Below are 144,179 nucleotides of genomic sequence, written 5' to 3' on the forward strand. Positions count from 1 at the left end.
AAAAAACCCGGAAAAAAAAATTGCGTGGGGTCCCCCCTCCAAAGCATAACCAGCCTCGGGCTCTTCGAGCCGGTCCTGGTTCTAAAAATCCGGGGGAAAAACGGACAGGGGATCCCCCGTATTTTTAAAACCAGCACCGGGCTCTGCGCCTGGTGCTGGTGCAAAAAATACGGGGGACAAAAAGAGTAGGGGACCCCCGTATTTTTTACACCAGCATCGGGCTCCACTAGCTGGACAGATAATGCCACAGCCGGGGGTCACTTTTATACAGTGCCCTGCGGCCGTGGCATTAAATATCCAACTAGTCACCCCTGGCCGGGGTACCCTGGGGGAGTGGGGACCCCTTCAATCAAGGGGTCCCCCCCCCCCAGCCACCCAAGGGCCAAGGGTGAAGCCCGAGGCTGTCCCCCCCATCCAAGGGCTGCGGATGGGAGGCTGATAGCCTTGAGAAAATTGAAAGAATATTGTTTTTTCCAGTAGTACTACAAGTCCCAGCAAGCCTCCCCCGCAAGCTGGTACTTTGAGAACCACAAGTACCAGCATGCGGGAGAAAAACGGGCCCGCTGGTACCTGTAGTTCTACTGGAAAAAAAATACCCAAATAAAAACAGGACACAGACACCGTGAAAGTATAACTTTATTTCACACCTGCCGACACACACATACTTACCTATGTTGACACGAAGCAGTCGGTCCTCTTCTCCAAGTAGAATCCACGGGTACCTGAAAATAAAAGATAATTATACTCACCTGATCCAGGTTCCAGATTAAATCCACGTACTTGGCAAAACAACAAACCGAACACCCGGACCAGACGGACTGAAAGGGGTCCCATGTTTACACATGGGACCCCTTTCCACGAATGCAGACATCCGAATCTCGTGAGAATCCGACAGCGGGATGATGACGTTCGGGCGCGCTTGGGTTAGCCGAGCAAGGCGGGAAGGTTCGAACCTGCCTCGTGTAAAAGGGGTGAAGTTCGGGGGGTCCGGATTCCGACGAACCGAACCCACTCATCACTAGTATGTGCGTGTCAGGCGCTGCGTGTGAGTGTGTTAGGCGCTGCGTGTGAGTGTGTGTGCCTGTCAGGCGCTGCCTGTGAGTGCGCGTGTGTGTCAGGCGCTGCGTGTGAGTGCGCGTGTCTGTCAGGCGCTGCGTGTGAGTGCGTGTGCGCATGTCTGTCAGGTGCGGCGTGTGAGTGCGTGTGTCGGTCAGGCGCTGCGTGTGAGTGCGCGTGTCTGTCAGGCGCTGCGTGTGTCAGGCGCTGCGTGTCTGTGTCTGTCAGGCGCTGCGCGTCTGTGTGTGTCAGGCGCTGCGCGTCTGTGTGTGTGTGTCAGGCACTGCGCGTCTGTGTGTGTGTGTCAGGCGCTGCGCGTCTGTGTGTGTGTGTCAGGCGCTGCGCGTCTGTGTGTGTGTGTGTGTCAGGTGCTGCGCGTCTGTGTGTGTGTGTCAGGTGCTGCGTGCCTGTGTGTGTCAGGCGCTGCACGTCTGTGTGTGTGTGTCAGGTGCTGCGTGTGAGTGTGTGCGTGTGTCAGGTCCGTGTGAGTGTCATGTGCTGCGTCTGTGTGTGTGTGTCAGGTGCTGCCTGTGTGTGTGTGTGTCAGGTGCTGCATGTCTGTATGTGTGTGGGTGTGTCAAGTGCTGCATATTTGTGTGTGTGTGTGTGTGTGTGTGTCAGGTGCTGCATGTCTGTGTGTGTGGGTGTGTGTGTGTCTGTCAGGTGCTGCATGTCAGGCGCTGCATGTCTGCGTGTGTGTATGTGGCAGGCGCTGCATGTCTGAATGTCAGGTGCTGTGTGTGTGTGTGTGTCAGGTGCTGCGTGTGTGTGTGTCAGGTGCTGCATGTCAAGTGCTGCGTGTCTGCGTGTGTCAGGTGCTGCGTGTCTGCGTGTGTCAGGTGCTGCGTGTGTCAGGTGCTGCATGTCTGCGTGTGTCAGGTGCTGCGTGTGTGTGTCAGGTGCTGCATGTGTGTGTGTGTGTGTGTGTGTGTGTCAGGTGCTGCGTGTGAGTATGTCAGGTGCTGCGTGTGAGTGCATGTGTCAGGTGCGTGAGTGTGTGTGTCAGGTGCTGTGTGTGTGTGTGTCAGGTGCTGCGTGTGTGTGTCAGGTGCTGCTGTGTGTGTCAGGTGCTGCTGTGTGTGTGTGTCAGGTGCTGCGTCTGTGTGTGTCAGGCGCTGCGCATCTGTGTGTGTCAGGCGCTGCGCGTCTGTATGTGTCAGGCGCTGCGCGTCTGTGTGTGTCAGGCGCTGCGCGTCTGTGTGTGTCAGGCGCTGCGCGTCTGTGTGTGTCAGGCGCTGCGCGTCTGTGTGTGTCAGGCGCTGCGCGTCTGTGTGTGTCAGGCGCTGCGCGTCTGTGTGTGTCAGGCGCTGCGCGTCTGTGTGTGTCAGGCGCTGCGCGACTGTGTGTGTCAGGCGCTGCGTGTGAATGTGTGCGTGTGTGTCAGGTCCGTGTGAGTGTCAGGTGCTGCGTCTGGGGACGGCGGGGAGGGATGGACGGACACAGCAGGGAGGGCGGGGGGGATGGACGGACACAGCAGGGAGGGCGGCGGGGGGGGGATGGACGGACACAGCAGGGAGGGCGGGGGGGATGGGAGGCCGGGGGGGGGATGGACGGACACAGCAGGGAGGGCGGGGGGGATGGACGGACACAGCAGGGAGGGCAGGGGGGGGATGGACGGACACAGCAGGGAGGGCGGGGGGGATGGACGGACACAGCAGGGAGGGCGGGGGGGGGATGGGCGGACACAGCAGGGAGGGCGGGGGGATGGACGGACACAGCAGGGAGGGCGGGGGGGATGGACGGACACATCAGGGAGGGCGGGGGGGGGATGGACGGACACAGCAGGGAGGGCGGGGGAGGATGGACGGACACAGCAGGGAGAGCGGGGGGGGGGGATGGACAGACACAGCAGGGAGGGCGGGGGGGGGATGGACGGACACAGCAGGGAGGGCGGGGGGGGGATGGACGGACACAGCAGGGAGGGCGGGGGGGGGGATGGACGGACACAGCAGGGAGCGCGGGGGGGGATGGACGGACACAGCAGGGAGGGCGGGGGGGATGGACGGACACAGCAGGGAGGGCGGGGGGGATGGACGGACACAGCAGGGAGGGCGGGGGGGGATGGACGGAAACAGCAGGGAGGGCGGGGGGGGGGGATGGACGGACACAGCAGGGAGGGCGGGGGGGATGGACGGACACAGCAGGGAGGGCGGGGGGGATGGACGGACACAGCAGGGAGGGCGGGGGGGATGGACGGACACAGCAGGGAGGGCGGGGGGGGGGTGGACGGACACAGCAGGGATATGGACGGACACAGCAGGGATATGGACGGACACAGCAGGGAGGGCGGGGGGGATGGACGGACACAGCAGGGAGGGCGGGGGGGATGGACGGACACAGCAGGGAGGGCGGGGGGGGATGGACGGACACAGCAGGGAGGGCGGGGGGGGGGGATGGACAGACACAGCAGGGATATGGACGGACACAGCAGGGAGGGCGGGGGGGATGGACGGACACAGCAGGGAGGGCGGGGGGGGGGGGTGGACGGACACAGCAGGGAGGGCGGGGGGGGATGGACGGACACAGCAGGGAGGGCGGGGGGGGGGGGATGGACGGACACAGCAGGGAGGGCGGGGGGGGGATGGACGGACACAGCAGGGAGGGCGGGGGGGGGGTGGACGTACACAGCAGGGAGGGCGGGGGGGGGATGGGCGTACACAGCAGGGAGGGCGGGGGGGATGGGCGTACACAGCAGGGAGGGCGGGGGGGATGGGCGTACACAGCAGGGAGGGCGGGGGGGGGGGGTGGGCGTACACAGCAGGGAGGGCGGGGGGGGTGGGCGTACACAGCAGGGAGGGCGGGGGGGATGGGCGGACACAGCAGGGAGGGCGGGGGGGGGATGGGCGGACACAGCAGGGAGGGCGGGGGGGGGATGGGCGGACACAGCAGGGAGGGCGGGGGGGGTGGGCGTACACAGCAGGGAGGGCGGGGGGGGTGGGCGTACACAGCAGGGAGGGCGGGGGGGGGGGGCGTACACAGCAGGGAGGGCGGGGGGGTGGGCGTACACAGCAGGGAGGGCGGGGGGGATGGGCGGACACAGCAGGGAGGGCGGGGGGGGGATGGGCGGACACAGCAGGGAGGGCGGGGGGGGGGGGATGGGCGGACACAGCAGGGAGGGCGGGGGGGGGGGATGGGCGGACACAGCAGGGAGGGCGGGGGGGATGGGCGGACACAGCAGGGAGGGCGGGGGGGGGGGGCGTACACAGCAGGGAGGGCGGGGGGGGGGGCGTACACAGCAGGGAGGGCGGGGGGATGGGCGTACACAGCAGGGAGGGCGGGGGGGATGGGCGGACACAGCAGGGAGGGCGGGGGGGTGGGCGGACACAGCAGGGAGGGCGGGGGGGTGGGCGTACACAGCAGGGAGGGCGGGGGGGATGGGCGTAGACAGCAGGGAGGGCGGGGGGGATGGGCGTAGACAGCAGGGAGGGCGGGGGGGATGGGCGTAGACAGCAGGGAGGGCGGGGGGGGATGGGCGTAGACAGCAGGGAGGGCAGGGGGGATGGGCGTAGACAGCAGGGAGGGCGGGGGGGATGGGCGTAGACAGCAGGGAGGGCGGGGGGGGATGGGCGTAGACAGCAGGGAGGGCGGGGGGGGATGGGCGTAGACAGCAGGGAGGGCGTAGACAGCAGGGAGGGCGGGGGGGGGATGGGCGTAGACAGCAGGGAGGGCGGGGGGATGGGCGTAGACAGCGGGGGGGATGGGCGTAGACAGCAGGGAGGGCGGGGGGGGATGGGCGTAGACAGCAGGGAGGGCGGGGGGGGGATGGGCGTAGACAGCAGGGAGGGCGTAGACAGCAGGGAGGGCGGGGGGGGATGGGCGTAGACAGCAGGGAGGGCGGGGGGGGGATGGGCGTAGACAGCAGGGAGGGCGGGGGGGGGGATGGGCGTAGACAGCAGGGAGGGCGGGGGGGGATGGGCGTAGACAGCAGGGAGGGCGGGGGGGGGATGGGCGTAGACAGCAGGGAGGGCGGGGGGGGGGATGGGCGTAGACAGCAGGGAGGGTGGGGGGGGGATGGGCGTAGACAGCAGGGAGGGCGGGGGGGGATGGGCGTAGACAGCAGGGAGGGCGGGGGGGGGATGGGCGTAGACAGCAGGGAGGGCGGGGGGGGATGGGCGTAGACAGCAGGGAGGGCGGGGGGGATGGGCGTAGACAGCAGGGAGGGCGGGGGGGGGATGGGCGTAGACAGCAGGGAGGGCGGGGGGGGGGGATGGGCGTAGACAGCAGGGAGGGCGGGGGGGGGGGATGGGCGTAGACAGCAGGGAGGGCGGGGGGGGGATGGGCGTAGACAGCAGGGAGGGCGGGGGGGGGGATGGGCGTAGACAGCAGGGAGGGCGGGGGGGATGGGCGTAGACAGCAGGGAGGGCGTAGACAGCAGGGAGGGCGGAGGACGGGCACGGCAGGACGGACACAGCAGGGCGGGCGGCCGGGCACAGCATCGGAGGACGGACACAGCAGGGCGGGCGGGCGGAGGACGGACACAGCAGGGCGGGCGGGCGACGGACACAGCAGGGCGGGCGGGCGACGGACACAGCAGGGCGGGCGGGCAGGCGGGGGACGGACACAGCAGGGCGGCCGGGCGGACACAGCAGGGCGGCCGGGCGGGCGGACACAGCAGGGCGGCCGGGCGGGCGGACACAGCAGGGCGGCCGGGCGGGCGGACACAACAGGGCGGGCGGGAGAAGTATAAGAAAAATAAGAAAGGATGGCATACATCCTGCCGGCTTCCTCCGAGCTGCGGCTATCTCCTCCCGCTGACACTCCTGAAGGGGACCCGGCTTCTGCTCCGTCGTTCTCCTTCCCCAGTAAGGCTCCCTCCGTCGATCACGTCCCGCGATCTCCTCCGGGTCTTGTAGACGCTCCCTCCTTCTCGTCCTCCCGCCGCCTGCAGCTGTCCTCGTCATGCACGAGACACTGCTTCCCGCGCTCTCCTCGTGCACAACTTGACAAGCTCATCTATGTTCACCCCCTGCTGGCGGCCACTGCGCAGGCGCAACAAATTGAAAAGCCCTATCTTTAAAATGGGGCATATTTTACTTAATTAAAAAAAAACTATAACTTTTTCAAAAACCACAACCCCAAAAGGCACTACACTGGGACATACTCTATCTAATAAAACAAACCCCAAGTCTTAATTTGTCCTCTATCCTGAGTTATGCCTTCCCAAAAAAATCCTCATTCACTCTATAGGAAAACCATGTCAAAAAGCCACAGAGGGAGTGGCAGAAAAAAACTGACAGTTGGAACTTTAGCTTACTCTCAATTCCTCATTTTTTATTATTTTGCCCTGAAATTTGGCATGCACCAGCGGGTGACGATTCTACACGTCCATGCCAAATTTCAGCTCGGTACGTCCAATCAGTTTTCAGGTGTAGCCCCTCAAACACCATGCCCCCATCTCAGAAGTTCCCTATGGGAGAATTCCGTTTGTTCGATTCAGCCTTAATATAAGGGCACGACCGTGCCCTTATAATATATATATATATATATATACACACACACACACACACTCAGCACCATGCTGCTCAGGACGCCCCCCTGCGCGCCCTGCACCCCAGACAACGTTCGGGAAGCGGGCGTTCCGGCGCATCGCGCACCCGCCGCTCTCATGGTGGGTCCCCGTGTGCGGCGCCCGGGAGCTCTAACTATCTATGCTGCCCCGGGCGCCACCACCTCCCGGCGCCCTGTACCCATGGCGGCCGACGGGGACCACGGCATAACGCGCCTGCGGGGGTCTGTATACGGAGCCCCCGGCAGCGCGAGTAAGAACCGTTAAAACTGAGTTGCTGCCCAGGGCACTCCCCCCCCGCGCGCCCTGCACCCGTATAAGCAGTGTCGGGGAAATAATTCAAGTATACTGGCGGGGGATGAACCACGGTGCCTCGGCACCTAAATGCTTTTTTTTTTTTTGCCAGTTGTTCACATTAAGCAGACCAGTAACATGCTGCCCAGGGCGCTCCCCCCCACCCCCCCCCCCCACCAGCGCCCTGCACCCTGTGAGTGCCTTTGGTGTGTGGGAGCATGAAGAGCAGCACTACCACTGTACTTCCATTACTGAAGTCTTCTGCCGTCACTGAAGTCTTCTTTTCTTCCAATACTCACCCGACTTCTTTCTTCTGGCTTCTGTGAGGGGAATGACGGCGTGGCTCCGGGAACAAGCAGCTAGGCGCACCAAGTGATCGAACCCTCTGGAGCTAATGGTGTCCAGTAGCCGAGAAGCAGAGCCTTGAAACTCACAGAAGTAGGTCCTGCTTCTCTCCCCTCAGTCCCACGCTGCAGGGAGCCTGTAGCCAGCAGGTCTCCCTGAAAATAAAAAACCTAACATAAAGTCTTTCAGAGAAACTCAGTAGAGCTCCCCTAGTGTGTGACCCATCACTCCTGGGCACAAAGTCTAACTGAGGTCTGGAGGAGGGGCATAGAGGGAGGAGCCAGTTCACACCCAGTTTAAGTCTTTACAGTGTGCCCAAGCTCCTGCGGATGCGTCTATACCCCATGGTCCTTTTGGAATCCCCAGCATCCTCTAGGACGTATGAGAAATAGAGGTACATTAATGTGAAGGTCTCTAGAGTGCAGGCCTCTTGGACTGTGCAAGGCAGTGAGTTCCATGGTCAAGGCTGCAAAGCTAAAGTTCAACCCATAAATGAATGACAGGAGATTCTTGGTACTGTCGGTAACAGTCCTTCATCTGTAGAAGCAAGCAAGCAGGGCAGTAAGGAGGCAGGAGCTGCTTCTAGTACCTTGGACCATGTAATGTTGGGCTGGGAAGGTCAGTTAGCCAATTATGAAATAGATTTGTCATCTTACAGGCAGCCGGTGAAGGGAGTAGAGAATGGGTGTTATGTGGCAGGAACGGGCTGGTTAGGTAACAGCTTGGCTGCTGCATTATGTACTATCTGCAAGCTCTGTAATTATTTTGCTGGGTGACCCAGGTAGATGGCATTGCAGTAGTCTATGAACTTCTGAGGGAATCAAGAGCTTGTTTCTGGCTATGGTCCACAGATGGAAGAATGAGGATTTGTATGTGGCAGATACCTGATGTCTGTGTCAGCCACAAACCAGGACAACACAAAGATTCAGCACATGTTCAGTATTTTGCAATTCTGAACACCAAAGCATAAATCCAGATGGTTGGTAAAGCTGTAGTCTTGTCTTTTGTTGGTGAGCTTCTATTATGTTTCACAAAGACTGAGTCACAGCCAACTGGCATCATCCACCCCTGGCGCTCAGCTAGACAACCATTTAGGACTGGTATTAGGTTCTCAGTACATGGAGCAAAAAGCAGGTCATCTGCATATCAGTGGTAGACCAGGCCATGACGTCTGATTATATCACCCAGTGCTAGCATGTATATTTTATAAAGCATAGGAGATAGGATTCAACCTTGAGGAACATTGGACGACAGTGATAATTATACTCCAGAAGATGTAAATGGTTCCGTACTTGGGTAATGTCTAATGTGTTCAACAAGAGCGGATTTATTTCTCTCACAGCATGAAAATGGCTTCTCACCTGTGTGACTTCTCTGATGTGTAGCAAGATGTGATTTCTGTGCAAAACATTTCCCACACTCAGAACAGGAATACGGCTTCTCACCTGTGTGACTTCTCTGATGTGTAACAAGATCTGATTTCCGTACAAAACATTTCCCACACTCAGAACAGGAATACGGCTTCTCACCTGTGTGACTCCTCTGATGTGTAACAAGATTTGATTTCTGTGCAAAACATTTCCCACACTCAGAACAGGAAAACGGCTTCTCACCTGTGTGACTTCTCTGATGTGTAACAAGATGTGATTTCCGTACAAAATATTTCCCACACTCAGAACAGAAATACGGCTTCTCATCTGAGTGACTTCTCTGATGTATAACAAGAACTGATTTAAATGCGAAACATTTCCCACACTCAGAACAGGAAAACGGCATCTCACCTGTGTGACTTCTCTGATGTGGAAAAAGATGTGATTTAAATGCGAAACATTTCCCACACTCAGAACAGGAATAAGGCTTCTCACCTGTGTGACTCCTCTGATGTGTAACAAGATTTGATTTCTGTGCAAAACATTTCCCACACTCAGAACAGGAAAACGGCTTCTCACCTGTGTGACTTCTCTGATGTGTGACAAGATCTGATTTCCGTACAAAACATTTCCCACACTCAGAACAGGAATACGGCTTCTCACCTGTGTGACTCCTCTGATGTGTAACAAGATTTGATTTCTGTGCAAAACATTTCCCACACTCAGAACAGGAATACGGCTTCTCACCTGTGTGACTTCTCTGATGTGTGACAAGATCTGATTTCCATACAAAATATTTCCCACACTCAGAACAGAAATACGGCTTCTCACCTGAGTGACTTCTCTGATGTATAACAAGAACTGATTTAAATGCGAAACATTTCCCACACTCAGAACAGGAAAACGGCATCTCACCTGTGTGACTTCTCTGATGTGGAAAAAGATGTGATTTAAATGCGAAACATTTCCCACACTCAGAACAGGAAAACGGCATCTCACCTGTGTGACTTCTCTGATGTGGAAAAAGATGTGATTTAAATGCGAAACATTTCCCACACTCAGAACAGGAATAAGGCTTCTCACCTGTGTGACTCCTCTGATGTGTAACAAGATTTGATTTCTGTGCAAAACATTTCCCACACTCAGAACAGGAAAACGGCTTCTCACCTGTGTGACTTCTCTGATGTGTGACAAGATCTGATTTCCGTACAAAACATTTCCCACACTCAGAACAGGAATACGGCTTCTCACCTGTGTGACTCCTCTGATGTGTAACAAGATTTGATTTCTGTGCAAAACATTTCCCACACTCAGAACAGGAATACGGCTTCTCACCTGTGTGACTTCTCTGATGTGTGACAAGATCTGATTTCCATACAAAATATTTCCCACACTCAGAACAGAAATACGGCTTCTCACCTGAGTGACTTCTCTGATGTATAACAAGAACTGATTTAAATGCGAAACATTTCCCACACTCAGAACAGGAAAACGGCATCTCACCTGTGTGACTTCTCTGATGTGGAAAAAGATGTGATTTAAATGCGAAACATTTCCCACACTCAGAACAGGAAAACGGCTTCTCACCTGTGTGACTTCTCTGATGCATAACAAGAACTGATTTAAATGCGAAACATTTCCCACACTCAGAACAGGAAAACGGCATCTCACCTGTATGACTTCTCTGATGTATAACAAGAACTGATTTAAATGCGAAACATTTCCCACACTCAGAACAGGAAAACGGCTTCACACCTGTGTGACTTCTCTGATGTGTAACAAGAGCTGATTTCTGTGTAAAACATTTCCCACACTCAGAACATGAAAATGGCTTCTCACCTGTGTGACTTCTCTGATGTGTAACAAGATCTGATTTCCATGAAAAACATTTCCCACACTCAGAACAGGAAAACGGCTTCTCACCTGTGTGATTTCTCTGATGTGTAGCAAGATTTGAGTTGCATGCAAAACATTTCCCACACTCAGAACAGGAAAATGGCTTCTCACCTGTGTGACTTCTCTGATGTGTAACAAGAGCTGATTTCTTTGTAAAACATTTCCCACACTCAGAACATATCAGTGGCCTCTCACCTGCCTTAGCTGGATGATGGGTAATAAGCTTTGTGTTCTGTGTAAAACATTTGGCATCTATAGAACAGGGAAACACTGTATCTACTCTCAGAGCTGTAACAGATGCACCAATATCAGAGTCATCAGGAGAACATTTCCCAGGATCAGAGGGATCAGCTGATAGAGCTGGATGTATAATTGGGGTAATGGGGTTATCTCCTGGAGAATCCTGTCTACTGTCATTATCTTTTATGTCACAATCCAGGGATAACATTAGATGTCCTTCTGAGATATTTCTGCTTGTGTGTCCACCTGCTGGAAATAAAATACATTATGGAAAATAAGATTTTACTCACCGGTAAATCTATTTCTCCTAGTCCGTAGTGGATGCTGGGAACTCCGTAAGGACCATGGGGAATAGCGGCTCCGCAGGAGACTGGGCACAACTAAAAGAAAGCTTTAGGACTAACTGGTGTGCACTGGCTCCTCCCCCTATGACCCTCCTCCAGACCTCAGTTAGGATACTGTGCCCGGAAGAGCTGACACAATAAGGAAGGATTTTTGAATCCCGGGTAAGACTCATACCAGCCACACCAATCACACCGTATAACTCGTGATTTTAAACCCAGTTAACAGTATGATAACAATGTAGCCTCTGAACAGATGGCTCTCAACAATAACCCGTTTTAGTTAACAGTAACTATGTACAAGTAATGCAGACAATCCGCACTTGGGATGGGCGCCCAGCATCCACTACGGACTACGAGAAATAGATTTACCGGTGAGTAAAATCTTATTTTCTCTAACGTCCTAGTGGATGCCGGGAACTCCATAAGGACCATGGGGATTATACCAAAGCTCCCAAACGGGGGGGAGAGTGCGGGTGACTCTGCAGCACCGAATGAGCGAACTCCAGGTCCTCGTCAGCCAGGGTGTCAAACTTGTAAAACTTTGCAAAAGTATTTGACCCTGACCAAGTCGCGGCTCGGCAAAGTTGTAAAGCCGAGACCCCTCGGGCGGCCGCCCAAGATGAGCCCACCTTCCTCGTGGAATGGGCTTTCACTGATTTAGGATGCGGCAGTCCTGCCGCAGAATGCGCAAGCTGAATTGTGCTACAAATCCAGCGAGCAATGGTCTGCTTTGAAGCAGGAGCACCCAGCTTGTTGGGTGCATACAGGATAAACAGCGAGTCAGTTTTCCTGACTCCAGCCGTCCTGGAAACATAAATTCTCAGGGCCCTGACCACGTCCAGTAACTTGGCATCCTCCAAGTCCCTAGTAGCCACAGGCACCATAATAGGTTGGTTCAAGTGAAAAGCTGATACCACCTTCAGGAGAAAATGAGGACGAGTCCTCAACTCTGCCCTATACGTATGGAAAATCAGATAAGGGCTTTTACAAGATAAAGCCGCCAATTCTGACACACGCCTGGCCGAAGCCAGGGCCAACAGCATGACCACTTTCCACATGAGATATTTCAAATCCACGGTTTTAAGTGGCTCGAACCAATGTGATTTCAAGAACCCCAAAACCACATTGAGATCCCAAGGTGCCACTGGAGGCACAAAAGGGGGCTGAATATGCAGCACGCACTTCACAAATGTCTGAACTTCAGGCAGTGAAGCCAATTCTTTTTGGAAGAAAATTGACAGAGACGAAATCTGTACCTTAATGGATCCTAATTTTAGGCCCATATTCACTCCTGCTTGCAGGAAATGCAGAAAACGACCCAGTTGAAACTCCTCCGTTGGGGCCTTTTTGGCCTCACACCAAGCAACATATTTTCGCCAAATGCGGTGATAATGTTTTGCCGTGACATCCTTCCTGGCTTTGATCAGGGTAGGGATGACTTCCTCCGGAATACCCTTTTCCTTCAGGATCCGGTGTTCAACCGCCATGCCGTCAAACGCAGCCGCGGTAAGTCTTGGAATAGACAGGGCCCCTGCTGGAGCAGGTCCCATCTTAGCGGTAGAGGCCATGGGTCCTCTGTGAGCATCTCTTGAAGTTCCGGGTACCAAGCTCTTCTTGGCCAATCTGGAACCACGAGCATCTTTCTTACTCCGCTCCTTCGCACAATTCTCAGTACCTTTGGAATGAGAGGCAGAGGAGGGAACACATAAACCGACTGGTACACCCACGGTGTCACTAGAGCGTCCACAGCTATCGCCTGAGGGTCCCTTGACCTGGCGCAATACCTTTCTAGTTTTTTGTTGAGGCGGGACGCCATCATGTCCACCTTTGGTCGTTCCCAACGGTTTACAATCATTTGGAAAACTTCCGGATGAAGTCCCCATTCTCCCGGGTGGAGGTCGTGTCTGCTGAGGAAGTCTGCTTCCCAGTTGTCTACTCCCGGGATGAACACTGCTGTCAGTGCTGACACGTGATTTTCCGCCCATCGGAGAATCTTTGTGGCTTCTGCCATCGCGCTCCTGCTTCTTGTGCCACCCTGTCTGTTTACATGGGCGACCGCCGTGATGTTGTCTGATTGTATCAGTACCGGCTGGTTTTGAAGCAGAAGTCTTGCCTGGCTTAGGGCGTTGTAGATGGCCCTTAGTTCCAGGATATTTATGTGAAGTGAAATCTCCTGATTTGACCACAGTCCCTGGAAATTTCGTCCCTGTGTGACTGCCCCCCAGCCTCGAAGGCTGGCATCCGTAGTTACCAGGACCCAGTCCTGTATCCCGAATCTGTGGCCCTCTACAAGATGAGCACTCTGCAGCCACCACAGTAGCGACACCCCGGTCCTTGGCGACAGGGTTATCCGCCGATGCATCTGAAGATGCGATCCGGACCACTTGTCCAACAGGTCCCACTGGAAGGTTCTTGCGTGGAATCTGCTGAATGGAATTGCTTCGTACGAAGCTACCATCTTTCCCAGGACTTTCGTGCATTGATGCACTGACACCTGTCCTGGCTTTAGAAGGTTTCTTACTAGAGATGACAACCCCCCTTTTTTTTTCCCTCTGGAAGAAACACTTTTTTCTGGTCTGTATCCAGAATCATCCCCAGGAACAGAAGACGTGTCGTGGGGACCAGCTGTGACTTTGGGATGTTGAGAATCCAACCATGCTGTTGTAGCACTTCCTGAGAAAGTGCTACCCCCACCAGCAACTGCTCCCTGGACCTCGCCTTTATCAGGAGATCGTCCAAGTACGGGATAATTGAAACCCCTTTCTTTCGAAGGAGAATCATCATTTCGGCCATTACCTTGGTAAAGACCCTCGGTGCCGGGATAACCCAAACGGCAGCGTCTGGAACTGGTAGTGACAGTCCTGTACCACAAACCTGAGGTACTCCTGGTGAGGAGGGTAAATGGGGACATGCAGGTAAGCATCCTTGCTGTCCAGAGATACCATGTAATCCCCCTCCTCCAGGCTGGAGATAACCGCTTTGAGCGATTCCATCTTGAACTTGAACTTTTTGATATACTTTTTCAAGGATTTTAAATGGGTCTCACAGAACCGTCCGGTTTCGGTACCACAAACATTGTGGAATAATAACCCTTTCCTTGTTGAAGGAGAGGTACCCTGTTTATCACTTGCTGGGAATACAGCTTGTGAATTGCCTGTAACACCGCCTCTCTGTCAGAGAGTGTTGTTGGTAAGGCAGATTTTAGGAAACGGCGTGGGGGAGGCGTCTCGAATTCCAGCATGTACCCCTGAGATACTACCTGAAGGATCCAGGGATCCACCTGTGAGCGAGACCACTGTGTGCTGAAATTCCTGAGACGTGCCCCCACCGTACCTAGATCCGCCTGTGAAGCCCCATCGTCATGCTGTGGACTTGGCGGAAGCGGGGGAGGACTCCTGGTCCTGGGAACTGGCTATATGCTGCAGCTTTTTTCCCTTACCTCTGCCTTTTGGCAAAAAAGAGGCGCCTCTTGCTCGCTTGCCCTTATGGGGCCGAAAGGACTGTGCTTGATAATACGGTGCTTTCTTTTGCTGCGAGGTAACCTGGGGCAGAAAAGTTGATTTTCCAGCTGTTGCCGTGGAAACGAGGTCTGACAGACCTTTCCCAAACAATTCCACCCCTTTATAAGGCAAAATCTTCATGTGCCTTTTTGAATCGGCATCCCCTGACCACTGCCGAGTCCATAATCCAGTCTAGCGGAAATGGACATTGCACTTACTTTTGATGCCAGTCGGCAAATATCCCTCTGTGCATCACGCATGTATAAGAGAGCATCTTTTATATGCTCTAAAGTCAGTAAAATATTGTCCCTATCCAGGGTCTCAATATTCTCTGTCAGGGAATCCGACCACGCAACGGCAGCACTACACATCCATGCTGAGGCTATAGCTGGTCGTAGAATAACACCAGTGTGTGTGTATATAGACTTTAGGATAGTCTCCTGCTTTCTGTCAGCAGGCTCTTTAAGGGCGGCCGTATCCGGAGACGGTAGTGCCACCTTCTTTGACAAACGTGTGAGCGCTTTATCAATCCTAGGGGGTGTTTCCCAACGTGACCTATCCTCTGGCGGGAAAGGGTACGCTGCCAATAGCCGTTTAGAAATTACTAATTTCTTATCGGGGGAAGTCCATGCTTCTTCACAAACTTCATTTAATTCCTCAGATGCAGGAAAAACTACTGGTAGTTTTTTCTCACCAAACATAATACCCTTTTTTGTGGTACCTGGGGTAATATCAGTAATGTGTAATACATTTTTCATTGCCTCAATCATGTAACGTGTGGCCCTATTGGAAGTTACAGTCGTCTCCTCATCGTCGACACTGCAGTCGGTATCCGTGTCGACGTCTGTGTCTGCCATCTGAGGTAACGGGCGTTTTACAGCCCCTGATGGCCTTTGAGACGCCTGGACAGGCACAAGCTGAGTTGCCGGCTGTCCCATGTCGTCAAGCCTTTTATGTAAGGAGTTAACACTTTCCCGTAATTCCTTCCATAAGTCCATCCACACAGGTGTCGACCCCGCAGGGGGTGACATCACATTTACCGGCATTTGCTCCGCCTCCACATAATTTTCCTCCTCATACATGTCGACACAGCCGTACCGACACACAGCACACACACAGGGAATGCTCTAAAAGAGGATAGGACCCCACAAAGCCCTTTGGAGAGACAGAGGGAGAGTATGCCAGCACACACCAGAGCACTGGGGTGACACCTATACAGACACCTATACACTGGGGTGACACCTATACAGAGTGTTTTCCCCTATAGCTGCATAGAATAACTATAATGCGCCTAAAATATGTGCCCCCCTCTCTTTTTTACCCTTTTCTGTAGTGCAGGACTGCAGGGGAGAGTCAGGGAGACGTTCTTCCAGCGGAGCTGTGAGGGAAAATGGTGCCGGTATGCTGAGGGAGATAGCCCCGCCCCTTTTTCGGCGGACTTTAGGAAATCTGGCAGGGGTTAATTTACACCTATATATAGCCCCTGGGGCTATATATGGTGTATATTTGCCAGCCAAGGTGTTATTTATTGCTGCTCAGGGTGCCCTCCCCCAGCGCCCTGCACCCATCAGTGACCGGAGTGTGAGGTGTGCATGAGGAGCAATGGCGCACAGCTGCAGTGCTGTGCGCTACCTTGGAGAAGACAGAAGTCTTCAGCCGCCAATTTTCCGGACCTTCTTGCTTCTGGCTCTGTAAGGGGGACGGCGGCGCGGCTCCGGGAACGGACATCGAGGTCGGGTCCTGCGTTCAATCCCTCTGGAGCTAATGGTGTCCAGTAGCCTAAAAAGCCCAAGCTGGCTGCAAGCAGGCAGGTTCGCTTCTTCTCCCCTTAGACCCTCGTAGCAGTGAGTCTGTTGCCAGCAGATCTCACTGAAAATAAAAAACCTAAACTATACTTTCTTTTCTAGGAGCTCAGGAGAGCCCCTAGTGTGCATCCTGCTCGGCCGGGCACAGAAATCTAACTGAGGTCTGGAGGAGGGTCATAGGGGGAGGAGCCAGTGCACACCAGTTAGTCCTAAAGCTTTCTTTTAGTTGTGCCCAGTCTCCTGCGGAGCCCGCTATTCCCCATGGTCCTTATGGAGTTCCCAGCATCCACTAGGACGTCAGAGAAATATAAAATGAGCAGACAAGACCCAGGGTGTTACAGGATACAATATATAACTCTATAATTGACATGTTTTACCTGTAATCATTGCTTTTATGTGTATTAAAAAAAAAAAGATAGGATGCTTAGACTGGAGCTTGATCAACACTGAACGCTAGTGTGATTACTAGAGGCGACACTGAGTGTGATTACTAGAGGCGACATGGACGCTCGTGTGGGATTACTAGAGGTGACATGGACGCTCATGTGGGATTACTAGAGGTGACATGGACGCTCGTGTGGGATTACTAGAGGTGACAAGGATGCTCATGTGGGATTACTAGAGGCGACATGGACGCTCGTGTGGGATTACTGGAGGAGGCATGGCCGCTCATGTGGGATTAGTAGAGGTGAGACAGATGCTCATGTGGGATTACTGGAGGAGACATGGAAGCTCATGTGGGATTACTGGAGGTGACATGGACGCTCGTGTGGGATCACTGGAGGAGACATGGACGCTCGTGTGGGATTACTAGAGGTGACATGGACGCTCGTGTGGGATTACTGGAGGAGACATGGACGCTCGTGTGGGATTACTGGAGGTGACATGGACGCTCATGTGGGATTACTAGAGGTGACACTGATGCTCGTGTGGGATTACTGGAGGAGACATGGACGCTCGTGTGGGATTACTGGAGGTGACATGGACACTCATGTGGGATTACTAGAGGTGACATGGACGCTCGTGTGGGATTACTGGAGGAGACATGGACGCTCATGTGGGATTACTAGACATGGTTGTAATAATAAAACACCAAAGAAGAGAAAATGCTGTCCTGCTTGCGCACTAATAAATAATAGGATTTTAATACCTGCCGGTAAATCCTTTTCTCTGAGTCCGTAGAGGATGCTGGGGTCATCAATAGAACCATGGGGTATAGACAGGATCCGCAGGAGAAATGGGCACTTTAAGACTTTAATAAGGGCGTGAACTGGCTCCTCCCTCTATGCCCCTCCTCCAGACCTCAGTTATAGGAACTGTGCCGAGGGAGACGGACATTAGGTTGGTTTATATGAAAAGAAGAACCCACCTTCGGCAGAAACTGTTGACGAGTTCTCAACTCTGCTCTATCTTCATGGAAGATCAAATAAGGGCTCTTGTGAGACTAGGCCGCCAATTCGGACACCCGCCGTGCAGATGCCAAGGCCAATAAAATGACCACTTTCCAAGTGAGGAATTTCAAATCCACCTTTTGAAAAAGGTTCAAACAGTGAGATTGAAGGAACTGTAACATCACGTTAAAGTCCCAAGGTGCCACAGGAGGCACAAAAGGAGGTTGGATGTGTAACACCCCCTTTACAAACGTTTGCACCTCAGGAAGTGGGGCCAATTGTTTCTGAAAGAAAACTGACAATGCAGAAATTTGTACTTTAATGGATCCTAATTTAAGGCCCGCATCCACTCCAGCTTGTAAAAAGTGGAGAATACGTCCAAGTTAAAAAATTTCCGCAGGAGCCTTCTTGGACTCGCACCAGGAAATATATTTCCTCCAAATGTGGTGATCGTGTTTTGCCGTAACATCCTTTCTAGCCTGAATAAGAGTGGGAATGACTTCACTGGGAATACCCTTCTGGGCTAGAATCTGGCGTTCAACCGCCATGCCGTCAAACGTAGCCGCGATAAATCTTGATACTGACACGGCCCCTGCTGTAACAGGTCCTCTCGTAGAGGAAGCAGCCAGGGATTTCCTATGCGTAAATCCTGAAGATCGGGATACCAAGCCCTCCTTGGCCAATCTGGAACAATGAGGATCGTTGGAACCTTTCTTCTTATAATTTTTAACACTCTCGGAATGAGAGGAAGTGGAGGGAACACATACCGACTGAAACACCCACGGTGTCACCAGAGCGCCCACCGCTATGGCTTGAGGGTACCTTGACCTGGCGCAATCATTTTGGAGTTTCTTGTTGAGACGAGACGCCATCATGTCTACTTGGGGAGTACCCCAGCGACTTGTCACTTCTGTGAAGACTCCTGGATGGAGATCGTGTCTGCTGAGGAAGTCTGCTTCCCAGTTGTCCACTCCTGGAATGAAGATAGCTGACAGAGCGCTTAGATGTTTCTCCGCCCAGCGGAGAATCCTTGTGGCTTCTGTCATTGCTGCTCTGCTTTTTGTTCCGCCCTGGCTGTTGATGTAAGCTACTGCTGTTATATTCTCCGACTGGATGAGGAAGGGTCGACTTTGAAAAAGGCGTTCAGTTTGTAGAAGGCCGTTGTAAATGGCCCTTAATTCCAGAACGTTTATGTGGAGACAAGTCTCCTGACTTGACCATCTTCCTTGCACCCCAACCCCGGGGACTTGCATCCGTGGTCACTAGAATCCAATCCTGAATACCGAACCTGCGTCCCTCGAGGAGGTGAGAACTGTGCAGCCACCACAGCAGTGATATTCTTGTCTTTGAGGACAGGACTATCGTCCGTTGCATGTGTAGGTGGGAACCGGACCACTTGTCCAACAGGTCCCACTGGAATACTCTGGCATGGAATCTGCCAAACTGAATGGCCTCGTAGGCCGGCACCATCTATCCAGCAAGCGAGTGCATTGATGGATCGACACTCTGGTTGGTTTTAAGATTTGTTCCAGAGCTTTTTCTTCCGGAAGAAAAACTCTCTGTAGTTCTGTGTCCAGATTCATCCCCAGAAACGACAGGTGGGTCGTAGGGATCAACTGAGATTTCAGCAGGTTGAGGAGCCAGCCATGTTGTTGCAACACCTTCAGGGACAGTGCAATGTTCTGTAACAACTTGTCCCTGCATCTGGCTTTCATCAGGAGATCGTCCAAGTATGGGATAATCATGACACCTTGCATGCGAAGAAGAATCATCATCTCCGCCATCACTTGGGTAAAAATCCTCGGAGCCGTGGACAGCCCAAATGGCAACGTCTGAAATTGGTAATGACAATCCTGAACCACAAAGCGCAGGAAGGCCTGATGAGGAGGATAAATGGGAACATGTAGGTAGGCATCCTTTATGTCTAAGGAGACCATAAAGTCCCCTTCCTCCAGACTGGAGATCACTGCTCTGAGAGACTCCATCTTGAATTTCTGCAGAAAGTAATTTAGGTTAAGGTTGAGGATCGGTCTGACCGAGCCGTCCGGCTTCGGAACCACGAATAAACTGGAATAAAAGCCTTGTCCCTGTTGCGCAGGGGGAACCGTGATAATGACCTGGTTCTGACACAATTTTTGTATTGCGTCGCACACTACCTCTCTGCCAGTCAGAGAAGCTGAAAAGGCTGATTTTAATAATCGGCGAGGGGGAATGTCTTAAAATTTTAGTTTGTACCCTTGTGACACAATTTTTAAAATCCAAGGTTCCAGGCCCGAGCAAACCCAGACCTGGCTAAAGAGCTTGAGACGTGCCCCAACCGGCGAGGACTCCCGCAGGGAAACCCCAGCGTCATGCGGTGGACTTGGCAGAAGCCGGGGAGGACTTCTGTTCTTGGGAGGCAGAGAAGCCTGGGTTTCTTTTACCTCTTTCCCTGCCTCTAGCAGCAAGGAAGGCAGAGTCTCTTCCTCTTTGGTATCTATTGGGCCGAAAGGACTGCATTTGATGATGCGTTTTCTTATGTTTTGGGGGAACATAAGGTAAAAATTACGATTTTCCAGCAGTAGCTGTAGAGACTAGGTCTGTAACCGGTAGGTATTAAAATCCTATTTTTTCATACGTCCTAAAGGATGCTTCAAAACCATGGGGTTTATACCAATGCTCTAGAACGGGCGGGAGAGTGCAGATGACTCTGCAGCACCGACTGATCAAACATGAGGTCCTCCTCAGCCAGGGTATCAAACTTGTAAAACTTCACAAAGGTGTTTGAACCCGACCAAGTAGCAGCTCGCCAAAGTTGTAATGCCGAAACCCCTCGGGCAGCCGCCCAGAATGAGTCCACCTTTCTGGTAGAATGAGCTTTCACCGATTTCGGTAACGGTAACCCTGCCGTAGAATGAGCCTGCTGAATCGTATTACAGATCCAGCGCGCAATAGTCTGCTTGGAAGCAGGAGTCCCAATCTTGTTGTGAGCACACAGGACAAACAGAGCCTCTGTTTTCCTAATCTGCACCGTTCTGGCGACATAGATTTTCAAAGCTCTGACCACATTGAGACTTCGATTCCGCCAAGGCATCAGTAGCCACTGGCACCACAATAGGCTGGTTTACGTGAAATGAGGAAACCACTTTTGGTAGAAATTGCTGATGAGTTCTCAACTCCGCTCTATCAGCATGGAAAATCAAATAGGGGCTTTTGTGAGACAAAGCCGCCAATTCAGAAACTCACCTTTATGACGCCAAGGCCAACAACATGACTACTTTCCAAGTAAGGAATTTTAACTCAACCTTACGTAAAGGTTCAAACCAAGGAGATTGCAGGAACTGCAACACCACATTAAGATCCCATGGTTCCACTGGGGGCCCAAATGGAGGTTGGATGTGCAGCACACCCGACGAAGGTCTGAACTTCCGGAAGGTAGGGCAATTCTTTCTGAAAGAAAATTGATAAGGCTGAAATTTGTTCCGCCCTGGCGGTTTACGTACGCCACTGCTGTTATGTTGTCTGATTGAATCAAGATGGGCAGACCGCAAAGATATTCCGCTTGCAGAATGCCGTTGTAAATGGCCCTTAATTCCAGAATGTTTATGTGCAGACAAGCTTCCTGGCTTGACCATTTTCCCTGAAAGTTTCACCCCTGTGTGACTGCTCCCCAGCCTCGGAGACTTGCATCTGTGGTTACCAGGATCCAATCCTGAATCCCGAACCTGCGTCCCTCCAGAAGGTGAGAACTGTGCAGCCACCACAGAAAGAAGATCCTGGTCCTGGAAGATAGGAGTATTTTCTGGTGCATGTCCAGGTGAGACCCGGACCACTTGTCCAACAGGTCCCACTGAAGCACCCCTGGCATGGAACCTGCCATACAGAATGGCTTCGTAGGCCACCACCATCTTGCCCAGCAATCGAGTGCATGGAAGAACTGACACTTTTGCCGGTTTCAGAATCTGTTTTACCATGTTCTGTATTTCCAGAGCCTTTTCCACTGGAAGAAAAACTCTCCGTAATTCTGTATTCAGAATCATACCCAGGAACGACAGGCGTGTCGTCGGATCCAACTGCCGTCTTCTGCCATCACTAAAGTCTTCTGATCTTCCTTTACTCATCCGGCTTCTGTCTTCTGGCTCTGTGGGGGGGGGGTGACGGCGCGGCTCCGGGAACAAGCAGCTAGGCGCACCAAGTGATCTGAACCTCTGGAGCTAATGGTGTCCAGTAGCCTAAGAAGCAGAGCCCTTAAACGCACAGAAGTAGGTCCTGCTTCTCCCCCCTCACTCCCACGATGCAGAGAGCCTGTAGCCAGCAGGTCTCCCTGAAAATTATAAACCTAAATAAAGTCTTTTTTCTGAGAAACTGTGGAGAGCTCCTAAGTGTATCCAGTCTCGCTGGGCACAGAATCTAACTGGAGTCTGGAGGAGGGGCATAGAGGGAGGAGCTAGTTCACACCCCTTTTAAAGTCTTAAAGTGCCCATGTCTCCTGCGGATCCCGTCTTTACCCCATGGTTCTCAAAGCGTCCCCAGCATCCTCTAGGACGTATGAGAAAACTCTCTACATGTGATATTTGTCATGGATAGCCTTGTGTTAGAAACACCCAACTGAGAACAAGGCTGATGGCGGAGGAGGGTGTAGGATAAGAGATTGCTGTAGTGACTGAGCAATGAGAATATATGACTTCTGTATTAAGTGTTTATTACTCACCTGTGCTGATATCTGTAGGGATCTCCTCCTCCTTACACTGCTGATCACCCCTCACATACGTCTCTTCTTCTCCTTCTATATCTTCTGCCTTTATATCAGTCACATACATCTCTTCTTCTTCCTCTATATCTTCTACCTTTATATCAGTCACATACGTCTCTTCTTCTTCCTCTATATCTTCTGCCTTTATATCAGTCACATACATCTCTTCTTCTTCCTCTATATCTTCTGCCTTTATATCAGTCACATATATCTCTTCTTCTCCCTCTGTATCTTCTGCCTTTATATCAGTCACATACGTCTCTTCTTCTCCCGCTATATCTTCTGCCTTTATATCAGTCACATACGTCTCTTCTTCTCCCTCTATATCTTCTGCCTTTATATCAGTCACATACGTCTCTTCTTCTCCCTCTGTATCTTCTGCCTTTATATCAGTCACATACGTCTCTTCTTCTTCCTCTATATCTTCTGCCTTTATATCAGTCACATACGTCTCTTCTTCTCCCTCTGTATCTTCTGCCTTTATATCAGTCACATACGTCTCTTCTTCTCCCTCTGTATCTTCTGCCTTTATATCAGTCACATACGTCTCTTCTCCCTCTATATCTTCTGCATTTATATCAGTCACATACGTCTCTTCTTCTCCCTCTGTATCTTCTGCCTTTATATCAGTCACATACGTCTCTTCTTCTCCCTCTATATCTTCTGCCTTTATATCAGTCACATACGTCTCTTCTTCTCCCTCTATATATTCTGCCTTTATATCACTCACATACGTCTCTTCTTCTCCCTCTATATCTTCTGCATTTATATCAGTCACATACGTCTCTTCTTCTCCCTCTGTATCTTCTGCCTTTATATCAGTCACATACGTCTCTTCTTCTCCCTCTGTATCTTCTGCCTTTATATCAGTCACATACGTCTCTTCTTCTCCCTCTATATCTTCTGCCTTCATATCAGTCACATACGTCTCTTCTTCTACCTCTGTACCTTCTATTTTAATATCAGACAGACGTTGTGCCTAAAAAACAAACAAACAAACAAACACTCTAATGACATTTGCATACAGTCAGATTAAACTGAGGTGAAACAGTATAATATCAGTGTGTAAGACACACAGCTCCTCTACAGATCATATAGTGACAGTCACTTTGGTATATGGGTGAGACCCTAAATCCCACCTACCTGATCCTCCTGTGGGATCCTGTGATTCTCCTCTGTACAATCCTGGGAATACAGAGGACGGGGACATCTCTCTGGGGTATCTCTGTTACTGGGTCCATCTGTAGGAGACACACAGTGACTGAGTACAGTGTATAGTGTATATAGGGGGCCCCCATACCTGCTCTCCCCTGTACAATACATGACAGTCTCCTCTTACCCAGTGATGTGAGGGGCCGGTGATTCTCCATCATCACGTCCTCATACAGACCCCTGTGTTCCTCTATATACTCCTCCTCCTGCATGGAGACATAGACAGTGACATCTTGACACCTTATAGGAACCTGACACACACAGTGATACAGTCATCACCCAGACACATCCCCCGGTGTTACTGTATAATGCCCCATTCCCAGCAGTCACCTCTCCAGTCATCACCCAGACACATCCCCCGGTGTTACTGTATAATGTCCCATTCCCAGCAGTCACCTCTCCAGTCATCACCCAGACACATCCTCTGGTGTTACTGTATAATGTTACATTCCCAGCAGTCACCTCTCCAGTCATCAGCCAGACACATCCCCTGGTGTTACTGTATAATGTTACATTTCCAGCAGTCACCTCTCCAGTCATCACCCAGACACATCCCCTGGTGTTACTGTATAATGTTACATTCCCAGCAGTCACCTCTCCAGTCATCAGCCAGACACATCCCCTGGTGTTACTGTATAATGTTACATTCCCAGCAGTCACCTCTCCAGTCATCAGCCAGACACATCCCCTGGTGTTACTGTATAATGTAACATTCCCAGCAGTCACCTCTCCAGTCATCACCCAGACACAACCCCTGGTGTTACTGTATAATGTACCATTCCCAGCAGTCACCTCTCCAGTCATCACCCAGACACATCCCCTGGTGTTACTGTATAATGTCCCATTCCCAGCAGTCACCTCTCCAGTCATCACCCAGACACGTCCCCTGGTGTTACTGTATAATGTCCCATTACCAGCAGTCACCTCTCCAGTCATCACCCAGACACGTCCCCTGGTGTTACTGTATAATGTCCCATTCCCAGCAGTCACCTCTACAGTCATCACCCAGACACATCCCCTGGTGTTACTGTATAATGTCCCATTCCCAGCAGTCACCTCTCCAGTCATCACCCAGACACGTCCCCTGGTGTTACTGTATAATGTCCCATTCCCAGCAGTCACCTCTCCAGTCATCACCCAGACACGTCCCCTGGTGTTACTGTATAATGTCCCATTCCCAGCAGTCACCTCTCCAGTCATCACCCAGACACATCCCCTGGTGTTACTGTATAATGTCCCATTCCCAGCAGTCACCTCTCCAGTCATCACCCAGACACATCTACTGGTGTTACTGTATAATGTCCCATTCCAGTCAGCTCTCCGGTCATCACCCAGACACATCCCCTGGTGTTACTGTATAATGTCCCATTCCCAGTAGTCACCTCTCCAGTCATCACCCAGACAGATCCCCTGATGTTACTGTATAATGTTCCATTCCCAGCAGTCACCTCTCTAGTCATCACCCAGACACGTCCCCTGGTGTTACTGTATAATGCTCCATTACCAGCAGTCACCTCTCCAGTCATCACCCAGACACATCCCCTGGTGTTACTGTATAATGTCCCATTCCCAGCAGTCACCTCTCCAGTCATCACCCCGACACATCCCCTGGTGTTACTGTATAATGTCCCATTCCCAGCAGTCAACTCTCCAGTCATCACCCAGGCACATCCCCTGGTGATACTGTATAATGCCCCATTCCCAGCAGTCACCTCTCCAGTCATCACCCAGACACGTTCCCTGGTGTTACTGTATAATGTCCCATTCCCAGCAGTCACCTCTCCAGTCATCACCCAGATGCGTCCCCCCGTGTTACAGTACAATGCACCATTCCCAGAAGTCACCTCTCCAGTCATCACCCAGACACGTCCCCTGGTGTTAGTGTATAATGTCCCATTCCCAACGGTCACCTCTCCAGTCATCACCCAGACACATCTCCTGGTGTTACTGTATAATGTTACATTCCAGTCACGTCTCCAGTCATCACCCAGACACGTCCCCTGGTGTTACTGTATAATGCCCCATTCCCAGCAGTCAACTCTCCAGTCATCACCCAGACACGTCCCCTGGTGTTACTGTATAATGTCCCATTCCCAGCAGTCACCTCTCCAGTCATCACCCAGACACGTCCCCTGGTGGTACTGTATAATGTCCCATTCCCAGCAGTCACCTCTCCAGTCATCACCCAGACACGTCCCCTGGTGTTACTGTATAATGTCCCATTCCCAACGGTCACCTCTCTAGTCATCACCCAGACACATCCCCTGGTGTTACTGTATAATGCATCATTCCCAGCAGTCACCTCTCCAATCATCAGCCAGACACGTCCCCTGGTGTTACTGTATAATGTCCCATTCCCAGCAGTCACCTCTCCAGTCATCACCCAGACACGGCCCCTGGTATTACTGTATAATGTCCCATTCCCAGCATCACCTCTCCAGTCATCACCCAGACATGTCCCCCAGTGTTACTGTACAATGCCCCATTTCCGAGCAGTCACCTCTCGAGTCACCACCCAGACACGTCCAACTGTGTTACTGTACAATGCCCCATTCCCAGCAGTCACCTCTCCAGTCATCACCAAGACACATACCCCAGTGTCACTGTATAATGCCCCATTCCCAGCAGTCACCTCTCCAGTCATCACCCAGACACATCCCCTGGAGTAACTGTGTAATGTCCCATTTCCAGCAGTCACCTTTCCAGTCATCACCGAGACACTTCCCTGGTGTTACTGTATAATGTCACATTCCCAGCAGTCACCTCTCCAGTCATCACCCAGACACGCCCCCTGGGGTTACTGTATAATGTCCCATTCCCAGCAGTCACCTTTCCAGTCATCCCCGAGACACATCCCCTGGAGTAACTGTGTAATGTCCCATTTCCAGCAGTCACCTCTCCAGTCATCACCCAGACACGTCCCCTGGTGTTTCTGTATAATGCCCGATTCCCGGCAGTCACCTCTCCAGTCATCACCCAGACACGTCCCCCCATGTTACTGTATAATGCCCCATTCCCGGCAGTCACCTCTCCAGTCATCACCCAGGCACGTCCCTTGGTGTTTCTGTATAATAACCCATTCCCGGCAGTCACAAACCAGACACATTCCCCCGTGTTACTGTATAATGTCCCATTCCCAGCAGTCACCTCTCCAGTCATTACCCAGACACATCCCCTGGTGTTACTGTATAATGTCCCATTCCCAGCAGTCACCTCTCCAGTCATCACCCAGACACGTCCCCTGGTGTTACTGTACAATGCCCCATTCCCAGCAGTCCCCTCTCCAGTCACCACCCAGACCAGTCCCCCGATGTTACTGTATAATGTCCCATTCCCAGCAGTCACCTCTCCAGTCAGCAGCTGAATGATCTTGTTGGTGAGTTCCAGGATCTTCTGGTCATTGTCTCCCTCATGTATCAGTGAGGTGGAGGCACCGGGATGGGGCTCTGGGTCCTCCTATGTCCTCCTGACACGTGGGGATAGCTGGGCGTCTTCTTCACTACTGTGTATTCCTGTGAAATGCGGGAGACACCAAATATCATTGCATACACTCCTAGATCTCCTTACCTCCCCAGTCATGTCCCTGTATTATTACTATAGATATAGGTGATGTCACTGTGATATTCCCAGATCTCCTCACCTCCCCAGTCATGTCCCTGTATTATTACTATAGATATAAGTGATGTTACTGTGACGCTCCCAGATCCCCTCACCTCAAGAAGGAGGGCAGCAGGAGACAGGCTGTCGGAAGGTGAGGGGGCAGCAGGGGCAGACGGGATGGCAGGTGTAGGGTCAGTGGGAAACAGACTGGTGATAGCAGGAAAGGGTGGTTGTAGAAGACAGGTGGCAGCAGGTGAGGTGGTAGGATGGGGGGATCCGGTAGGTGAGGAGGGGTTGCAGTAGAGACGGGGTAATGACAGGCAGGGGGCTGCATGTGTGGGGGGGGGGGGGGTAGGAGACAATGGTCAGCAGGTGAGGAAAGGAGCAGGTGAGGGGGTCAACAGTAGACAGGTGGGGAGCGGCTGGAGACTGGGAAGGGACAGGTAGCGGGCAGCAGAAAGTGGTGGCAGTAGGCCACAGGTAAGGGGGGTTGCAGGGTGAAATGGGATACGGCAGCCATCACCTGGAGGATGAGAGCGGCAGGAAATGGAGGAGGGTGATGGCAGGAGAGACAGGTGGGGAAGGGAAGCGGCAGCCATTATCTAGAGGATGAGAGCGGCAGTTGAGACAGGTGGGGATGCTGTTCGCGTCTGCCAGTCTTTTAAATGTCCCTCCAAAAATGGTCGCCATCTCCTCTAGCTACCGTCAGAAGTGTCTCCTCTGAGGCGGTGGCCATTTTGGGTGGGACACTTTCAACATTATTCCATGCGGAAACCAGACATGGAATACTGTCTCAAAGTGACCGCGGCCGCATGCGCCCCGTGCCATTGCACAAATCGCTTAGCCCTAGAAATGGCTTTGGTGGTAGAAGACTGGGGTGTGGCAGGAGATAGGTGAAGGGGCAACAGGAGAATGACAGGGAGCGGCAGGTCAGAAAGGCAGCAGGGACAGATATGGGGCAGCAGGTGAGGGGACATTAGGAGAATGTCAGAGGAAGCATGGGGGGGGGTATTAGGAGAATGTCAGGGGCACCAGGTGATAGACAGGGCAAGCAGGCGAGATGGCATTAGGAGAATGTCAGGGGCAGCAGATGACAGACGGACAGCAGGTGAGGGGGCATAAGGAGAATGCCGAGGGCAGCAGGTGAGGGGGCATTAGGAGAATTCCAGGGGCACCAGGTGAGGGGGCATTAGGAGAATGCCAGGGGCACCAGGTGAGCGGGCATTAGGAGAATGCCAGGGGCACCAGGTGAGGGGACATTAGGAGAATGCCAGGGGCACCAGGTGACAGACAGGGGGTGGCAAATGAGGGAGCATCAGGAAAATGTCAGGGGCAGCAGGTGAGGGGGCATTAGGAGAATGTCAGGGGCAGCAGGAGAGGGGGCATTAGTAGAAAGTGGAGGGGCAGCAGGTGAGGGGGCATTAGGAGAATGTCAGAGGCAGCAGGTGAGGGGACGTTAGGAGAATGTCAGGGGCAGCAGGTGAGGGGGCGTTAGGAGAATGTCAGGGGCAGCAGGTGAGGTGACATTAGGAGAATTCTAAGGGGCAGCATATGAGGGGGCATCATGAGAGGATAGAAGCAGGAGAGGGGGTATTAGGAGAGTGTCAGGGGCAGGAGAGGGATATTAGGAGATGTTGGGGCAGGAGAGGTTGGGGGCAGGAGAGGAGGTATTAGGAGAATGTAGGGGCATGAGAGGGGGTATTAGGAAAGGTTGGGAGCAGAAGAGGGGGTATTAGGAGAATGTAGGGGCAGGAGATTGGGTATTAGGAGAGGTTGGGGCAGGAGATTGGGTATTAGGAGAGCTTGGGGGCAGGAGAGGGGATATTAGGAGAGGTTGGGGGCAGGAGATGGGGTATTAGGAGAAGATAGGGGCAGGAGAGGGGGTATTAGGAGAGGATAGGGGCAGGAGAGGATGGGAGCAGGAGAGGGGGTATTAGGAGAGGATAGGGGCAGGAGATGGGGTATTAGGAGAGGTTGGGTGCAGGAGATGGGGTATTAGGTGAGGTTGGGGCAGTAGAGGGGGTATTAGGTGAGGTTGGGGCAGTAGAGGGGGTATTAGGTGAAGTTGGGGCAGAAGAGGGGGTATTAGGAGAGGATGGGGCAGGAGAGGAGGTATTAGGAGAGGCTTGGGGCAGGAGAGGGGGGATTGGGAGAGATTGGGGGCAGGAGAGGTTGGGGACAGGAGAGGGGGTATTAGGAGAATGTAGGGGCAGGAGATTGGGTATTAGGAGCGGTTGGGGACTGGAGAGGGGTACTAGGAGAGGATAGGGGCAGGAGAGGGGGTATTAGGAGAGGATGGGGGCAGGAGAGGGGTATTAGGAGAATGTAGGGGCAGGAGATTGGGTATTAGGAGAGGTTAGGTCAGCAGAGGGGGTATTAGGAGAGGATGGGGCAGGAGAGGGGGTATTAGGAGAGGCTTGGGGCAGGAGAGGGGGTATTAGGAGAGGTTGGGGCCAGGAGAAGGGGTATTAGGAGAGGTTAGGTCAGCAGAGGGGGTATTAGGAGAGGATGGGGCAGGAGAGGGGGTATTAGGAGAGGCTTGGGGCAGGAGAGGGGGTATTAGGAGAGGTTGGGGCAGGAGAAGGGGTATTAGGAGAGGCTTGGGGCAGGAGAGGGGCGATTGGGAGAGATTGGAGGCAGGAGAGGGGGTATTAGGAGAGGTTGGGGGCAGGAGAGTGGGTATTAGGAGAGGTTGGGGCAGTAGAGGGGGTATTAGGAGAGGTTGGGGCAGTAGAGGGGGTATTAGGTGAAGTTGGGGCAGAAGAGGGGGTATTAGGAGAGGATGGGGCAGGAGAGGAGGTATTAGGAGAGGCTTGGGGCAGGAGAGGGGGGATTGGGAGAGATTGGGGGCAGGAGAGGTTGGGGACAGGAGAGGGGGTATTAGGAGAATGTAGGGGCAAGAGATTGGGTATTAGGAGCGGTTGGGGACTGGAGAGGGGTACTAGGAGAGGATAGGGGCAGGAGAGGGGGTATTAGGAGAGGATGGGGGCAGGAGAGGGGTATTAGGAGAATGTAGGGGCAGGAGATTGGGTATTAGGAGAGGTTGGGTGCAGGAGATTGGGTATTAGGAAAGGTTGGGTGCAGGAGAAGGGGTATTAGGAGAGGTTAGGTAAGCAGAGGGGGTATTAGGAGAGGATGGGGCAGGAGAGGGGGTATTAGGAGAGGCTTGGGGCAGGAGAGGGGATATTAGGAGAGGTTGGGGCAGGAGAAGGGGTATTAGGAGAGGCTTGGGGCAGGAGAGGGGCGATTGGGAGAGATTGGGGGCAGGAGAGGGGGTATTAGGAGAGGTTGGGGGCAGGAGAGGGGGTATTAGGAGAGGTTGGGACAGGGGACAGGTGGGATTAGTGGACATTACCTGGAGGATGAGGGGGCAGGAGGTCACACCCTGGACGGAGGAATATGTACTGGAAGTGGGCGGGGTGGTATTTCCGAGACATCGTCAGCATAGCACATGGGATTATGGGTAGTGACTACCACAGTAACTCAGCAACCAGGAGCTGCCCCGCCCACTCGCTGCCCATAGGCCGCAGCTCCAGTCACTGTTAGACCCAGCTCCGCCCTCTCTAGTGATGGGTAGTTCATGAATGATTAGTTCAAAATGAACTAATCTTCAAAGTGAACTAGTTTGTTCAGATCACAGCTTTGGCAAAGATTAGTTCATCAGGAAGGAGGAGTCAGACACAGACAGAATAGAGCCAGCAGCTGCATTAGGCTTCTCACTGTCTCATTCACTCACTGGATTTTCACTTCCTGAATCTGATGCTGTGAAATGAAAGGTAAAAGTACAACACAGCCCAGCAATACAGATCTAATAAAAAGATGGGATCCGGACTGAAAGTCGACAGTAACTAGGTCGACAATGTCTAGGTCGACCACTATTGGTCGACAGTGACTAGGTCGACAGGGTGTCTAGGTCGACAGGGTCTTTAGGTCGACATGAGGTTTTCACAAATTTTTTTTTTTTTTAACCTTTTCATACTTAACGATCTATGTGGACTACGATTGGAACGGTAATCTGTGCCGAGCGAACAAAACGACACCAAAATAACATTCAAAACTCATGTCGACCTTTTGACCTGTAGACCTAGAACATGTCGACCTAGACACCCTGTCGACCTAGACACCCTGTCGACCTAGTTACTGTCGACCAATAGTGGTCGACCTAGACACTGTCGACTTTCAATACCACACCCTAAACAAATAGCATCTGCATTGCCTAGCCAAAGTCTATGTGTGTCTGTGAGTGAGCATGTGTGGTCATGCTGCTCACCTTTCTGTGATATAATCACTGTCCTATTAGTCCAGATGTCCAAACAGTTGCTGCTACTTCTGGTACTACTGGCTTCTGTGCATACTGCTGTGCTAAACCTTCTGCTGGGTGTTGTGTAGGTGCAGCTGCAGCAGCACTGTTGTTATTCAGCTCTCACTCAGCAATACTCATGAGTCAGTACATCTCTGCTGCCACAGGGGTCACTGCTGTGCTCAGACATGGAGTGGACTCACTCTGTGGAGCCGATTGAGTTACATTGTCCTGACGACTCGAGTCATTCTCCTTGCAAGTAGTTCAGTAGTTCATTACAGTTCACTGATCAGATCTCTGACTCATACAGCCATACGAGTCAGTGCAGTACCTCTAAGCTACCATGTGTGGCACTGCTGTGCACAGGTATATGCATTGTATGGAGCTGATGCTGAGCTGCAATGTCCTGACAACTCATGAGTCACTCTCCTTGCAAGTAGTTCAGTGATTCATTACAGATCACTGATCAGCTCACTGACTCAATGACTCATACCATACAGCCATACGAGTCAGTGCAGTACCTCTAAGCTACCATGTGTGGCACTGCTGTGCTCAGGCATATGCATTGTATGGAGCTGATACTGAGCTGCATTGTCCTGACAACTCATGAGTCACTCTCCTTGCAAGTAGTTTAGCAGTTAAGTGATTCATTACAGATCACTGATCAGCTCACTGACTCAATGACTCATACAGCCATACGAGTCAGTGCAGTACCTCTAAGCTACCATGTGTGGCACTGCTGTGCTCAGGCATATGCATTGTATGGAGCTGATACTGAGCTGCATTGTCCTGACAACTCATGAGTCACTCCTTGCAAGTAGTTCAGCAGTTCAGTGATTCACTACAGATCACTGATCAGCTCACTGACTCAATGACTCATACAGCCATACGAGTCAGTGCAGTACTTCTAAACTACCATGTGTGGCACTGCTGTGCTCAGGCATATGCATTGTATGGAGCTGATACTGAGCTGCATTGTCCTGACAACTCATGAGTCACTCTCCTTGCAAGTAGTTCAGCAGTTCAGTGATTCATTACAGATCACTGATCAGCTCACTGACTCAATGACTCATACAGCCATACAAGTCAGTGCAGTACCTCTAAGCTACCATGTGTGGCACTGCTGTGCACAGGCATATGCATTGTATGGAGCTGATGCTGAGCTGCATATAGCCATGATTCATTCCCCCAGTATATTAGGTGACAGGCTACACTCCCAATCAGCTAAAGACACAGCGCTGAGTCCCTGTAGGGTCAGATGACTCCACACAAGACACAGGGGGATATGTACTATGCCCCTTCAAGTAACATAAAGTGGAGCAGTTGCCCCTAGCAACCAACCAGCTTCTGTCACTTTATATACTGTTGAAGATAAATGACAGAAGCTGATTGGTTACTTTACAACATCTCCACTTTCTCTCTCTCTAAGGTCTGTTACATTGGGGCAAAGGGACTTTTTTTTCTTTTAATTATTGTATTTTAAAAGCAGAAAAAACTAAAAGTGACTTATGAGGTTACTCTGAATTTGGGTCACTTGCATATTATGAAGTAAAAAGGAGTACCACCAATGGGAGTAATATGGCAGAGATACGTATGTCACTATAAGGTTGCTATATAACTTATTGCTTTTCTTACATATAAAACAATCTGACATATTACACACATCTGATCATTTACTCCTACAATGAGCTAGTATTAGAAATCCCTGCTCTATGTGTAATAGTCTAGACTAGTTCTACATCCAATCACTCCTCTCAGTCTCAGAGTCAGTGAGTGACAGGATGAACTACAGGAACTAATCTTCTGAGTGAACTAGATCATAATGAACTAATCACCAAAGTGAACTAGATTTCCCATCACTACCCTCACCCTCCCATACGCCGCAGCCCCGCCCCCTCTTCCTCCCATATGTCATAGCCCCGCCCCCTCTTACTCCCATACACTGTAGCACTGTCCCCGCCCCCTATCCCTCCTATTGGCAGCAGCACAGTCCCCGCCCACAGCTGCCTCCTACACAGCGCATAGGATCAGCCACCAGCCCGGCCCACTCTCTCATAGGCTGCAGCATCCCGTCACTCAGCCAGCCCCGCCCCTGACTCTAGCTATTGGTCGCAGAGTCCAGTCACTTTTCTCCTGCTCACTGTTCGCAGTCCAGCCCCCTCTTGTTCTCAAAACGTCACGATAAGTGATGGGACGCTCCGACCAATGGCGGGTAGATAGGGCGGGGCTGGATGATGAGTGATGGGTATCTGCGGCCTGTGTCGGGAGACTGGGCGGGGCTGCTCCTGGTTGCTTAGTGACTGCGGCTGTCCCTACCCATAATCCCATACGCTATGCAGATAGTGACCCGGAAACAGTGCCCCGCCCCTTCCTATACACAGAGCTCCTCCCCCAGTCTCCTCTGCTGCCGCCTCCTCCTCCAGGTAATGGCCGCCGCCCCCTCTCCTGCCGGGCAGGGTGTATGTGCTGCAGTGTGTGGTGCATGGAGTGTATATTACCAGTGTCATACACACACATCACTGCACACATTGATGTCACTGCTGATACAAGGTTGTTACACATAGGGGGCGCTATACACACATAGGGGGGAGTTATACACACATAGGGGGCGGTATATACACATGGGGTATAAACACATTGGGGCAGTATACATACATACATAGGGGGCGGTATACACATAGGGGGCAGTATACACACAGAGGACGGTATACACACATAGAGGACGGTATACGCACATAGGGGGTGGTATACGCACATAGGGGGTGGTACACACACATAGGGGGTGGTATACACACATAGGGGGGCGGTATATACACATAGGGGGCCAGAATATACACATATGGGGGCGGTATATACACATAGGGGGGCGGTATATACACACAGGGGGCACTATACACACATAGGGGGTGGTAAACACATATAGGGCAGTGTACACACAGAGGGCGGTATGCACACAGAGGGGGCGGTATACACACATGGAGGGCACTATACACATATAATGAGAATTTCGGCTCATTCAGTGAGCTACAAGGTGAATTTTGGCTCATTCAGTGTGCTATAATGAGAATTTCGTCTCATTCAGTGTGCTATAATGTGAATTTCGGCTCATTCAGTGTGCTATAATGAGAATTTCGTCTCATTCAGTGTGCTATAATGTGAATTTCGGCTCATTCAGTGTGCTACAAGGTGAATTTTGGCTCATTCAGTGTGCTACAATGTGAATGTCGGCTCATTCAGTGTGCTATAATGTGAATTTCGGCTCATTCAGTGTGCTACAAGGTGAATTTCGGCTCATTCAGTGTGCTATAATGTGAATTTCGGCTCATTCAGTGTGCTATAATGAGAATTTCGTCTCATTCAGTGTGCTATAATGAGAATTTCGGCTCATTCGGTGTGCTATAATGTGAATTTCGGCTCATTCAGTGTGCTATAATGTGAATTTCGGCTCATTCAGTGTGCTATAATGAGAATTTCGGCTCATTCAGTGTGCTACAATGTGAATTTTGGCTCATTCAGTGTGCTACAATGTGAATTTCGGCTCATTCAGTGTGCTATAATGTGAATTTCGGCTCATTCAGTGTGCTACAATGTGAATTTCGGCTCATTCAGTGTGCTACAATGTGAATTTAGGCTCATTCAGTGTGCTACAATGTGAATTTCGGCTCATTCAGTGTGCTACAATGTGAATTTCGTCTCATTCAGTGTGCTACAATGTGAGTTTCGGCTCATTCAGTGTGCTACAATGTGAATTTCGTCTCATTCAGTGTGCTACAAGGTGAATTTCGTCTCATTCAGTGTGCTACAATGTGAATTTCGGCTCATTCAGTGTGCTACAATGTGAATTTCGGCTCATTCAGTGTGCTACAATGTGAATTTCGGCTCATTCAGTGTGCTACAATGTGAATTTCGGCTCATTCAGTGTGCTACAATGTGAATTTCGGCTCATTCAGTGTGCTACAATGTGAATTTCGGCTCATTCAGTGTGCTACAATGTGAGTTTCGGCTCATTCAGTGTGCTACAATGTGAATTTCGTCTCATTCAGTGTGCTACAATGTGAATTTCGGATCGTACTGTGTGCTATAATGTGAAAGGGGCACCAGTACTAGATAGTATAAGGGGTTCTACTACATGAGACACACCCCCTTTTCTGGAGCGCACGCGCATGATTGAGTCCTTGACTTTTGCTTACCCCCACTTTAAAATTTCCACTTCGACCACTGATGCTACCCCTGTATATTATGACAACACAGGCCGCTCCTCCTGTATACTATGACAGCGCAGGATGCTACCCCTGTATATTATGCCAACACAGGCCGCTCCTCCTGTATACTATAACAGCACAGGATGCTACCCTTGTATTTTATGACAACACAGGGCGCTCCTCCTGTATATTATGACAACACAGGCTGCTCCCCCTGTATACTATGACAACACAGGTCACTCCCCCTGTATACTATGACAACACAGGCCACTCCCCCTGTATACTATGACAACACAGGCCACTCCCCCTGTATATTATGACAAAACGGGATGCTACCCCCTGTATTTTATGACAACACAGGCTGCTCCCCCGGTATAGTATGACAACACAGGCAGCTCCCCCTGTATACTATGACAACATAGGATGCTACCCCTTTATATTATGACAACACAGGCCGCTCCTCCCGTATACTTTGACAGCACAGGATGCTACCGCTGTATTTTATGACAACACAGGCTGCTCCCCCTGTATACTATGACAACACAGGCTGCTCCCCCTGTATACTATGACAACACAGGCTGCTCCCCCTGTATACTATGACAACACAGGCCGCTCCCCCTGTATACTATGACAACACAGGCCGCTCCTCCCGTATACTATGACAGCACAGGATGCTACCGCTGTATTTTATGACAACACAGGCTGCTCCCCCTGTATACTATGACAACACAGGCTGCTCCCCCTGTATACTATGACAACACAGGCTGCTCCCCCTGTATACTATGACAACACAGGATGCTCCTCCAGTATACTATGACAACACAGGATGCTACCCCTGTATATTATGACAACATGGGCCGCTCCTGTCGGGTTCACTACGATCTGCCGGTGACCAGCATACGGGTGCCGGGAGGCCGGCCGCCGGCTTGCCAACAGTGTGGCGAGCGCAAATGAGCCCCTTGCGGGCTCGCTGCGCTCGCCACGCTACGGGCACGGTGGCACGCTACGCGCGCCACACTATTTTATTCTCCCTCCAGGGGGGTCGTGGACCCCCACGAGGGAGAATAAGTGTCGGTATGCCGGCTGTTGGGCTCCCGGCGCTGGTATGCTGGTCGCCGGGAGCCCGACCGCCGGCATACTGAAGACCACCCCTCCTGTCTATCATAACAACACAGGCCACTTCCCCTGTATACTTTGACAGCACAGGATGCTACCACTGTATATTATGAAAACACAGGCCACTCCCTTTGTATACTATGACAGCACAGGATGCTACCCCTGTATATTATGACAACACAGGCCGCTCTACCTGTATATTATGACAACACAGGCTGCTCCTCCTGTATACTATGACAGCACAGGTGGTTACCACTGTATATTATGACAACACAGGCCACTCCCCCTGTATACTATGACAGCACAGGATGCTACCCCTGTATATTATGACAACACATGCCACTCCTTCTGTATAGGAAGACAATACATGCCGCTTACCCTATATAATAATAGTAACACGACACCACAGGCACCTCCCCCTGTATAAAAGGGAAACACAGGTTGCTCCCCCTGTAGAGTAGGACAACACATAGTGCTCCCCTGTATAGTACAATGCCATTATATGTACAGAATAGCGGTAACGGCGGGGTCTGCGCCACCTGTATTACGGTAACGGCGGGGTCTGCGCCACCTGTATTACGGTAACGGCGGGGTCTGCGCCACCTGTATTACGGTAACGGCAGGGTCTGCGCCACCTGTATTTAGATAACGACAGGGTCTGCTTCACCTGTATTACGGTAACGGCGGGGTCTGCGCCACCTGTATTACGGTAACGGCGGGGTCTGAGCCACCTGTATTACGGTAACGGCGGGGTCTGCGCCACCTGTATTACGGTAACGTCGGGGTCTGCGCCTCCTGTATTACGGTAACGGCAGGGTCTGCACCACCTGTATTACAGTAATAGGACACTGGAGTGTCAGCCACCTGTACAGGGATAATGCAGCACCAGAGGCTGCTCCAGCTGCACTATAACAAGGCACCAGAGGCTGCTCCCCCTGTAGTACAGAACCTGACACCAGAGCTGCTCAGCCTATAGAATAATAATAATAATAATATCATTACCTGCTGCCAGACACAGCAATGGCTGCTCTCTGCTCCTGCTGCCTTGTGGGAATGATAGAAGGAAGGCGGAGCTCAGACCAGGGGAAAATGGCCGCCGCTCCTGACGTCACTACACGGCCAGGGAACCTATTGCTGCTGCCGGACTGGTCTACAAGAAAATGGCCGCCGGCCTCCTGCACTGAGGACATATATGGCAATAGTATTTACAGAGGGCGGGGCTGTTGGCAAGGTGAAGGAGGGGAGGGGCCAGTAACCAGTAAGCAGCCTTTGCCAATCATGCCCTACTTCCTGTCTGTGCGTTCCACCTTATTTCCGGACTGTGCGTTCCACATACAGGAAGTGAGTTTTCATCGACTGCTGCAGCCTCCCAGTGTCCGTGGAGATCAGGTAATGGCGTCTTACTATACAGGGGGAGCAGCCTGTGGTGTCCTGTTATTATTATTATACAGGGGGAGCAGCCTGTGGTGTCGTTATTATTATTATACAGGGGGAGCAGCCTGTGGTGTCTCATTTTTAAAACTATACAGGGGGAGCAGCCTGTGGTGTCCTGTTATTAATACTATACTGGGGGAGCAGCCTATGTTGTCTTGTTGTTACATACAGGGGGAGCAGCCTCTGGTGTCCTGTTGTTATTAATATTATAAATGGGTAGTAGCCTGTGGTGTCCTGTTATTATTATTATACAGGGTGAGCAGCCTTTGGTGTACTGTTATTATTACTATACAGGGGGAGCAGCCTGTGGTGTCCTGTTATTATTATTATACAGGGGGAGCAGCCTGTGGTGTCGTTATTATACAGGGGGAGCAGCCTGTGGTGTCTCATTTTTAAAACTATACAGGGGGAGCAGCCTGTGGTGTCCTGTTATTAATACTATACAAGGGGAGCAGCCTATGTTGTCTTGTTGTTACATACAGGGGGAGCAGCCTATGGTGTCCAGTTATTATTATACAGGGGGAGCGGCCTGTGGTGTCCAGTTATTATTATTGTTATTATACAGGGGGAGCGGTCTGTGGTGTCCTGTTATTGTTATTATTATTATTATTACTATTATTATTATTACAATACAGGGGGAGCAGCCTGTGGTGTCCTGTTATTATTATTATTATACAGGGGGAGCAGCCTGTGGTGTCCTGTTATTATTATTATTATTATTATACAGGGGGAGCAGCCTGTGGTGTCTCATTTTTAAAACTATACAGGGGGAGCAGCCTGTGGTGTCCTGTTATTAATACTATACTGGGGGAGCAGCCTGTGTTGTCCTGTTTATACAGGGGGAGCAGCCTATGGTGTCCAGTTATTATTATACAGAGGGAGCGGCCTGTGGTGTCCTGTTGTTATTATTATTATACAGGGGAAGCGGCCTGTGGTGTCCAGTAATTATTATTATTATTATTATAATACAGGTTGAGCGGTCTGTGGTGTCCTGTAATTATTATTATTGTTTTTATTATTATTATTATACAGGTGGAGCAGCTTGTGGTGTCCTGGTATTATTATTATTATACATTGGGAGTGGTGGTGATGTCCTACAATACTGGAGGAATGGTCTGAGGTGTCCTGCTTTTAAAGACATCTGTTATTATTTTTATACTGGGGTGCAGCCTTTTGTGTCTTTATTATTATTATTTTTATTATTATTGTTATTATTATAAATTTTATTATATGTAATTGTTGGGATTGAATATATTGCTCAGTATGAAGCAAATGTATATCACACACCTGGGAGTGTCACTGTGACATCACTTATATCTATAGTAATAAAACAGGGACATGACTGGGGAGGTGAGGGGATCTGAGAGCGTCACAGTGGCATCACTTATATCTCTAGTAATAATTCAGGGACATGACTGGTGAGGTGAGGGGAACTGGGAGTGTCACAGTGAGATCACTTATATATATATAGTAATAATACAGGGACATGACTGGAGAGGTGATGGGATCTGGGAATGTCACAGTGACATCACATATCTATAGTAATAATACAGGGACATGACTGGGGAGGTGAGGGGAGCTGGGAGTGTCACAGTGACATGACATATCTATAGTAATAATTCAGGGACATGACTGGGGAGGTGAGGGGATCTGGGAGTGTCACAGTGACATCACATATCTATAGTAATGTAACCCCTCTTTTTCCTGGGGGTACAGTGTATATGTGCAATGTGCCTCCACCCAAGCTATTTAGAGCCCAATACTCTAATCGCTTAAGAAATACCCTACCCCTGTAGTGGTCGGTATGTGATGTAACCAGATAGGACTATGCACATTTACCTATCGTACCTTTCCTTTGTGATTTCAGGCTCTTCCACAGATACGGAGACAGTTCCACCGGTAAATATACTAGTTTTAATATGCAAGAAGTTATAGGCCACCTTATACAGTTATATCATATAATACTCAAACCATGAACCGTTCTACTAATACCCCACCTATACATAATAATCTACCCCACCTATACATAATAATATACCCCACCTATACATAATAATATACCCCACCTATACATAATAATATACCCCACCTATACATAATAATATACCCCACCTATACATAATAATAATATACCTCACCTATACATAATAATATACCCCACCTATACATAATAATATACCCCACCTATACATAATAATATACCCACCTATACATAAGGTAATGCATACAATACATAAAATATGATTCCACAAGAAAGTTGTGGGGCTGCGTTTGATAAACCACCTGGGTTCTCTTACTATAATCATGCACGGTTGAGGCCCTTTCGTGTTTGTGTATAAGAAGTACTCTGGGTTGTATGGGTATCCACTTGGAGCAATTGTCCTCATGATTGTTGAGCAATCCCTACTTCACGGCAATGAATAGCATGGTTTCCATGGAAGATCTAATTGTAGCGCTCCTAGACAACCTGAAACAGGAAGGTAGTACGTGGAGCTCTCCACCCTGGAATCACTGACACCCGTGGTCTACTCGTTACAATAGTGGGGTGATGATCTGTGTTACCTGTCCCAGTATAAGCAGTGCCCCACTGTAGATCCGTGGTGGTGTCTCCAGAACATACAGAAGTCCCGGTTATTGGCACCTGTCTCTGATAGGTGAGGGGTGCTTAGTCTCCCTAGTGTATCATTTCCAAGTTTAGGCGACCCTGCGCCCTCCGCACTCTTTATGACTGCTACCCGGCTGGTCATTATCTAATGGATATAGAGTCTCTAGAGGTGCTATTTGTACTCCTCAGATCCACCGATGCTGCTGGTCCCTGTGTTACTGTGCTGGGGGCTGGTACTTTAATAGTTAAAGGCTGATAGGGGAATATGCAGATTAGCAGGATTTATATGGGGGCATCCTGCACTTACAATGATAGTGTGCCCGGTCTGGACCTCCCCCCGACTCCGCCTCCTCCAACAACCGGGCTCTCCCTGCGGGTTGGATGGGATGAGGGACACAGCTTTGCCTTGGGGGGGAAACTGTCTGCTACTGCTGGACTCCTGGTAGCTGCTGTACGCACTGCGATCTCCTTCCATGTACTAGCCTGCCCCGCCAGCGCTCCGCCTCCCAGCACTCTCCGTGACAACCAGGCACCGGCACGTCCCTGCTCGGCGTCCACCAGGGGAAATTAACACAGCGCTTCTCACCCGCAGCGGGAGACATCCAATTCCTTTCCCCCACAGGGGCTCTCTCACTCGCAGGGAACCGCCTTCCTGTAAGCTCCCTCGTCTCAGCCGCCAGCCTTTTTCTCTCCCCTTAGTCACCCCACCAACAAAACCGCCGCTACACGCGCCCAGCCACCTCTCTCAGCACACGGGACCTCTGGAAGCTTCTCCATGATCTCCCCCCGCGCACTACACGCTTACCAGAGTCCCCTCACCTTCAGCAGGCACAGAATAATAACATGCATAAACACTATACATTATTGGATCACTAGAAAGATCCAAGTTATTATCACATATATGGTATACATCAGTTGGCAGCATCTCTATTACCTTATAGAGCTACACATTCATTAATTGATTTGCCCCCTCATAGTGTCCCAAGGCCTTCAGATCACTAGAGTACTACAGTAATAATACAGGGACATGACTGGGGAGGTGAGGGGATCTGAGAGCGTCACAATAATCTTAATTTTATCTATAGTAATAATACAGGGACATGACTGGGGTCTGAGGAGACTTGGGAGTACAGTAGCACCGGGGATGTGTCTGGGTGATGACTGGAGAGGTGACTGCTGGGAATGGGGCATTATACAGTAACTCCAGGGGACGTGTCTGGGTGATGACTGGAGAGGTGACTGCTGGGAATGGGACATTATACTGTAACACCAGGGGATGTGTCTGGGTGATGACTGGAGAGGTGACTGCTGGGAATGGTACATTATACAGTAACACCAGGGGATGTGTCTGGGTGATGACTGGAGAGGTGACTGCTGGGAATGGGACATTATACTGTAACACCAGGGGATGTGTCTGGGTGATGACTGGAGAGGTGACTGCTGGGAATGGGACATTATACAGTAACACCAGGGGATGTGTCTGGGTGATGACTGGAGAGCTGACTGCTAGGAATGGGACATTATACAGTAACACCAGGGGATGTGTCTGGGTGATGACTGGAGAGGTGACTGCTGGGAATGGGACATTATACTGTAACACCAGGGGATGTGTCTGGGTGATGACTGGAGAGGTGACTGCTGGGAATGGGACATTATACAGTAACACCAGGGGATGTGTCTGGGTGATGACTGGAGAGGTGACTGCTGGGAATGGGACATTATACTGTAACACCAGGGGATGTGTCTGGGTGATGACTGGAGAGGTGACTGCTGGGAATGGGACATTATACAGTAACACCAGGGGATGTGTCTGGGTGATGACTGGAGAGGTGACTGCTGGGAATGGGACATTATACAGTAACACCAGGGGATGTGTCTGGGTGATGACTGGAGAGGTGACTGCTGGGAATGGGGCATCATACAGTAACACCAGGGGATGTGTCTGGGTGATGACTGGAGAGGTGACTGCTGGGAATGGGACATTATACAGTAACACCAGGGAACGTGTCTGGGTGATGACTGGTGAGGTGACTGCTGGGAATGGGGCATTATACAGTAACACCAGGGGATGTGTCTGGGTGATGACTGGAGAGGTGACTGCTGGGAATGGGACATTATACAGTAACACCAGGGGATGTGTCTGGGTGATGACTGGAGAGGTGACTGCTGGAAATGGGACATTATACAGTAACACCAGGGGACGTGTCTGGGTGATGACAGGAGAGGTGACTGCTGGAAATGGGACATTATACAGTAACACCAGGGGACGTGTCTGGGTGATGACTGGAGAGGTGACTGCTGGGAATGGGACATTATACAGTAACACCAGGGGATGTGTCTGGGTGATGACTGGAGAGGTGACTGCTGGGAATGGGACATTATACAGTAACACCAGGGGGGGTGTCTGGGTGATGACTGGAGAGGTGACTGCTTGGAATGGGACATTATACAGTAACACCAGGGTGTGTGTCTGGGTGATGGCTGGAGAGGTGACTGCTGGGAATGGGACATTATACAGTAACACCAGGGGGTGTGTCTGGGTGATGGCTGGAGAGGTGACTGCTGGGAATGGGGCATTATACAGTAACACCAGGGGACGTGTCTGGGTGATGACAGGAGAGGTGACTGCTGGAAATGGGACATTATACAGTAACACCAGGGTGTGTGTCTGGGTGATGGCTGGAGAGGTGACTGCTGGGAATGGGGCATTATACAGTAACACCAGGGGACGTGTCTGGGTGATGACAGGAGAGGTGACTGCTGGAAATGGGACATTATACAGTAACACCAGGGTGTGTGTCTGGGTGATGGCTGGAGAGGTGACTGCTGGGAATGGGACATTATACAGTAACACCAGGGGGGGTGTCTGGGTGATGGCTGGATAGGTGACTGCTGGGAATGGGGCATTATACAGTAACACCAGGGGACGTGTCTGGGTGATGACAGGAGAGGTGACTGCTGGAAATGGGACATTATACAGTAACACCAGGGGGTGTGTCTGGGTGATGACTGGAGAGGTGACTGCTGGGATTGGGACATTATACAGTAACACCAGGGGATGTGTCTGGGTGATGACTGGAGAGGTGACTGCTGGGAATGGGACATTATACAGTAACACCAGGGGACGTGTCTGGGGGATGACAGGAGAGGTGACTGCTGGAAATGGGACATTATACAGTAACACCAGGGGACGTGTCTGGGTGATGACTGGAGAGGTGACTGCTGGGAATGGGACATTATACAGTAACACCAGGGGATGTGTCTGGGTGATGACTGGAGAGGTGACTGCTGGGAATGGGACATTATACAGTAACACCAGGGGGGGTGTCTGGGTGATGGCTGGAGAGGTGACTGCTGGGAATGGGACATTATACAGTAACACCAGGGGATGTGTCTGGGTGATGACTGGAGAGGTGACTGCTGGGAATGGGGCATTATACAGTAACACCAGGGGATGTGTCTGGGTGATGACTGGAGAGGTGACTGCTGGGAATGGGACATTATACAGTCACTGGGGGATGTGTCTGGGTGATGACTGCTGGGAATGGGGCATTATACAGTAACACCGGGGGACGTGTCTGGGTGATCACTGGAGAGATGACAGCTGAGAATGGGGCATTATACAGTAACACCGGGGGATGTGTCTGGGTGGTGACTGGAGAGGTGACTGCTGGGAATGGGACATTATACAGTAACACCAGGGGAAGTGTCTGCGTGATGACTGGAGAGGTGACTGCTGGGAATGGGACATTATACAGTAACACCGGGGGATGTGTATGGGTGATGACTGGAGAGGTGACTGCTGGGAATGGGGCATTATACAGTAACACCAGGGGATGTGTCTGGTTGATGACTGGAGAGGTGACTGCTGGGAATGGGGCATTGTACAGTAACACTAGGGGACGTGTCTGGGTGATGACAGGAGAGATGACTGCTGGGAATGGGACATTATACAGTAACACCGGGGGACGTGTCTGGGTGATGACTGGAGAGGTGACTGCCGGGAATGGGACATTATACAGTAACACCAGGGGATGTGTCTGGGTGATGACTGGAGAGGTGACTGCTGGGAATGGGACATTATACAGTAACACCAGGGGGGGTGTCTGGGTGATGACTGGAGAGGTGACTGCTGGGAATGGGACATTATACAGTAACACCAGGGTGTGTGTCTGGGTGATGGCTGGAGAGGTGACTGCTGGGAATGGGACATTATACAGTAACACCAGGGGGTGTGTCTGGGTGATGGCTGGAGAGGTGACTGCTGGGAATGGGGCATTATACAGTAACACCAGGGGACGTGTCTGGGTGATGACAGGAGAGGTGACTGCTGGAAATGGGACATTATACAGTAACACCAGGGGACGTGTCTGGGTGATGACTGGAGAGGTGACTGCTGGGATTGGGACATTATACAGTAACACCAGGGGATGTGTCTGGGTGATGACTGGAGAGGTGACTGCTGGGAATGGGACATTATACAGTAACACCAGGGGATGTGTTTGGGTGATGACTGGAGAGGGGACTGCTGGGAATGGGACATTATACAGTAACACCAGGGGATGTGTCTGGGTGATGGCTGGAGAGGTGACTGTTGGGAATGGGGCATTATACAGTAACACCAGGGGACGTGTCTGGGTGATGACAGGAGAGGTGACTGCTGGAAATGGGACATTATACAGTAACACCAGGGGACGTGTCTGGGTGATGACTGGAGAGGTGACTGCTGGGAATGGGACATTATACAGTAACACCAGGGGATGTGTCTGGGTGATGACTGGAGAGGTGACTGCTGGGAATGGGACATTATACAGTAACACCAGGGGGGGTGTCTGGGTGATGGCTGGAGAGGTGACTGCTGGGAATGGGACATTATACAGTAACACCAGGGGATGTGTCTGGGTGATGGCTGGAGAGGTGACTGCTGGGAATGGGACATTATACAGTAACACCAGGGGATGTGTCTGGGTGATGACTGGAGAGGTGACTGCTGGGAATGGGGCATTATACAGTAACACCAGGGGATGTGTCTGGGTGATGACTGGAGAGGTGACTGCTGGGAATGGGACATTATACAGTCACTGGGGGATGTGTCTGGGTGATGACTGCTGGGAATGGGGCATTATACAGTAACACCGGGGGACGTGTCTGGGTGATCACTGGAGAGATGACAGCTGAGAATGGGGCATTATACAGTAACACCGGGGGATGTGTCTGGGTGGTGACTGGAGAGGTGACTGCTGGGAATGGGACATTATACAGTAACACCAGGGGAAGTGTCTGCGTGATGACTGGAGAGGTGACTGCTGGGAATGGGACATTATACAGTAACACCGGGGGATGTGTATGGGTGATGACTGGAGAGGTGACTGCTGGGAATGGGGCATTATACAGTAACACCAGGGGATGTGTCTGGTTGATGACTGGAGAGGTGACTGCTGGGAATGGGGCATTGTACAGTAACACTAGGGGACGTGTCTGGGTGATGACAGGAGAGATGACTGCTGGGAATGGGACATTATACAGTAACACCGGGGGACGTGTCTGGGTGATGACTGGAGAGGTGACTGCCGGGAATGGGACATTATACAGTAACACCAGGGGATGTGTCTGGGTGATGACTGGAGAGGTGACTGCTGGGAATGGGACATTATACAGTAACACCAGGGGATGTGTCTGGGTGATGACTGGAGAGGTGACTGCTGGGAATGGGACATTATACAGTAACACCAGGGGACGTGTCTGGGTGATGACTGGAGAGGTGATTGTTGGGACTGGGACATTATACAGTAACACCAGGGGATGTGTCTGGGTGATGACTGGAGAGGTGACTGCTGGGAATGGGGCATTATACAGTAACACCAGGGGATGTGTCTGGGTGATGACTGGAGAGGTGACTGCTGGGAATGGGACATTATACAGTAACACCAGGGGAAGTGTCTGGGTGATGACTGGAGAGGTGACTGCTGGGAATGGGGCATTATACAGTAACACCAGGGGACGTGTCCGGGTGATGACTGGAGAGGTGACTGCTGGGAATGGGACATTATACAGTAACACCAGGGGATGTGTCCGGGTGATGACTGGAGAGGTGACTGCTGGGAATAGGACATTATACAGTAACAGCAGGGGACGTGTCCGGGTGATGACTGGAGAGGTGACTGCTGGGAATGGGGCATTATACAGTAACACCGGGGGATGTGTCTGGGTGATGACTGGAGAGGTGACTGCTGGGAATGGGACATTATACAGTAACACCAGGGGATGTGTCTGGGTGATGACTGTATCATTGTGTGTGTCAGGTTCCTATAAGGTGTCAGGATGTCACTGTCTATGTCTCCATGCAGGAGGGGGAGTATATAGAGGAACACAGGGGTATGTACAAGGACGTGATGATGGAGAATCACCGGCCCCTCACATCATTGGGTAAGTGGAGACTGTCATGTATTGTACAGGGGAGAGCAGGTATGGGGGCCCCTATATACACACATCATCTGATAATCACATATATATATATATATATATATATACTGTACTCAGTCACTGTGTGTCTCCTACAGATGGACCCAGTAACAGAGATACCCCAGAGAGATGTCCCCGTCCTCTGTATTCCCAGGATTGTACACAGGAGAATCACAGGACTCCACAGGAGGATCAGGTAGGTGGGATTTAGGGTCTCCCCAATATACCAAAGTGACTGTCACTATATGATCTGTAGAGAAGCTGTGTGTATTATACACTGATATTATACTGTTTCACCTCAGTTTAATTAGATTGTATGCAAATGTCATCATAGTGATGTGGGTTTTTTTCTGCTGCGGGGTACACTGGGTTCCACAGGGAATAACATCGAGGTGTAGAGTAGGATCTTGATCCGAGGCACCAACAGGCTAAAAGCTGTGGCTGTTCCCAGAATGCATAGCGCCGCCTCCTCTATAACCCCGCCTCTGTGCACAGGAGCTCAGTTTTGTAGTTGGTGCCATGCAGTGCAGGCATACAACAGGGGGGCTGCTCAAGTGAAAAATGAAGACTTCAACGGCTGCAGCAGGAACACTGAGTGTTAGATGTCAGTTAGACATCTGCTGCTGCCGCTCCATCACCTCCCCCAGCGGCGCTGTACACTCCCGCGCCCTGGTTGCCGGGTACCTGCAGCGGAGACTCCGGTTTCCTTCAGTCAGTCACACACCCCGCTGCAGCTCTCCAGGTTTGTATGGCCGCACTCAGGGAGGAGGTTACAGGACACATAAGTATTCTACATGTCTGCTATGTGTCAGAATCGGAAGAAAAGTTAGTGCAGATCGCAAGGTGACGATCCCGATTTGATGCCGATGTGCGGTCGGCATCGAAAGAAAAGATAGACTGTGCAGGCAAGTATAGAAGAGATAGTCAAAATTGACACTTAGCCAAAATCGCACATAGTCAGTATTGCAGGCACACTCATTATGTGCGATACTGACTATGTGCCGACCCGGCCCCTGACGCTTAGTGAGAATCGGGCATAGCCCGAATCTCACCATGTGTACACACCCTTAGTTAAGAAAGAGTGCATTTAGTCTGGGTTATATAGTACAAGAACCCTGTGATATACATCCAGTCTTTACTGTGCATTGTTATATCTATTGAGTGTATAGCTATACTTAGTGTTGCTTTGTATTGCTAGTCCAGTGCAGTTTTATTGCATGTTATAATTTCTGCATTGTACAATGTGACTCTGTGTGTGCATGTAGCTGCTGTGTGATCTCTACTCTGTGTATCTCACTCCTACTGCTATCCATATATTCTGTACCCTGAGGGGGCTAAGTGCGTCAGGGTTATTGTTTAATATATGCAGTTCACAGGATATGCTTATTGTGTATTTTTCTGTGTGATTTTTATTCACCATATATATCTTGAATCCCATGGTTGTGCTGATAAACTGCACAGGGGGTTCTTGTCAGGTATTGTGCTGCTGATATTGTACTGTGTTGCCTTGCATTGAGCTTTCAGATATGTCAGCTACAGAGGGCAATGGTGCTGGGGCTGATCCCACAGTGCGTGGTGGTGACGCTGCAGACACGTTAGAGGAAAACATAGCAGCAGAGGGTTCAGATTCTGGGGGTTCCCCACCACCCAGTGGGACCGTAGCAACGGGGTTTCAAAATTACCCACCTTGGGCTACTTTTTCCATGTTATTAAGTACGGTGGTAACTAGACTTGCGCCCCCTATGGGACCTCCTGTGCCGGTACAACCGCTTATGGTCCCTGCGCTTAATCCGCCATGGGCAGATCACCTGTCCACTCAGTTATAGTTATGACTAAACAGAAATGTAATCCTCGCCCGCCTAAGACCAAGGGGTCATCTAAGCGGGCCATTACTTCCTCACAATCCACCCACGTCCCAGACACCTCGTCTGATGAGGATGGCGGGTATACCGCACAGACGCTGATCCAGATAATTCTGATGGGGAATCTGTCTCACAGGTGGATGTTCCTGACTTATTGGAGGCTATCAGGCTAATTCTTCAAATTACTGATGATCCAGAGCCTGACGCGGCCCCTAAGAAACCGGACAGATTTAAACGTCAGAAAGTCGTTAAACAAGTTTTACCTCATTCTGACCACTTAGTTGACATACGTCAGGAATCCTGGGAAAATCCAGGAAAGAAATTCACGTCTCTGGCTCGCTATCTCCTCCCTGCGGAGCTAAGTAAGAATTGGGAAACACCCCCGCTGGTGGATTCGCAGGTGGTGCTGCTGGTGGTATCCTCAGCTCTGCCTGTAACTACCGAAACGTCTCTGAAAGAACCGACGGATAAGCGTGTGGAGATTTGTTTAAAGGCGATTTACACCCTAGCAGGAGCTGTGTATCGGCCCACTCTTGCAGCGACATGGGCTGGAGAGGCTATTGAAGCGTGGGCTCAGGAGGTGGAAGCGGAGCTGCCTTCCAACTTTTCTGATATTGCATTACATTAAGTGGGCGGCTTCTGATGCCGTTATTCTGGCGGCCAAGGCTTCTACTATGTCCATTTTGGCTCGCCGAATTCTTTGAATATGATCCTGGTCTGTGGATCTGGATTGTAAGAAAGCCCTGGATGTGCTCACTTTTAAGGTAGACATTCTTTTTGGAGAAGACCTCAACAAGATAGTGGCTGACTTAGCGTCTGCTAAAACAGCGTGTCTACCTAGTACTGCTCCTTTGGTACCGAAGGCTAAGAGTACTTCCTTTCGTCCTTCAGGGATAGCAAAAGGTCAGGCATACCCGAAACAGGCTCGTACTTCCAAACCCACTAAGCCCAAACCTTAATGGTTACGCCGTATCCTTCAAAAGTCGTCCCCCTCATCTATTTTGCCTGACAGACGTCCCTCGGATCAAGTGAAGGCAAAAACTCTTCTTTCTGTGGTACAGTCCCTCCTGGACAGGTACCTCTGGTTCAGAGAGGCAAGGGGTACTATTCACTGCTGTTCCTAGTCCCAAAACCGAATGGGTCCTCTTGGCCCATTCTCAACATCAAGTCCTTGAACAAATATTTGAGATTCTCCAAATTTCGTATGGAAACTCTCCGCTCTATTGTTCTGGCCTTGGAGCTCGGGGATTATATGGTCTCCCTGGACATACAGGATGTTTACCTGCATATTCGTATAGCAATGTCGCATCAGTAGTACCTGAGGTTTGCTGTTGGCAACCTCCATTACCAATTTTGGGCGTTACCTTTTGGTCTGACCACGGCCCTGCGAGTCTTCACCAAGGTCATGGCGGTAATGACGGCTGTACTCCGCCGTCAAGGGGTCAGGATCCTACCGTAGCTGGACAAGTTGTTGATCCTGGCGAATTCCCCAGAAAGTCTCCTATGCCACATAGATATGATGCTCCAGTTTCTGCAAGTCCATGGGTGCCTCATCAACTGGAAGAAATCTTCCCTGGTCCCTTCTCAGAGCATGGTGCACCTGGGGGCGTTGATGGACACTCAAAACCAGTGGTTGTTCTTGTCTCAGGAGAATGTCCTGAAGCCTCAGGACAGGATTTAATGCTTTCTATCTCATCCACAAGTGTCGATACATTCGGCGATGCAAGTGCTAGGTCTCATGGTGTCTACATTCGACATGGTGGAGTATGCTCAATTCCATTTCCGCCCTCTGCAGAAATTGGTACTTGCCATGTGGGATGGCCTCCCTCACCGGATCAGGTCTCATATGATCTTGTCTCCAGAGGTCTGTCTGTCACTAAGCTGTTGGCTGCAGGACCAACGATTGAGCAGGGGTCGTCCCTTCTGGATCTCCAACTGACTGGGTCCTTCCGACGATGGATGCCAGTCTGAGAGGTTGGGGCGTGGTTTTGGAGCATCAGTTCCTTCAGGGTCGGTGAACCAAGGAGGAGTCTCATCTCCCGATAAACATTCTGGAACTGCAGGCGGTGTTCAATGCACTGAACTTGGCCCAGCAGCTGATACAGAACAGACCTGTTCAAGTACAGTCGGACAACGCCACCATGGTGGCGTACATAAATCGTCAAGGTGGCACTCGAAGCCGCATGGCAATGAGGGAAGTATCAATGATTCTTCAGTGGGCGGAACGCCATCTGCCAGTTATATTGGCAGTGTTCATTCAGGGGGTCCTAAACTGGGAAGCAGACTTCCTCAGTCGTCAAGACGTACACGCCGGAGAGTGGAGCCTCCATCCAGAAGTATTTCAACTCCTTGTGGACAAATAGGGCCTCCCAGATGTGGACCTGATGGCGTCTTGACACAATCACAATTTTCCGGTGTGGCCGGAGAGACTAGCCAGCCACACGTGTAATGGCGTCTGCGGCACTGAAGGGGTTAACCCTCGTGCCCGGCGCCATGTTGCGGACAATAGGCGCTTGGTGTCACTGTTAAATGTACTTACGGCGCTGGGCACGGACTGTTTCAAAGTTTGTTTAATGATGTGTTTTAACATGTCATATGTAGTGCTCTGTGCACCATTGCAGGAATGCATGTTTAAATGTATTTATTTTATATTCAAGACAGGCTCAGTGTATATTTAAAGGGAAACACGTGTTTAAATGAAAAGTATTTAAAGAGGAAAATGCACTTACTCTTATAGATGTCTGAATAATCATCTCTTATCCTCTGGAAATAGGAAGTGGCATGCTAATGGCCCTGTCCTAGCAGAGAGGTGTGAAGGACAATACCTTTTGATGTGTAAGTTCCTTAGAGAGAGATGTAATAACTGGGTCTATGGGCTTGGAACTTGTTTCATGTACCTGATTTAATTGATATACAATCCCTGAATGGCAGATGCAGGAAGGAAGACTGTTTGTTTGTATTGTAGCCTTTCCTGTTGTAATCTCAAACACTGGGATTGCCTGGAGATGTAAATGAGACAGAAACATTTGTATTTTGAAGCTATGTGATAAATTTATCAATAGTGAATGTTAATCTGATACCAAACGTTGTCTGGATGACAGGAAGGAGGATATTGTTTTATTGCACTTATCTCCTTTTGAAATGTAATTCATTTATTGGTATTTTGTAAAATAACCTGATTGGTTGGAGAAGACAGGCAGGGCTTACCCCCCTGTGGTACTGTGTGGAAATTTGACATAAAAAGGAGGCCTGCGTGCCTCCAGATTTGTAGTTGTACCATCTTATTCTGCTGGAACATCTTGCTGTATGCTGTTGCCACTAGCAATAGGGAAGAGTTCTCTTTAGAGCTATTGAGCAAATAAATATAATTTGCCTCACGAACACCGCGTCATCTTGTGACCTACAGGGTTATGCCAAACCTAGCCCCGTCCTCCGGCTGGCCAGGGAAGCACCTAACGTCTCCAAGTTCCACCTTCCGCCAGCTACCGGTAGAGGCCTAGCAAGTGGCTAGTGGGGATTCGTCAACACCACACAGGTGTGATAAGGCAGTGCGTCAGCACATACAGAGCAGAACCGTGGTTCCAAACGCTGTGTCTTGTAGGTCCCCATATCTGATTTTTCACCGTTAACGGGTGGTTCATAGAACACGTCCCGGGTACCTACCTAAGGTGGTTTCTTCTTTACACCTTAATCAGGAGATTGTGGTTCCTGCCTTTGCCTCTCCTGAATTGTCTTCCAAAGAGCGGTCTTTGGATGTGGTACGTATCTATGTGAAGAGAACTGCCTCCATTCGGAAGTCTGATTCTCTCTTTGTACTGTTTGGTTTTCACAAATGTGGCTGTCCTGCTCACAAGCAAACCTTGGCCAGATGGATTAGAATGGTGATTGCACGTGCTTATGTACAGGCTGGTCGTCCAACTCCTGCGACTATCAAGGCCCATTCTACTCGGTCTGTTGGACCTTCTTGGGCGGCCCGCTGTGGTGCGACCCTTGAACAATTGTGCAAGGTGGGTACTTGGTCCTCAGTGAACACGTTCATAAGGTTCTATGCCTTCGATACTTCCGCCTCCCAGGATGCTTACTTTGGACGTCGGGTTCTTGTGCCCGCTACAGTGCATCCCCCCCCCATGAGGAACTGCTTTAGGACATCCCCAATGTTGTTCCCTGTGGAACCCAGTGTACCCCGCAGCAGAAAACAAGATTTATGCTAAGAACTTACAGTTGTTAAATCTTTCTGTGAGGTACACTGAGTTCCACAGGGCGCCCGCCCTGACGCCCTTAGCTTCTTTTGGTTGGTATGGCATTAGCTGCTGACACCCTCTCCTGTGGTGAGTATGTGGTGTATGTGGCTACTAATGATTGTCATCTCTTTTACCTGCTACTGCATTGGACTGGTTAACAAAAACTGAACTCCTGTGCACGGAGGCGGGGTTATAGAGGAGGCGGCACTATGCATTCTGGGAACGGTCAAAGATTTTAGCCTGTTGGTGGCTCGTATCAAGATCCTACTCTACGCCCCGATGTTATTCCCTGTGGAACCCAGTGTACCTCGCAGAAAGATTTAACAACAGTAAAATCTTGTTTTTTTGCTTTTTTTTAGGTAGAACGTCTGTCTGATATTAAAACAGAAGATATAAAGGGAGAAGAAGAGACGTATCTAACTGTTATAAAGGTAGAAGATACAGAGGAAGAAGAAGAGACGTATGTGAGAGGTGATCAGCAGTGTAAGGAGGAGGAGATCCCTACAGATATCAGCACAGGTGAGTAATAAACACTTATTACAGAAGTCACATATTCTCCTTCCTCAGTCACTACAGCAATCTCTTATCCTACACCCTCCTCTGTCAGTACAAACTAATGAGGAATATGTATGTTCTCCGGGGGGAGTCAGGAGCCATCACCTCTATTATACTCCTGCTCTCCCCCTCACATCATGTCACTGTGTGTTACCAGCCCAGAGATCTGACCAGTCTCCTCCCCACACTCTCTGGTGTATCTCATACATCAGGAGCCATCAGCCCCTATTATACTCCTGCTCGCCCCCTCACATCATGTCACTGTGTGTTACCAGCCCAGAGATCTGACCAGTCCCCTCCCCACACTCTCTGGTGTATCTCATACATCAGGAGACATCAGCCCCTATTATACTCATGTTCTCCCCCTCACATCATGTCACTGTGTGGTACCAGACCAGAGATCTGACCAGTCTCCTCCCCACACTCTCTGGTGTATCTCATACATCAGGAGCCATCAGCCCCTATTTATACTCCTGCTTTCCCCCTCACATCATGTCACTGTGTGTTACCAGCCCAGAGATCTGACCAGTCTCCTCCCCACACTCTCTGGTGTATCTCATACATCAGGCGCCATCAGCCCCTATTATACTCCTGCTCTAACCTCACATCATGTCACTGTGTGTTACCAGCCCAGAGATCTGACCAGTCTCCTCCCCACTCTCTCTGGTGTGTCTCATACATCAGGAGACATCAGCTCCTATTATACTCCTGCTCTCCCCCTCACATCATGTCACTGTGTGTTACCAGCCCAGATATCTGACCAGTCTCCTCCCCCCACTCTCTGGTGTATCTCATACATCAGGAGCCATCAGCCCCTATTATACTCCTGCTCTCCCCCTCACATCATGTCACTGTGTGTTACCAGCCCAGAGATCTGACCAGTCTCCTCCCCACACTCTCTGGTGTATCTCATACATCAGGAGACATCAGCCCCTATTATACTCCTGCTCTCCACTCACATCATGTCACTGTGTGTTACCAGCCCAGAGATCTAACCAGTCTCCTCCCCCCACTCTCTGGTGTATCTCATACATCAGGAGCCATCAGCCCCTATTATACTCCTGCTCTCCTCTCACATCATGTCACTGTGTGTTACCAGCCCAGAGATCTGACCAGTCTCCTTCCCACACTCTCTGGTGTATCTCATACATCAGGAGCCATCAGCCCCTATTATACTCCTGCTCCCCCTCACATCATTTCACTGTGTTTTACCAGCCCAGAGATCTGACCAGTCTCCTCCCCCCACTCTCTCTGGTGTATCTCATACATCAGGAGCCATCAGCCCCTATTATACTCCTGCTCTCCCCCTCACATCATGTCACTGTGTGTTACCAGCCCAGAGATCTGGCCAGTCTCCTCCCCACACTCTCTGGTGTATCTCATACATCAGGAGCCATCAGCCCCTATTATACTCCTGCTCCTCCCTCATATCATGTCACTGTGTGTTACCAGCCCAGAGATCTGACCAGTCTCCTCCCCACACTCTCTGGTGTATCTCATACATCATGAGACATCAGCCCCTATTATAATCCTGCTCGCCCCCTCACATCATGTCACTGTGTGTTACCAGCCCAGAGATCTGACCAGTCTCCTCCCCACTCTCTCTGGTGTATCTCATACATCAGGAGCCATCAGCCCCTATTATACTCCTGCTCTCCCCCTTACATCATGTCACTGTGTGTCGCCAGCAGCCATACTGTGTGCTAGCAGTACCTCTGCCTATGGTATTACATGCCAGGTATTCAATGAGAGTGTCTCTATTAGCATACGCCGGTCCTATATATAAACCACTCCTTTTTCTCTAATATCCATAAGGTATACTGGTGACTTAGTACAATGGGGTATAGATGGGGTCCAAAGGAGCCGGTGCACTGTACATTTCTTCCACTGGGTGTGCTGGCTCCTCCCCACTATGCCCCTCCTACATCCAGTTTAGAAAAATGTGCCCTCTGGAGAGGATGCCACTCTGCAGCTCCAGAGGATTTTCTCTGACGTCCTAGTGGATGCTGGGACTCCGTAAGGACCATGGGGAATAGCGGCTCCGCAGGAGACAGGGCACATCTAAAGAAAGCTTTAGGATCACCTGGTGTGCACTGGCTCCTCCCCCTATGACCCTCCTCCAAGCCTCAGTTAGATCTCTGTGCCCGAACGAGAAGGGTGCACACTAGGGGCTCTCCTGAGCTCTTTGTGGAAGTTTTAGTTTAGGTTTATTTTTTTCAGTGAGACCTGCTGGCAACAGGCTCACTGCATCGAGGGACTAAGGGGAGAAGAAGCGAACTCACCTGCGTGCAGAGTGGATTGGGCTTCTTGGCTACTGGACATTAGCTCCAGAGGGACGATCACAGGTTCAGCCTGGATGGGTACCGGAGCCGCGCCGCCGGCCCGCTTACAGAGCCAGAAGAGCGAAGAGGTCCGGAAAATCGGCGGCAGAAGACGATCCTGTCTTCAGATAAGGTAGCGCACAGCACCGCAGCTGTGCGCCATTGCTCTCAGCACACTTCACACTCCGGTCACTGAGGGTGCAGGGCGCTGGGGGGGGCAGCGCCCTGAGACGCAATAAATCGATAAAAACCTTATATGGCTAAAATAAATGCATCACATATAACTCCTGGGCTATATGGATGCATTTAACCCCTGCCAAAACATACAGAAAAACGGATGATAAGGACGCCGAGAAAGGGGCGGAGCCTATCTCCTCAGCACACTGGCGCCATTTTCCCTCACAGCTCAGTTGGAGGGAAGCTCCCTGGCTCTCCCCTGCAGTCACTACACTACAGAAAGGGGTTAAAAAAGAGAGGGGGGCACAAATTAGGCGCAGTATAAACAATACAGCAGCTATAAGGGGAAAAACACTTATATAAGGTTATCCCTGTATATTTATATAGCGCTCTGGTGTGTGCTGGCAAACTCTCCCTCTGTCTCCCCAAAGGGCTAGTGGGGTCCTGTCCTCTATCAGAGCATTCCCTGTGTGTGTGCTGTGTGTCGGTACGTTTGTGTCGACATGTATGAGGAGAAAAATGATAAGGAGACAGAGTAGAGTGTCTGTAATAGTGTTGTCACCCCCTAGGGGGTCGACACCTGAGTGGATGTACTGTTGAAATTGCGTGACAGTGTCAGCTTTGTATAAAAGACAGTGGTTGACATGAGACAGCCGCTACTCAGCTTGTGCATGTCCAGACGTCTCATACAGGGGCTCTAAAGCGCCCGTTACCTCAGATACAGACGCCGACACGGATACTGACTCCTGTGTCGACGGTGAAGAGACAACCGTGATTTCCAATAGTACCACACGTTACATGATTGAGGCAATGGAAAAAGTTTACACTTTTCTGATAATATGAATACCACCAAAGAAGGGGTATTATGTTTGGTGAGGAAAAACTTCCTGTAGTTTTCCTGAATCTGAGAAATAAAATGAAGTGTGTGATGATGCGTGGGTTTCCCCCCGATAACAATTGATAAATTCTAAAAAAGTTATTGGCAGTATACCTTTTCCCGCCAGAGGTTAGGGTGCATTGGGAAACACCCCCTAGGGGGGATAAGGCGCTCACACGCTTGTAAGAACAAGGGCTCTACCCTCTCTTGAGATGGCCGCCCTTAAGGATCCTGCTGATAGAAAGCAGGAGGGTATCCTAAAATGTATTTACACACATACTGGTGTTATACTGCGACCAGCAATCGCCTCAGCCTGGATGTGCAGTGCTGGGTTGGCGTGGTCGGATTCCCTGACTGGAAATATGATATCCTAGATAAGGACAGTATATTATTGCCTATAGAGCAATTAAAAGATGCATTTTCTATATATGCGTGATGCACAGCGGAATATTTGCCGACTGGCATCAAGTATAAGTGCGTTGTCCAATTATACCAGTAAAGTGGTCAGGTGATGCGGATTCCAAACGGCATTTGGAAGTATTGCCTTAAAAAAAAGGGGATGTACCTCAGGTCGCCTCTCAAAATAAGACGCCGTATTATCAGGCGCAGTCCTGGTTGGCAAGCGGACAAAAGGGTTCCTCTTTTCTGCTCGTGACAGAGGGAGAGGAAAATGGCTGCAGAGATCAGCCAGTTCCCAGGAACAGAAACCCTTTTCCGCCTCTGCCAAGCCCTCAGTATGACGCTAGGGCTTTACAAGTTCAGGCACGGTGGGGGCCCGTTCTCAATGAATTTCAGTGCGCAGTGGGCTCACTCGCAATAGACCCCTGGATCCTTCAGGTAATATCTCAGGGGTACATATTGGAATTCGAAACGTCTCCCCGTCGCCGTTTCCAAAAGTCTGCTTTACCGACGTCTCCCTCTGACAGGGAGGCAGTTTGGGAAGCCATTCACAAGCTGTATTCCCAGCAGGTGATAATCAAGGTACCCCTTCTGCAACAGGGAACGGGGTATTATTCCACACTATTGTGGTACCGAAGCCAGACGGCTCGGTGAGACCGATTCTAAAATCTAAAATCTGTGAACACTTACATACAGAGGTTCAAATTCAAGATTGAGTCACTCAGAGCAGTGATTGTGAACCTGGAAGAAGGGGACTACATGATGTCTCGGGACATCAAGGATGCTTACTTTCATGTCAAAATTTACCCTTCTCACCAAGGGTACCTCAGGTTATGGTACAGAACTGTCACTATCAGTTCAGACGCTGCCGTAGGGATGGTCCACGGCACCCCGGGTCTTTACCAAGGTAATGGCCGAAATGATGTCCCTTCGAAGGAAGGGAATTTTAGTTATCCCTTACTTGGACGATTCCCTGATAAGGGTAAGATCCAGGGAACAGTTGGAGGTCGGTGTAGCACTATCTCAGGTAGTGTTGCGGCAGCACGATTGGATTCTCAATATTCCAAAATCGCAGCTGGTTCCGACGATTTGTTTTCTGTTTCCTAGGGATGATCCTGGACACAGTCCAGAAAAAAGGTGTTTCTCCCGGAAAGCCAGGGAGTTATCCGAGCTAGTCAGGAACCTCCTAAAACCGAGCCAAGTTTCAGTGCATCAATGCACAAGGGTTCTGGGTAAAAATGGTGGCTTCCTACGAAGCAATCCCATTCGGTAGATTCCACGCAAGAACTTTCCAGTGGAACCTACTGGACAAATGGTCCGGGTCGCATTTTCAGATGCATCAGCGGATAACCCTGTCACCAAGGACAAGGGTATCCATCCTGTGGTGGTTGCAGAGTGCTCATCTTTTAGAGGGCCGCAGATTCGGCATTCAGGACTGGGTCCTGGTGACCACGGATGCCAGCCTGTGAGGCTGGGGAGTAGTCACACAGGGAAGGAATATCCAGGGCAAGCCTGGAGACATCACTTCACATAAATATCCTGAAGCTAAGGGCCATTTACAATGCTCTAAGCTTAGCAAGACCTCTGCTTCAAGGTCAGCCGGTGTTGATCCAGTCGGACAACATCATGGCAGTCACCCACGTAAACAGACAGGGTGGCACAAGAAGCAGGAGGGCAATGGCAGAAGCTGCAAGGATTCTTCGCTGGGCGGAAAATCATGTGATAGTACTGTCAACAGTATTTATTCCGGGAGTGGACAACTGGGAAGCAGACTTCCTCAGCACGACCTCCACCCGGGAGAGTGGGGACTTCACCCAGAAGTCGTCCACATGATTAAAAAACTCGACAGGTATTGCGCCAGGTCATGAGACCCTCAGGCAATAGTTGTAGATGCTCTGGTAACACCGTGGGTGTACCAGTCAGTGTATGTGTTCCCTCCTCTGCCTCTCATACCCAAGGTACTGAGATTGATAAGATGGAGAGGAGAAAGCACTATATTCGTGGCTCCGGATTGGCCAAGAAGGACTTGGTAACCGGAACTTCAAGAGATGCTCACGGAGGATCCGTGGCCTCTACCTCTAAGAAGGGACCTGCTCCAGCAAGGACCCTGTCTGTTCCAAGACTTACCGCGGCTGCGTTTGACGGCATGGCGGTTGAACACCGGATCCTGAAAAGGCATTCCGGATGAAGTCATCCCTATCCTGATCAAAGGCCAGGAAGGATGTAACCGCAAAAACATTATCACCGCAATTGGCGAAAATATGTTGCGTAGTGCGAGGCCAGTAAGGCCCGACGGAGGAAATTCAACTGGGTCGATTCCTACATTTCCTGCAAACAGGAGTGTCTATGGGCCTGAAATTGGGGTCCATTAAGGTTCAGATTTCGGCCCTGTCAATTTTCTTCCAAAAAGAACTTGCTTCAGTCCCTGAAGTTCAGACGTTTGTAAAAGGGGTACTGCATGTACAGCCTCCTTTTGTGCCTCCAGTGGCACTTTGGGATCTCAATGTAGTTTGGGTTCCAGAAGTCACATTGGTTTGAACCACTTAAATCTGTGGAGTTAAAATATCTCACATGGAAAGTGGTCATGCTGTTGGCCCTGGCCTGGGCCAGGCGCGTGTCAGAATTGGCGGCTTTATCCTGTAAAAGCCCTTATCTGATTTTCCATTCGGACAGGGCAGAATTGAGGACTCGTCCTCAATTTCTCCCTGAGGTGGTTTCAGCTTTTCACTTAAACCAGCCTATTGTGGTGCCTGCGGCTACTAGGGACTTGGAGGATTCCAAGTTGCTGGACGTAGTCAGGGCCCTGAAAATATATGTTTCCAGGACGACTGGAGTCAGAAAATCTGACTCGCTATTTATCCTGTATGCACCCAACAAGCTGGGTGCTCCTGCTTCTAAGCAGACTATTGCTCGTTGGATTTGTGGTACAATTCAGCTTGCACATTCTGTGGCAGGCCTGCCACAGCCAAAATCTGTAAAAGGTCATTCCACACGGAAAGTGGGCTCTTGCGCGGCTGCCCGAGGGGTCTCGGCTTTACAACTTTGCCGAGCAGCTACTTGGTCAGGGGCAAACACGTTTGCTAAATTCTACAAATTTGATACCCTGGCTGAGGAGGACCTGGAGTTCTCTCATTCGGTGCTGCAGAGTCATCCGCACTCTCCCGCCCGTTTGGGAGCTTTGGTATAATCCCCATGGTCCTTTCGGAGTCCCCAGCATCCACTAGGACGTTAGAGAAAATAAGAATTTACTTACCGATAATTCTATTTCTCATAGTCCGTAGTGGATGCTGGGCGCCCATCCCAAGTGCGGATTGTCTGCATTACTTGTACATAGTTATTGTTACAAAAATCGGGTTATTGTTGTTGTGAGCCATCTTTTCAGAGGCTCCTTTCTGTTATCATGCTGTTAACTGGGTTCAGATCACAAGTTGTACGGTGTGATTGGTGTGGCTGGTATGAGTCTTACCCGGGATTCAAAATCCTTCCTTATTGTGTACGCTCGTCCGGGCACAGTATCCTAACTGAGGCTTGGAGGAGGGTCATAGGGGGAGGAGCCAGTGCACACCAGCTAGTCTAAAGCTTTTACTTTTTGTGCCCAGTCTCCTGCGGAGCCGCTATTCCCCATGGTCCTTTCGGAGTCCCCAGCATCCACTACGGACTATGAGAAATAGAATTATCGGTAAGTAAATTCTTATTTATACTCCTGCTGTCCCCCTCACATCATGTCACTGTGTGTTACCAGCCCAGAGATCTGACCAGTCTCCTCCCCACACTCTGGTGTATCTCATACATCAGGAGCCATCAGCCCCTATTATTCTCCTGCTCTCCCATCACATCATGTCACTGTGTTACCAACCCAGCGATCTGACCAGTCTCCTTCCCACACTCTCTGGTGTATCTCATACATCAGGAGACATCAGCCCCTGTTATACTCCTGCTCTCCCCCTCACATCATGTCACTGTGTGTTACCAGCCCAGAGATCTGACCAGTCTCACCCCAACACTCTCTGGTGTATCTCATACATCAGGAGCCATCAGCCCCTATTATACTCCTGCTCTCCCCTCACATCATGTCACTGTGTGTTACCAGCCCAGAGATCTGACCAGTCTCCTCACCACACTCTCTGGTGTCTCATACAGCAGGAGTTGTCAGCCCCTATTGTACTTTTGCTCTCCCCCTCACATCATGTCACTGTGTGTTACCAGCCCAGAGATCTGACCAGTCTCCTCCCCACACTCTCTGGTGTATCTCATACATCAGGAGCCTTCAACCCCTATTATACTCCTGCTCTCCCCCTCACATCATGTCATTTTGTGTTACCACCCTAGAGCTCTGACCAGTCTCCTCACCACACTCTCTGGTGTCTCATACAGCAGGAGTTGTCAGCCCCTATTATACTCCTGCTCTCCCCCTCACATCATGTCACTGTGTGTTACCAGCCCAGAGATCTGACCAGTCTCCTCCCCACACTCTCTGGTGTATCTCATACATCAGGAGCCATCAGCCTCTATTATACTCCTGCTCTCCCCCTCACATCATGTCACGTGTTACCAGCCCAGAGATCTGGCCAGTCTCCCCCCCACACTCTCTGGTGTATCTCATACATCAGGAGCCATCAGCCCCTATTATACTCCTGCTCTCCCCTCACATCATGTCACTGTGTGTTACCAGCCCAGAGATCTGACCAGTCTCCTCCCCACACTCTCTGGTGTATCTCATACATCAGGAGCCATCAGCCCCTATTATACTTCTGCTCTCCTCCTCACATCATGTCACTGTGTGTTACCAGCCCAGAGATCTGACCAGTCTCCTCCCCACACTCTCTGGTATATCTCATACATCAGGAGACATTAGCCCCTATTACACTCCTGCTCTCACGCTCGCATCATGTCACTGTGTGTTACCAGCCCAGAGATCTGATCAGTCTCCTCCCCGCATTCTCTGGTGTATGTCGTACATCAGGAGCCATCAGCCCCTATTATACTCCTGCTCTCCCCCTCACATCATGTCACTGTGTGTTACCAGCCCAGAGATCTGACCAGTCTCCTTCTCACACTCTCTGGTGTATCTCATACATCAGGAGACATCAGCCTCTATTATACTCCTGCTCTCCCCTCACATTATGTTACTGTGTGTTACCAGCCCAGAGATCTGAGCAGTCTCCTCCCCACACTCTCTGGTGTATCTCATACATCAGGAGCCATCAGCCGCTATTATACTCCTGCTCTCCCCCACACATCATGTCACTGTGTGTTACCAGCCCAGAGATCTGACCAGTCTCCTCCCCACACTCTCTGGTGTATCTCATACATCAGGAGACATCAGCCCCTATTATACTCCTGCTCTCCTCCTCACATCATGTCACTGTGTGTTAGCAGCCCAGAGATCTGACCAGTCTCCTCCCCACACTCTCTGGGGTATCTCGTACATCAGGAGCCATCAGCCCCTATTATACTCCTGTTCTCCTCCTCACATCATGTCACTGTGTGTTAGCAGCCCAGATATCTGACCAGTGTCCTCCTCACACTCTCTGGTGTATCTCATACATCAGGAGCCATCAGCCCCTATTATACTCCTGCTCTCCCCCTCACATCATGTCACTGTGCGTTACCAGCCCAGAAATCTGACCAGTCTCCTCCCCACACTCTCTGGTGTATCTCATACATCAGGAGCCATCAGCCCCTATTATACTCCTGCTCTCCCCTCACATCATGTCACTGTGTGTTACCAGCCCAGAGATCTGACCAGTCTCCTCCCCACACTCTCTGGTGTATCTCATACATCAGGAGCTATCAGCCCCTATTATACTCCTGCTCTCCCCTCACATCATGTCACTGTGTGTTACCAGCCCAGAGATCTGACCAGTCTCCTCCCCACACTCTCTGGTGTATCTCATACATCAGGAGCCATCAGCCCCTATTATACTCCTGCTCTCCCCCTCACATCATGTCACTGTGTGTTACCAGCCCAGAAATCTGACCAGTCTCCTCCCCACACTCTCTGGTGTATCTCATACATCAGGACACATCAGCCCCTATTATACTCCTGCTCTCCCCCTCACATCATGTCACTGTGTGTTACCATCCCAGAGATCTGACCAGTCTCCTCCCCACACTCTCTGGTGTATCTCATACATCAGGAGACATCAGCCCCTATTATACTCCTGTTCTCCCCCTCACATCATGTCACTGTGTTACCAGCCCAGAGATCTGACCAGTCTCCTCTCCACACTCTCTGGTGTATCTCATACATCAGGAGCCATCAGCCCCTATTACGCTCCTGCTCTCCCCCCTCACATCATGTCACTGTGTCACCAGCCCAGAGATCTAACCAGTCTCCTCCCCACACTCTCTGGTGTATCTCATACATCAGGAGCCATCAGCCTCTATTATACTCCTGCTCTCCCCCTCACATCATGTCACTGTGTGTTACCAGCCCAGAGATCTAACCAGTCTCCTCCCCACACTCTCTGGTGTATCTCATACATCGGGAGACATCAGCCCCTATTATATTCCTGCTCTCCCCCTCACATCATGTCACTGTGTTACCAGCCCAGAGATCTGACCAGTCTCCTCCCCACACTCTCTGGTGTATCTCATACATCAGGAGCCATCAGCCCCTATTATACTCCTGCTCTCCCCTCACATCATGTCACTGTGTGTTACCAGCCCAGAGATCTGACCAGTCTCCTCCCCACACTCTCTGGTGTATCTCATACATCAGGAGCCATCAGCCCCTATTACGCTCCTGCTCTCCCCCCTCACATCATGTCACTGTGTTACCAGCCCAGAGATCTGACCAGTCTCCTCCCCACACTCTCTGGTGTATCTCATACATCAGGAGCCATCAGTCCCTATTATACTCCTGCTCTCCCCCTCACATCATGTCACTGTGTGTTACCAGCCCAGAGATCTGACCAGTCTCCTCCTCACACTCTCTGGTGTATCTCATACATCAAGAGCCATCAGCCCCTATTATACTCCTGCTCTCCCCCTCACATCATGTCACTGTGCGTTACCAGCCCAGAAATCTGACCAGTCTCCTCCCCACACTCTCTGGTGTATCTCATACATCAGGAGACATCAGCCCCTATTATACTCCTGCTCTCCCCTCACATCATGTCACTGTGTGTTACCAGCCCAGAAATCTGACCAGTCTCCTCCCCACACTCTCTGGTGTATCTCATACATCAGGAGCCATCAGCCCCTATTTCTCTGGGTATAGACTGGGTCCAAAGGAGCCAGTGCACTTTAAATTTCTTCAACTGGGTGTGCTGGCTCTGCTAGGGCGGTCCCCCGGTTCATGGTGCGGCTGTCACATGGGTGAGGCATACGGGTCCCTCCTGGGGGGACAAGCTATAGCCCCTGTGTAAAACTGGCTAGCGATGGGCTGAACTAAGCATTCATATAAGGTTACAGCATATTTTGGAGACGTGGCCAGTATAAATATATTCAGTAGCTCCGGCGCCATTACGTTCAATTAGACCGAAAGTAACCTCACCGCTGACCGAAAGTAACCTCACCGCTGACCGCAAAGTTCCCACCATTGGCTACAATGGAGCGCATAGGCGCTACATTGTATCTCTGCCATTTGCAGCCTGACAGAACTACAGGAGCACACAGCCAATCAGGAGAGTGTCACGACGTGGCGCTCCCTGATTGGCTGAAGGGACCCCCTTTGACAGGAGTCAGGGGGGGTGCTGGCAGTCGGGGAAAGGGGGACCCCTTTTAGTGCGTGGTCGGGTTTCCGTTTGATTATTTGCCAAGTACGTGGATTATACAAAGGTCTGATTCTACACTGGATTATGTGAGTATAATTTTTTTCACAGGTACCCCAAGGATTCTACATGGAGAAGAGGACCGAGCCTTGTGGGAACATAGGTAAGTATGTATGTATGGAGGTGTGCATGTATGTAATAAACTTATACTTTCACGGTGTGTGTGTCCTGTTTTTTGGGGGGGTATTTTTTTAGTAGTAGTACTACAGGTACCAGCGGGCCCGGTTTTCCACCGCATGCTGGTACTTGTGGTTCTCCAATTACCATCTTGCGGGGGAGGCTTGCTGGGACTTGTAGTACTGCTACTAAAAACAATATTCACATTTTTTCAAAATGCTATCAGCCCCCCATCCGCCGCCCTTGGATGGGGGGGGACAGCCTCGGGCTGCACCCCTGGCCCTTGGGTGGCTGGAGGGGGAAACCCCTTGATTTAAGGGGTTCCCACTCCTCCAGGGTACCGGGGCCATTGGTGATTAGTTGGGTATGTAATGCCAGGGCCGCAGGGACCAGTATAAAAGTGTCCCCCGGCTGTGGCATTATGTACCTGGCTAGTGGAGCCCGATGCTGGTTTCAAAAATACGGGGGACCCCTACGCTTTTTTCCCCCCCATATTTTTTCAACCAGGACCGGCTCAAAGAGCCCGAGGCTGGTTATGCTTAGGAGGGGGGACCCCACGCAATTTATTTTTTTCAGTTTTTACACTAAACAGACCCTTTCCCATAGATAACCATGCACAGATCTCACTGATCCGTGCATGGTTATCCAAACTCGACTGGAAAAAGCAGGTCTATTTTTTTTGCTGCTTATTTTAACGAATCGAAAAAAAAATAGACCCGCACTTGAGCACTCGGAAACTAACACCCAAATACGAATGAATAGTGAATGCCCGTATTGTATGAAATATCAGCCGTGTTTGACCGATGGTCTATTCATTCGTATTTCGGAACTTTGCAAATCAAACCATTACGAATAGTCCAAACACTGCCGAGATTGGTGCTTAGTGAATTCCCGGAGCGGGACTTAGGAAAAAAAAAAAAAATCGGACAAACTCGAATTCTTAGTAAATATTGGCCCATGTCTTCCTGAAGGGTGTCATGTGCTGAAATCAGATCTTTGTGAGACGCAACAATCTCTTTCACCTTACTCTGTACGAGTGCCAATCTCACTGATATCAGACCTCATAGCTTGAATATTGGAGTTAAGTTCTGAGGTTATTTCAGTCCTTAAATGTAGATAACATAGACTGTATAGAGCGAAGAGTAAGAGGACCATCTAGAGTAGGGGTGGGCAACATGCGGCCCATGGACCGATCCTGCCTGGCCCGCTGTGCCCCATCAGAGTGCAATGACAAGCGGCCCGACAGGCTGAGCCGCTTGTCATTGCACTACACTGCTCCCAGACGCGGCGCCGCTGAGGAAATTAAGGTCACGTCACAGGGTCAGCTGACCGGGTTTTCCTCTGTTATGCGCTGGGTGGCATGGGGGGCGGGCAGTGAACAGGAGCGGTGGCCAGTGATTAGGAGCGGCAGCCAGCGAGCAGGAGCGGGCAGAGGCCACAGCAGCAGTGACTCCGGCCAGCAGCAGCAGCGCGGATCATCGGACAGCAGGGATCGTCTGCCAGTGTGAAAAACAGGTAAACCCCCTGTCCAGCCAGCCACTGAAACGGATCAGTGCTTAAGCTGACATATAGGTTCAGGGGAGGGGAGTTAAAAACTGCAATATAGGTTTAGGGGAGGGGGGCAGGGACTGCTATATAGGTTTTGGGGAGGGGGGAAAAGGGGGGGAGGGACTGTTACGGGGCGGAACTACCGCCAGTGCCTTACACTGGGGCCCGTCACTGTCCAGGGGCCCTAAGCATGTAATGAGTCAAATCGCCCGCCGAAGAGAGGAGAGGAGTGCAGCGGAATGGGGGAGAAAGAGGAGGGAGGTGGTGGAGGGAGCCGCAGCAGTGCTGTGTAATTGGTAGAGGCGCTGCTGCTGCTGTCCCTCTGCTTCACTATAGGCTGCCCTCTGCCGCTGTGAATGCTGGGAAGCGCATCCCAGCATTCACAGCGGCGGAGAACAGCCTATGGTGAAGCAGAGGGACAGCAGCAGCAGCGCCTCCACCAATTACACAGCGCTGCTGCGGCTCCCTCCTCCACCTCCCTCCTCCTTGTTCTCCCCTGCCCGGGATCTCTGCAGAAGCTGCACTGAAGAGCCTGAGCCAGCGGAGACAGTAAATATAATTCTCTTTATTTCTCTTCTGTCTGCCGTAATGTGTAAAAAGGGCACACTGTCTGCCGTGGGTGTGGTATTGAAAGTCGACAGTGTCTAGGTCGACCACTATTGGTCGACAGTAACTAGGTTGACAGGGTCAAAAGGTTGACGGTCAAAAGGTCAACATGTTCTAGGTCGACAGGTCAAAAGGTCGACATGAGTTTTTAATGTTATTTTGATGTCGTTTTCTTCGTAGAGTGACTGGGAACACCAATTAGGGCACCGCGTCGCTTCGCTCGCCATGCTTCGGGCATGGTGCCTTCGCTCCGCTACCGCTTCGCTCGGCACAGATTACCGTTCCAATCGTAGTCCACGTGGATCGTTAAGTATGAAAAGGTTCCAAAAAAGAAAAAATTGTGAAAAACTCATGTCGACCTTTTGAGCTGTCGACATAGAACATGTCGACCTTTTGACCCTGTCGACCTTTTGACCCTGTCGACCTAGTTACTGTCGACCAATAGTGGTCGACCTAGACATTTTCGACCTAGTTACTGTCGACTTTCAATCCGGATCCCATCTGCCGTAATGTGTAAAAAGGCTGTCTGCTGTAATGTGTAAAAAAAAAAGGGGACTCTTTTTGTGTATTTTGTGTGTGGCCCTCGAATATTCGCTGGAAGTGTTAAGCGGCCCCCCAGCTGAAATAATTGCCCATCTCTGATCTAGAGTGTCTTAAAACATCTTCAACCATTACAGCTGGGTTGTGCAAGAAGAAGCAGATGATGATGTAGTGGCCTCAGAAGGACCACCTGAATTCGAGGTACCAAGGAGATAGGCAGGCGGGGCCAAATTGGTACCTTTTAACCTTTTTTGGAGGCATGGTAAGCCGGCTACAAAGAGACTGACCTCTCAGAGATAGGAAAATGCAAATTATCTATAAATATAAGGAGCAGTAGTATGCTGTCAGGAGGTTACATCAAGATGAGTCAGTTCAAAATGACATTCTTAGTCGGGGTGACGGGGGTATCCGAGCCAAAGTTTCACATAAACATGATGTAATACAACTCAAATAACACATTAATGAGTGAGAAATTCCACTAGAGGTCAGCGTGATCACAGACGTGAAGTACTCAGCACAGAGAGACACAAATGGCAAAATATATTCAGTGAATAAATCCACAAAATAATATACTGTGAGGTTGTAATCAGAGTGTAATGAGCTGTACTCAGACGATACTTGATACTGGGCTCTGCATGTAGACTGAGAGGAAGTAGATGATAGTGGTACCATATAAATAGAAGGTAGTTTCACCTCCAGGCAAATGCCTCAATTTAGTGTAGTGACCCCGGTCCAGCCATCAGGTAGCAGCTTATATCAATTTTAAACCTTATTGAAGGCAAGGCATGCGATGGCCGGGCACCAGGATCCAAAATGGCATCCATGTCACTTCCTAATATCACCGCTAGGCTCCGGTGACTGTGGGCAGCCCGTTCTGTCCCCAGCAGTTGCGAGAGAGCATTTGCTCCCTCCTGAGGCAAAAGCGCCTCCAAGTCAGGTGTCCGGAGTGTGCAGGAAAGACTGGACACACTTAGCCCCAGAATTTGAACAGTGTCCAAAGTGAGCAGAGCACGTGGCTTTAGGGCAGTAGGTGCGGGGGACTTAATAGATTGGGTCTTGTTCCCAGCAGCGGCTGAGAGTTATCATGTAGGGTAGATAAAAAGCCACTTAGTGAGTAGAGCTCCAGAAAGTACGTCTGGATGGACCTCGCCCCTCTTATGTATTATTTTATATACTAACAGGGGTGACAGATGTGGTACATCCCTGCAAAGGCAGATCCAATCTCTTTCTCATCAGACTCTGCTGTGTTCCCTGCACTCTCACTCAGATGTTCACTGCTGCCAGTAGCACACGTATGAGAAGCAGAAGTATGGCGGCAGCTGTATAGATCCTGATATGTAATTCTCTGTATCATACTTACCGTACAGACATCATCCTTATTACTATTGAGAGTATAGAGGTAAGACACTGATGATGGGGGTGTAACAGTGGATTATAATCTAGCAGATGATGATGATGATTGCAGTGTATTATATGGTGTATTGCATGTAAAATACAGGCTTACCAGCGTATAAGCGCACACATAAAGGAATGCTACCTTACCAATGCTTCCAGGAGTAACGTTAGGAGACATTTCTCTGATCCATCAGCTCATATGACTGATGTTATTGTTCATCTAGAATCTCCAATTCATACGATATGTTCCACATCCATTGTTTTACATTGGTGCTGACATAGGACTTGGCGAGTGACTACATCTCCATTTATACTTCATGGTTAGTTACCAGTACAAGAGAGAGATATATCTAAGTCTTATTATAATATTACATTTGTTATTGTGAGTGTTCTCAGGAGGGTGGACACAATGATAGTCTGAGACACAATATTATAAAGCCTTCATTAAAAGTTATGTTTTATTATACACACACATTTAGAATTAAGTGTCCCAGAGAGTCGTCTTCTCCTATTGTTTACAAGATTAATATTGTCACAGAAAATGTCACATTTCCATAATGTATTTTATTTCCAGCAGGTGGACACACAAGCAGGAATATCTCAGAAGGGCATCTAATGTTATCCCCGGATTGTGAAATAAAAGATAATGACAGTATACAGGATTCTCCAGGAGATAACCCCATTACCCCAATTATACATCCAGCTCTATCAGCTGATCCCTCTGATCCTGGGGAATGTTCTCCTGATCACTCTGATATTGGTGCATCTGTTACAGCTCTAACAGTAGATACAGTGTTTCTCTGTTTTATAGATGCCAAATGTTTTACACAGAACACAAAGCTTATTACCCATCAGACAGGTAGGACAGGGGAGAGGTCATTTCCATGTTCTGAGTGTGGAAAATGTTTTACCTGGAAATCACAACTTGATATACATCAGAGAAGTCACACAGGTGAGAAGCCATTTCCATGTTCTGAGTGTGAGAAATGTTTTGCACGCAAATCAGATCTTGTTATGCATCACAGAAGTCACACAGGTGAGAAGCCATTTTCTTGCTCTGAGTGCGGGAAATGTTTTATCCGGAAATCACAACTTGTTATACATCAGAGAAGTCACACAGGTGAGAGGCCATTTCCATGTTCTGAGTGTGGGAAATATTTTGCACACAAATCAGATCTTGTTATACATAAGAGAAGTCACACAGGTGAGAAGCCATTTTCTTGCTCTGAATGCGGGAAATGTTTTGCACAGAAATCACAACTTGCTAGACATCACAGAAGTCACACAGGTGAGAGGCCATTTTCTTGCTCTGAGTGCGGGAAAACCTTTGCCCACAAATCACATCTTGTTACACATCAGCGAAGTCACACAAGTGAGAAGCCACTTCCATGGTCTGAGAAATAAATCCGCTCTTGTTGCACGCAATGGACATCACTCAGGTGAGGAACCATTTTAGTCTTCTGGATTATACTAATTGCCATGCGTTGTTCTTTAAGGTTCTTATCCTATCTCCTATGATTTTTGCAATATACATGCTACCACTGGGTATAATAATCAGACGTCATGTCCTCATCTACCACTGCTATACAGATGACCTGTCTCTTGCTCCGGGTACTGAGAACCCAGTACCAATCCTAAATGGTTGTCTAGCTGAGCTCCAGGTGTGGGTGATGCCAGTTGGCTGTGACTCAGTCCTTGTGAAACAGGTCCATATAGTAGAAGCTCACCAACAAAGGGCAGGGCTACAGCTCAGCTTTGTTACCAACCAGACTTACACTTGTGGGTTCCGAGTTACAAAATGCTGATCCTGTGCAGAATCTTGGTGTCCTGGATGGTGGAGTGACACTTAGACATCAGGTATCAGCCACAATCAGAGCCTCATCTGAGGAACATAGCCAGACTCCAGCACTTAATTCCCTTAGAAGATCTACCTACAGTCATACATGTACTTGTAGCATCACGCATAGACTACTGCAATGGCCTCTACCTGGGTCTCCCAGCAAAAGAATTGTACTGCTTGTAGCTTGTACAGAATGCAGCAGCCAGGCTGTTACCTAACCAGCCCGTTCCTGCCACATAACACCCATTCTTTGCTCCCTTCACTGGCTGCCTGTAAGATGGTGACTCTGGGCCTTACTCAGGTTGGATTGCAGTGTGTGATCCAAAAGGAATTATTGAGAAAAAGTTGCGGACGCATGCGCAGCACCCATCTTGCGCATGCGCCTGCATTCTCTACGTGGGGGCTGCAGACAATGCGATTACTTGTTCATCAGGCAGAGGCGGTCACGGGGTGTGGGCAATGCACCATTTCCAGAGAAGATAGAGCATTGCAAGTGTGGTGCGGCGAGAAAGGGAAGCGGACAAGCAGACGTGATCACGGTGGCATCACACGCAGCCATCGCAATCGAGAAGAATGCGGTAGGTATCCTGCAGGTACAGCTAAGCTGGCAGGATGCTTCACTAATTTCTAAGATGAAGCAGAAATTGTGAAGCGATCGCAATTTCTGCTTCAAGGGTGGAGGCGTCAGTCAGCATGTTAGGCGGCCTCGCCCTGTGATGGGCGGCTCCCTGCACGATAGAAGAAAGGATTGCTAATTAGCAGCATCTGCTATCCTTTCTGACTTACTGTAGGCCCCCATACAGAATCTTACTGACTCTCCCAGCCCTACATGACCAAGGTCCATGTACCAGAATTAGCTTCTGCCTCCTTACTAACTTACTGTAGGCCCCTATTACAGAATCTTACTGACACTCCTAGCCCTACATGACCAGGGTCCATGTACCAGAAGCAGCTTCTTCCTCCTTACTGACTTACTGTAGGCCCCTATTACACAATCTTACTGACTCTCACAGCCCTACATGACCAGGGTCCATGTACCAGAAGCAGCTTCTGCCTCCTTACTGACTTACTGTAGGCCCCTATAACAGAATCTTACTGACTCTCCCAGCTGTACATGACCAGGGTCCATGTACCAGAAGCAGCTTCTGCCTCCTTACTGACTTACTGTAGGCCCCTATTACATAATCTTACTGACTCTCCTAGCCCTACATAACCAGGGTCCATGTACCAGAAGCAGCTTCTGCCTCCTTACTGACTTACTGTAGGCCCCTATTACATAATCTTACTGACTCTCCCAGCCCTACATGACCAGGGTCCATGTACCAGAAGCAGCTTCTGCCTCCTTACTGACTTACTGCAGGCCCCTATTACACAATCTTACTGACTCTCCCAGCCCTACATGACCAGGGTCCATGTACCAGAAGCAGCTTCTGCCTCCATACTGACTTACTGTAGGCCCCTATTACATAATCTTACTGACTCTCCCAGCCCTACATGACCAGGGTCCATGTACCAGAAGCAGCTTCTGCCTCCTTACTGACTTACTGTAGGCCCCTATTACATAATCTTACTGACTCTCCCAGCCCTACATGACCTGGGTCCATGTACCAGAAGCAGCTTCTGCCTTCTTACTGACTTACTGTAGGCCCCTATTACAGAATCTTACTGACTCTCCCAGCCCTACATGACCAGGGTCCATGTACCAGAAGCAGCTTCTGCCTCCTTACTGACTTACTGTAGGCCCCTATTACATAATGTTACTGACTCTCCCAGCCCTACATGACCAGGGTCCATGTACCAGAAGCAGCTTCTGCCTCCTTACTGACTTACTGTAGTCCCCATTACATAATATTACTGACTCTCCCAGCCCTACATGACCAGGGTCCATGTACCAGAAGCAGCTTCTGCCTCCTTACTGACTTACTGTAGGCCCCTATTACACAATCTTACTGACACTCCCAGCCCTACATGACCAGGGTCCATGTACCAGAAGCAGCTTCTGCCTCCTTACTGACTTACTGTAGGCCCCTATTACACACTCTTACTGACTCTCCCAGCCCTACATGACCAGGGTCCATGTACCAGAAGCAGCTTCTGCCTCCTTACTGACTTACTGTAGGCCCCTATTACATAATCTTACTGACTCTCCCAGCCCTACATGACCAGGGTCCATGTACCAGAAGCAGCTTCTGCCTCCTTACTGACTTATTGTAGGCCCCTATTACATAATCTTACTGACTCTCCCAGCCCTACATGACCAGGGTCCATGTACCAGAAGCAGCTTCTGCCTACTTACTGTAGGCCCCTATTACATAATCTTACTGACTCTCCCAGCCCTACATGACCAGGGTCCATGTACCAGAAGCAGCTTCTGTCTCCTTACTGACTTACTGTAGGCCCCTATTACACAATCTTACTGACTCTCCCAGCCCTTCATGACCAGGGTCCATGTACCAGAAGCAGCTTCTGCCTCCTTACTGACTTACTGTAGGCCCCTATTACACAATCTTACTGACTCTCCCAGCCCTACATGACCAGGGTCCATGTACCAGAAGCAGCTTCTGCCTCCTTACTGACTTACTGTAGGCCCCTATTACAGAATCTTACTGACTCTCCCAGCCCTACATGACCAGGGTCCATGTACCAGAAGCAGCTTCTGCCTCCTTACTGACTTACTGTAGGCCCCTATTACATAATCTTACTGACTCTCCCAGCCCTACATGACCAGGGTCCATGTACCAGAAGCAGCTTCTGCCTCCTTACTGACTTACTGTAGGCCCCTATTACATAATCTTACTGACTCTCCCAGCCCTACATGACCAGGGTCCATGTACCAGAAGCAGCTTCTGCCTCCTTACTGACTTACTGTAGGCCCCTATTACATAATCTTACTGACTCTCCCAGCCCTACATGATCAGGGTCCATGTACCAGAAGCAGCTTCTGCCTCCTTACTGACTTACTGTAGGCCCCTATTACATAATCTTACTGACTCTCCCAGCCCTACATGACCAGGGTCCATGTACCAGAAGCAGCTTCTGCCTCCTTACTGACTTACTGTAGGCCCCTGTTACACAATCTTACTGACTCTCCCAGCCCTACATGACCAGGGTCCATGTACCAGAAGCAGCTTCTGCCTCCTTACTGACTTACTGTAGGCCCCTGTTACACAATCTTACTGACTCTCCCAGCCCTACATGACCAGGGTCCATGTACCAGAAGCAGCTTCTGCCTCCTTACTGACTTACTGTAGGCACCCTATTACATAATCTTACTGACTCTCCCAGCCCTACATGACCAGGGTCCATGTACCAGAAGCAGCTTCTGCCTCCTTACTGACTTACTGTAGGCCCCTATTACACAATCTTACTGACTCTCCCAGCCCTACATGACCAGGGTCCATGTACCAGAAGCAGCTTCTGCCTCCTTACTGACTTACTGTAGGCCCCTATTACATAATATTACTGACTCTCCCAGCCCTACATGACCAGGGTCCATGTACCAGAAGCAGCTTCTGCCTCCTTACTGACTTACTGTAGGCCCCTATTACACAATCTTACTGACTCTCCCAGCCCTACATGACCAGGGTCCATGTACCAGAAGCAGCTTCTGCCTCCTTACTGACTTACTGTAGGCCCCTATTACATAATCTTACTGACTCTCCCAGCCCTACATGACCTGGGTCCATGTACCAGAAGCAGATTCTGCCTCCTTACTGACTTACTGTAGTCACCTATTACAGAATCTTACTGACTCTCCCAGTCCTACATGACCAGGGTCCATGTACCAGAAGCAGCTTCTGCCTCCTTACTGACTTACTGTAGGCCCCTATTACACAATCTTACTGACTCTCCCAGCCCTACATGACCAGGGTCCATGTACCAGAAGCAGCTTTTGCCTCCTTACTGACTTACTGTAGGCCCCTATTACATAATATTACTGACTCTCCCAGCCCTACATGACCAGGGTCCATGTACCAGAAGCAGCTTCTGCCTCCTTACTGACTTACTGTAGGCACCCTATTACATAATCTTACTGACTCTCCCAGCCCTACATGACCAGGGTCCATGTACCAGAAGCAGCTTCTGCCTCCTTACTGACTTACTGTAGGCCCCTATTACACAATCTTACTGACTCTCCCAGCCCTACATGACCAGGGTCCATGTACCAGAAGCAGCTTCTGCCTCCTTACTGACTTACTGTAGGCCCCTATTACATAATATTACTGACTCTCCCAGCCCTACATGACCAGGGTCCATGTACCAGAAGCAGCTTCTGCCTCCTTACTGACTTACTGTAGGCCCCTATTACACAATCTTACTGACTCTCCCAGCCCTACATGACCAGGGTCCATGTACCAGAAGCAGCTTCTGCCTCCTTACTGACTTACTGTAGGCCCCTATTACATAATCTTACTGACTCTCCCAGCCCTACATGACCTGGGTCCATGTACCAGAAGCAGATTCTGCCTCCTTACTGACTTACTGTAGTCACCTATTACAGAATCTTACTGACTCTCCCAGTCCTACATGACCAGGGTCCATGTACCAGAAGCAGCTTCTGCCTCCTTACTGACTTACTGTAGGCCCCTATTACAGAATCTTACTGACTCTCCCAGCCCTACATGACCAGGGTCCATGTACCAGAAGCAGCTTCTGCCTCCTTACTGACTTACTGTAGGCCCCTATTACATAATCTTACTGACTCTCCCAGCCCTACATGACCAGGGTCCATGTACCAGAAGCAGCTTCTGCCTCCTTACTGACTTACTGTAGGCCCCTATTACATAATCTTACTGACTCTCCCAGCCCTACATGACCAGGGTCCATGTACCAGAAGCAGCTTCTGCCTCCTTACTGACTTACTGTAGGCCCCTATTACATAATCTTACTGACTCTCCCAGCCCTACATGATCAGGGTCCATGTACCAGAAGCAGCTTCTGCCTCCTTACTGACTTACTGTAGGCCCCTATTACATAATCTTACTGACTCTCCCAGCCCTACATGACCAGGGTCCATGTACCAGAAGCAGCTTCTGCCTCCTTACTGACTTACTGTAGGCCCCTGTTACACAATCTTACTGACTCTCCCAGCCCTACATGACCAGGGTCCATGTACCAGAAGCAGCTTCTGCCTCCTTACTGACTTACTGTAGGCCCCTATTACACAATCTTACTGACTCTCCCAGCCCTACATGACCAGGGTCCATGTACCAGAAGCAGCTTCTGCCTCCTTACTGACTTACTGTAGGCACCCTATTACATAATCTTACTGACTCTCCCAGCCCTACATGACCAGGGTCCATGTACCAGAAGCAGCTTCTGCCTCCTTACTGACTTACTGTAGGCCCCTATTACACAATCTTACTGACTCTCCCAGCCCTACATGACCAGGGTCCATGTACCAGAAGCAGCTTCTGCCTCCTTACTGACTTACTGTAGGCCCCTATTACATAATATTACTGACTCTCCCAGCCCTACATGACCAGGGTCCATGTACCAGAAGCAGCTTCTGCCTCCTTACTGACTTACTGTAGGCCCCTATTACACAATCTTACTGACTCTCCCAGCCCTACATGACCAGGGTCCATGTACCAGAAGCAGCTTCTGCCTCCTTACTGACTTACTGTAGGCCCCTATTACATAATCTTACTGACTCTCCCAGCCCTACATGACCTGGGTCCATGTACCAGAAGCAGATTCTGCCTCCTTACTGACTTACTGTAGTCACCTATTACAGAATCTTACTGACTCTCCCAGTCCTACATGACCAGGGTCCATGTACCAGAAGCAGCTTCTGCCTCCTTACTGACTTACTGTAGGCCCCTATTACACAATCTTACTGACACTCCCAGCCCTACATGACCAGGGTCCATGTACCAGAAGCAGCTTCTGCCTCCTTACTGACTTACTGTAGGCCCCTATTACAGAATCTTACTGACTCTCCCAGCCCTACATGACCAGGGTCCATGTACCAGAAGCAGCTTCTGCCTCCTTACTGACTTACTGTAGGCCCCTATTACACAATCTTACTGACTCTCCCAGCCCTACATGACCAGGGTCCATGTACCAGAAGCAGCTTCTGCCTCCTTACTGACTTACTGTAGGCCCCTATTACAGAATCTTACTGACTGCCCAGTCCTACATGACCAGGGTCCATGTACCAGAAGCAGCTTCTGCCTCCTTACTGACTTACTGCAGGCCCCTATTACACAATCTTACTGACTCTCCCAGCCCTACATGACCAGGGTCCATGTACCAGAAGCAGCTTCTGCCTCCTTACTGACTTACTGTAGGCCCCTATTACACAATCTTACTGACTCTCCCAGCCCTACATGACCAGGGTCCATGTACCAGAAGCAGCTTTTGCCTCCTTACTGACTACTGTAGGCCCCTATTACAGAATCTTACCAACTCTCCCAGCCCTACATGACCAGGGTCCATGTACCAGAAGTAGCTTCTGCCTCCTTACTGCTCTGGTTACTTCCATCTGCAGATGAAGGACTGTTCATAGTACCATAAATCCCCAACTAGTGCTTGGATGTCGGGAGACAGGTGGGTGGCAGTGGGGAGAGTCAGGGCGGTGGCAGTAGTGCGGGGAGACAGGGTGGGTGGCAGTAGTGGAAGGAGGCAGTGGGGGGAGACGGTGGTGGCAGTAGTGGAAGGAGACAGGGCGGTGGAAGTAGTGGGGGAAAGAGGTTGGGGGGACAGGGTGGGTGGCAGTAGTGGGGGAAGACAGGGCAGATGGCAGTAGTGCAGTACCAGGGGCTGCTGGAGACAGTAAAAAATTGTATGGGTCCCGCACAGAACCAGTTGCTAATTAGACTTAATGATGATTCTGCTTCCTTATTTCTAATTAATCCCTTGTATGTGTTACTGATATTTGCTGTGTCAGCCTTTATGTGTGTTCTGTGTAATAATCCTGAAAGTAGTGCTGCTACCGATCTCATCATTTGTAGTAACTTGGAAAAGATGAGATATGAAGCTTATAGGGGGTTAATCAGAAAAAGGCAGATGTTACATCACACAGCCCCTGGAAAATGGTCCCGGCCCGCCCGCGTTCTCCCTCAGGGATGCCGCCGAAATGTGTGTCCACGCTGCCGCTGCGCATGTGCATTTTGTCACCACCAGCAAACTGCTGCGGGCCGCTATTGCGGCTGGGTCTGAATGAACCCCATAGGCTGTTGTGCAGAGTAGAGTATTTTTTAAGTTTAAAATATAGATAAAATACGTGTATTAAAGATATGAAATAAAGCAGTTTAAAAGCAAAAGATTTCTGGTGTGATTTTGGCTATGTCTGATTTTGACAGCGCATTTGAATGGTGGTATGATATTACTGGGGCAGGGTCTCTTTCTGTGTTATTATTTGTTGGTTTTAAATAAATGATGTCTGTTCAAATGTTGTTTTCACTTGTAGGTGAATTAGGGTTGTTGTATTTGAAAAAAATAAATAAACTTGCCTGACCTTTGCCTGGAAACGTCCATGTATGAAGGTATGGGAGATACCTGCTGCAGTCCCTTCTACTTACATTTGGGAGGTCCGGTTGTTTTGGGGGAATTAGCAGCAAATAGTAAATGATACATTGGCTCCATAGCATCTCGCTGACCCTCTGATTTTTACAAACATGTTACACAAAATGACTTTTGCATTAACAACCATTAATTAAACAAGAATTTTTTTTATTTTTTTTACAAAAAACATATATAAAAAAAATAGAAGAAAATCACCAATTCAGGTCTGGACTCATTGACTCTATCACGAGAACAAGAGCCTTTTTAGCAGATAAAGTGCAGATTTTAGAAGGAACATAAGTGCATAGATCACAATGATCAGAAGTCTGGGACAATGAGGTCAAGAAACCAACGCTGTGGTACTAATGACATATTTACATATTCATCACAGTTAACAAAATACATACTAACACGTTCAACAAACCAGTGGACGTCCGTAGCTTCATACTAACCTCCAGCTGCCACCACCCAAACTGGTTCCACAGTATCCCAGTAGGACAATTCAAAAGACTCAGAAGGAACTGCTCCCGAGTCAGCGATTATGAGACACAAGGACAAGAACTAAGTTTAAAATTTAGAGAGAAACAGTACGATACAGAAAAGGTACAGACCGCATATACCATGGGTAAGGGAAATGATAGACCTCCCCCCTACAATACAAGAGACCAGAACAGAAAACAGACAAAGAAGAGATCCCTTTCATAACACAATACACAAAACAAGCAAATCAGATTAAAAAGATAAACACTTGCCGATACTTCAAGATGACACACTAGCAGATATCATACCTCCAAAACCAAAAGTAGTGTTCCTGAAAGCACCAGACATTAAGAAGAAGCTGGTATTTTTTTTTTATAGCTGCATGAGTATTATTAATGACTGTCTAGCGTCCTCTGCAGCCTGCTGTCTTCTTCCTGGTGTCACTTGTAAGTGCTTAATAAAAGTTTACTTTATTTTAATTATAGTACATATATATCCATGTGCATACATATATACACATACATACATACATACATACATACATATAAACACACATGATATACATATATACATATATATACATGTGTATATATGTGTACTGTATGTGTGTATATATATATATATATATATATATGTATGCATGTTTAATATGCTATGTATATGTGTATATGGGTTCACTACGATCTCCCGGCGACCAGCATACCTGCGCCGGGAGGCCGGCCGCCGGCTTACCGACAGTGTGGCGAGCGCAAATGAGCCCCTTGCGGGCTCGCTGCGCTCGCCACGCTACAGGCACGGTGGCGCGCTACGCGCTACACTATTCTATTCTCCCTCCAAGGGGGTCGTGGACCCCCACGAGGGAGAATAAGTGTTGGTATGCCGGCGGTCGGGCTCCCGGCGCCGGTATGCTGGTCGCCGGGAGCCCGACCACCGGCATACTGAAGACCACCCATGTATATGTATGTGTGTGTGTATGTATATATATATATATATATATATATGTGTAGATATATGTATGTATATATATATATATATATATATACACACACACACACACACACACAGACACACTAGTTTTACGGACCCAGCATATACTGGGTCACCTCAGTCCCCAACCCCGTGAGTGGCTCCGCCCAGTTCTGGTAACCCCCCCTTGCAAATCCTGCGTTTGCCTCTGGAGAGGGTGACTACATATACACCATCAACAGGGAGGAACTGCTTATGATAATCCACATGGTGACCCGAACACCCAAAGGCCTCAACCAAGACAATGAAGTACGATCCATAATTTGTATATGAAGATAATGGCCCTCATTCCGAGTTGATCGGTCGCAAGGCGAATTTAGCAGAGTTACACACGCTAAGCCTACGCCTACTGGGAGTGTATCTTAGCTTCTTAAAATTGCGACCGATGTATTTGCAATATTGCGATTACAAACTACTTTGCAGTTTCTGAGTAACTTCAACCTTACTCTGCCTGTGCGATCAGTTCAGTGCCTGTCGTTCCTGGTTTGACGTCACAAACACACCCAGCGTTCGCCCAACCACTCCCCCGTTTCTCCGGCCACTCCTGCGTTTTTTCCGGAAACGGTAGCGTTTTCAGCCACACGCCCCTAAAACGCCGTGTTTCCGCCCAGTAACACCCATTTCCTGTCAATCACACTACGATCGCCGGAGCGAAGAAAAAGCCGTGAGTAAAAATACTTTCTTCATAGCAAAGATACTTGGCGCAGTCGCAGTGCGAAAATTGCGCATGCGCACTAAGCAGAATTTCACTGCGATGCGATGAAAAATACCGAGCGAACAACTCGGAATGAGGGCCAATATATTTACATCCTGGGATCAAACACTCTCTCTAAGCCCACTAGTATGCAAGTAAATATATTTATAACAACTAGGTAACACCTTTCTGATAGGAATAATACATTTATACAGAATACAGGCACAAGATGAGACTATTTTATTCAATTCACATTTATTGGAGGAACATAATATAGTCTTCTGTTACATAGTCACATGCAATGTTCAACCCAGACTGCAAGAACACCAGGGATTTATGTTTAACATGTGACATCTAGTAGCAAACAGTTTGAACCATTGATTGACACTTAGAAAAACCAATCACAATCTAAGTATGAACTACCAACAGTAAATTCTCCCACCCACAAGATGGCTACTTAACCCCACTTATGCCAGAGATCAGTGACTCACACAGACCCCCAGAGGAAGGCCAGCAAGCTGAAACACGTTGGGGATACAGACACAAAGTCACCCAGAAGAACAGATATTAAGGACACTGATACGCCCAAGAAGCCCTGGTGCCAGGTGCATAAAAATGGAACCAGGACAGCAAGGAACATCGCAAGCGGAAAGGACAGATGGGTGGCATCCAAAGGAGAACAAAAGGTGAGTCTCTGCAAGTGAGGGGGGGGGAGTGTCCGGCAAAAGGTTCTGCAGAGCCTGAGCCAGGACATTCCCTCCCCAGGCAATGACGAGCCAGGTGTAGGACACAAGCTCCCAGGGAAGTCTGGAACAAGACCAACCAAGGACGCAGGCACGGCAGCCAGAGCGGAGTCAGCCCGGAGCCCCTGTGTTCATCCTGAACAATGCCCGAGTCTCACCGTCTGAGATGAATGGCCGCAACGGTAGCGCTCAAAACTACAAAGACTTGTAGCCACTGTAGAGATACGGGACGCCAGTCTCTATCACCGATAGTGATCATTGGATATCTCATTCATCTCCGCATTAGATGTTGAGTGCACAGAACTTTCACAAGAACTGAATGATTTTTGCACCACGGTACTTTATGGGGTATATGCAATTGCGGTTGAATTCCCGAAATTGTCGAATTTTGGGACTTTTTCGCCCCCCCCCAAAAAAAATCGACAATGCAATACAGTACTTTCCGTCAAAAAAACGGACATTCAAAATTCGACTTTTTGAAATTCGACTTTTGTCAAATTCGACTTTTCTGCAATAGTACAAATGCTGCAATTTGACAAAAGTATATTCAATTCAAGTTTGGAAATTCGACAACAGTGCTTTTAGACAGTAAATTCGTCATTTTCAATCCGCCACACTTTTGTGGGTGAAACTAATAAAAAAAAATTAAAACATGTTTTTTTTGGTGTTTTTTTTTTTTTGGTAATAGCATATCTATTTATATTAGAAGGGATTAGGTACTTGGTTTGTCTGTTTTGGAGGCACAAGTATTATTTATATATTTTTTAAAATAATATTTATTTATATATTTTTAGATGGAATGGTAAAATGAAAAAAAATATGGCGTGGGGTCCCCCCTCCAAAGCATAACCAGCCCCGGGCTCTTCGAGCTGGTCCTGGTTCTAAAAATCCAGGGAAAAATTGGACAGGGGATCCCCCGTATTTTTAAAACCTGCACCGGGCTCTGCGCCTGGTGCTAGTGCACAAAATACGGGGACAAAAAGAGTAGGGATCCCCCGTATTTTTTACACCAGCATCGGGCTCCACTAGCTGGGCAGATAATGCCACAGCCGGGGGTCACTTTTATACAGTGCCCTGCGGCCGTGGCATTAAATATCCAACTAGTCACCCCTGGCCGGGGTACCCTGGGGGAGTGGGGACCCCTTCAATCAAGGGTCCCCCGCCACAACCACCCAAGGGCCAGGGGTGAAGCCCGAGGCTGCCCCCCCCCATCCAAGGGCTGCAGATGGGAGGCTGATAGCCTTGAGAAATGTGAAAGAATATTGTTTTTTCCAGTAGTACTACAAGTCCCAGCAAGCATCCCCCGCAAGCTGGTACTTGGAGAACCACAAGTACCAGCATGTGGGAGAAAAACGGGCCCGCTGGTACCTGTAGTTCTACTGGAAAAAAAATACCCAAATAAAAACAGGAGACACACACCTTGATAGTAAAACTTTATTACACAACTGCCAACACACACATACTTACCTATGTTGACCCGCCGACTGCCACAGTCTCCGTCGATCCAGGGTACCTGTGAAAAAAATTACACTCACCTGATCCAGTGTCCAAAGATAAATCCACGTACTTGGCAAAAAAATAACACGACAAACCCGGACCAGCAGACTTAAAGGGGACCCATGTTTACACATGGGACCCCTTTCCCCGAATGCAGAGAGACCCCTTCGTGACTGCTGTCACTGAAAGGTCTCTTAAGCCAATCAGCGAGCACAATGTCCTGCTGATTTGCTGCGCTTCTGAGCTGTCAGACAGCGCATCACAAAGCCTCTCCATTATATTCAATGGTGGGAACTTTGCGGTTAGCGGTGAGGTCACCCGGCGAAGGTTTGCGGCATGGTAAATGCATGTTGTATTTTACACAACATATGTATCGCAAACCATTTGCCGGTGACTCTTTGTTGCAGTGCTTTCCGATGCGGGAACTGTTCTTCTGCTCTACCAGTGGGTATGGACGAAGGAGATGATTCCCGGCGGACAGTGATCCAAAACTTTTTTTCTGTTGCCTGTGAGTATACTTATAACATTTGTATTATCGTGTAAACAGACATTGTAATATTCAAAAAAAAAAATCTTTTTCATGTATTTCACAGTTTTACGTCCTGTTGATGTACCTTCCCAGGCCTGTTTTTAAAGTTTAGTCCAGTTGACGACTCGTTACCCCGTTTTCTCCTGTTGGGTTTCCGCAAATATTGGACCCTTTTATCCAACTCTACCATGGGCAACCTACTTGTGATGTGGACCTGACCCTCCGCCATGTAGCAGACAACCCCCCTCAGGTGAGATGTATTGCCCAAAACTCCCTTTTGTCCAAGTCACCCCGGCATGCCCAAAGTGCAGCCCTCCGGCATTTGCAAAACTGCACATCCAATCATTCCCTGATACACCAATGCTTGTCAGGGAATGTTTGGATGTGTAGTTACGCAAGTGCCGGAGGGTTGCATTTGGGCCCACTGTACCCTGCTTGTGTCGTGTTGATTGTACCTCTTCTTTTCAGTACCAGGGTGACACTTTACCAATAGCTGGAACCTCATACTGTTCTCTTCCACGAGTCTTGCGGTGTATCCTTCCCAAGTGGCGTGGATGTGAAGAGACACGCCATTTCTCCTGATGTTCCATGGGCGACCTACTTGTGTACAATTCAACTGCATATCAAATAATTTTAATAAAAACCACAGAAAACTTCTATTTTTAAAAATTTATTGAAGAAAAATTGTATTTTATTTTTGAAATAAAAATTGAAAGTTAATAAAACAAAAAAGTAGTTTGTTCTTCTTTACATTCTTTTCTTGTGTAGATAGATATCTGTGGGGAAAAGAAAACTATATTAAGTAAAGACACTAAAGTCATGTTAATTTCTTTCCCAAGAACATTTGTGGAACCACACAGCCCAGCATGACCCATTGCTGGACTGTGCGGTTCCACAAAGGCTGGCGGTCCAAAGTGGAATAGTGGTGTCAGTGGTCAGCACTTTGACACGCTAACATTTGTGGAACCACACAGCCCAGCATGATCCATTGCTGGACTGTGTGGTTCCACAAAGGCTGGCGGTCCAAAGTGGAATAGTGGTGTCAGTGGTCAGCACTTTGACACGCTAACATTTGTGGAACCACACAGCCCAGCATGATCCATTGCTGGGCTGTGTGGTTCCACAAAGGCTGGCAGTCCAAAGTGCAATAGTGGTGTCAGTGGTCAGCACTTTGACACGCTAACATTTGTGGAACCACACAGCCCAGCATGACCCATTGCTGGGCTGTGTGGTTCCACAAAGGCTGGCGGTCCAAAGTTTCTTGAATATATACTTTGAAACATGGCTCTACTCACCTTGGTACGCACAACACGAACTTATGCCGTCCACTTCAATTTTCCACCCAATCCTATGAATAAGCCAAAAACACACACTAGTGAATAGTAAATTCACACAATGAAAGCCTACTGTACACCATTACAAAAAGGATTTTTTGGGTAAAAAAGTGGTATCAGAATAGCTCTTTGGCCCATCATACATGTAGCCACAAGGAGCTTTCATCCGTTACCACACGCGCCCGCATACATGCCCGCGCAATTATGCCTACACAAAGCTTCTTGGTAGTACCCGGTCACGGGTGGGGAAGCCCAACACAGATAAAACAATAGTAAGAAAAAAAAAACTAATGGGAGAGGAAGAAAGGGATACATGAAAAACATATATAGTAAATAAAACAATACGACCTGGCTTATGGTGGAAGTCTGTCCGGATCCTCTGCTTCCTCCTGATGGGACGTCGATGTCCTGGGAGGCTGGGTAGTGTGTTGACTGGGCCTCTGTGCCCGTGCGGCTGTAGATGTTGCGGCCAGTGGTGGAGGCATCTGGTGGGCTGGTGGGTGGGGTACATCCCTGTATATCCCTGGTACATCTGTGACTGTCTATACCGGGATGGTAGTGGAGGAAGGGAACGAGGCGTCCTTGTGGCTTGTGATGGCGGAAATAGTGGATCACCAGCGTGTTGATGAGCTGGTTCTGGGAGCTTATCATAGATCATCTGCAGTGTTGTTGCGATGAGCTGTTGGCTGGATGAGGATTGTCGATGGCTCTCAGACATGTTGTTATTGCTGTATGCCAGGCATGATGTGTTCTCCACGAGCCGGTTCATAGATTGGGCCAGAATGTGAAGGATGTCCATCGTCTCCCTATGATTGTCTATTCTGGCCTGTAGCATTTTGGCCGTGCTGTCGGCATGAGCCTTCTGCATTTCAAGCAGACTGTTTAACATCTTATCCATTGTCCTCTCAATGGCGTCCAGTCTACTTCCAACGACATTTGTGTAAGTATCCTGGCGGGAAGAATTCTCAGATGCCAGGGTGTGAACCCTCTGAACATTTGAGGGATTCTGCCCTTCCTGGACGTCTGCCACCACTTGCATTTGGGCAGCTGAAAAGAAAATTAGAAAATATTATACACATTCATCATACATTTGTTTGAAGGCTCACAATTCTATATTTACTCACACAGGGATGTAGCAACTGCAGGCTGCTGCACTTGCACCTCGTCATCCTCTGACGACTCCTGTAGGAGGAGATCCGGCCTGTAGTAGGAACCAATCCCCGAAGCTAGTCCGCTGCTGGTCTGTGGCACCACTGTTTGCAAAAGAAAAAAAAATGAAGTTAATAAACTATACAAAACTGCTGCACCCCCCCCCCCCCCAAAACCCCCCAAAATTAAATACAAACCTTCTCCATCCTGTGGTGCCGCTGCTCCAGGAGCTTCACTTGTCCTCATTTCTGGAGACTTCTCAAGGGTCTGGCTGGATACGTCTGCACGGCTGTCTTCAAACCCAAGAAAAGTCTTGTCCGTTAACCCTGTAGACTCAAACAGATCGGGTGATGGGTCCACAAGGGTAGTGTCTTGTGGCTCTTCAGTCACAGTCCCAGAGCTCCTGGAGAGACGACGATCTGGTGATGGCCTGCGCGCAGGAGCTGTAGTTTGGCGCCCATCTTGTGGTGTGGTCGCCGACGGTGTCTGGTGCACAGGTGAAGTTCTGTGCGCTGATGTCTAGCGCACAGGTGATAGTCTGCGCGCCGACGTCGTCTGGTGCACAGGTGACAAACTGCGCGATGATGATCTGTGGCGCACACGTGACGATCTGCGTGCTCCTGATGCTTGCTGCGCAGGTGACAGTCCGCGCGCTTCTGTCGATGCCTGCTGCACAGGTGTTGGTCCGCGCGCTGGCGATGTCCTGCGCACAGGTGATGTCCTCTGGGCAGGCCTGTCTGAAAAAAAAAATCACATTAGCAAATACAAAAATTTTTTTCCGTTAGTACAGCTCATCTGAATGTATTCTTACCATCAGGCCTCCTTTTGGACTGCTTGTCTCCCGCCTTCTTCCGTCTTCTGGGCGGTTCTTCCTCCTCGGGAAAGCCATCGGATGGCTGGAGTCCACACCTCCGCGAACTCCTTCGACCATGGCAGGGTTCATGCACCTTCTAATAACGTTCTCCCAGGGTAGACACTTCAGATTGAGAGCCGGGCCACCTCCCGTAGCTGTCTCATGTCGGCGCTGAATCCCCATCTTCTTTTTGGTCTGTCTGCGGCAATCACTGTACCACTTCATGTAGTTTCTGGTGCTCCGGCGGTTTCCAGATACTGCAGTGACTTGGCTCGCGATGGCATCCCAGATGCTTCGCTTTGTTTTAGCTGCTGTGGTCTGTGCCCTTGGTCCATACAGAATGTCGTAGGACCTGTCGACGCCATCCACTAGGCTAGGGTACAGTTTTCCGCTTCAGTGTATCTGGGTCCACGCAGCTTTTTCTGTCCTGCATCTTCACCAGAGGCTTCCTCCTCCGACTACTCCTCTGGCTGGCTTCTTGCCTTTAGGGATAAAAAAAAACCATGCATTTAATAAGATCGGTATGTACCTGTGAGTGTCAGTATTCCTGGCATTGCGCACATATACCTGTAGGTGTGCATGGCAGTGCGCAAACTAGGGTGTGTCAAGTTGGATTCTATTTGTGTCTGCAGGTGTTGTCAGTACCTTTCTTCTAGGCTTTTTCTTAGACTTCTCATGGGCCCTTGACGACCGCGGCTGGTCACTGCATGCCTGGTCGGTCGTATCCTCCTCCTGGGTCGACTCCCACTCCTCGTTGTTACGCAGGGATAGTTCTGAGTGGGTGGGGGAAGGGGGGGATTGGGTCCGCTTGTCCCTGGACATCTCTGTTTAAAAAGAACAAAAAAAAAATATAAATATATATTTACAAATTTAACACACATTACATAATTACATGCAATCACATGTCATGCTGCTGGGACCCCAGTTCTCAAGCAGGACCAAACACAAAACAAAAAAAAATAAATAAAAATAAATAAATAAATAAAAAAAACCCGTTCAAGCACCCCTGCACATACTGGAAATTAACCATGGCTGACACACACAAAATGGCTGACACACAAAATGGCTGACACACACAAACTGGCTCAAAATCACCCCAAACTAGCCAAAAAGTATCCCTGCACACTCTGGAGGTACACCAGTGCTAAAATAGGAGGGAAAAAACATGTTTGGCAAACAACCGACACCACATGTCAACCGCATTGATACCGACACACACTAAAATCAGCCCAAACTAGCCAAAAATCATTCCTGCACACTCTGGAGGCACACCAATGCAAAAGCATGACCCAAAAAGTAATTTTAAGAAGATACAAAAAATGTGAAAAACTACCCCAAAACACAAAACTCAGCAAAACAAGCAGGACCTATACACATACCTGCACACATACCCAAACACCCCATGTACACCTCATGGCAACCCCCACTACACAAACACATACATGCAACACCAGACCCACATGTGGTACTTACTTACAAATGTAGTAAAAGCTCCAAAAATGGCTCTGCTCCGGGGTAACAGGAATCCTCCTGACTGTCCTGGAATAAAGCCTGCTGGGGTGTCCAAACGATACCACAGCAAACAACCAATTTGCTAGCTCTGCACCTCCTCACACCTCTCTGCAGGTTCACAAAATGGCTGCAGAGCACGCAGCAAACAAGCCCTAATAAAGGGCTGCAAACGGCGGGAAGTCGAATTCGGGACGCCCACTACTCGCCGATTGGCCGTTATCCGCCAAGGGGTGCGTCGAATCCGTTTTGCATTGCATATGGTGAATTCATGTTCCCGGCGGCAGGGCTGCAGCTGTCGAGTGCAGGCGAATTTTAAAATGGACGAAAAAAAGGCGCAATTCGTCCGTGATTGCATATACCCCTATATATTTGATTCATACAATATTGATTTCTGCATTAATGCACTGTATATGTATGCCTCCTCCATTTCATATAATCATAAGTAAAGGTTCCAGAACCGGTTCAGGATATTGCATTTCATTGGCAGATGTCATTCATTACACAACAAAGGCTTTAACCAGCCAGACTACCGGCATCAGACACCGAGGGGCGATAGCGCAGGGAGGATAATAAACCAACCTTATCCCAAGTGTTATCTCACACGCCTCAACAAGAGAGTCGTCATTTGTGAATGAGGTAGTATCAAGAACCAGACGCTTGTAGATCTTCTTTTGATCCTCCTTCATCAGTCACATTTCCGCCATGATGTAATTGCCAAACAATTGCTCCAAGTCCGGGGGCCTATTAAGAACCTCCTCGGCGAGAGTAAAAAACTGTTGTGAGCTGGGCGGGGCAGAAGTGGGTTTCCGGATGACCTCTGCTGTGTCGGGGGTCGTGGCTGTGGGGTTGGGTCGTCCACTTCAGTTACCTCACTCATTGAAGGCTCCACTTCCAGCTCCGGTGTAATATCCTGCAATATAAAACAAAAATGAACTCCATGTAAAAATGTGTGTGTACAATACAATACAAATGTGTGTGTACTTACCAGATCCAGACTCCAATGCCTCCTCTTCCACAAGAGTGGGAGAATCCGGATCCAGGTTACACCGTGACCTTATCCTTGTCTCTTGCTCCAAAGTGATTTTCATGAGGTCATAATACCACAGCGTTGGCTTGTAACCCTCATCTGTCCCAGCTCCAGAATGTTGTGATTCCATGTACTTATTCTGCTCCTATAAAAACGCTGTTCACTGTTCCTGGCTCTACTGTATCTGATAATCTGTCCTTATGCCCGATTCCTCTGTGTCTTGTTGGCATAGTCCACGCTTATTACACACCACAGACACTCATTCTCGTGATACAATTCAATGAATCCAGACCAAAATTTGTGATTTTCCTCTGCTGACATATCTGTGGGAAAAATATTCAACACAATTTAACTACAAAGTACAAGTGTAATGTACACACCTGTGTCATACAACCTGTATAGTAACACACAAACAGCAACTTGAATTATGAGCTCCCAGCTGACCCATATCCAGCACCGTTACACATTATTACACACCGTTGTGCACATTACACATAATTACACACCATAATGCCCTTATACATTATTACACATCCGGAATGCCCATTACACATTATTACACACCGTAATGCCCATTACACATTATTACACACCGTAATGCCCATTACACATTATTACACATCCGTAATGCCCATTACACATTATTACACACCGTAATGCCCATTACACATTATTACACAGCGTAATGCCCATTACACATTATTACACACCGTAATGCCCATTACACATTATTACACACCATAATGCCCATTACTCATTATTACACACTGTATGCCCATTACACATTATTACACACCATAATGCCCATTTTACATTATTACACAACGTAATGCCCATTACACATTATTACACACCGTAATGCCCATTACTCATTATTACACACTGTATGCCCATTACACATTATTACACACCATAATGCCCATTTTACATTATTACACAACGTAATGCCCATTACACATTATTACACACTGTAATGCCCATTACACATTATTACACACCGTAATGCCCATTACACATTATTACACACCGTAATACCCATTACACATTATTATACACTCTAATGCCCATTACACATTATTACACATCGTATGCCCATTACACATTATTACACACCGTAATGCCCATTACACATTATTACACATCCGTAATACCCGTTACACATTATTACACACAGTAATGTTCATTACACATTATTACACACCGTATGCCCATTACACATTATTACACAGTGTAATGCCCATTACACATTATTACACAGCGTAATGCCCATTACACATTATTACACACTGTAATGCCCATTACACATTATTACACACTGTAATGCCCATTACACATTATTACACACCATAATGCCCATTACACATTATTACACACTATAATGCCCATTACACATTATTACACACCGTTATGCCCATTACACATTATTACACACTGTAATGCACATTACACATTATTACACAGTGTAATGCCCATTACACATTATTACACACTGTAATGCACATTACACATTATTATACACTGTAATGCACATTACACATTATTACACACCATAATGCCCATTTTACATTATTACACAACGTAATGCCCATTACACATTATTACACACTGTATGCCCATTACACATTATTACACACCATAATGCCCATTATACATTATTACACACTGTAATTCCCATTAAACTTTATTACATCACCATAATGCCCATTCCACATTATTACACACCGGAATGCCCATTACACATTATTACGCACTGTATGCCCATTACACATTATTACACACCATAATGCCCATTCCACATTATTACACACCGGAATGCCCATTACACATTATTACACACTGTATGCCCATTACACATTATTACACACCATAATGCCCATTATACATTATTACACACTGTAATTCCCATTACACATTATTACACACCAAAATGCCCATTACACATTATTACACACCGTTATGCCCATTACACATTATTACACACCGTAGTGCCCATTACACATTATTACACACCGTAGTGCCAATTATACATTATTACACACTATAATTCCCATTACACATTATTACACACCATAATGCCCATTACACATTATCATACAGTCTAATGCCCATTCCACATTATTACACATCCGTAATGCCCATTACACATTATTGCACACCGTTATGCCCATTACACATTATTACACACTGTATGCCCATTACACATTATTACACACCATAATGCCCATTATACATTAATACACACTGTAATTCCCATTACACATTATTACACACCATAATGCCCATTCCACATTATTACACACCGGAATGCCCATTACACATTATTACACACTGTATGCCCATTACACATTATTACACACCATAATGCCCATTCCACATTATTACACACCGGAATGCCCATTACACATTATTACACACTGTATGCCCAATGCACATTATTACACACCATTATGCACATTACACATAATTACACACCATAATGCCCGTTACACATTATTACACATCCGTAATGCCCATTACACATTATTACACACCGTTATGCCCATTACACATTATTACACACCGTAATGCCCATTACACATTATTACACACCATAATGCCCATTACACATTATTGCACACCATAATGCCCATTATACATTATTACACACCGTAATACCCATTACACATTATTATACACTCTAATGCCCATTACACATTATTACCATCGTATGCCCATTACACATTATTACACACCGTAATGCCCATTACACATTGTTACACATCCGTAATACCCGTTACACGTTATTACACACAGTAATGATCATTACACATTATTACACACCGTATGCCCATTACACATTATTACACAGTGTTATACCCATTACACATTATTACACACCGTAATGCCCATTACACATTATTACACAGCGTAATGCCCATTACACATTATTACACACTGTAATGCCTATTACACATTATTACACACTGTAATGCCCATTACACATTATTACACACTATAATGCCCATTACACAATATTACACACCGTAATGCCCATTACACATTATTACACACCGTATGCCCATTACACATTATTACACACCATAATGCCCATTATACATTATTACACATCGTATGCCCATTACGCATTATTACACACCGTAAGGCCCATTACACATTATTACACATCCGTAATACCCGTTACACATTATTACACACAGTAATGCTCATTACACATTATTACACAGTGTTATGCCCATTACACATTATTACACACCGTAATGCCCATTACACATTATTACACATCCGTAATACCCGTTACACACAGTAATGCTCATTACACATTATTACACACCGTATGCCCATTACACATTATTACACAGTGTTATACCCATTACACATTATTACACACCGTAATGCCCATTACACATTATTACACAGCGTAATGCCCATTACACATTATTACACACTGTAATGCCCATTACACATTATTACACACTGTAATGCCCATTACACATTATTACACACCATAATGCCCATTACACATTATTACACACTATAATGCCCATTACACATTATTACACACCGTTATGCCCATTACACATTATTACACACTGTAATGCACATTACACATTATTACACAGTGTAATGCCCATTACACATTATTACACACTGTAATGCACATTACACATTATTATACACTGTAATGCACATTACACATTATTACACACCATAATGCCCATTTTACATTATTACACAACGTAATGCCCATTACACATTATTACACACTGTATGCCCATTACACATTATTACACACCATAATGCCCATTATACATTATTACACACTGTAATTCCCATTAAACTTTATTACATCACCATAATGCCCATTCCACATTATTACACACCGGAATGCCCATTACACATTATTACGCACTGTATGCCCATTACACATTATTACACACCATAATGCCCATTCCACATTATTACACACCGGAATGCCCATTACACATTATTACACACTGTATGCCCATTACACATTATTACACACCATAATGCCCATTATACATTATTACACACTGTAATTCCCATTACACATTATTACACACCAAAATGCCCATTACACATTATTACACACCGTTATGCCCATTACACATTATTACACACCGTAGTGCCCATTACACATTATTACACACCGTAGTGCCAATTATACATTATTACACACTATAATTCCCATTACACATTATTATACACCATAATGCCCATTACACATTATCATACAGTCTAATGCCCATTCCACATTATTACACATCCGTAATGCCCATTACACATTATTGCACACCGTTATGCCCATTACACATTATTACACACCGTAATGCCCATTACACATTATTACACACTGTATGCCCATTACACATTATTACACACCATAATACCCATTATACATTATTACACAACGTAATGCCCATTACACATTATTACACACTGTATGCCCATTACACATTATTACACACCATAATGCCCATTATACATTAATACACACTGTAATTCCCATTACACATTATTACACACCATAATGCCCATTCCACATTATTACACACCGGAATGCCCATTACACATTATTACACACTGTATGCCCATTACACATTATTACACACCATAATGCCCATTCCACATTATTACACACCGGAATGCCCATTACACATTATTACACACTGTATGCCCAATGCACATTATTACACACCATTATGCACATTACACATAATTACACACCATAATGCCCGTTACACATTATTACACATCCGTAATGCCCATTACACATTATTACACACCGTTATGCCCATTACACATTATTACACACCGTAATGCCCATTACACATTATTACACACCATAATGCCCATTACACATTATTGCACACCATAATGCCCATTATACATTATTACACACCGTAATACCCATTACACATTATTATACACTCTAATGCCCATTACACATTATTACCATCGTATGCCCATTACACATTATTACACACCGTAATGCCCATTACACATTGTTACACATCCGTAATACCCGTTACACGTTATTACACACAGTAATGATCATTACACATTATTACACACCGTATGCCCATTACACATTATTACACAGTGTTATACCCATTACACATTATTACACAGCGTAATGCCCATTACACATTATTACACACTGTAATGCCTATTACACATTATTACACACTGTAATGCCCATTACACATTATTACACACTATAATGCCCATTACACAATATTACACACCGTAATGCCCATTACACATTATTACACACTGTATGCCCATTACACATTATTACACACCATAATGCCCATTATACAGTATTACAGAACGTAATGCCCATTACACATTATCATACACTCTAATGCCCATTACACATTATTACACACCGTATGCCCATTACACATTATTACACACCATAATGCCCATTATACATTATTACACATCGTATGCCCATTACGCATTATTACACACCGTAAGGCCCATTACACATTATTACACATCCGTAATACCCGTTACACATTATTACACACAGTAATGCTCATTACACATTATTACACAGTGTTATACCCATTACACATTATTACACAGCGTAATGCCCATTACACATTATTACACACTGTAATGCCCATTACACATTATTACACACTGTAATGCCCATTACACATTATTACACACTATAATGCCCATTACACATTATTACACACCGTAATGCCCATTACACATTATTACACACCGTAATGCACATTACACATTACACACCGTAATGCCCATTCCACATTATTACACACCGTAATGGCCAATACACATTATTACACAGCGTAATGCCCATTACACATTATTACACACTGTAATGCCCATTCCACATTATTACACACCGTAATGCCCAATACACATTATTACACAGCGTAATGCCCATTACACATTATTACACACTGTAATGCCCATTACACATTATTACACACTGTAATGCACATTACACATTATTATTAGATATGAGCGGGTTCGGTTCCCTGATAACTGAACCCCCCGAACTTCACGCTCTGAGTCCTGATCTGAGTCTGGCTCGGGACTTCCAGCCAGACTCTGAAACCAGAATGAGGCAAGACCTCATCATCCCATTGTCGGATTCTCGTGGGATTTGGATTCCATATAAACATCCACATGTCTCTGCCATTTTCCCTCCAGACTTGGAGAGTGAGGGAGACAGACCTCTGTCTCTCTCTGTGGGTGGTGGCATTGGGTGGGGTTAGTGTGTGCTCTGTAGGGGTGCTGCTGCAGTCACTGTGGTGTACCTGTGCTGTGTTAGGGGTGCTGTCCTGTCACTGGTGTTTCATGTGCTGCAGCTGTACATGGGTGTTGCTGTCCTAGCAAACTTGGCAATATGCCATTCACGACACGAAGGGGCAAGGGAAGGCTAAAGCCTTGGCCTAGGTTCATGACTGGTGGCTCAGCTTCTCAAGAGGATGGAAGCCCTCCAGCCTCTTAAATTAAATGAAGCTTGTTAAAGCACAGGAAAAAACATATGTGCCTACAGAGATATCGCAAATCCCCAAGGAGAGTCCAAGTGTGTCCGCGGTTACAATGTCTAGGCCTGACCTTCCCAAGACTGTATGGAAAGAGGAGGCTCCTACCACCATTTGCACGCCCCCTGCAAGTGCTGGGAGGAGCACCACCAGCCCAGTTGCTGATATTGAGATTGAGGATGTCACTGTAGACGTACACCAGGATGAGCAGGATATTGGTGTAGCTGGCACTGAGGAGGAAGTTTATGATGAGGATTATGATGGAGATGTGGTTGGTTTGAATAAGGCACCAGTGGAGACAGTTGTTGTCCATGGGATGAGAAAGCACATTGGCATGCCTGGGCAAAATACAAGAAAGCTGTGTGTTGCCTTTGTCAATCTGTAATAAGTGGGAATAAGGACGTTAACCACCTAGGAACATCCTCCCTTATACGTCACCTGCAGCACATTCATCAGAAGTCATTGTCAAGTTCAGAAACTTTGGGTGAGAGCGTAAGCAGTCCACTGACACCTAAATCCCTTCTTCCTGTTATACCCAAGCTCCTGCAAGCCACACCACCAACTCCCTCAATGGCAACGTCCTCCTCAGTCAGGAACATCAGTAGTCCTGCAGGCTATGTCACTGGCATGACTGACGAGTCCTCTCCAAACCAGGATTCCTCTGGAGGATTCTTCAGTGGTGCGCCTACTGCTGCTGCCACTGCTGTTGTTGCTGCTGGAGTCGATCATCATCCCAGAGGGGAAGTCAGAAGACCACTTGTACTGCTTCAACTAAGCAATTGACTGTCCAACAGTCCTTTGTGAGGAAGATGAAATATGACAGAAGTCACCCTGCTGCAAAGCGGATAACTGAGGCCATAACAACTACGCTGGTGGTAGACGTGCGTCCGGTATCCTCCATTAGTGGAGTGGTATTTAGACAGTTGATAGAAATTCTGTGTCCCCGGTACCAAATCCCATCTAGATTCCACTTCACTAGGAAAGCGATTCCCGGACTGTACAGGGACATTAAGAAGTGTCCTCAGTGTCCTGAAAAATGCGGATGTACCCAGTGTACACTTAACCATGGACATGTGGACAAGTGGAACAGGGCAGACTAAGGACTATATGACTGTGACAGTACACTGGGTACATGTATCGCCTCCCGCAGCAACAGCAGCGGCACCAGTAGCAGCTTCTCACAAATGCCAACTCGCTCCTAGGCAGGTTACGCTGTGTATCACCAGTTTCGGTAAGAGGCACACAGCTGACAACCTCTTACGGAAACCGAGGGACATCATCGTACAATGGCTTACCCCACTTAGACTCTCCTGGGGATTTGTGATATCGGACAATGCAGCCAACATTGTGCGTGCATTACATCTGGGCAATTTTTAAAAAAATGACAGGATCGTTCAGGAGATGCTGTCAGTGGCCCGAAAAATTGCAGGCCACTTTCGACATTCAGCCACTGTGTGCCAAAGACTGGAGCGCCAGCAAACACTCCTGAACCTGCCCTGCCATCACCTGAAGCAAGAGGTGGTAACGAGGGGAAATTCAACACTCTACATGCTTCCAAGGATGGAGGAGCAACAAAAGGCCATTCAAGCCTATACATCCACCTACAATATAGGCAAAGGAGAGGGAATGCACCTGACTCAAGTGCAATGGAGAATGATTTCCGTGTTTTGCAAGGTTCTCAAACCCTTCAAACTTGCCACACGTGAAGTCAGTTCAGACACTGCCAGCTTGATTCATGTCATTCCTCTCATCAGGCTTTTGCAGAAGCAGCTGGAGAAATTGAAGTAGGAGCTAAGACGGAGCAATTCCATTAAGTATGTGGGAATTGTAGTTTGAGGGTTTATATCTAAAGAAGCCTTAATGTGTGGCACACTCTTGTTTCATGAATAAATGAAAACATAACTTTTATTATTTTTATTTAAGATAGATTTTTCAATAGGCATGACATAAGGCAATTGATTGTCAGCCTAGGAAAGACAAAGAATTAATGAAAGATATCAAATAATTTATATAACAGCACTACCTATGTATAGGTAGAGCAATAATTGATATAAGCAAGTGAAATATAAAAGGGATAAAACACAAGTTTTATTTATCAATTTTATGAGATCCTTTCACAACGGGATTGTGATCTCAGAAAAAAACTCTTTTAAAGCTGCACCCTGCAGAGCGTTACTACTGCGTGCAACCTAAGTGCTCCCTGCAGAGCGTTACTACTGCATACAACCTCAGTGCTCCCTGCAAAGCGTTACTACTGCATACAACCTAAGTGCTCCCTGCAGAGCGTTACTACTGCATACAACCTAAGTGCTCCCTGCAGAGCATTACTACTGCATACAACCTAAGTGCTCCCTGCAGAGCGTTACTACTGCATACAACCTAAGTGCTCCCTGCAGAGTGTTACTACTGCATACAACCTAAGTGCTCCCTGCAGAGCGTTACTACTGCATACAACCTTAGTGCTCCCTGCAGAGCATTACTACGGCATACAACGTAAGTGGCCTTTTCTGGTAACCACTATGTCTTACAATGACCACTTTGTTACTACCCGTAGTGTATCACACGTTAAGACCGTGTTACTACCTATATTGTATAACAGTGGGATCATTCTCAGGGGCACAAAGAAACCTATATGTACAATTCAGCACATATGTAATAATATTGGTATTGAGAGGAAATGTTTTCCTATAACCAAGTATATCATTGTAAAACCCAGGCACCGATGTGATCAAGCAAACATGAAACGTACGTCATCGGAAGCTCAGACGTACACTGTCTCCGGGTGCACGGATTTTAAACCCGACCCGGCGTCTGTGCTCTCGAGCGGCTCCCAGCGCAGCGTTACATGTCTCCTAGCGGTACTGACACCGCTCTCTGCACAGCGCTACAGATTCCCAGCGGCATTGACACTGCAGCCACCATTTCGGGCAGGTACTCAGAGCGGCTCTCTCATTCCCGGGACACCGCTCACCTCCTCCGCAATGTGTACCCGCAACAGGGGAGGGAGCGATTGATCCCGGGGACAGCAGAAGCTGCTGCACTTCATCTTTCCTTCTGCTCTGGTGCTGGTGCTTTCCCTGCTCTCATTGTTCCCAGTCACTGCCCCACGGCACATGGGATAAAAGTAGAAGAGGGATTCAGCCTATATACACCAGAGCTTCTTTATATCTATCAGAGGAAGGATCTCTATCAGAAGAATGGTTATAGCACTGTTTATATAACAGCATATATTATCATTATTACAGGCTGCTACTCTCTCCCCAGCCTCATTCATTCTTCAGATGTTATATTTCTGTAGCGGGTGCTGGAGTTACAGAAAGGTGGTTCTCCTGATTGTGGACTCATTGCATACAGACGTCATTACTAGTCACTGGTTACTACTCGTTATCTGACTGATTTATATTTTCTCTGACGTCCTAGTGGATGCTGGGGACTCCGTAAGGACCACAGGGAATAGACGGCTCTGCAGGAGACTGGGCACAATTAAAGAAAGATTCAGGACTATCTGGTGTGCACTGGCTCCTCCCCCTATGACCCTCTTCCAGACCTCAGTTAAGATACTGTGCCCGGAAGAGCTGACACAATAAGGAAGGATTTTGAATCCCGGGTAAGACCAGCCACACCAATCACACAGTACAACTCGTGATATGAACCTCGGTTAACAGTATGATAACAACGGAGCCTCTGATCAGATGGCTCGCAATAACAACCCGATTTGTGGAACAATAACTATTTACAAGTATTGCAGACAATCCGCACTTGGGATGGGCGCCCAGCATCCACTACGGACTACGAGAAATAGAATTACCGGTGAGTAAATTCTTATTTTCTCTGACGTCCTAGTGGATGCTGGGGACTCCGTAAGGACCATGGGGATTATACCAAAGCTCCCAAACGGGCGGGAGAGTGCGGATGACTCTGTAGCACCGAATGAGCAAACTCAATGTCCTCCTCAGCCAGGGTATCAAATTTGTAGAATTTTGCAAAAGTGTTAGACCCTGACCAAGTAGCCGCTCGGCAAAGTTGCAGTGCCGAGACCCCTCGGGCAGCCGCCCAAGATGAACCCACCTTCCTTGTGGAGTGGGCTTTTACTGATTTTGGCTGCGGTAGTCCTACCGTAGAATGCGCAAGCTGAATAGTGTTACAAATCCAGCGAGCAATGGTCTGCTTAGAAGCAGGAGCACCCAGCTTATTGGGTGCATACAGGATAAACAGCGAATCAGTTTTCCTGACTCCAGCCGTCCTGGAAACATAAATTTTCAGGGCCCTGACTACGTCCAGCAACTTGGAATCCTCCAAGTCCCTAGTAGCCGCAGGCACCACAATAGGTTGGTTCAAGTGAAACGCTGATACCACCGTCGGGAGAAACTGAGGACGAGTCCTCAACTCTGCCCTATCCAAATGGAAAATCAGATAAGGGCTTTTGCACGACAAAGCTGCCAATTCCGATACACGCCTGGCCGAAGCCAGGGCCAACAACATGACCACTTTCCACGTGAGATATTTCAAATCCACGGTTTTAAGTGGCTTGAACCAATGTGACTTCAGGAATCCCAAAACCACATTGAGATCCCAAGTTGCCACTGGAGGCACGTAAGGTGGTTGAATATGCAGAACTCCCTTAACAAAAGTCTGAACTTCAGGCAACGAAGCCAGTTCCTTTTGAAAGAAAATCGACAGAGCCGAAATCTGGACCTTAATGGACCCCAATTTGAGGCCCATTGTCACCCCTGCTTGCAGGAAATGCAGGAAACGACCCAGTAGAAATTCCTCCGTTGGGTCCTTCATGGCCTCACACCAAGCCACATATTTTCGCCAAATGCGGTGATAGTGGGTTGCAGTCACATCCTTCCTGGCCTTGATCAGGGTTGGAATGACTTCCTCCGGAATACCTTTTTCCTTCAGGATCCGGCGTTCAACCGCCATGCCGTCAAACGCAGCCGTGGTAAGTCTTGGAACAGGCAGGGCCCCTGGTGCAGCAGGTCCCGCCTTAGTGGTAGAGGCCATGGGTCCTCTGAGAGCATCTCTTGAAGTTCCGGGTACCAAGTTCTTCTTGGCCAATCCGGAACCACGAGTATAGTTCTCACTCTTCCCCTTCGTATTATTCTCAGCACCTTGGGAATAGGAGGCAGAGGGGGAAACACGTAAACCGACTGGTACACCCACGGTGTCACTAGAGCGTCCACAGCTATTGCCTGAGGGTCCCTTGACCTGGCGCAATATCTTTTTAGCTTTTTGTTGAGGCGGGACGCCATCATATCCACCTGTGGTCTTTCCCAACGGTTTACAATCAATTGGAAGACTTCTGGATGAAGCCCCCACTCTCCCGGGTGAAGGTCGTGTCTGCTGAGGAAGTCTGCTTCCCAGTTGTCCACACCCGGAATGAACACTGCTGACAGTGCTAGCACGTGATTTTCCGCCCACCGGAGAATCCTTGTGGCTTCTGCCATTGCCCTCCTGCTTCTTGTGCCGCCCTGTCTGTTTACATGGGCGACCACCGTGATGTTGTCTGATTGGCTCAGAACCGGTTTGTTTTGAAGCAGGGGACCTGCTTGGCATAGGGCATTGTAAATGGCTCTTAGCTCCAGGATATTTATGTGTAGTGAAATCTCCTGATTTGACCACAGCCCTTGGAAATTTCTTCTCTGTGTGACTGCTCCCCAGCCCCAAAGGCTGGCATCCGTGGTCACCAGGACCCAGTCCTGTATTCCAAATCTGCGGCCCTCTAGGAGATGAGCCCTCTGCAGCCACCACAGTAGTGACACCCTGGTCCTTGCTGACAGGGTTATCCGCTGCTGCATCTGGAGATGCGACCCGGACCATTGGTCCAACAGGTCCCACTGGAAAATCCTTGCATGGAACCTTCCGAATGGAATTGCTTCGTACGAAGCTACCATTTTTCCCAGGACTCGCGTGCATTGATGTACCGACACCTGTCCTGGTTTTAGGAGGTTTCTGACTAGAGATGACAACTCCTCTGCTTTTTCCACTGGAAGAAACACTTTTTTCTGGTCTGTGTCCAGAATCATTCCCAGGAACAGAAGACGTGTCGTCGGGACCAGCTGTGACTTTGGGATATTGAGAATCCAGCCGTGCTGCTGCAGCACTTCCCGAGAAAGTGCTACCCCCACTAACAACTGTTCCTTGGACCTCGCCTTTATCAGGAGATCGTCCAAGTAATTAATTAAAACCCCCTTCTTCCGAAGGAGTATCATCATTTCGGCCATTACCTTGGTAAAGACCCTCGGTGGCGTGGATAACCCAAACGGCAGCGTCTGGAACTGATAGTGACAGTCCTGTGCCACAAACCTGAGGTACTCCTGGTGAGGAGGGTAAATGGGGACATGCAGGTAGGCATCCTTGATGTCCAGGGAGACCATGTAATCCCCCTCGTCCAGGCTTGCAATAACCGCCCTGAGCGATTCCATCTTGAACTTGAATCTTTTGATATATGTGTTCAAGGAATTTAAATTTAAGATGGGTCTCACCGAACCGTCCGGTTTCGGTACCACAAACATTGTGGAATAGTAACCCTTTCCTTGTTGAAGGAGGGGTACCTTGACAATCACTTGCTGTGAATACAGTTTTTGGATAGCCACCAACACTGCCTCCCTGGCAGAGGGAGTTGCTGGTAAGGCAGATTTTAGGAAACGGCGGGGGGGAGACGTCACGAATTCCAGCCTGTACCCCTGAGATACTACTTGAAGGATCCAGGGATCCACCTGTGAGAGAGCCCACTGTGCGCTGACATTTCTGAGACGGGCCCCCACCGTACCCGGGTCCGCCTGTGAAGCCCCAGCGTCATGCTGTGGACTTACCGGACGTGGGGGAGGACTTCTGCTCTTGGGAACTGGCTGTATGCTGCAGCTTTTTCCCTCTACCTTTGCCTCTCGGCAGAAAGGATGCGCCTCTAGCCCTCTTGTTTTTATGGGGCCGAAAGGACTGTACTTGATAATACGGTGCTTTCTTTTGCTGTGGGGTAGCCTGTGGCAAAAATTTCGATTTTCCAGCTGTAGCTGTGGAAACGAGATCTGAAAGACCATCCCCAAACAGTTCCACCCCCTTATAAGGCAAAACTTCCATGTGCCTTTTTGAATCGGCATCACCTGACCACTGCCGAGTCCATAAACCCCTTCTGGCGGCAATGGACATTGTGCTTATTTTTGATGCCAGCCGGCAAATATCCCTCTGTGCACCACACATGTATAAGACAGCGTCTTTTATATGCTCTATTGTCAGCAAAATATTGTCTCTATCCAGAGTATCAATATTATCCGACAGGGAATCTGACCACGCAGCAGCAGCACTGCACATCCATGCCGATGCAATCGCTGGTCGCAATGCCCGTGTGTGTATATATAGCTTTAAGGGTAGTCTCCTGCTTTCTATCAGCAGGTTCCTTTAGGGCGGCCTTATCCGGAGACGGTAGTGCCACCTTTTTTGATAAAAGTGTAAGCGCTTTATCTACCCTAGGGGGTGTTTCCCAACGTGACCTATCCTCTGGCGGGAAAGGGTACGCTGCCAATAACCGTTTAGAATTATCAATTTCTTATCGGGGGAAGTCCACGCTTCCTCACACACCTCATTTAATTCCTCAGATGCAGGAAAAACTACTGAAATGTGTAATACATTTTTCATTGCCTCAATCATGTAACGGGTGGACCTATTGGAAGGTACACTAGTCTCATCGTCGTCGACACTGGAGTCGGTATCCGTGTCAACATCTGTGTCTGCCATCTGAGGTAGCGGGCATTTTAGATCCCCTGATGACATTTGAGACGCTTGGACAGGCACAAGCTGAGTAGCCGGCTGTCCTATGTCGTCAAACCTTTTATGTAAGGAGCTGACACTGTCACGTAATTCCTTCCATAAGTCCATCCACACAGGTGTCGACCCCGCAGGGGGTGACATCACATTCATAAGGCATTTGCTCCGCCTCCACGTCATTTTCCTCATCATACATGTCGACACAGCAGTACCGACACACAGCACACACACAGGGAATGCTCTGACAGAGGACAGGACCCAACAAAGCCCTTTGGGGAGACAGAGGGAGAGTATGCCAGCACACACCAGAGCGCTATATAAGACAGGGATATCACTATACAGAGTGTTTTCCCCTATAGCTGCTTGTACTATATATACTGCGCCTAAATGTATTGCCCCCCCTCTCTTTTTTACCCTTTCTGTAGTGCAGGACTGCAGGGGAGAGCCAGGGAGCGATCCTTCCAGCGGAGCTGTGAGGGAAAATGGCGCCAGTGTGCTGAGAAAGATGGCTCCGCCCCTTTCTCGGCGGGCTTTCTCCCGCTGTTTGTGTAAATCTGGCAGGGGTAATTTACACCTATATAACCTCTAGGGCTATATATGGTGTCAGTTTTGCCAGCCAAGGTGTCAGTATTGCTCCTCAGGGCGCCCCCCCCCCCAGCGCCATGCACCCATCAGTGACCGCAGTGTGTGGTGTGCATGAGGAGCAATGGCGCACAGCTGCAGTGCTGTGCGCTACCTTGGAGAAGACAGAAGTCTTCAGCCGCCGATTTTCCGGACACTTCTTGCTTCTGGCTCTGTAAGGGGGATGGCGGCGCGGCTCCGGACGACGAGGTCGGGTCCTGTGTGTGATCCCTCTGGAGCTAATGGTGTCCAGTAGCCTAAGAAGCCCAAGCTACCACCAGTTAGGTAGGTTCGCTTCTTCTCCCCTTAGTCCCTCGGTGCAGTGAGTCTGTTGCCAGCAGGTCTCACTGTAAAATAAAAAACCTAAAATATACTTTCTTTCTAGGAGCTCAGGAGAGCCTCCTAGTGTGCATCCAGCTCGGCCCGGCACAAAAATCTAACTGGGGTCTGGAGGGGGGTCATAGGGGGAGGAGCCAGTGCACACCAGATAGTCCTGAATCTTTCTTTAATTGTGCCCAGTCTCCTGCGGAGCCGTCTATTCCCCATGGTCCTTACGGAGTCCCCAGCATCCACTACGGACTACAAGAAATAGAATTACCGGTGAGTAAAATCTTATTTATATCAGGCGTCACTCAGTGATTGGCAATAGTATTGTGTAGATACATGTTGGGACAACTTAGCAGGCCTTTGGAATGAAACAGGCAGAAAGCTGGATATTATCTATGCACTAACCTTGGGATAATATAATGTGTACCTCGCTCTGTGACAGGGTTTCATATTGTATACCATGGGGGTAATTCCAAGTTGATCGCAGCAGGAATTCTGTTAGCAATTGGGCAAAACCATGTGCACTGCAGGGGAGGCAGATATAACATGTGCAGAGAGAGTTAGATTTGGGTGCGGTGTGTTCAATCTGCAATCTAATTTGCAGTATAAAAATAAAGCAGCCAGTATTTACCCTGCACAGAAATAAAATAACCCACCCAAACTCTCTCTGCAAATGTTTTATCTGCCCCCCCTGCAGTGCACATGGTTTTGTCCAACTGCTAAAAAATGTCCTGCTGCGATCAACTTGGAATTACCCCCCTTGTTACAGGGAACATCCCTTCTCAATAACAATATTGTCACAGAAGTGATACAAAGGTGTAGAATTGGATATGCATGCCTTAGAGAACTGTGCTCTGTTACAGGGTTACACATGATATGCTCAGTCACAGGAGAACACCTTTTATTACCAACAATATTGTTTTATTCCATGTGCATATCTTTGTGATGTGGTCAGTTATCAATTTATATATGTACTGAATGGGTAACACATGTGATTGAGGATTCTGCTCTGGTACAGGGTTTTACAATGATATACTTGTTATAGGAAAACATTTCCTCTCAATACCAATATTATTACATATGTGCTGAATTGTACATATATGTTTCTTTGTGCCTGTGAGAACGATCCCACTGTTATACATTATAGGTAGTAACACTGTCTTATCGTGTGATATGCTACGGGTAGTAACAAAGTGGTCATTGTAAGACATAGTGGTTACCAGAAAAGGCCACTTAGGTTGTATGCAGTAGTAACGCTCTGCAGGGAGCACTTAGGTTGTATGCAGTAGTAACGCTCTGCAGGGAGCACTTAGGTTGTATGCAGTAGTAACGCTCTGCAGGGAGCACTTAGGTTGTATGCAGTAGTAATGCTCTGTAGGGAGCACTTAGGTTGTATGCAGTAGTAACGCTCTGCAGGGAGCACTTAGTTTGTATGCAGTAGTAACGCTCTGCAGGGAGCACTTAGGTTGTATGCAGTAGTAACGCTCTGCAGGGAGCACTTAGGTTGTATGCAGTAGTAATGCTCTGCAGGGAGCACTTAGGTTGTATGCAGAAGTAATGCTCTGCAGGGAGCACTTAGGTTGTATGCAGTAGTAACGCTCTGCAGGGAGCACTTAGGTTGTATGCAGTAGTAATGCTCTGCAGGGAGCACTTAGGTTGTATGCAGTAGTAACGCTCTGCAGGGAGCACTTAGGTTGTATGCAGTAGTAACGCTTTGCAGGGAGCACTGAGGTTGTATGCAGTAATAATGCTCTGCAGGGAGAACTTAGGTTGTATGCAGTAGTAATGCTCTGCATGGAGCACTTAGGTTGTATGCAGTAGTAACGCTCTGCAGGGAGCACTTAGGTTGTATGCAGTAATAATGCTCTGCAGGGAGAACTTAGGTTGTATGCAGTAGTAACGCTCTGCAGGGAGCACTTAGGCTGTATGCAGTAGTAACGCTCTGCAGGAAGCACTTATATTGTATGCAGTAGTAACGCTCTGCAGGGAGCACTAATGTTGTATGCAGTAGTAACGCTCTGCAGAGCGCAGCTGTAAAACAGTTTTTTTTTTTTAGATCACAATCCCGTTGTGAAAGGATCTCATAAATTTGATAAATAAAACCTGTTTAAATTCCTTTTATATTTCACTTGCTAATATCAGTTATTGCTCTACACATATACCCATACATAGATAGAGCTGGTATATAAATTATTTTATATTTTTCATTTATTTCTTGTCTTTCCAGGCTGACAATCAATTGCCTTATGTCATGTCTATTGAAAAATCATTCTTAAATAAAAATAATAAAAGTTATGCTTTCATTTATTCATGAAACATAAAGAAAAAAGAGTGCGCCACACATTAAGACTTCTTTAGATATAAGCCCACTAGTGTTTTTTCTAAACCCCCTAACCAGTCATTGCAATTTGCTTAATGTCGCACCTCCAACCAGATTAGCTAATCTTTGGTATTAACACTTTCGGATTATTCCCTCTATCCGTTGGTTCATACATTGAAGGATCATAAAACAATTATCATTTGGGCCTGTGCATAGTCCCTCAGACTTAGCGTTTTCCCTGGAAATACTTGTGGATGGAGCCCTTCATTCGCTTTGCCAGGATTCAAAGTTGGTCAATCTGTTGAAATCAGAGCACTACATTTTGGCCACCGTGCTCGATCCTAGGTTTAAAGCCTACGTTGTATCTCTCTTTCTGGACACAAGTCTGCAGAGGTGGAAAGACCTGCTGGTGATAAAATTGTCAACTCAAGTGGAACGTGACTTGTCAACAGCTCCTCCTTCATTTTCTCCAGCAACTGGGGCTGCGAGGAAAAGGATAACATTTCCGAGCCCACCCGCTGGACACAAAAGTAACAATACAAGTGACACATTAACAGGAAATTGTTTCTGTCACCATAGCGACAATTATCTGGAAATAAGATAATACACAGACACATAAAAAGACTCAACGGAAATCTTTTGTTTTAAAAAAAACTTTATTTCATATCTTTAATAAACAGATTTTTCTCTATATTTTAAACTTAAAAAATACTCTGCACAACATGGATAAAATATCCTTTAAAGCACAGAAACAATTCAAGTTACATTATAGTATTGCACGTAAGTAAAACAGATTCATATCAGGAGAGCCAAAACCCTATGGGGGTCATTCAGACCCAGCCGCAATAGTGGCCCGCAGCAGGTTACTGGTGGTGACAAACTGCACGTGCAGAGGCCGCAGAGACACACATTGTGGTCACATCCCTGAGGGGTGAATGAGGGCGGGCCAGGACCATTTTCCAGGGGATGCGTTCATCTCTGATTAACCCCCTATAAGCTTCCAGAGTGCACCTCATATCTCATCTTTTCCAAGCTACTACAAATGATATGAGATCGGTAGCAGTACTACTTTCAGGATTATTACACAGAACACACATAAAGGCTGACACAGAAAATAACAGTAACACATACAAGGGATTCATTAGAAATAAGGAAGAATAATCATTAAGTCTAATTATCAACTGGTTCTGTGCAGGACCCATACACCTCGTTACTACCTCCAGCAGCCCCTGGTACTGCACTGTGACCATCCACCCTGTCTCCCCCCCCCTGCTGTCACCTGCCCTATCTCCCCCTACTACTGCCACTGCCCTGTCTCCCCTTCTGACACCTTAGCACTGCTTGGGGAAAATATTACCCACAGACAGTGCCTCCGCTACAGCACTAGTGCCACCACCCTGTCTCCCCCTCTGACATCTCAGCACTGCTTGGGGATTCTTGGTACTGCTGGTAACAGTCCTTTATCTGCAGATGGAAGTAAACAAGCAGGGCAGTAATGAGGCAGAAGCTGCTTCTGGTACCATAGACCCTGGTCATGTAGGGCTGGGAGAGTCAGTAAGATTATGTAATAGTCACCATCTTACAGGCAGCCGGAGGAGGTAGAGAATGGGTGTTATGTGGCAGGAACGGGCTGGTTAGGTAACAGCCTGGCTGCTGCATTCTGTACAAGCTACAAGCGGTGCAATTCTTTTGCTGGGAGACCCAGGTAGAGGACATTGCAGTAGTCCATGTGTGATGATACAAGTGCATGTATGACTGTAGGTAGATCTTCTGAGGGAATAAAGTGTTGGAGTCTGGCTCTGTTCCTCAGATGAGGATCTGATTGTGGCTGATACCTGATGTCTAAGTGTCACTCCACCATCCAGGACACCAAGATTCCGCATATGTGGGGTCATTCCGAGTTGTTCACTCGTTGCCGATTTTGGCAACGGAGCAATTAATGCGAAAATGCGCATGCGCATGCTACGCAGTGCGCTAAGTATTTTAGCTCAAACTTTGTAGATTTAATCACGGCAGAACAAAGAATTTCCATCGTTGAAGTGATCGGAGTGTGATTGACAGGAAGTGGGTGTTTCTGGCCGAAAACTGACCGTTTCCTGGAAGTGTGCAGAAAAACGCAGGCATGCCAGGATAAAACGCAGGAGTGTCAGGAGAACGGGGGAGTGCCTGGCTGAACGCAGGGCATGTTTGTGACGTCAAACAGGAACTAAACGGCCTGAGCTGATCTTAGTGTTGGAGTAGGTCTGGAGCTACTCAGAAACTGCTAAGAATTTTCTATTCGCTATTCTGCTAATCTTTCGTTCACAATTCTGCTAAGCGAAGATACACTCCCAGAGGGCGGCGGCCTAGCATGTGCAATGCTGCTACAATCAGCTAGCGAGCGAACAACTCGGAATCACCCCCATGATCAGCATTTTGTAATTCTGAACCCCCAAGCGTAATTCTGGTTGGTAGGCAAAGCTGAGCTGTAGCCCTGTCCTTTGTTGGTGAGCTTCTATCACAAGGACCTGTTTCACCAACTGGGATCACCCACACCTGGAGCTCAGCTAGACAACCATTTAGGATTGCTACTGGGTTCTCAGTAACCAGAGCAAAAGACAGGTCATCTGCATAGCAGTGGTAGATGAGGACATGACATCTGATTATTATACCCAGTGGTAGCATGTATATTGCAAAAAGCATAGGAGATAGGATAAGAACCTTGAAAAACAACGCATGGCAATGATGAGTATACTCCAGAAGATTAAAATGGTTCTTCACCTGAGTTATGTCTATTGTGTGCAACAAGAGCTGATTTATTTCTCAGAGTATAGAAATGGCCTCTCACCTGTGTGACTTCTCTGATGTATAACACAAACTGATTTTCGTGTAAAACATTTCCCACACTCAGAACATGGAAATGGCTTCTCACCTGTGTGACTTCTGTTATGTCTAACAAGAACGGTTTTGTGTGCAAAACATTTCCCACACTCAGAACATGGAAAAGGCTTCTCACCTGTGTGAATTCTCTGATGTATAACAAGTTGTGATTTCTGTGTAAAACATTTTCCACACTCAGAACATGGAAATGGCTTCTCACCTGTGTGACTTCTGTTATGTCTAACAAGATCTGATTTGTGTGCAAAACATTTCCCACACTCAGAACATGGAAATGGCCTCTCACCTGTGTGACTTCTCTGATGCTTAACAAGATCTGATTTGTTTGCAAAACATTTCCCACACTCAGAACATGGAAAAGGCTTCTCATCTGTGTGACTTCTCTGATGTATAACAAGTAGGGATTTCCAGGTAAAACTTTTCCTGCACTCAGAGCAAGAAAATGGCTTCTCATGTGTGTGACTTCTCTCATGTATAACAAGATTTGATATGTGTGCAAAACATATCCCACACTCAGAACATGGAAATGGCTTCTCACCTGTGTGAGTTCTGTGATGTATAACAAGATCTGATTTCCGTGTAAAACATTTCCCACACTCAGAACATGGAAATGGCCTCTCACCTGTGTGAGTTCTGTGATGTATAACAAGATCTGATTTCCGTGTAAAACATTTCCCACACTCAGAACATGGAAATGGCTTATCACCTGTGTGACTTCTCTGATGTTTAACAAGATCTGATTTATGTGTAAAACATTTCCCACACTCAGAACATGGAAATGGCTTCTCACCTGTGTGACTTCTCTGATGTCTAACAAGACATGATTTCCGTGCAAAGCATTTCCCACACTCAGAACATGGAAATGCCTTCTCACCTATGTGACTTTTCTGATGTATAACAAGATCTGATTTGTATGTAAAACATTTCTCACACTCTGGACATATCAGTGGCCTTTCACCTACCTTACCTGTGTGTGGGTTAATAGGCTTTGTGTTCTGTGTAAAACATTTGGCATCTACAGAACACGGAAACACTGTATCTACTGTCAGAGCTGTAACAGATGCACCAATATCAGAGTGATCAGGAGAACATTCACCAGGATCAGGGGGATCAGCTGACAGAGCTGGATGTATAATTGGGGTAATGGGGTTAGCTCCTGGAGAATCCTGTCTACTGTCATTATCTTTTATGTCACAATCCGGGGATAACATTAGATGTCCTTCTGAGATATTCCTGCTTGTGTGTCCATCTGCTGGAAATAAAATACATTATGGAAATGGTGACATTTTCTGTAACAATATTAATCTTGTAAACAATAGGAGAAGACGACTCTCTGGGACACTTAATTATAAATGTGTGTGTATAATAAAACATAACTTTTAATGAAGGCTTTATAATACTGTGTCTCAGACTATCATTGTGTCCACCCTCCTGAGAACACTCACAATAACAAATGTAATAATAAGATTTTACTCACCGGTAAATCTATTTCTCGTAGTCCGTAGTGGATGCTGGGGACTCCGTAAGGACCATGGGGAATAGACGGGCTCCGCAGGAGACTGCACACTCTAAAGAAAGATTTAGTACTACCTGGTGTGCACTGGCTCCTCCCTCTATGCCCCTCCTCCAGACCTCAGTTAAGGAAACTGTGCCCGGAAGAGCTGACATTACGAGGAAAGTGTTTTGGAATCCAGGGTAAGACTCATACCAGCCACACCAATCACACCGTATAACTTGTGATAAACTTACCCAGTCAACAGTATGAACAACAACAGAGCATCAAACAATGGATGCCAACATAACATAACCCTTTATTAAGCAATAACTATATACACGTTTTGCAGAAAGTCCGCACTTGTGACGGGCGCCCAGCGTCTACTACGGACTATAAAAAATAGATTTACTGGTGAGTAAAATCTTATTTTCTCTAACGTCCTAGTGGATGCTGGGGACTCCGTAAGGACCATGGGGATTTTACCAAAGCTCCTAAACGGACGGGAGAGTGTGGATGACTCTGCAGCACCGAATGGGCAAACACAAGGTCCTCCTCAGCCAGGGTATCAAACTTGTAGAACTTAGCAAATGTGTTTTAACCCGACCAAGTAGCTGGGGGGCAAAGCTGTAATGCCGAGACCCCTCTGGCAGCCGCCCAAGAAGAGCCCACTTTTCTTGTGAAGTGGGCTTTCACAGATTTTGGATGTGGCAATCCAGCCGCAGAATGAGCCTGCTGAATCGTGTTACAGATCCAGCGAGCAATGGTTTGCTTTGAAGCCGGAGCACCCAGCTTGTTGGATGCATACAGGATAAACAGCAAGTCAGTTTTCCTGACTCCAGCCGTCCTGGTTACATAGATCTTCAAAGCCCTGACTACATCAAGCAACTTGGAATCCTCCAAGTCACGAGTAGCCGCAGGCACCACAATGGGTTGGTTCAAATGAAAATATGACACCACCTTCAGCAGAAATTGCGGACGAGTCCGAAAGTCTGCCCTGTCCATATGGAAAACCAGATAGGGGCTTTTACATGACAAAGCCGCCAATTCTGACACACGCCTAGCCGAAGCTAAGGCCAATAAGCATGACCACTTTCCACGTGAGATACTTCAGCTCCACGGTCTTAAGTGGCTCAAACCAGTGGGATTTCAGGAAACCCAACACCACGTTGAGATCCCAAGGTGCCACTGGTGGCACAAAAGGGGGCTGAATATGCAGCACTCCCTTAACAAACATCTGAACCTCAGGAAGAGAAGCCAGTTCCTTTTGAAAGAAAATGGATAGAGCCGAATCTGGACCTTAATAGAGCCCAACTTCAAGCACATAGTCACTCCAGACTGTAGGAAGTGCAGGAACCGGCCCAGCTGGAATTCCTCTATAGGGGCCTTCCTGGCCTCACACCAGGCAACATATTTTCGCCATATGTGGTGATAGTGTTTTGCCGTCACGTCCTTCCTAGCCTTTATCAGCGTAGGAATAACTTCATCCGGAATGCCTTTTTCCGCTAGGATCCTGCGTTCAACCGCCATGCCGTCAAAAGCAGCTGCGGTACGTCTTGGAACAGACAGGGCCCCTGTTGCAGCAGGTCCTGTCTGAGAGGCAGAGGCCATGGGTCCTCTGTGAGCATTTCTTGCAGTTCCGGGTACCAAGTCCTTCTTGGATAATCCGGAACAATGGTGGTCATTCCGAGTTGTTCGCTCTGTAATTTTCTTCGCATCGCAGCGATTTTCTGTTTATTGCGCATGCGCAATGTTCGCACTGTGACTGCGCCAAGTAAATTTGCTATGCAGTTAGGAATTTTACTCACGGCATTACGAGGTTTTTTCTACATTCTGGTGATCGGAGTGTGATTGACAGGAAGTGGGTGTTTCTGGGCGGAAACTGGCCGTTTTATGGGTGTGTGTGAAAAAACGCTACAGTTTCTGGGAAAAATGCGGGAGTGGCTGGAGAAACGTAGGAGTGTCTGGGCGAACGCTGGGTGTGTTTGTGACGTCAAACCAGGAACGACACTGACTGAACTGATCGCACTGGCAGAGTAAGTCTCGAGCTACTCAGAAACTGCAGTATATTTCAGCATTGAGACAGAGACTGACTCGTCCCATACAAAAACAAAGGTGTTGGATTTTAGGAAGGCTGATTTTGTAGGGATGGGAAAATGTGTAAGCGATTCTTTGGCAGAGTGGAGGAACTTGGAAACAGTGCAGGAGAGGTGGGAAACATTCAAATGTGCAATATTGAAGGCAACAGACCTTTGTATCAAAACTGTTAGGAAAAACACAAGGAAAAGGAAGCCAGTGTGGTTTGCAAAAGAAGTAGCAAATATTGTGAGAGCAAAAAAGATGGCTTTTAGGAAATATAAGCAGACACAAAATAATGAAGACAAAATGATATATCTTGTTAGACAGAAGGAGACAAAGAAGGTAATCAGATGTGCAAAGGCACAAGCTGAGGAGAAAATGGTCCAGTCAGTGGGTAAAGGAGGCAAAACTTTTTATAGGTATATAAGCGAAAAGAGAAAAACAAAAGGCGGAATTATAAAACTAAAGACGGACACTGGGAGTCTTGTTGAAGGAGACAATTTAATAGCAGATCATCTTAATGATTATTTTTGCTCAGTATTTACTACTGAAAGAGAGGGGAAGGGGCCACAGTTAAGTTGCAGGGATATTCAGGAAAATGAAACAAGTACATTTACAGAGGAGAAGGTCCTAACAGAACTCTCAAAGCTGAAAGTGGACAAATCTATGGGGCCAGATGGGATACATCCAAGGATACTAAAAGAACTTAAAGAGGTGCTGGTAGCACCATTGACAGAATTATTCAACCAGTCATTAGCTACAGGAGAAATTCCAGGGGACTGGAAAAGAGCAAACGTAGTCCCACTGCACAAAAGTGGAAGCAAGGAAGAGGCAAACAACTACAGACCAGTGAGTCTTACATCAGTAGTGGGGAAATTGATGGAAACACTCTTAAAAGAAAGAGTTGTAGATTATCTCAAATCCGGCAATTTACTGGATCCCAAACAGCATGGATTCACTGGGGGGAGATCATGTCAAACAAATCTTATTGACTTTTTTGATTGTGTGACTAAAGTGATGGATAAAGGTGGAGCCATGGATATAGCTTATCTAGACTTTAGTAAGGCTTTTGACACAGTTCCACATCGCAGACTGCTAAATAAACTTGAAAGTTTGGGATTAGATATTAGGATTATTGAATGGATAAGATCTTGGTTGAAGGATAGAAAACAGAGAGTTGTGGTAAATGGAGTGCATTCACAGGAGGGAAATGTTACCAGTGGAGTACCCCAGGGATCTGTACTTGGACCAGTGCTTTTTAATATCTTTATTGGTGACATTGCAAATGGCATTAAAGGGAAAGTATGCCTTTTTGCAGATGACACAAAGGTATGCAACAGGGTAGACACACCAGGTGGGGTAAAACAAATGATTGAGGATCTAGGTAGACTAGAGGAATGGTCAAGAGTCTGGCAATTACAGTTTAATGCCAAAAAATGCAAAATCATGCACTTGGGTCTCAAAAATCATAAAGCTAAATACAGTATGTCAGGTTCGGTCTGGTTTGTGTCCCCGGAGGGGGCGCTAGTGGGTCAGTGGAGGTAGGATGGAAGAAGTGAGGATACTGGATTGGATTCCTGCGCATGTGCGCAATGTTGTTTATTTAAGCAGAAAGATAAAACAATATGACAGCAGGAATACTTGGAGAAATAAACAATAATAAATGCAATGGGTATGATGCAGCGTGGAAGCTGAAAGTCTATGGCAAAACAGTGAGAGTCTATGGCAATATGCTGGTATGGGAACCAGAGATGATAAACACGTGGAGCCAGCAGAGGTGATGATAATGGTAGCAAACCTGGTAGCAGATGCAGAAGACTTGATGCAGGGTTCACAGTGCTATTGAAAAGCACAGGCAGCTTGCAAGCCGATTCACAGGTGAGGTGATGAGCTGCACCTGGAGATGGAGTCTCTACAGCTGAGGCTGAAGCACACTGTGTTGGAGATTGGTGTGAAGCCTGTAAAGGAATGCAGGAATTGCTGATGCTTGTAGTTCCACGGAGCTGTAGTAGGATAATCAGGAACACGGAGTAACAAGCAGGTAACCAGGAACACGGGGATCTGGAGACTGGAACACAGGAACTTACACACTGAATGCAGCAGGAGAGCTGGAGGGGTTGCTGGAACTTGTAGTTCCACAGGAACAGCTGGGAACTGGAACAGCTGGGACCTGTTGTTCCACAGGTCCACTACACAAGGATATCTCTGTAGACAGAGGATTGCAAACAGGAGCCACCTGTTCACGGGATGTGACGTGTTGTCCAAGGCGATGTGAGAGAGCCACAAACTGGAAGTTATACCTCCTGCCCAGCAGTGATTGGACACAAACTGCAGGCAGAGATACTAGCTGGATTAGGTGTCCAGATCAGCTGTGAGTTAGCTAAAGCATTCCAGGCTGCAGAGGACTGAAAACTAGAACTGGAACAGAACTGAACTGGTTAGGTGGAGCACGGTGAGCTGTGGGCTGCAGGAGACTGAAGACTGGAACAGAACTGGAACTGCTGGGACCTGTAGTTCCACAGGTCCAATTCACAGGGGATACTCTGAGGACAGAGGACTGAAGCCAGGAGAGCCCTGTTCACTGGAAGTGATGCAATGGAGACTGCGGATTCCTGACAGTACCCCCCCTTTTATGGGTGGGCACCGAACACCCACGAAGGAACTTGGAGGATCCTTGAAAAAGAACTTAGGAATACACAAAAGCAGAGGTCCTCAAAAGTCTTCCCAACTTTCATCTTCAGAAGACAGATTTTCCTCGTCAGAACAAGTAGACCATTCATGGTCATTTGAGACAGGTTTTACTTCCTGGAAGAAGGCATAACTCGGAAGGATAGAACCCCCCATAATGTAACTTGAGTCGTCATCAACAAACTCACTTTCAGAGTCAGAGTCCAGGTCTAGTGTGGTCATGGGCGCCTTTTGTTTAGGAATAACAGTATCTGAGACAACCTGTGGACCAGTAGATTTGAAGCTATATGAGACACCAGGACTAGGGTTTACGGCAGCATAGCCAACACTTACGTCAACAGATGGTAGACTTTGAACTGGTTCTGGAGCTCTCCAATTCCTGTAATTCTTGAAATCTCTGATACATTGATTCAACAGAACCTGTTCATGTTTGGAAGGAGTTGAGTCGAAAAACTGAGAACTGGAAGACTGATCAGATGTTGAATCCGGGGAGTCAATACTTTCAGAAGTGTTGCTGTAGGATGGAGACACGGGAGTATATGCAACTTTCAAATCTGAAGTCTGAGAACCTTGTCTTGACTTTACAGCTTGGAAATCTTTAATAGCTTGGTCTAATGTATCCTGATCTTGCACAGACAGAGATGTTGGAGAGGATTTAGCAGTAGACAAACTGTTGACAAATTGGCCAGAATGCCCAGATGACTCTGAATACATAAACTTTGGAGCAAACTCCTGTTTTACGGCTTCGCAGAAAGCGGGAAGATCACTCAGTAGCGGATCTTTAGATTCAATGAGAGGATTCGCCCAGTCCAGTGCTCTACCTTTGAAGAACAGGAGGAAGTATCTGATTGCATTGGCTGGAGAAATAGTCACTGAAGGTTCCGACTCAGTAAAAGCGAGGTATTGGCTCGCCACTGCACGAAACTGAGCATAGTCACCATCAAAGTAGACTGGAGCTTGTGTATCTAGTGGACACTTAGAAGGCTGAATGTCAGTTGAAGTCTCGGAAGACAATGTAGGACACTTGAGAGTTGAGGACTGGAATAAGCATTCAGAAGCAGGAGTAGAATCAACTTGAAATGCTCGAGGGTGGAGAGAGGACGTCATCTCCTGGATTGACTGACGGGAATTCTCTGCTGAGGTTGACAGAACGCTAGAAGCTTCATCTTGGGGTGAGATGCGTAGAGCCTCCATCTGGGTTGAGGCAACTGCAATATCTGCAAGAACTGTAGACTCTGGACATAGCGACAGGAGTTGCTTACTTGAAACACTGGAGAGAACCACACCGGGTTCAGAGGAACTGGAATCGTCAGGAACCGACGACAACTTTGGACAAACGGATGGAACAGGGATTTGTCCAGGACTACTTGAATTGACTTGAACCGTAAGAGGCTGATCTGGACAGACGGATGGGACCGGATTGGGTCCAGATAAGCTTGAACCGGCTGGAACCGAAGGAGTCCTCGGACTGACGGATAGGACCGGATTTGATCCGAGGATGCTGGAATCGGCTGGAACCGAAGGAGGTAGCTCAGCATTGGAAACAGAGCTACTCGGGCTGGCTGGAACCAGAGGAGGCTGATCTGGACAGACGGATGGGACCGGATTGGGTCCAGATAAGCATGAACCGGCTGGAACCGGATTTGATATGAAGAGACTGGAATCGGCTGGAACCGAAGGAGTCCTCGGAGTGACGGATAGGACCGGATTTGATCCGAGGATGCTGGAATCGGCTGGAACCGAAGGAGGTAGCTCAGCATTGGAAACAGAGCTACTCGGGCTGGCTGGAACCAGAGGAGGCTGATCCGGACAGACGGATGGGACCGGATTGGGTCCAGAAGAGCTTGAAGCGGTAGGAACCGGTGGAGTCCTCGGACTGACGGATAGGACCGGATTTGCTCCGAGGATTCTGGAATCGGCTGGAACCGAAGGAGGTAGCCCATCATTGGCGCCACTCAGGCTGGCTGGAACCAGTGGAGACTTTGGACCGACGGCTGGAACCGGGCTAGGTCCATTGACACTTGATTCTGTATAGACAGAATCCGGATGTTCTAATGATCCCTCTTGGAGTGGTACTGAGCTGGTAGCACTCTCTGAAGTTGGCAAACAAAAGTTCATGTCTGTATCTGTGACTTTAAAAATTCCTCCTGGGATCTTGGCCCTGGATTCCTCACTTGAGGCTGAAGCTCTAAAGACCCCTCCTGGGGTTAATAGATCAGACACACTTCTTTGAGTTGCATGCCCGGATGCCACTTCTGGAACCTGAACATCAGATACCCCTACTGGGGTCACAACATCAGATGCCCCACCTGGGGCTGTAATCACAGACGCCCCTTCTCGGGCTGTAGGCACGGACGCCCCTTCTCGGGCTGTAGGCACGGACGCCCCTTCTCGGGCTGTAGGCACGGACGCCCCTTCTCGGGCTGTAGGCACGGATGCCCCTTCTCGGGCTGTAGGCACGGATGCCCCTTCTCGGGCTGTAGGCACAGATGCCCCTTCTCGGGCTGTAGGCACAGATGCCCCTTCTCGGGCTGTAGGCACAGATGCCCCTTCTCGGGCTGTAGGCACAGAAACTACTTTAGTTATGGGTAACATAGATAGTCTCTGTTGATTTCTGAACTTGGGATTGGGTCTATTTGTCACAGGACCCCAATCGTATACTTTTTGGACACTCCTGTCCGGGGTAAAGGAACTTGAAACTGTAGAGGATACGTTGGAAGGTTTGCAGGTGAAAACACTGTGATGCTGGGACCTGTCACCAACTTTTGAGTTACGGAAGGAACAGTCCTTAATAAGATGACTAGAACTCCCACAGTAAAAGCAGAGGTGAAGCTGCTTGCGATGCCGGCGTTCAGCTTCCGTGAGTTTGGAGCGCGGGTAGCTCTGGAATCTGCCCTCTCTCTGCATAGGAGAAGAGACTTTAGCTTGAAGAAAAGTTGACACGGAGGTCGCACTAGTCTCAATACTTTGAGCAGTACTCTTCACTGCGTTTAAAGCACCACCCAGGATTTCTGGCATCATTGGAATGATTTTTGTTAGGAGACTTTGAAGTTGTTCCAATAGATGATAAAGAGTGCTTATTGGTTCAGAGTTCACAGCAGACAACAAAGGAGTCTTGAAGCTTTCAAAGGAGGAAGTCGCTCTCTCAGGAGAGTTAGCTGTGAAGGGACTGCCATAGGACTGACTTGAGCAAGATCCATCCACAGGAACGGATTGTGCAGGGAAAGTTGAAATGACTGGAGCAGGAGTGACTTGAACAGGAACTGGAGAAACAACAGAACTTGGAAGGGATTGCTGCAAGGTATCCAAACGGATAGACATTCCCTGTAGAAACTGGAACATCTGCTGCTGCGCAGCCTCTTGACCATCCAAACGGGAGACCAGATTTTGTAAGGCCCCTGACCCCACATTCTGACCACCATCCGAGTCCATGGGCCTTGGACAAACTGTCAGGTTCGGTCTGGTTTGTGTCCCCGGAGGGGGCGCTAGTGGGTCAGTGGAGGTAGGATGGAAGAAGTGAGGATACTGGATTGGATTCCTGCGCATGTGCGCAATGTTGTTTATTTAAGCAGAAAGATAAAACAATATGACAGCAGGAATACTTGGAGAAATAAACAATAATAAATGCAATGGGTATGATGCAGCGTGGAAGCTGAAAGTCTATGGCAAAACAGTGAGAGTCTATGGCAATATGCTGGTATGGGAACCAGAGATGATAAACACGTGGAGCCAGCAGAGGTGATGATAATGGTAGCAAACCTGGTAGCAGATGCAGAAGACTTGATGCAGGGTTCACAGTGCTATTGGAAAGCACAGGCAGCTTGCAAGCTGATTCACAGGTGAGGTGATGAGCTGCACCTGGAGATGGAGTCTCTACAGCTGAGGCTGAAGCACACTGTGTTGGAGATTGGTGTGAAGCCTGTAAAGGAATGCAGGAATTGCTGATGCTTGTAGTTCCACGGAGCTGTAGTAGGATAACCAGGAACACGGAGTAACAAGCAGGTAACCAGGAACACAGGGATCTGGAGACTGGAACACAGGAACTTACACACTGAATGCAGCAGGAGAGCTGGAGGGGTTGCTGGAACTTGTAGTTCCACAGGAACACAGGAACAGCTGGAAACTGGAACAGCTGGGACCTGTTGTTCCACAGGTCCACTACACAAGGATATCTCTGTAGACAGAGGATTGCAAACAGGAGCCACCTGTTCACGGGATGTGACGTGTTGTCCAAGGCGATGTGAGAGAGCCACAAACTGGAAGTTATACCTCCTGCCCAGCAGTGATTGGACACAAACTGCAGGCAGAGATACTAGCTGGATTAGGTGTCCAGATCAGCTGTGAGTTAGCTGAAGCATTCCAGGCTGCAGAGGACTGAAAACTAGAACTGGAACAGAACTGAACTGGTTAGGTGGAGCACGGTGAGCTGTGGGCTGCAGGAGACTGAAGACTGGAACAGAACTGGAACTGCTGGGACCTGTAGTTCCACAGGTCCAATTCACAGGGGATACTCTGAGGACAGAGGGCTGAAGCCAGGAGAGCCCTGTTCACTGGAAGTGATGCAATGGAGACTGCGGATTCCTGACACAGTATTAATGGCACTATACTGGAAACTACTGAGGAGGAAAGGGATCTAGGAGTCACTATTTCAGATGACTTAAAAGCAGGTAAGCAATGTAACAAGGCAATGAGGAAGGCTAGTCAGATGCTTGGCTGCATTGGGAGAGGAATCAGCAGCAGAAAAAAAGAAGTAATAATGCCACTGTATAGGTCATTGGTACGGCCTCATCTAGAATACTGTATTCAGTTCTGGAGGCCATATCTTCAAAACGATATTAATACATTAGAAACTGTACAAAGGAGGGCAACTAAAATGGTGCATGGCCTACATCACAAAACATACCCAGAACCAGAAAGACTAAGAAATCTCAATATGTATAGTTTGGAGCAGAGAAGGGAAAGGGGGGACATGATAGAAACTTTCAAATATATGAAGGGTTTTAACAAAGTCCAGGAGGGAAACATTCTCCAAATGAAGAGAAGCAATAGGACACGAGGACATGCACTGAGACTGGAGGGGGGGGGGGTTCAGGGGAAATTTGCGGAAAAATTATTTCACAGAAAGGGTAGTGGACAAGTGGAATAGCCTCCCATCAGAGGTGGTAGAGGCTAAGACAGTAGAGCAATTTAAACATGCATGGGATAGACATAAGGATATCCTTACAAAGAAATAAGGATAAAAAAAGGTTAGTGATAAAAAATAATATTAAAAAAAAATAAAAAATAAGAGGCAGACTAGATGGGCCAAGTGGTTCTTATCTGCCGACAAATTCTATGTTTCTATGTTTCTATGTAACTGCACAGAGATGTCTTTTCGCAATATTGCGAATCTTTCATTTGAAATGTAAAGATGCTAAGATTCACTCCCAGTAGGCGGCGGCTTAGTGTGTGCAATGCTGCTATAAGCAGCTTGCGAGCGAACAACTCGGAATGAGGGCCAATGAGAACAATTGTTCTCACTCCTCTTTTTCTTACGATTCATAGCACCTTGGGTATGAGAGGAAGAGGAGGAAACACATAGACCGACTGGAACACCCACAGTGTTACTAGTGAGTCCACAGCTATCGCCTGAGGGTCTCTTGACCTGGCGCAATACTTTTGTAGCTTTTTGTTGAGACGGGATGCCATCATGTCCACCTGTGGCAGTTCCTATTGATTTGTAATCTGGTTGAAGACTTCTTGATGAAGTCCTAATTCTCCCGGGTGGAGGTCGTGCCTGCTGAGGAAGTCTGCTTCCCAGTTGTCCACTCCCAGAATGAACACTGCTGACAGTGCTTGCACGTGATTCTCCGTCCAACGAAGAATCCTGGTGGCTTCCGCCATCGCTACCCGGCTTCTTGTGCCGCCCTGGCGGTTTACATGAGCCACTGCGGTGATGTTGTCTGACTGAATCAGCACCGGTTGGTTACGAAGCAGAGGTTCCGCTTGACTCAGGGCGTTGTATATGGCCCTTAGTTCCAGGATATTTATGTACAGACAAGCCTCCTGACTTGACCACAACCCTTGGAAGTTTCTTCCCTGAGTGACTGCCCCCCATCCTCGGAGGCTTGCATCCGTGGTCACCAGGACCCAGTCCTGTATGTCGAACCTGCGGCCCTCGAGAAGGTGAGCACTCTGCAGCCACCACAGAAGAGACACCCTGGCTCTGGGGGATAGAGTGATCAGCCGATGCATCTGAAGATGCGATCCGGTGTTATGCACACCAGTGCCTGCAGGAATGTACTGGTGTCTGAACGGAGAGGGATGCAAAACAAATGAACTCACTGACAGACTGGGGAATATGACATTACGTACACAGAAGGTGATAGGGTAACAAAATAAACACAAAGTGAACAGAGAAGCCCAGAGGCTAAGAAACTGGGTGTCTCCCTAGTATTATGAATGCTCAGATGGAAAGAAGCGAGATGTTGTGTTTTAATACGTAGAGAACCCGAAATGCTGTTGCTAAGGGCAACAGCAAAACCCTAAAGGGTTACCAACGGGTGTGGCAGAAACTCCTTGGTCAGAGATGGAATAATAGACACAAGGAGAGTCTCCACAATCCTAGTCCTCACTTGCAGTGCACTGGTTCAGCTTACTGCCACTAAACTGACACCTGAACACCTTGCACAGTGAGACAGGATTTAGGCAGGCAAATCTGAGAATACAGCCGCAAACTTGCTAAGTTCACAGAGTACCAAAAGAACCCCAGCAAGTTAAACGACTGACTCCAGTCTTACTGCTAGGTCTGGATTGGCAGAGTGTAGTACCAAATCCCAAGGCCTATTTGCAGTAAGCAACAAACAAATACAAAGTTACACAGTACTGGCTAACTTTCAGGAACTGACTAACCAACAAAGATTCAGCAGCATCTGCTTAACCTGAGAAGAGGATTTATATAGCAGGTGCTGTCCACGCCCCACTCAGACCTCACAGACTGTGAGCACAAAAACCAGCACCGGATCCCCTGCCGTGCACAAGGCCTGTAACCACTGCACAGCAAAAGACCCGAACCGGAGTATCAGCTGCGCTCAGGTTACTCCGCTAGCACTTGCCTCCCGGTTGCCATGACGACGTGGCAGCACAGGGCAGGAGACCCTAACATCCGGACCACTTGTCCAACAAATCCCACTGAAAAATCCTTGCATGGAACCTGCCGAAGGGGATGGCTTCGTATGACGCCACCATCTTTCCTAGGACTCACTCACCTGTTTCGGTTTTAAGAGGTCTCTGACTAGAGTCACGAGCTCCTGAGCCTTCTCCGTCGGGAGAAACACCTTCTTCTGGTCTGTGTCCAGAATCATGCCCAGAAAGGGCAGACGCGTCGTAGGAATCAGCTGCGACTTTGGGATATTCAGAATCCAGCCGTGCTGTCACAACACTTCCTGAGAGTGTGTTACGCTGATCAGCAACTGCTCCCTGGATCTCGCCTTTATGAGGAGATCGTCTAAGTATGGGATAACTGTGACTCCTTGTTTTCTCAGGATCACCATCATTTCTGCCATTACCTTGGTAAATATTCTCGGTGCCGTGGAGAGCCCAAACGGCAACGTCTGGAGTTGGTAATGACAGTCCTCTACCACAAATCTGAGGTACTCCTGATGAGATGGATAAATGGGGACATGCAAGTAAGCATCCTTGATGTCCAGAGACACCATAAAATCCCCCTCTTCCAGGCTTGCAATGACCACTCTGAGCGATTCCATTTTGAACTTGAATCTTTCCAGATAAATGTTCAGGGACTTTAAATTCAATATGGGTCTGACTGAACTGTCCGGTTTCGGTACCACAAACATTGTGGAATAGTATGCCCTTCCCTGTTGAAGGAGGGGAACCTTTACCACCACCTGCTGGAGATATAACTTGTGAATTGCCGCTAACACTACTTCCCTTTCTATGGGGGAAGCTGGCAGGGGCGATTTGAGGTAACTGTGAGGGGGCACAACTTCGAATTCCAGCTTGTATCCCTGAAACACAATCTGTATAGCCCAGGGATCCACCTGTGAGTGAACCCACTGGTGGCTGAAATGTCGGAGACGCGCCCCCACCGCTCCTGGCTCCACCTGTGGAGCCCCAGCATCATGCGGTGGATTTAGTGGAAGCTGGGGAGGACTTCTGCTCCTGGGAACTAGCTGTATGGTGCAGCTTCTTTCCTCTACCCCTGCCTCTGGCAAGAAAGGACGCACCTCTGACCTTCTTGCTTCTTTGTGATTGAAAGGACTGCATTTGGTAATACGGTGCTTTCTTAGGCTGTGAGGGAATATATGGCAAAAAATTTGACTTCCCAGCTGTAGCTGTGGAAACCAGGTTTGAGAGACCGTCCCCAAACAATTCCTCACCCTTGTAAGGCAAAACCTCCATGTGCTTTTTGGAGTCGGCATCACCTGTCCATTGCTGAGTCCACAGGACCCTTCTGGCAGAAATTGACATTGCATTTATTCTAGAGCTCAGTAGGCAAATGTCCCTCTGGGCATCCCTCATATATAGGACAGTGTCTTTTATATGCCCCAGGGTCAGTAAAATGGTATCCTTGTCTAAGGTATCCAGCTCCTCAGACAGATTATCTGTCCATGCTGCTACAGCACTACACATCCAGGCCGACGCAATCGCCAGCCTCAGTAGAGTACCTGAATGTGTATAAACAGACTTCAGGATTCTTTCCTGCTTCCTATCTGCAGGATCCTTTAGGACGGCCGTATCCTGTGACGGCAGGGCCACCTTCTTAGATAAGCGTGTCAGAGCTAATACTACCCTAGAGGAGGATTCCCAGCGCATCCTGTCTGTTGGCGAGAAAGGGTACGCCATAAGTAACCTTCTGGAAATCAGCACTTTCCTATCGGGGGAATCCCACACTTTTTCACATAACTCATTTAACTCATGTGAAGGGGGAAAGTCACTTCTTGCTTTTTCTCCCCATACATATAAACCCTCTTGTCAGGGACAGGGGTTTCCTCTGATATGTGTAATACATCCTTCATTGCTATAATCATGTAGCGGATGGCTTTAGCCATTTTAGGCTGCAATTTTGCATCATCGTCATCGACACTGGAGTCAGACTCCGTGTCGATATCTGTGTCAACCAACTGGGATAGTGTGCGCTTATGAGACCCTGACGGCCTCTGAGCTGTAGGATCAGACATGGGCTGAGACCCTGACTGTCCCAAAGCATCAGCTTTATCCAACCTTTTATGCAAGGAGATTACATTATCATTTAACACCTTCCACATATCCATCCAATCAGGTGTCGGCACCGTCGGCGGAGACACGTCATTCATCTGCAATTGCTCTGCCTCCACATAGCCCTCCTCGTCAAACATGTCGACACATGCGTACCGACACACCACACACACAGGGGATGCTCTATTTGAAAACAGTTCCCCCACAAGGCCCTTTGGAGAGACAAAGAGAGAGTATGCCAGCACACACCCCAGCGCTATATGACCCAGGAATCACACAGTAACTTATTGTGTACCCAGTAGCTGCTGTATATATGATTAAAGCGCTAAATTTATGTGCCCCCCCTCTCTTTTCTACCGTGAGTCTGCAGGGGAGAGCCTGGGGAGCTTCCTCTCAGCGGAGCTGTGGAGAGAAAATGGCGCTGGTGAGTGCTGAGGAAGAAGGCCCCGCCCCCTCAGCGGCGGGCTTCTATCCCGCGATTTTGTGTAAAATTAATGGCAGGGGCTCATGCATATTACAGTGCCCAGCTGTATATATGCTGCTTTTGCCAGTAGGTACTCAATTGCTGCCCAGGGCGCCCTCCCCCTGCGCCCTGCACCCTACAGTGACCGGAGTGTGTGGGTTAGTGTGGGCGCAATGGCGCACAGCTGCAGTGCTGTGCGCTACCTCAGTGGAGACAGGAGTCTTCTGTTGCCGATTTTGATGTCTTCTTGCTTCAACCCACCGGCTTCTGTCTTCTGGCTCTGCGAGGGGGACGGCGGCTCTACTCCGGGAACGGATGACCAAGGTTAGGTTCTTGTGTTCCATCCCTCTGGAGCTAATGGTGTCCAGTAGCCTAAGAAGCGCAACCTAGCCACAGTTAGTAGGTTTGCTTCTCTCCCCTCAGTCCCACGTAGCAGAGAGTCTGTTGCCAGCAGAAGCTCTCTGAAAATAAAAAACCTAACTAAAATACTTTCTTATTAGCAAGCTCAGGAGAGCCCACTAAAAGCACCCAGCTCTGGCCGGGCACAGATTCTAACTGAGGTCTGGAGGAGGGACATAGAGGGAGGAGCCAGTGCACACCCAGAATCCAAAGCTTTCTTAAAGTGCCCTTGTCTCCTGCGGAGCCCGTCTATTCCCCATGGTCCTTACGGAGTCCCCAGCATCCACTAGGACTATAGAGAAATTATAATAAGACTTAGATATATCTCTCTCTTGTACTGGTAACTAACCATGAAGTATAAATGGAGATGTAGTCACTCGCCAAGTCCTATGTCAGCACCAATGTAAAACAATGGATGGGGAACATATCGTATGAATTGGAGATTCTAGATGAACAATAACATCAGTCATATGAGCTGATGGATCATAGAAATGTCTCCTAACGTTACTCCTGGAAGCATTGGTAAGGTAGTATTACTTTATGTGTGTGCTCATACGCTGGTAAGCCTGTACATGTGTTACTCACCCTTATATAAGGTATATTGCTACAGCAGAGTAGGTGTGGAACAAGGTATATTACCTGCAATACAACATATGATACCCTGTAATCATCATCATCATCTGCTAGGTTATAATCTACTTTCTCTTACGTCCTAGAGAATGCTGGGGTACATTTAGTACCATGGGGTATAGATGGGTCCTTTGGGTGCCACTGGCACTTTAAGAGTTTAATAGTGTGGGCTGGCTGTTCCCTCCATGCCCCTCCTACCAGACTCAGTTTAGAAAATGTGCCCGGAGGAGCCGGTCACAGCTAGGGGAGCTCCTAGGAGTTTTCCTCATTTTTTTATTTTCTAGAGTTAGTTAGGTTACAGGAAGGCTGCTGGCAACAGCCTCCCTGCTGATCGCAAGCCCATGAGGCGACTGCTCACTCCCGCAACATGGCCGCAACCCCCTAACAAAGCCACAAGAAAAGTGGCGAGTACAGCGCCGGCGGCCCGGTTAGCGGGTCGCCGGCGGGTATGGCGGCACAAGGGTGGGAGCGCAGCTGTGAAAGGCTGCGCTCCAGGAAGGCTCAGCAACACACGCAGTCACGCAGCTAACAGGCGCTAATCCCCCGGTTATAAAATCCTCAGGCCGGTATAAACAATTAGTGCGGGAAGCCGCGCGCCATTACAAGGGGCGAGGCTTCCTCTCAGAGTGGATCCAGCACTCACCAGCGCCATTTTCTCCCTGCAGATCATAGGAACTAGGACACTGACAGGGAGCGCTGCCCTCCCTATTAAGGTTAGTCAGCGCCAGGCTTTTATCATAATAACTGCCTACAGGGGCGCTGTGTGGCTGCTCCTTATACTCTGTGACTCTCTGAAGGTACTCTGGGGGGAACGGTGTCTGACATTTTCCTGTGTGTGTATCCACATTACCATGTCTAAGGACTCTGTGTCCTGTGCTGCAGAGTGTGTATCTTCTCCTGAGGAGTCTATTCCATGTACTCAGGACTGCAATGTGCTGTCTCACCCTTCTGAATCCGAACCCCCATGGGTGGATTCTTTAAGGGGAATGATATCCCAGATTTCAACAAGGATGTCACATACTGAGAAAGAGACGCAGGTATTGAGACAATCTGTAGTGGGTTTGAACTATTCAGCTCCCACTACTTCATCTAAAACCCCCCCTACATACCCCAAAACACGTACACTTGCCCAGATAATGCAAGCTGACACTGATACCGACTCTGATACAGGGGACGGTGATGGGGATATGCAGGGGGTGATGCATCCATTGCTAAAGGGGCGCAGCTAATGATTGAAGCCATTAGGGATGTTTTGCATATTTCTGAGAAGGTTCCGGAACAAGTAGAGGAATCTTGGCCCTCATTCCGAGTTGATCGGTCGCAATGCGAATTTAGCAGAGTTACACACGCTAAGCCTACGCCTACTGGGAGTGTATCTTAGCTTCTTAAAATTGCGACCGATGTATTCGCAATATTGCGATTACAAACTACTTTGCAGTTTCTGAGTAACTTCAACCTTACTCTGCCTGTGCGATCAGTTCAGTGCTTGTCGTTCCTGGTTTGACGTCACAAACACACCCAGCGTTCGCCCAGACACTCCCCCGTTTCTCCGGCCACTCCTGCATTTTTTCCGGAAACGGTAGCGTTTTCAACCACACGCCCATAAAACGCCGTGTTTCCGCCCAGTAACACCCATTTCCTGTCAATCACACTACGATCGTCGGAGCGAAGAAAAAGCCGTGAGTAAACATACTATCTTCATAGCAAAGTTACTTGGCGCAGTCGCAGTGCGAACATTGCGCATGCGCACTAAGCGAAATTTCACTGCGATGCGATGAAAAAGAACGAGCGAACAACTCGGAATGAGGGCCCTTATTTTACAGTAAATAAGAAGTCCTCGCTTACCTTCCCTGCTTCTAAAAAGTTAAACTCCTTGTTTGAAAAATCCTGGGAAAACCCAGAGAAAATATTCAAGATCCCTAAAAGAATTATCATTGCTTTCCCTTTCCCTGAAGAGGATAGAAAGAAGTGGGAAAACCCACCTATAGTAGACGCTTCTGTACCTAGGCTGTCTAAAAAGGTGGTTTTACCTGTCCCTGGTTCAACTGCCTTAAAGAAGCTGGCTGATCGCAAGATTGAAACTACGCTCAAATCACTATACACTGCTACAGGCGTGGCTTTAAGGCCCACTATTGCTTGTGCATGGATTTCTGAAGCCATAGTAAAGTGGTCAGGCACCTTACTAGAGGACTGAGATACTATGGATAGGAATGACATTTAATTATCTTTACGTCACATACAGGATTCTGCAGGTTTCATGGTGGAGGCCATGAAGGACACTGGCCTGCTACTTCCATGGCTGTCTCGGCACGCAGAGGAAAAGTGTGGAGAACCTGCCATTCACAGGTCAGGCACTATTTGGGGATGCATGGATTTCCACGGCAACTGCGGGTAATTCGACATTTCTTCACTCCGCAGCAGTCCCAGCTAGGAAATCTTATCCTACACCTACACTGCAGTCCTTTTGGACCACAAAATTTAAAAAACCCAAACCCCCTCCCACCTTCTTTAGAGGAGGTTGGGGAAGATCTAAAAAACCTCACCAACAGGTTCCCAGGAACAGAAACCAGGTTCTGCTTCCTTCAAATACTCAGAATGACTGTGTACCTCTCAGCCTGGAGATCAGGCAGGTGGGAACAAGACTAAAAGATTTCAGTCACGTCTGGGCGTCATCATGCCTAGACCCCTGGGTGACGGATATTGTTACCCAGGGGTACAGACTGGAGTTTCAGGAACTCTCACCTCACAGATTCTTTAAATCAGGCTTACCAGCTTCGCTGACAGAAAGTGCTATCCTACAGGAAGCCATTCAAAAACTGGTACAAACAAATGTTATTGTTCCAGTTCCACCTCACCCAAAAACCAAGGGTTATTACTCAAACCTATTTGTGGTACCAAAACCGGACGGTTGAGTAAGGCCTATATTAAACCTGAAGTCGTTGAACCCCTAACTTGAGGGTTTTCCCATTCAAGATGGAGCCTCTGAGAGCGGTGATCTCAGGTCTGGAGGAGGGGGAAATCCTAGTATCCCTGGATATCAAGGATGCGTACCTTCACATTTTGCTCTGGCCGCCTCACCAGGCCTATCTACGGTTTGCACTACAGGACTGTCACTATCAGTTCCAGACATTGCCATTTGGCCTCTCCACAGCACCGAGGGTGTTCACAAAGGTCATGGCAGAGATCATGCTCCTCCTTCGCAAACAGGGAGTGAACATAATTCCATATCTGGATTATCTGCTGATAGAGGCATCTTCTAAGGAGAAGCTGTTGCAGGGTATTGCGCTTTGAACTCAACTAATCTGGGATCATGGGTGGATCCTGAACCTTACAAAGTCACATTTTGAACCGACAAGGAGACTGCCCTTCCTGGGGATGATACTCGACACGGAAGTGCAGAGGGTGTTTCTACCGGTTGAGAAAGCGTTGGTGATCCAATCAATGGTCAAGGTTGTCTTGAAACATCCCCGGGTATCTGTTCAGGGCCATCTTTTCGTATGGTCTCAATAGCTCTTGCCCAAGGGCCCCAGGAGTAAAAGGGCCCTAGGCTGATAGCTGAGGGTCCCCTCTTTCCAGGGGTACCAGATTTTTGAAAATCGGCCCTGGGGTACCGGAGATATCCGACTTCAAAACAGTGGTCCCCATCCAAGCCTGTTAATTGTCCTTCCCAGCCAGATATCTCGGGTTCTGTCTGACTTAGAGTTTTTCTGAGGGATATCAGCTTTCAAGCAGCTTGTCTCTGCTCCAGCTCCAGACGCTTGGTATGCAGTTTTATATTTTTGTTGGTGGATTGCTCTGGCTCCTGAACTTTGATCCCCAAGTTCCCATTACCTCTTGAAAGGTGGGACTCTCTAGTTTTTTGCACCCATAAAAGTTAAGAAATCTATTTCCAGGAAATGGAGATATCTGCAATCAAGCAAGCTGCCCTCCCACCAGAAAATTATGAATATTAAGCCCACTTTACTATCGACCCCTCCCCTACGTATTAAACATTCCCTACCAACCTGAAAGTCATGTACCAGGGCCCCTTCACTTTGCCCAATTTCCCCTTCTACAGTTTAGTGTTCTCATTCCTGCCCCATCTGTGCAGTAAAGGAGTAATTAGCAGAAATAATTTCTCCAGGTCCTACATGCTGAGCAAAAGATAGAACACCCCCTATCGCCCGCTGGACATCAAAGCTGCCGCTGACAGCACCCCCACCCCTACTGCTGGAGGATGGGTAGGGGCCCCAGTGCATTGCTGTGCCCCGGGGTCTACACTGCTGTTAAGACGGCTCTGTATCTGTTCATCAGTGCATTCACCTTCTGGGGAAGATGGTAGCCTCCTACGAGGCTCTACAATATGGCAGATTCCATGTACGTTTCTTCCAGCTGGATCTCCTGGACAAGTGGTCGGGATCGCATCTTCACATGCACCAGCGGATATGCCTGCAGCTGAAAGCAAGAATTTAACAACTGTGGTGGCTGCAAACTTCTCACGTGCTCCAGGGCCGCAGGTTCGGGATTCAGAATTGGATTCTTCTAACCACAGATGCAAGTCTCAAAGGTTGGGGAGTAGTCACCCAGGGAGAAAACTTCCAAGGAAAGTGGTCAAGACAGGAATCGGTCCTTCCAATAAACATTTTGGCACTAAGGACCATATTCAATGGCCTTCTACAAGCGCTCATCTTCTGCAAGATCGAGCTATTCAGGTTTAGTCAGACAATGTCACAGCGGTGTCCTACATAAACAGGCAGGGTGGAACGAAGAGCAGGGCTGCAATGTCACAGGTAACAAGAATCCTCCTCTGGGCAGAAAGACACGCGCTGGCGCTATCGGCGATCTTCATTCCGGGAGTGGACAACTGGGAAGCGGACTTCTGTTATGATTCCCGTACTCCAGACCAGAGGAGATCTAATGGCAGAGGTCAGAGTACTGGGAAGATTTGCTGGTTGTGGGAGCAGGAGAGCCTAGTAACCCCTGGCGCCCTAACTCCGTTGTCTCGCCCGTGTTATCAGAAATCCCCTGCGAGACTATGGTTGCTTGAGCCCATGGCAGCCGCGTTCGAAGGGCGGATTATGTCTGCCCAACCCCTATGCCCCCTCAGGTCTTAATGGGAGACAAAGGGAAATCCGAGACAGGGTGATAACAAGGGGCCCTCTGACTAAGCAACCAGGCCAGGGGTTACAGGCTAACTAACTTAAACCAAGGTATGTGCGGACTAGCCGCCAGGGAAAAGGACAACCAAAGATCCACTGATCCGTTACTCCTACCCAGCACCGCTGGATACCAGAGTGGATCTGTGGGAGCGGAATCCTCCGCAAAAGCTCCAGAACACAAATATACTAAATAATAAACAGTAAGCGGCCAAGCCGCAACACACGGCTGCGCCGCGACTCACGAACACCACAGGATGTTAAAGGTGCTCGGTCAGACTCCAGGAATAGATGACAAATATCCGAGTACAGGACCACTGAGGACAGGAACAACCGGATTGAGCAGGACTGGAAACTCTCTGTAGCAGACACAGGCAAACAGGAAGCTATCATCGGCGTCTGTGAGAAGTCCAAAGGGTGCTTATAAGTGTGAGCTCCCCAATCAGGAGCCAGACTGGGTCATCACAATTAATGCCGTGCAGCTTGCATGCTGCACGGCCAGCACACCATAATACAATTAGAACAGACCCAGCAACGGGGAACGCGGCCCGAACGTGGCGTCCCCGTTGCTAGGGTCAGAGCGGCTCCGTGCGCCCGGCGTCTAGCGTTGCCAGGGAGCCGGCGGCTGTACGCGCACGGCGTCCCTGGTTGCTAGGTGCCGGGCCGCACCGACGAGCGGACCCCGGCGCCTAACAGTACCCCCCCCTTGAGGAGGGGTCAAGGAACCCCTAAAGCCAGGTTTCTGAGGAAATTCTCGAAAAAATGCCCTTTTGAGCCTCGGGGCATGAAGATCCTCATCCAGGACCCAAGACCTTTCCTCTGGCCCATAACCTCTCCAATGTACCAAAAAATAAAGCCGACCCCGGGACAACTTGGAATCGAGAACCTTCTCCACCAAGAACTCCTGCTGACCCTGTACATTTATAGGTGATCTCCCCTGAGATATTTTACGAGGAAATCTACTGGACGAAACATATGGTTTCAGCAATGAGCAATGGAAGGTATTTCCGATCCGTAAAGTTTTTGGTAAACGTAACCGGAAAGCCACTGGATTGACTTTTTTGATAATGTGAAATGGTCCAATAAATTTAGGACCCAATCTGGCTGAGGTTTGTCGAAGTTTAATGTTGCGAGTCGACAACCACACCCTATCTCCTACTTTAAAAGTGCACGGCCGCCGGAGCCTGTCAGAAAATCTTTTTTCCTGGAATGCCGCTTTTCTGAGATCCAGGTGCACTTTTCTCCAAATAAGTTTAAGATGAGAGGTCAGGGCCAGTGAGGAGACAGAGGAATGTTGAAAAAATGAATTAGCTCTGGGATGAAAACCAAAAACTGCAAAAAATGGAGACACATTGGTGGAAGAATGACAGGCATTATTATAAGCAAACTCCGCCAATGGAAGAAACTCAGACCAGTCATTTTGGAGTTTGGCCGAGTACAAACGCAAATATTGTTTTAGAGATTGATTAACTCGCTCAGTCTGCCCATTGGATTGGGGATGATAGCCGGACGTTAAAGATAATTTCATCTTTAATGAAGCACAAAAAGACGTCCAAAATTGTGCAATGAATTGTGGACCCCGATCAGAAACAATATCAGTGGGTAAGCCATGGAGTCTGAAAACATGGCGGAGGAACAAGACTGCCAATCCCTGGGCAGATGGCAATCGGGGAAGAGCAATGAAATGGGCCATTTTGCTAAAACGGTCCACTACCACCCATATGACTCGGCATCCGGCTGACAGAGGGAGGTCCACCACAAAATCCATGGAGATATGCGACCATGGCCTAAGAGGAACATTCAAGGGCATAAGTTGACCGATGGGCAAAGAACGGGGAACTTTATGCTGTGCACAGACCTGACACGAAAAAACAAACTCTTTAATGTCTTTGGAAAGACCAGGCCACCATACTGAGCGGGAGACTAATTCCAAAGTCTTAGCGATTCCCGGATGCCCGGCAACTTTGCTATCATGAAACTCCGTCAAAACAGTTGCTCTCAAAAACTCAGGGACAAAAAGACGACCAGCAGGAGTATTTCCAGGAGCTTGATGTTGAAGCAGCTTTAACTGGGTAAATACATCCTGTGTGAGGCCTGCCCGAATGGCTGAAGACGGAAGTATGGGAGTAACAGGACTGTTGTCTTGAACTGGAAGAAAACTGCGTGACAGGGCATCTGCCTTAGTATTCTTGGAACCTGGCCTGAAGGTGATAATGAATTTGAAACGAGTAAAAAATAAAGCCCAACGAGCCTGCCGGGCATTCAGTCGTTTAGCTGATTCAATGTATTGAAGATTTTTGTGATCAGTCAAAACTGAAATGGTATGAGTCGCTCCTTCAAGCCAATGCCTCCACTCCTCGAAAGCCCATTTAATAGCCAGCAATTCCCGGTTACCAACATCGTAGTTGGATTCTGCAGATGAGAATTTCCTGGACATAAAGGCACAAGGATGTAATTCAAGGGAATCCGGATCCTTCTGAGATAGGATAGCCCCTACTCCAACCTCCGAGGCATCAACCTCAACAATGAAAGGCAATTCTGGGTTGGGATGTCTGAGTACAGGGGCTGAGACAAAGGCTTGTTTCAAGGCCTGAAAAGATAACTCAGCTTCACGTGACCAATTGGTAGGATCTGCTCCCTTCTTAGTTAGTGCCACAATGGGAGCAACTAGGTCAGAGAAAGAGTGAATAAATCTTCTATAGTAGTTCGCAAACCCTAAAAAGCGCTGAATTGCTTTTAAGTTGGTGGGTTGCGCCCAACTAAGGATGGCTTGGAGCTTCTTTGGTTCCATACAGAATCCCCGAGGGGAAATAATGTACCCTAAAAAGGATACCTCCGTGACATGAAATTCACACTTCTCCAGCTTGGCATATAGGTGATTTTCACGTAATTTTTTTAGAACCTGACGCACCTGGGTAACATGTTGTTCTACAGAGTCAGAATATATCAAAATATTGTCTAAGTAGACTACAACGAACCTTCCAAGAAATTCACGGAGCACATCGTTAATGAGATCCTGGAAAACTGCCGGAGCGTTAGACAGGCCAAATGGCATAACCAGATACTCATAGTGGCCTGACTGAGTACTGAATGCCGTTTTCCACTCATCCCCTGACTTGATTCTGATGAGGTTATATGCTCCTCTCAGGTCAATCTTAGAAAAAATCACAGCCGAACGTAGCTGATCAAAGAGGACAGAGATCAGCAGCAGAGGGTAAGTATTCTTTACTGAGATTTTATTCAAAGCTCTAAAGTCAATGCAGGGTCTGAGAGAACCATCCTTCTTCTCTACGAAGAAGAAACCTGCACTTAAAGGGGATTTGGATGGCCTGATAAATCCTTTCCCAAGGCTTTCTTTCACATACTCATTCATGGCCACAGTTTCAGGACCAGACAATGCATATAACCTTCCTTTAGGCAACGTGGCACCAGGAATTAGCTCAATGGCACAATCATAAGGCCTATGGGGAGGCAGAATATCCGCATTGCCCTTGGAAAATACATCAACAAAATCCTGGTATTCCACAGGAATGGGTGCGGGAACGGCGGCAGCTACTCGGATAGGAAGCGTAATACATTCTTTATTACAGATGGTACCCCATTGTAAGATCTCCCCCGACTGCCAATCAATGATGGGATTATGAAAGGCCAGCCAAGGGTGACCCAGAACCACAGGAACTGCTGGACAATGGGTAAGGAAAAACTCAATCTTTTCAGAATGCAGAGCTCCTACCGAAAGTAAAACAGGAGGTGTACAGAGAGAAATAACCCCATTGGACAAGGGACTCCCATCTAAACCATGCATGGTGACACACCTACCCAAGGTTAACTGAGGAATACCTAAGGCCTTGGCCCATGTTAAATCCATAAAGTTCCCTGCAGCTCCACTGTCCACAAAAGCAGAGACCGAGGAACAGAGGCTGCCAAAGGAAACTTTAGCAGGAACTAACAGTGAATTATTTGAGGAGATAAGCTGCAGACCAAAGTGAACCCCCTCACAACTCACTTGGTCGGGAAGTTTCCCGACTTGTTCGGACAACTACGGGCAAAATGTCCCTTACCTCCACAGTATAAACAAAGACCAGAATTTTGCCTCCTGGTTCTTTCTTCAGGAGACAATTTGGAGAGACCTATCTGCATAGGCTCCTCCATGTCCACAGGAATGGAAAAAACACAAGGAGTAGACCCGACAGACGCTCCTTTTTCTGCCCTCCGCTCTCTGAGCCGACGATCTATCTTAATAGAGAGCTCCATGAGTTTATCGAGAGTCTCAGGAGCGGGATACTGAAGGAGACTGTCTTTTATAGATTCAGATAAGCCGAGGCGAAACTGACTGCGCAGGGCTGGGTCATTCCATCCACAGTCGTTCGACCAACGGCGAAACTCCGTACAATAAATCTCTGCGGGATTCCTACCCTGTCTGAGAGCACGCAACTGACTCTCAGCGGACGCCTCTCTATCAGGGTCGTCATACAATAGCCCTAAAGATTTTAAAAAGGCGTCTACAGACAATAAGGTCGGATCGTCTGTCTTTAAACCAAAAGCCCAGGTCTGAGGATCCCCCTGAAGCAGAGAAATAATAATTCCAACCCGCTGAGCCTCCGTACCTGAGGAGACTGGTCTTAAACGAAAATAAAGTTTACAAGACTCTTTAAAATTAAAAAACTGTTTTCTATCCCCAGAAAAACGGTCAGGCAGATGCATTTTTGGTTCAGGGATGACCCTCGGGGAAGTCCGTAACAGATCTTCCTGTGACCTCACCCGGAGGGACAGATCCTGAACCATCTGAGTAAGTTCTTGAATCTGACTAACTAGAAGCTGGCCAGGATTTGGCCCAACACCGGTGGGATTCATGAGGCCGACAAAATCTCCCAACTGAATAAGTGAAAAAAAAATTAACTCCTGTTAATTTTAATTTTTTTTTTGTCTGGCCGGTGATAATGTTATGATTCCCGTACTCCAGACCAGAGGAGATCTAATGGCAGAGGTCAGAGTACTGGGAAGATTTGCTGGTTGTGGGAGCAGGAGAGCCTAGTAACCCCTGGCGCCCTAACTCCGTTGTCTCGCCCGTGTTATCAGAAATCCCCTGCGAGACTATGGTTGCTTGAGCCCATGGCAGCCGCGTTCGAAGGGCGGATTATGTCTGCCCAACCCCGATGCCCCCTCAAGTCTTAATGGGAGACAAAGGGAAATCCGAGACAGGGTGATAACAAGGGGCCCTCTGACTAAGCAACCAGGCCAGGGGTTACAAGCTAACTAACTTAAACCAAGGTATGTGCGGACTAGCCGCCAGGGAAAAGGACAACCAAAGATCCACTGATCCGTTACTCCTACCCAGCACCGCTGGATACCAGAGTGGATCTGTGGGAGCGGAATCCTCCGCAAAAGCTCCAGAACACAAATATACTAAATAATAAACAGTAAGCGGACAAGCCGCAACACACGGCTGCGCCGCGACTCACGAACACCACAGGATGTTAAAGGTGCTCGGTCAGACTCCAGGAATAGATGACAAATATCCGAGTACAGGACCACTGAGGACAGGAACAACCGGATTGAGCAGGACTGGAAACTCTCTGCAACTGACACAGGCAAACAGGAAGCTATCACCGGCGTCTGTGAGAAGTCCAAAGGGTGCTTATAAGTGTGAGCTCCCCAATCAGGAGCCAGACTGGGTCATCACAATTAATGCCGTGCAGCTTGCATGCTGCACGGCCAGCACACCATAATACAATTAGAACAGACCCAGCAACGGGGAACGCGGCCCGAACGTGGCGTCCCCGTTGCTAGGGTCAGAGCGGCTCCGTGCGCCCGGCGTCTAGCGTTGCCAGGGAGCCGGCGGCTGTACGCGCACGGCGTCCCTGGTTGCTAGGCGCCGGGCCGCACCGACGAGCGGACCCCGGCGCCTAACAACTTCCTCTGCACCCAGAAGAATACCCAGAGGTATTCAGAGGTAACACGCCGATGGGGTGTACCTCAGATAGACATGATGGCCTCTCCTATCAACAAGAAGCTTCGGAGGTACTGTTCCAGTTCACGAGACCCACAGGCAGTGGTGGTGGACGCCTTGGTGACTCTGTGGGTGTTCCAGTCAGTGTATGTGTTCCTTCCACTTCCACTGATCCCAAGGATTCTCAAACTAATAAAAAGATCAAGAGTTCCGGCGATCCTCATTGCTCTGGACAGGCCAAGGCGGGCTTCATACGCGGCTCTTCTGGCATTACTGCTGGAGGATCCAAGGCCTCTCCTCTTCGCGAGGACCTTCTACTACAGGGGCCGTTTGCCTATCAAGACTTACCACGGCTACGTTTGATGGCATGGAGGTTAAACACCAAATCTTAGCTCAGAAGGGCATTCCGAAAATGGTTATTCCTACTCTGATCCAAGCTAGGAAGGGAGTAACGTCTAAGCATTACCATCGGATTTGGAAAAAGTATGTGTCTTGGTGTGAATCCAAGAAGTTTTCTACGGTGGAGTTTCAACTGGGACATTTTCTCCTCTTTCTGCAAGCAGGTGTGGATGTTGGCCTATGCTTGAGCTTGGGTCCAGATTTCGGCCTTGTCTATTTTCTCCCAGGAACAATTGGCTGCTATCCCTGAGGTTCAGACTTTCTTGAGAGGGGTTCTGCACATCCAACCACCCTTTGTGCCTCCTACGACACCTTGGGATCTTAATGTGCTGCTGCAGTTCCTGCAATCAGATTGGTTCGAACATTTACAGGAGGTGGATGTAAAGTTTCTTACTTGGAAGGCGGTCACGTTGTTGGCCTTGTCTTCTGACAGACGTGTGTCAGAATTGGGGGCATTGTCACACAAGAGCCCCTACTTGATTTTCCATGAGGATAGAGCTGAGCTCAGAACGCGTCAGCAATTTCTCCCTAAGGTTGTGTCGGCTTTTCATATCAACCAACCTATTGTGGTGCCAGTGCCTACTGACACCTCAATTATCTCAAAATCCGTGGATGTCATGCGGGCTTTGAAAATCTATGTGAAGAGAACTACTCGTCACAGGAAGTCGGACGCACTATTTGTACTTTATGATACCAACAAGATTGGGTGTCCTGCTTCTAAGCAGACAATTTCACGCTGGATCAGGCTTACTATCCAGCATGCTTATTGGCAATTCCAAAATCTGTCCAGGCCCACTCTACCCGTAAAGTGGATTCTTCCTGGGCAGCTGCCTGGGGTGTCTCGGCTATTCAGCTTTGCCGAGCAGCTACTTGGTCAGGGTTGAACACGTTTGCTAAGTTTTACAAGTCCTATACTTTGGCCTCTGAGGACCTCAAGTTTGGTCAATCAGTTCTGCAGGAAGCCCAGCACTCTCTCTCCTGTACTGGGAACTTTTGTACATCCCCATTGTACTAAATGGACCCCAGCATCCTCTAGGACTTAAGAGAAAAATAAGAATTTACTTACCGATAATTCTATTTCTCGTAGTCCGTAGTGGATGCTGGGGACTCCGTCAGGACCATGGGGAATAGCGGGCTCCGCAGGAGACAGGGCACATCTAAAAAAGCTTTTAGGTCACATGGTGCGTACTGGCTCCTCCCCCTATGACCCTCCTCCAAGCCCGGACGAGCGTACACAATAAGGAAGGATCTTGAATCCCGGGTAAGACTCATACCAGCCACACCAATCACACCGTACAACTTGTGATCTGAACCCAGTTAACAGTATGATAACAAAACGAAGTAGCCTCTGAAAAGATGGCTCACAACAATAGTAATAACCCGATTTTTGTAACAATAACTATGTACAAGCATTGCAGACAATCCGCACTTGGGATGGGCGCCCAGCATCCACTACGGACTACGAGAAATAGAATTATCGGTAAGTAAATTCTTATTTTCTCTAACGTCCTAGTGGATGCTGGGGACTCCGTCAGGACCATGGGGATTATACCAAAGCTCCCAAACGGGCGGGAGAGTGCGGATGACTCTGCAGCACCGAATGAGAGAACTCCAGGTCCTCCTTAGCCAGAGTATCAAATTTGTAAAATTTTACAAACGTGTTCTCCCCTGACCACGTAGCTGCTCGGCAAAGTTGTAATGCCGAGACCCCTCGGGCAGCCGCCCAAGATGCGCCCACTTTCCTAGTGGAGTGGGCCTTTACAGATTTAGGCTGTGGCAGGCCTGCCACAGAATGTGCAAGTTGGATTGTGCTACAGATCCAACGTGCAATCGTCTGTTTAGACGCAGGAGCACCCATCTTGTTGGGTGCATACAATATAAACAGCAAGTCAGACTTTCTGACTCCAGCCGTCCTAAACTATATATATATATATATTTTTAGGGTCCTGACAACGTCTAGTAACTTGGAGTCCTCCAAGTCCCTAGTAGCCGCAGGCACCATAATAGGTTGTTTCAGGTGAAAACCTGACACCCCCTTAGGAAGAAAACTGGAGACGAGTCCCAGTTCTGCCCTGTCTGAATGGAAAATTAAATATGGGCTTTTGTAAGACAAAGCCGCCCATTCTGACAATCGCCTGGCCGAGGCCAGGACCAACAGCATGGTCACTGTCCATGTGAGATATTGGTCAACAGCATGTTCACTTTCCATGTGAGATATTTCAAATCCACAGATTTGAGCGGTTCAAACCAATATGATTTTAAGGAATCCCAACACTATGTTGAGATCCCACGGTGCCACTAGAGGCACAAAAGGGGTGTATATGCAATACTCCCTTGACAATCTGGACTTCAGGAACTGAAGTCAATTCTTTCCGGAAGAAATTCTACAGGGCCGAAACTTAAAACCTTAAAGAACCCCAATTTTAGGCTCAAAACACTCCTGTTTTCAGGAAGTGTAGAAATCGACCTAGTTGAATTTTCTTCGTGGGGCCTTCCTGGCCTCACCCACGCAACATATTTTCACCACATGTGGTGATGACGTTGTGCGGTCACCTCCTTCCTGGCTTTGACCAGGGTAGGTATGACCTCTTATGGAATGCCTTTTTCCTTCAGGATCCGGCATTCAACCGCCATGCCGTCAAACGCAGCCGCGGTAAGTCTTGGAATAGACATGGTACCTGCTGAAGCAAGTCCCTTCTTAGCTCCCCAGGCCCTTAGTCCTCTGTGAGCATCTCTTGAAGTTCCGGGTACCAAGTCCCTCTTGGCCAATCCGGAGTCACGAGTATAGTTCATACTCCTCTATGTCTTATAATTCTCAATACCTTGGTTATGAGAAACAGAGGAGGGAACACATACACCGACTGTTACACCCACGGTGTTACCAGGACATCCACAGCTATCGCCTGAAGGTCTCATGACCTGGCGCAATACCTGTCCCGTTTTTTGTTCGGGCGGGACGCCATCATTTCCACCTTTGGTCTTTGCCAATGGTTCACAATCATGCGGAAAAACTTCCCTATGAAGTTCCCACTCTCCCGGGTGGAGGTCATGCCTGCTGAGGAAGTCTGCTTCCCAGTCGTCCACTCCCGGAGAGAACACTGCTGACAGTGCTATCACATGATTTTCCGCCTAGCGAAAAATCCTTGCAGTTTTTTCACTGCCCTCCAGCTTCTTGTGCCGCCCTTTCTGTTTACGTGGGCGACTGCCGTGATGTTATCCCACTGGATCAATACCGGCTGACCTTGAAGCAGAGGTCTTGCTAATTTTAGAGCATTATAATTTTGCTCTTAGCTCCATCTATGTGGAGAGAATTCTCCAGACTTGATCACACTTTCCTGGAAATTTTTTCCCTGTGTGACTGCTCCCCAGCCTCTCAGGCTGGCCTCCGTGGTCACCAGCATCCAATCCTGAATACTGAATCTGTGGCCCTCTAGAAGATGAGCACTCTGTAATCACCACAGGAGAGACACCCTTGTCCTTGGATATAGGGTTATCCGCTGATGCATCTGAAGATGCGATCCGGACCATTTGTCCAGCAGATCCCACTGAAGAGTTCTTGCGTGAAATCTGCCGAATGGAATTGCTTCGTAATAAGCCACCATTTTTACCAGGACTCTTGTGCAATGATGCACTGACACTTTTCCTGGTTTTAGGAGGATCCCGATTAGCTCGGATAACTCCCTGGCTTTCTCCTCTGGGAGAAACACCTTTTTCTGGACTGTGTCTAGAATCATCCCTAGGAACAGTAGACGTGTCGTCGGAAAAAGCTGCGATTTTGGAATATTTAGAATCCACTCGTGCTATCGTAGAACTACTTGAGATAGTGCTACTCCGACCTCCAACTGTTCTCTGGACCTTGCCCTTATCAGGAAAGCGTCCAAGTTTCTTTTAAGAAGAATCATCATTTCGGCCATTACCTTGGTAAAGACCCGGGGCGCCGTGGACAATCCAAACGGCAGCGTCTGAACTGATAGTGACAGTTCTGTACCACGAACCTGAGGTACCCTTGGTGAGAAGGGCAAATTTGGACATGTAGGTAAGTGTCCCTGATATCCAGTGACACCATATCGTCCCCTTCTTCCTGGTTCGCTATCACTGCTCTGAGTGACTCCATCTTGATTTGAACGCTTGTATGTAAGTGTTCAAATATTTCAGATCTCACCGAGCCGTTTGGCTTCAGTACCACAATATAGTGTGGAATAATACCCCCTCCCTTGTTGTAGGAGGGGTACTTTGATTATCACCTGCTGGGAATACAGCCTGTGAATTGTTTCCAATACTGCCTCCCTGTCGGAGGTAGACGTTGGTAAAACAGACTTCCGGAACTTGTGAGGAGGAGACGTCTCGAATTTCCAATGTACACCTGGGATACTACATGTAGGATCCAGGAGTCCCCTTGCGAGTGAGCCCACTGCGTGCTGAAACTCTTGAGATGACCCCCTACCGCACCTGAGTCCGCTTGTACTGCCCCAGCGTCATGCTGCGGACTTGGCAGAAGCTGTGAAGGGCTTCTGTTCCTGGGAATGGGCTGCTTGCTGCAGTCTTCTTCCCTTTCCTCTACCCCTGGGCAGATATGACTGGCCTTTGCCCGCCTGCCCGTATGGGGACGAAAGGACTGAGACTGAAAAGACTGTGTCCTTTTCTGCTGAGATGTGACTCGGGGTAACAAAAGGTGGATTTTTCAGCTGTTGCCATGGCCACCAGGTCCGATGTACCGCCCCTTTATACGGCAATACTTCCATGTGCCGTCTGGAATCTGCCTCACCTGACCACTGTCGTGTCTTCGTCTGGCAGATATGGACATCACATTTACTCTTGATGCCAGAATGCAAATATCCCTCTGCGCATCACGCATATATAGAAATGCATCCTTAAAATGCTCTATAGACAATAAAATCTTGTCCCTGTCAAGGGTATCAAAATTTTCAGTCAGGAAATCCGACCAAGCCCCCTCAGCGCTGCACATCCAGTCTGAGGCGATTGCTGGTCGTAGTATAACACCAGTATGTGTGTATATACTTCTTAGGCTATTTTTCAGCTTCCTATCAGCTGGCTCCTTGAGGGCGGCCGTATCTGGAGACGGTAACGCCACTTGTTTTTATAAGCGTGTGAGCGCCTTATCCACCCTAAGGTCTGTTTCCCAACTCGCCCTTACTTCTGGCGGGAAAGGGTATACCGCCCATAACTTTCTATCGGAGGAACCCCACGTATCATCACACACTTCATTTAATTTATCTGATTCAGGCAAA

The 144,179-nt window shown here is 48.6% G+C and overlaps 2 protein-coding genes across 2 annotated transcripts; one reads left to right on the top strand and one right to left on the bottom strand.

Moving 5' to 3' along the window:
* Positions 1–7,139: 7,139 nt before the first annotated feature.
* Positions 7,140–111,753, bottom strand: LOC134983764 (zinc finger protein 585A-like). The gene is made up of 2 exons (XM_063949406.1): positions 110,598–111,753; positions 7,140–10,494 (listed from the first exon to the last, which is right to left on the bottom strand). Exons 1-2 carry the CDS (start codon positions 111,688–111,690, stop codon positions 8,462–8,464), a joined length of 3,126 nt encoding a protein of 1,041 aa, XP_063805476.1. The 5' UTR covers positions 111,691–111,753; the 3' UTR covers positions 7,140–8,461.
* On the top strand, positions 70,422–72,887 carry LOC134983763 (gastrula zinc finger protein XlCGF71.1-like). Its single transcript, XM_063949405.1, has one exon. It carries the CDS (start codon positions 70,442–70,444, stop codon positions 71,228–71,230), a length of 789 nt encoding a protein of 262 aa, XP_063805475.1. The 5' UTR covers positions 70,422–70,441; the 3' UTR covers positions 71,231–72,887.
* Positions 111,754–144,179: the final 32,426 nt, after the last annotated feature.

This window comes from Pseudophryne corroboree (assembly GCF_028390025.1).
Source record: "Pseudophryne corroboree isolate aPseCor3 chromosome 3 unlocalized genomic scaffold, aPseCor3.hap2 SUPER_3_unloc_23, whole genome shotgun sequence".
Lineage (NCBI taxonomy): Eukaryota > Metazoa > Chordata > Amphibia > Anura > Myobatrachidae > Pseudophryne > Pseudophryne corroboree.

Coding starts and splice junctions, on each gene's coding strand:
- LOC134983763 (XM_063949405.1), top strand. CDS start 70,442: ATGTTATCCCCGGATTGTGAAATAAAAGATAATGACAGTATACAGGAT.
- LOC134983764 (XM_063949406.1), bottom strand. CDS start 111,690: ATGTTATCCCCGGATTGTGACATAAAAGATAATGACAGTAGACAGGAT. Junction 10,495..110,597: donor ACATCAGAGAATTCACACAG/GTGAGAAGCCTT, acceptor GAAATCACACAG/GTGAGAAGCCGTTTTCCTGT.